Raw genomic sequence first — 144179 nt, forward strand, 5'->3', positions numbered from 1 at the left:
GCTGCAAAAGGTTTAAAATTTCATTAGTTGTGACATGCGAGATGACCCTCTATATTTGTATGGGCTTGATGTTATTTTCAGTGTTTGCAGTCCGAACATTAGCGTTGATGATCTAATGGTGTAACAGGAAAGTCACTAGTGGAGTGCAGTCTGGGCTCAGTGTTTCAGACTGCACTGGTTAGAATCTGCGCCTTTCTCCTTAACAGTCTGCGATAGGAATACATAGCTGTCACACTGTACATGACTGGTCATACATCACCACGGTTGTGTGATTTTAGTGTGGACAGAGTATTCTTAGCTTCTCAGGTAGCACTGTGCTGTGCCTGACATGTGTGAGTTTACAGTGCCATTGATCAGAGTTGCACAGGCACAAGGAACACATGCAACTCTGGTCAATGGTTCTTGTTCTTTTAGTGAGTTTGCAGTGGGAATAGGATTAACAAATACACATTGGTCTGCACGGTCTTCTGTTTCATCTGCTAGTATGATGGCTGCAGCACTGAACTGATTTAATAAAAAGTTGGTGTTTCCAGCTTGGGCATGCTGGAACGGGAAAGTAACCCAATTTGCACTATTGAAATATACCATGCCGAGCGTATGTATTTAGCCTCTTGTGATGATACTAAATTTTGTTGAATTAATGATAATGGCTATGCTTTTTTAAAAAAAAAAGTTAATGCTTTTAATCAAAACCTGAATCCGCTGTAAGATGACCAGGGGAAGGGTCATCCAGGACAGGTATTTCAGGAGCGACCTGCTCAATATTCTCGACTTAGACCTGAGCAAGATGGCCACCAAGAGAAACCAGCTGACCCTCAGATGGAAAGGGCTTAGTCCGAAAAACAATGAGACACAGGTGTGTCTCGTCAGGAAACAAAATACTGTATATATGTAACGGAAAAAGTGAACCAGTGTGGAAGCCAGTAGGTGAATGCATTTTGGAGGAGATAGTGGAATCAGGTTAGTGTTTGTGCGGATTGAAGAATAACGGATTAACGGAAGAAATAAAGGATTATGATTTACGGTTGGTGAGTTGGATGCGACGCGGATTTGTGGTACTTAACGGATTTTGGAACTCGGATTGAGAGAACGGATTGCGGACTGGCTGGGAAGACGAACGGACTGGAGAAACGGAGAAAAACTCCACGGAAATTAAAGAAGAGAAGTGTGGTGTGAGTACTTTTGTCTCGGTTACATAAACTTTTCCCCCAGGGACACCACAAATCAAACTGAACACTTGTGTGGGTTAAAGAAATTAAGGTTTAGCAAAACCAGAAAAGGAAAAAAAACCCAACTAAAACATGTTGTATGTGTAATGAAAGTGATTGAGCTTTTCAAAGAGGTACAGTAGCTGAGGAGTGGTTACCAGCATGGCTAAAATATGCCTTACCTCACATTTATCGGTTGGGGATGAACATAAGAGTGCCAGCAGCTAAAGAAACAATAGTTATTGGCACAAAATCCCATGAATGCAGATTAATGTTTGTGACTTGTTGTCTTGTCAATTGGTGAAGATCTCCCTCTTAAAACCAGTACCTTTCTCCTGCTGAATTTTATTGCACATTTTTAAATTAGTTTGAGTTAGATCGAGCATTGGCAGCTTGTTGAAATTGTGTGTGCATGCAACAACTGCTGAGTTCTTGCTTTTGGTTTGACCTGCAGCTTGATGCATGTCCACTGGAGCATGCTGGGAAGAAGAAACAAGACTGCTACAGGGAAAGAATGAAACAGAGGGCCCAGAGGGCACTTGAGGGCATCATTTTGTATGTTGGCAGGCATTTTGCAAGGGAAGGGAATGGGCAGTTTAAGAATCAATGGAGAAATATATGCTGTATATAGGGATGTTTACAGTATATGTGTCATGCCCTCTACAGCTACTCTGTCCTGTTCCTAGTTTCCCTGTGCTTTGCTTGTCCTTCTAGTGTGTCTTTGTTTTGGGGCTATATATTTCCGGGTCACCCTTTGCTCCTTGCTCATCATTGAGGGTTCAGATGTCTTGAGACCCACCTAGCACCATGTCGTCTCCTCCGCAGCCTGAGGGCACAGGTTTCTACCTGACATCGTCTGAACTCCTGAGCCTGGGCTAACCCCCATTTTTCTGCTACGCATGGGGTCTTTTTTTACTCTCCCGGCCATTCCTCGGCATGCCCTTTCCGACATCCGTGACAGAATGCTGAGCCATACTTTGACCCCTCGAGCGGCGTTTTTGTTTTCCCGTTTTTGTTTTTCAGTTCTTCTATTCTAATCACGGGATGCCACTTACTGTACGACTTCTGTGCCTGTGAGCGGGTCATTCAGCGATGTGCCTTCCCGACATCCGCTTACGAATACCTGGCTTTTCACAGGAAGTCACTCCTGGCATCCATGACAGAATGTTAAACTTATTTTTTGCCCTGTGTGTGGTGTTTTTGTATTTTTTGTTCCCTGATTTTTTGTTGTTACTTTTTTTTTTACTCTTGGTGTTTGGTTTTCTCACTTCCTGGTTTTCGTGTTCCCTGGTCTACAATGACCCCTGTTTCCCTGGACTCTTGGTTCCTATGTGTTGTGAGTCTTTCTCATGTGGTTTGTTGTCCTCGTCTCCCAGGTTTATTTTTGTTGTGTGTGCCTTTGTACGTGGTTTTTGTCTCCCTCCCTGGAGCCCCGCCCGGCCCCCCCTTCCTCTACTCAATAAAGGTTTTTACCCCAGAGGAGGGGGTAGCTCTCAGCCGTGGACTCCCGGAGGTTTCCTTTCAGTTAAATGAGGTTTTTCCTCCTCCCCCCAGTGCTGTGCAACTCATTTGTTTTTGGGGTGTCAGGAGCTGCCCATGAAGGGGGTGGTACTATCACGCCCTCTACAGCTGGAGGGCACTCCTACTCTGTTCTGTTCCTAGTCTCCCTATGCTTTGCTTGTCCTTCTGGTTTGTCCTTGTTTGGGGCTATATATTTCCGGGTCACCCTTTGCTTCTGGCTCAGCATTGAGGGTTTGGATGTCTTTAGACCCACCTAGCACCAGGTCGTCTCCTCTGCGGCCAGAGGGCATAGGTTTCTACAGGTTAATTCCACGTTTTACCGGCACGCATAGGCTCTTTTTGCTCTCCTGGCCATTCCTCGGCATGCCTTTCTGACATCCGTGACTATGTGTAGAGCTTAAGACACAATGGCTACAGATCTAACTGATGCACGTGGTCTCCACTTAAAACAAAATATTGGTGTGATTGCATTCCTTCAAATCAGGAAAAGGAATCTCAATTCCAATTCATTTTTTCTGTCATCATGTTCTTGGCAGTATCCACTGGCAGAATAAATGTTTTCAAGAAGATAACAAGAGTGTGGCATCACAGGAAACAAGTTTATTAGGTCTCTTCAAATATGTTTTTCTTGCCATTTTTATTACAAATATAATATCAGGCTATCGAACTACGGAAGTAAGCTTTTTATCTCACCTCTGACCTAAAATAACTAATTAACTGAACTTATTTAAATACAAAGTCAAATCTCCAGTTTTTAGGTCAGAATCAGTTGTTAGTTTAGAAAAGACTGGAAAAGTAAGCTTTAAGCTTGCAGAGCTCTAGCCCTAATTAACTTGAACAGCCTATCTCTGGGCTCTCTCTTAGATTGAAATAAAGCTTTTACATTTTTCTTGCAAGTTGTTACATGATTTTAAGATTCAGGCCTATAAAACTGTGTGGGGAACGTTGTAATAATTTCTGGTGTACACATCTGAATTTGTATTAACAGGAACTGCAAAATCGATAAACATATAGTCGATCCGTAACAAGTCAAACTTGATTGGCGTTTCTATTGCTATTGTTCCCATTTTGCACCTGTCATCTGATTCCTGGCAGGAAATTCCTGTTTTTTTTTTAATATGGTGCAACACAGACAGCCTAAAAATATCCAAAAGAATTTGTGTTGTGAATGATATTATGTTGAACAGTTTCAGGTCAGAAGGCCATTTCTGATTTTGAGATTTAAAGTATTACTGTATTATTACATTTATATGTCAATTTACTAATACACTTCACTTGGGTTATTAACAGTTCAAAGCAGCGGTAAATATTTTTCAATCTATCCTTGATTTGAAATCGATTACCTTGAATGTCTTATGCAACAGCACTTCATTGTGTGCTTGTCTATTAAAAATATAAAACAAAAAAAGTTAGATTCAACATTAGAGACATTTGGAAATGGAGGAAAAAGGGATTGGTAACATCTATTATAATTATCCACAAGGTTTGATTGCATTATACCACAACATGGTTATCTAAGGTTTCCTTTCAATGACTTTGGCATCAGACATTAACATTTGGTCAGGGCTGCTTTCCTAAGATTAGACTTCTCATATATCTGATACGAAAATCATTCCATTTTACCACCAGTCTTCTTTCAGACTAGATAAACTAACAAATTGAACACACACACTGTTACACCAGTGGCGGTTTATTCATTTTGATTTTAAGTTAGGTTTTAAGTTTGAGTTAGGTTCTTCATAATCATTATTCATCATACAAATGATTGCATCTCTGCAGTGTTTCTTTCTGTTTACAGAAGATTCTTAAAATGTCCAACGTACCATAACTAACATTTGATAGACAATGAGGAAAAAAACATTTTATTGCCAAAAGTAAAGAAACAGTTAACAACTGAATGAATAGTTTTAGGCAGTTTTACTTGTTTTAACAGTTCCTGGTATTGTTATTATCTTTAAAAAAGACAAAATATAACATGTAAAGCCCTGAAAAAGCTTGGTTGAGGTAATTGTAATGATGGAGGATTCCAGTTATTTACAATGCATTTCTATTTACACTGATTAAATAATCTTAAGCTTATATACACATTAAAAAAAGAGAAAAAAAACGTATGCTAACAAGCACAACAAAAAACAATAAATAGTGCTATATGTTTAAATAGTACTATACATTATACAACTCTTCTATTCCAGTTTTTATGAAATGTTACCATGAATTGCATTTTCTGGAACTCAGCTTTACAATCACTGTCAGTGTACCTGAACTGAAATATAATATTAAGAACAATAAATAAACCACTTTAAGAATAAAGTGATAATGAGTGTGCCTTAACTAGCTTGCTCCTGTCCACGCAAGGACAAGTAATGCTGACATTCAGCATCGCCTGGGAGTTCTGTCGATCCTGGGATTTTTTTCCCATTCCAAGGGGTGACACACCAACACTTTCCCGTCTGACTTTCCAGGGATGTCTCGCACTGTAATGAAAAAAAACAGAACATTAACGGAAAGCTTAGGAGCCATCTAGCTGTGTAAGATAACACTGCAATCCCATCCGAAATGTAAACATTGCATTCAGACCACTCAACTCATAGTGCAATCTCTAGGCCTGCCCCGATCAGAGCAAGTGAAGTCTTGTTCATGTGTTTCACTACTAATAATTACATGTTCAAAAGCACACATTCCGGGAGACTGGCAAAATCAGAATTTATTTGCCGAATTGAAAATGGCCCTTCATATCTCTAGGTTTTTCTGCAAAATGAAAAAAAAAAAAGATTCTCTTTCAAGTTCTGTTTTTTGTAAGCCATTTGGATGAGGCTTATTATCCTTCATCCGTTTCTTGGTCATGTTGAAAAAACACAAGAAGAGCTGTCTATAAGGGCATTATCTCTTTTGGCCAAAACTAGCCAGCTGGTATCCTGAGAATCTTTCGTAGTTCTCATACAGAAGATAAACAGATGGCAAAGAATAGACACTGTATTTTTTTAAAATAAAATGACTAATCTTAGTAATCTATTCCAAGCCTTAAACCATTTAAGTTAAATCAAGAACTGCACTCTCTTGGATGAAGTGATGCTAAAAAAACACTACTGTTGCCAATTTTAACTTCAACACTCTCAATATTGTGATCAGTTCTCCCCTCAGTGCCTTTCTTCAGTGTCATGAGGGAAATTCATGGCCTCTTCACTGTTGCGCATTGAGTATTACAGATGCTGCTCACCTGTTTAACGTTATAGAATCCATGTCGGTCACAGTTCGGGAGGTAGAACTTGGTAAACTTTTCCCCCATCTTTTGCTGGGATTTTGCAATTTTTTCAAGGGCTCTCTGTAGTTCAGTTTGGCATGGGCCCTAAAAAAATACAGAGGATGAGAGATAATGATTTTCAATTCTATTCAAACAATAAACAGATGTTGTTTTGAGTGTAGACACCATTATCAACCGTAAAAGTAATACAAACGTTACGTTAGTAATAAGTAAGTTACATTAGTTAAACCTCATCTTATTTTATTGAAAACTTAAATAAATTTAATTTAGATGGAAATTTTATTGATCCTGGGAGGGAAATTGCCAAATTTAATTTAAAATAAAAGATTTCACTACTGGTATGCAATCAACCGGATGTTAATCTCAACAGAGTGGGCAAAATTCTTACAAATTCTTAACCAAGAAACTTCAGCCCCTTATATCAAGGTTATTGAAATCTAACTCTTTGCCTGCCCTGGGCCTCTTCCACGTTATGCTCTCACCAAGGTTATATAAAATTCCTGGTTTAAATGAAATACCTGTTAATATTTAATATTGTTATCCAAGTTCGAGGTACAGTAATTTAGCAGAGTCCATTTTAGACCTGGTGAGATGTGTCAGATAATTAAATAATTGAATGGTTGAATAATTGAGACAAAGACCCCGAACAAAAGTTGTGGACCGTGGGCTCCACCTGGTGGATAATCGTCAGTGATACAGGCGGTTCTATTTTATTGCTTTCTGTGCTAATCAATCACCTGATCTGCCACTTTCTTTCGGATGACATTGGCCTTGGCTTTCATGCTCTCCTGGGCTTCTGCGGCGCTCCTGGGGTCGAAAGGCTTGCCGTTTGTGACCAGGCCCAGGCGATAGGGAAGGGAGACCTGATCCGGTGACGCTGCGGTGTTCTTAGTCTTTCCGTTTTCTGACTCCTTGTGCTCTGTGAATAATAATAATAATAATAATAATATTAATAATAACAATATTAATAATAATAATAATAATAATGATAATAATAATAATAATACATCTTTACTTCTGTACTTCAAAATAGGCAGGTAACGCTTTTTTTTTGTGGCAGACGCATTACAATCTAAAAAAATATCAGACGCCAAACCACCAAACCAACTTTACTCCGCACTGGAGGGAAATTTGGCACAGGATTCAATGCGAAACAACAACAACAACAACAACAACAACAACAAAAACCCCAATAACAACATTATGTTGCACCCAGCGTTATTGTTTTCCTAAAACAATTGCATTGCCCAATTGAGGGTCAAATACGGGACAAAGCCTGTTGGCAGATCTGCTCTGCTGAAGTGTCGCACCTGTAGCCTCGGGCGCCTGGATCAGTGCCGCTTCGGAGAGCTCCATGCACACAGCCCTCCCCGTGATCAGAGAGTGCAGAGGCCGCGCGTCGCCTTCTCGGGGGTGACACCGCAAGCCCGAGCCGCAGCGGGCCGTGTACACCCCGCAGGGGTCGTCCTTCTTCAAGGCGCAGGCGGGGCAGCACCCGCAGCCGGGCTCCCTGAGCACCTCCTCGCAGTCCGGCGCGACCGCGGGGCAGGCGAGCTGCCGCTCGGGGGTGCAGGGGGCGCAGCGAATGGGCTCAGGCGCCTGGCTCAGGGGCGAACCCCCAGCCAGGGTCACGAAGGCAAGTCCGACTGCTGCCACCCAGAAGCACTTCGGAGATAATCCACTCATCACAATAAATGATGCACGAATAAAACGAGCAACTTGTGTCTTCTGAAGTCTTTGGAAACTAAGTAGTGTCATCCGCGCACAGTGCTATTTATGCAGAAGTTTGTCCTCGGGGGAATGTTAATGTTTGACGCATTGCTTGTATTAATTATTTCTTAAGGTAAGGCGTACTATTCCATCGTCTTCTGATGTGTTTACGCAGATCCGGTCGACAGGGTGTTTGATTGCAACGTATGAGGGGCGTTAGTATTTACTTTGGAACGGACAGTACTTTTCTTCCCGGAGAAACAACAAAACAACTGAAGGAAATGACTTCGCTGTTAGATGTTTCATTGTGGAAAAATAAGCGGTGTCGACGTCAAATTCCATCGAGTGCGTTTCTAGGTCGAAGTCAATTTTGAGATAGAAATAAGTAGAGACAGTACTATATTCAAGACCAAACGAACACATGCATGCTTAGTCAGTGCTTACTCGCACCTGTTTGAACTGATTTATTTGGTCTTGGAGCTCTTAAACATCTTTGACAGACTGCTCGGGACACCAGAAGAAAGCTCCACAGCAGAAACGTTGTGTTTCTTTCTTCTCTTTTCAGCAGGGAATAAACCTTTACTTGTTCCTTTGCAGCCTACGCATGCTGAGGCAGCTACCTACTTGATCTACTTTAGACTGCTCGTTATAACTTCACACTGAATCTTCACTGTACCTGACACAAACTGTACTTTTCACTCAATATTGCAATGGAGTAGAACTAGGAGAACTACAAAAGTTCTATCATTTTCATATTCTTACACAACCTCTTATCATATTGTAAGACCTGTGAGCAGGAACCATGTGCAATGAGATGGAAAAATATCAAAATCTCTGTGCCAAAGGAGTGTGTCTCTGATATCCAGACACCTTCAAAGCTGCTTTTCGGTGCTCAGAAACTTACATGCCTCATTCCTCATTTAGTAAGGTGCTACAAAAAATCAGGAAAGAGGGATTTTATTATGAATTGTTCTACAGGGGATTTTCCTTTATGAATTTTAACGTTGAAGAGCTGCCTGTTTTATTATATTCTTGATGTTCTTCCTCTTCCTGTAGGTCATACGGGGTGTGAGTTTTCATTCATTGTGCATTGTTTTAGAGTTCTGCTAGTTTTCCTCTTGTAAGTGAACCCGGAGAATGTGGTAGCTGGGCTGTAGGAGTTTTTAAGCTGTGCTTGGTGTATGTATATGTAATTATTTTTATTCCCATTAATTATGGTGTCTGCTTCCGCAGAGGAACAGTTTTATCCTGTTGGCTCTCTGTAGTCCAGATGATGTAAGAAGAAAGGCAAGAAAATGAGGACGGGGCAAGGACCCCTTAAAAAGTGCTGCACAGAAACCTGTTTATGGAATCAACAAAATAATGGAGGCCTCATGTATGTCACTGCCTGGTAGGAGTAATGCTGCACTCCGCCCTTGCTGGTATGTGGTCACTGTTGCTAGTGGACACTGCTCCCTAGCCAGTTTCATGCTCTGCTGTGCCAAAAATCCACGTCCCGTGTATCAGAAAAACCCAAGGGTGTGATGTAATTTCTGTAACTGTGTAAATTCAGTGCTCTCAGCCCTATTACAGAGTCACTGACTCACACTCCGCCCCTCCGGGTGGAAGTGGCTTTGTTCACCCCCATGCTGTCCCTAGAACTCAGGCCTAGAAAACTACAGTGCTGGGTTCCCCCCGATCATTTAACCCCCTTTATTCCCCCTTTTTACCTGGTGTCCAACAGGCTGGTGTCAGCCCTTGACGCCTCCACCTCCCACAAGCTTCCTGCCGCGTAGATAACTGATATTCCTGCTCTTTCGGGGTTCAGCTCAGAAAAGTTCTGATACCTGAACATCTGCGAGAGGCACCTCTCTTTTGTTTTCCGCATCAAGCTAATCTTCCGGACCACTGCGGTATCATACCCTCCCCACTACAGAGAATCTCAGACTAGCCAGTGCTGCTGCTGCATGCTGACTGGTAGTCCTCCTCCTGCTTACTCATCGATCTGCTCTTCCTGTCACTGCAGTTTCTTCTGCTCCCTGCCACAGATTTCCAATCCCATGCTAGCTGGTCCTGCTACTGCTGCTACAGTAGCTGCTAACTAGCTCCCACCTGTTCGCTGACTTGAGTTTTGTCACCTGCAGCATCGCTCCTTCTCGCGCACTACATATTTGAAACTACTAGTTCAAACCAGCTCAAGCCTGCATCATACAGTACACGCTTTTCATTTGTTACATGCATGTTCCGCTTGGTTCCAGTGAAACCAAAACCGAACCAACTCGGTTCGGGGATTCTTTTGGTGGGATGTGACAGCACTGATCTCCAGCCAGCACTCGTTTCCTCAGCTAGGTCAGTTAAAGCCAAAGTACTAAGCAGGCTACATTTATCACTTTGTTTCATCATTATTAGAACTTGACTGAAGAACTGAATACATTATCCAATGACATTTGAAACTTCACTGGATGTTTATATTGGAAATCCGATTCCACAAAACTATATAAATCATCATATTGTCAAAATACTAATAATAATTGCAAGCTCAATTGCACAAATTTGGTAATTTTGTAATTTACAAAGTTTGATAATTTATCAGATTCTAAAATCGCAAATTACCCGCCTCATCCAGACAGCTTTGAAGGTCATGGGAGTGAAACAGAACCCCTCCCTGCAGACAATCTTTGAATAATCCATAATCAAACAGGCAGTAAAAATTATATCAGAGTCTTCCCACATCCTCAACTCTGAATATCAACTTCTTCCTTCTGGTGAACGTTTTAGGGTTCCCAAATGTAAGTCAAACGGATACAAACATTCCTGTGTTCCACTGTCCATTAAAGCTGTCAACGCAAATGTCAAGGATAAACTCAGTTTTGACTCTTACAACCCACTTGAGTGCAATATGTTTTGTGATGTGTTATAAATGTTACATGTTGTTATGTGCAATAGAATAATGTGCAATTTTTTTCTTTCATTCTATTTAAACGTACATGAGTGATGGGTGTTCATAAAAAATTTCCCTAGGGGACAATAAAATCTTATCAAATTATTATTTATATTCTACAGAATCACAAATAGGTTGCATTACAGTTTCCTACAGAGTTGTTTTTTTTAATAATAGTCATATAGAAAGAATTAACACCTTGAGCAAGTGCAAATTGTACATTTTGTCTTTATGTTCAGTGACAAAATTGTTGTACGTTTTAAACAAAACTTTTCATTTCTTTTTCAAGTAACTTTACTTGATAAAGAGCATCAAGTGAAGTTAATTTCCTCCCTGATTCTGAATTTAAATGACTTTTAAGGTCCATTACACACATAATTAGTGACAGCAATATGTTTTACAGCTGAATCTCAAGGAAGTGAGGTAGAGACAGCATGTTCTTTACGCTCTGACCTTGACCAGCAGAGAGAGGACAAGCCGGGGGGAGGAGGGCAATGAGGGAAATGTGCATGACTCCTAATTACTGATTTCCTGGTGTAGTATTAGTTAGTCATACTTTTATCTTAAGCAAACACCAGTGTAGAAGGTTATCCAGAATGATTTCACTGCTTAACCTTCCGAATGCAGCAGCTTTTCTTTAATTGTTAAACTACTAGTTGTAGTTATAATAGTGGTACCCACCTGAAAAAAAAAACATCCTGCTGTGTACGTAATGTATTTCAACATTGATTTGGCCACTGTGTTATCGCCTCTTAGTCTGGACTGGCCACAGCTCAGCAGCTAAGGAAGATGGGGCACAATCTGTACCTGGCATGGGAGACATCTATGAAAAACCAGGCTGCTGATGTGTGTGGTGTTGATGGACCAGTAAGTGGTGCTGTTCTCTCTGGATCAGACTGGGATCTGGGGTTCACAGTGCATCCATTGCGCCTTAAAGTTATGAGATCACTCCCATGTGCTCTCAAACACGTTCAAGCCCCCGTGTCAGCCGGACAGACTTTATATGTGGCAGGTTGCTTGATGGGCTTTCAGATCCTAAGAAGTTTTCAAAGGAGAGGAGGGCATTCAGTTCATCTAGCTTTTTAGCTTTGTAAGTAGTTCGCTCATCTGAGAATTCCATCCAGCTGTTTCTTGAAAGGAGCCAGGGTACCAACTTTGAAACATTGGCTGGGTAGCTCGTTACATACTCTCACAACCCTTTGTGTAAACATTTTTAGCAAGTCCTCCTGTTCTCTGTTCTACATGTATTGCCTCTTACTTTCCAGAAGCTCTTGTGGTCCACTTGGCATCTGCGATGGTAATCTGACCCTGAACCGCAATCACACAAGACAGTTAAGTATCGTAAACCAATCGCATGCTAGAATCAGAGTTGGAGAGCAGAGTCAGTAGTTTACAATAATGCTGACAGAATCATACCCACATCATTCTGTCAGAATACTTATAATAATTTAAAAGTTTCTTATTGAGGTGACCTAGTACTTTTACTGCCTTTCGCAGATCTAACTCCCTAATTCGATTCTCCAAAATCCACACATTAACAGCAGGCATATCTGAAAGTATTTAAAAACACGATACACATATTTTAAAAATATTTTTGACATCTAACATGGGCTTTCGATTTTGTTAATGCCTTAATAGTAAGTTAAAGCGTTCTGTAAAAATGTAGCATGTACTGTATTACTCGAGATTTTGTACACCTTTATTTTCAAGATCATCTTTGCACAACAGGTTAATATACACGGACGTAATAAAACAAACACCCACTAGAGCTCTACTATAGCGCTATTGAGTTACATTGGTCTCCCACATCCTCATCTGCCTCGGGCCCCGAGAGGTGCAGAGATTTGCTTCATTCAAGTTCTGTTCGGTTCTATTTTGTGGGCCTCAAGTCTGTTTCTTTAAAAATATGGTCACTCCCTGCGTAGGGAGAGACAAAACAAGAGAGAGAGAGAGAGAGAGAGAGGGGCGTAAAGCCCGCTCACTCTTTGCATTCCATTTTCTAATTACTGCCAACTCATCATGAAGCATTAAGTTGTGTAAGATCAAAGCAAAACAGTAGCTCAAGGTCAGGGTCCAACCTGGAAAAACAAGGGGCCCCTGTTGAGGTAGAGAGAGGTATACCAGGCAGCAAGGAAGTGTTGTTTGTCATTAGATTGACCACATGTCTGGATCCAAAGGAGAGTGCATGTCCTTTGGCACTCATCACACCACATGGAAAATACCCAATGACCCATAAAACAGGCCATATACTACAAGCTCTTTTAAAGATTTAAATGCCACATGGATTCCAATGAATGCAAAAATGACAGTTTACTCAATAGTAAGTTCGTGTCTAGTTGCTTCCTCGATGTCTATCATCTGGAGAATCACCCATTCTTGAGCGCGCAGTTGCTGTGGAAATAAGAATAGAATAACGACAGTACTGAGAAATCTCATCAGTGTGGATTTCTTTACACATATGGTTGTGCTGGTCTTGAGCACATTCGTTGTAGTTCAGTCTCATTGGTCATGGCTCGTTGGTCATTGGTCTGGGTGGTGGCTGCACAGGAGGCAGAAGAGGGGGATTGTTCTCAAACAGGAATTTGACTTCATACCTTCTCACTGCTAAGACAATTCATCAATTACAAAATGACAGAAATTATACATTAGGGTAATATACATATATATTCTTATACTAAGAAACAATTAAATACTATTACACCACACCTTTAATCATATTTATTGATCCTGGCAAAATGTTTTATATTAGTTTAGTCTTTTCTAGGTAATAAACACTTTTAAACTAAAAATAATTTTCGTATTCATTCCTATTATAGGCTCTACACCACTGTGACTCTGAGTTGGATGAAAGTGGTTTTTGAAAGTGATGTAGTGATGATTATCCATAACGGAGAGCGAGACACTTGAGTGTGTTGTATAAGCACTAAATGACCTCGTTAGAGATAGAGTTGATTGGGCAAAGGCAACGAGGTGATTTAACCCGTCGAATGTCTAGCCCGGAGACAAATCACAGAAGAAGAAAAACACGGAAAGAAACAAATTCACCCTGCTGAAGATGTGGCGAACTTTTCTGTACTGTCAACATGTTGGAGACTGGATTTAGTCTTCTCAGGTGGACTCAACAGCGGCAAAGCCAGGTTCTCTTTAGCAATGAATAAAGGTTTTGCACAGACTATCCCAATGGACATTGGCAAGTATGACACAAACATATGGAAGAGACTGAGCACTGCAGTCTATTCAGTACAGAACTCTACTCGTTAGGGAGAACTGACAGAATGACATTATGTTGATGTACAGTATTGCACATGATACAAAATGGAGTTAGTCATTTTACCGTTTAAAAAAAACCTGAATTTCGGTTTTTATTGTTGCACAGTATACAGTATGTTGGTTACTTGACATCAACATTCCTTATGTGTTAATAATTCTGATCAAAGGCATCCCCCTAAAATTTTCGGCTTATTGCACATACCTCTCTCAGTTTCAGCTTTTTTGTTTTGCTGTCTCTCCTTTTTCGGCTGGTTTGATCACTCTTTCCTTTTGATGGGATTGTATCCAGTCTTGACACCTCGCTGCGCCAAGAGGTGGTTTGTTCCCCGAGGGTTAGCGATGCCTCATTTTGGGATTTTCTGGCTCTGGATTTTCTCCTCTGAAGGTTTAACCACCTTTGGCTGTCAAAGGACGTATCTTGAAAGAACTGTAAAGTGGAGCTTTCAATGAGTGAATCAGCACACAAACCACACATAATAAAAAGCAGCACATAGGGACGAAGAGAATATAAATTGCAAGTAGTCTTTAAAATGTGTTTAAAAATTAAGACATTATCAAGAATGCTTTATTATTACTAGGCTTTGATGTGTGGAACCATTTAAAAAGTATAAAAAAAAAGTATAAAAAGTGTGTTGGATAGAATTATTCTAGAATGAACAGCCATTACTCGTACCGTGGTTGAATGTAAACCTGTGCTTGAACTTCTGTTGTAGACTTCATCCGTTTTTCCAGGAGGTTCTGCTGCTGTTGACGATGTTTGGTCGCTGTCACGCGGCCTTCCTAAGCCGCCCTCCGCCCATGTTGGTGCAGCTGTGTGTTGGGCCTCCTCCTGGCTCTCCCCGGGCTCTCTGCTGTCGATGGAAACATCCTCCTCCTTAATGGTCTGGATAGTGGAAAGAGTGTCCCCCCTTGAATTCACAGCGGGCTCCAAGGCGAGAGCTTGACAGCAGGGCTCCAAGCTCGAGAAATCCGGTCTGGATTTCGACGCTGCTAAGAATTCACTGTTTTCTCCTTTTTCACAGAGTGCGCTTATCGTAAACTCTGTCAGCTGAGACCTTCCAGGAGTGCTGTGCTTTACCACAGAACAGGATTTCCGCCCAGGTCTTTTCACCACCAGGAAGAAGGACTCGTCCAGCGGTTCCTCACATTCCACTATGGTCTCCAGGTATTCCATTGTCAATGCAAGGAGTGAGAAACTTAAAATCAAGGTAAAAACAAGCTCAGCCATTTCAAGAGATAATTCATGCAATCTTCAGGAAAAAAAAAAACATAGAAAGGCTGAGTTGATTTATAGCATTTACCCTGATGCTCCCATTTCACATTTTGAACTAGCCAAATGTGAAAAGCTAAAACAAATGTTGGTTTCCCACCTGAATCCTCCTTTCTTAGATGGGAAACCCCAATAAAATAATACTGTTCTGCTGGAAGCAGTGTTGTTGGAACAGTAGGTTGAGTCTTCTATCTGACTCTGAAAATATAGATCAAAGGCAGCTCGTAGTGTCAGGATCCACCTTACTAAGAGACAGTAATCAAGATACCCAAATTAAAGTCTTTTTCAGATTTTCTCAGTCTGAGTTCACTAAATAGTCCCCTCTATTTTAATTGGCGAATCCATTAAGTCCCTTTCTGTGATATTTGCCATTTTCTGGCCTGCTTTATTTAAATGAATGCCGAGAATTACCCCAGAGGATGTTGCACTTCAATACTGGATAAAGAGAGTCTTCAATCTCTAAATCTCTAAAGGTATTCATATCACTGATAGCATTAACCTGTGGTAATCTGGTTATTATTAGTCACAATAAACAAAACACCTTTACGAGGTCCAGAAATTATTAAAAGGACTTTCAGTTCAGAGCTATAATTTTTATGAACAGTGGGTATGACCTCCCACTGAACATCAAAGTACAAATGTTTAATGAGGAAATAGTTTCATAAGATTCATCTGCCTCTGTAGTGCAGCTCATTAGAAACTTTTACCCCCATGAGCTAAACAAACACAACTTTTGTTCCAGTATTCATCGTGCCTAGAGTAATTTTGTTTAATTTTTCAGCCTTTCCCCCCCCCAACACTTCTGTTAAGGAAGGAGCTCTTGGTAGTTTCAGTCAACACAGCACAAATAAAAAGGAAGTGTGAAATTTTAAGTTTTAATGAAAGACAAACAGCAACTCAATATGACTTGCAGCGTCAGAAGCAAGCAAGAGCAGTTTGTTTGAAAAATATGAATAATTCAGCACAATGAATTCTTACCTTCAATACAATTTTTTGGGGGGGCAGAAGGAACATTCATAAAACGTGCATAAACCCCAGCATCACTTAGTCAAAGATCAGCACACTAGAACACAGGCTTTGGAAAGATTGTCTTGGAGAATTGTGAAGAATTATATTCTGTAAATAATAATAGTAACTTCTAGTTTTCATACTAGAAGGTTTAATACTAAGAAAGTATCATTTCTTCAAGAGAAAATCTAAGAAAATAATAATTTAATATTACTGCTCAACTGACAGTTTTTTACCTAAATGATCTTTACAAAGCAGGTCACAAAGTGTCCCAATGCACTTCATTCACCAACTTGGCTTGGATATTATTGATTATTGATTAACTACTTTAGACATCCATAAAAATCTGTTTGGTTAAAAACAGGGCAGACAGCTATTGCCCATTTTGACCCTGTAATAAGGCAGGGTTTGAAAATCTTTGGATTTTAAATGTGTTTTTTCTTTTTAGTTTTTAACTAACGTTTTACCCATTAACTGAGCATTAAACTACTTTGTTACCTTTCTAAGAGCATTCACAAAGTATCACTTTTTTGTCCAGAAGCTGTGTTTTACATACTGCATTCAAAAATATCCCAAGGCCATTTTGAAAAACAAAACATTATCATCTCACTCCTTTAAAGGAATGCTCATCTTCTGGTTGTGTTCTATTTATTCTCCAAAAAAAACAACATGTTTAGGAATGTAACCAACTTGAGTATTTACCTCTGAAATAAATCAGAAGGGATTTTTTCTTCGTGGTTTTGCTGACTTTTGTCTTGCAATATGGCTTATACTTTTTCAGAGGAAAACACAGTGCAAATGCCTGGAGCATCATTAAGGCTGAAAACATTTCCACCTGCAGTTATTGAAGTAATTAGCCCTTTCACCCCATTACAATTTGATAGGTCAAATCTTTATTAGCTTGAGTGATAAATTGCAGGACACAAAGAAAATGGGAAGCAATTTTTAAATGTCCCACAGTTTTTAACTTTATTTATATTGGCTTTATTTTCATTCCATACAGAAACCTAGTTTTCTAAACTGAGGAAAACAATATTTTATTGGGAGAGCTGCATAATTATATGAGGATATATCTAGCATTAAAAACTTGTGTTTAAATTGCAAAAGTGTGCAGATTGCAGTTATTTCTGAAATTGCAGAGGTCCTCTCTATTTTTACTTACATCCTGACCATCTACTCATCTACTTACCATCTTACTTACAATTATTCCTACTAAAGTTATTCCTTTTCCAGCTCTGGGTGGCTACTTGTCTATTTAGTTGTTTCTCTTTTTTCCCTTAAGCTAAGTTAATATTTGCAGGCTGACTTTGATTTTCTTTGTGGAGCATATATTTTTTAAAATAAATTGCCTTCAGCTGTTAAAATGTTAAATAGGATTATTAATTGTTATCAATGCTGCAAACGTCTGCGGTTTAAAACTGCCCTCAATCAGGTGTGTAACCTGAAATGTAACCATCTTTTCCCCAGCAGAAAGAAGTAAAACCATGATACATTGTCCTTTGCACCTGTGTTTGTTCATCGAAAAACGATCATTTATCTCACACCTATTACGAGCTGTTTAGACACAAAATAGGGCTGAGGAGTTGAGGAGAAACCGCTTAGTTCTATGTATGGAACTTGTTGGAAACAGTGTGGAAGTTAGGGACTGAGAGTTGAAACAATTAAACCAGATTCAAAATGCGCAAGCAGACCAATTAACAACATCAATTAGCACTGATGATTTAATGCTTAGTAAATAGTGGTTCCAGAGGGTCAGAGTTAGGATCAGTGGTATATTTGATACAGGAAGCTGTTAAACAGGTTAGGTTGTGCTTCTGAAGCAAAAAACATTTCATATGGGAATTTGGGGGAAAAAAACAATGATATCTCATCTCCTGTGTGAATATTTAAATAGGTACATAATCAGATGGTAAAATGAAAGTCCCATGGAATGGAGAGGGATTAGCAGGAAAGGAAGTTGACTGTAATGAGTAAATAGGTAAATCTGCCAAGCAGTTCTTTTAAAATGTTTTTGTAAAACTACAGCCGCTTCCTGACAGGATCATCTGACTTCACACGGATGTTTTACACGTTCCTTTAGACAGCTTGACAGGAATGTCTTCGCTTTAGTCTTAAACAGAGGATTCTATGATTTGATAATTGTTTAAAATCCTGAAGCACATTGACAGTCAAACCAGTGGTCTGTTTTAGGACAATAATGAGGAATGCAAGGGACACATGTGGAAAACAAAGGGTGCACATTTAGAACTGAAATCAGGACGTCCCTCTCTAAACAAAGTCTTGTGGAGGTCTGGAGCAAATTCTCTAGTGATGCTATTGAACCCGATACCTCATTGTCCTTCAAGAAGAATGCTGGAGACGATCTTCTGATCAATAGGCTGCTAGTCACCAAATGAGCAAGACAGGATGAATGGTTCCTCTCTTTTGTAATCTTCTGTTCTTACACGTGCTTAATTGGATTTCAAGGAGTTCTTCAATTTTCAGTAGGGTTGGCATTTATTGGCAGACTCCATCTGTGCACAATCAATGCCTGATTAAGTGGTCTTAACCATAATGTGCACCTACTGAAGCAGACGTACTGCACCTACTGTACTGTAGTTCATTTGTACTGACACACTGTGACTCAATGGCTCTAGTACAGTTTGTACATAAGCCTTGAGAGAGAGCACCTACTGTAGCTATTTCAAAAAAATAAAATGTTTGTTTCTAGATCTTCTAAGGTTGAGTTATACGACCTTTAAGCTTAAGATACTGTAAATAACCTTGAAGAGTATGGTTTTGGAAGTTTGATTAATTCTGGTGTCCAAACCAGGTAAAATACAAAACTCCATGCTGTGTGTCTCACAGTGGGAGCACTAATAAGTATATTTCAATATGCTATCATTTACTGCACAAACACTGTGAAAATGAAATACTCAATTCAATATAAAAATAAATCCTCATATAGTTTTACAGTACTCCTAAATGGTATAGTGAAATAGTTTTTGTTACTATTGCAATGCTGAAAATTACAGGGTAAACAGAAACATGAATCCAAGCAGGGAACTCTTGTGAGAGACTATTGCATGTTTTCACTGCAACTGATGAAATTGATGCTGATGCTGAAACTGTTCCTCTAGGGCAAGATGGTGTACTCTTGGCATGTACAGCATGTTGTAAGGAAAATAAGGAAAATAAAAAACACCAATGGATGAACCATTACTAAAACGTAAAAACGTTTGCATACCTCAATCAGGCACCTGTGTCTAACTTTAGGACACCTAGAAATGAGGAATTTAGAAAGTGTTTTGGAACAAACTCTAGTATTTCAGTGCAAACAAATAACCAATATTCCAGATACTATGCTTTACTTCTGCTATCTTTATAGCAACTGCACCTAAGGCAGTCTGTACTGGTTGTGTTGTTCTTGCTGTTAAACATTAACATGACAGATTACCTAAATCTGCAGAGCTTTATTTTTCAGTTGTGTCAACAAATACAGTACAGATATGTTGAGCAAGTCTTCTGTTTGAATGTCTTACTGGAACTCAGTTTGACCCACATACCATGAATGGACACTTGAAAACACTGGCTTCCTGCGGAACAACTTGAAACATTTTGAATGTTTAGATATTGTATACAGACTTGCTGATAAGAGCTTTTTGTGTTGCACCGTCTGATAAGGTGGTTCCTGTATTATAGTATGCAACAACATGAGAAAACAAGTATGTGAAAAACAGGCAAAGTTTGTAGGTGTAGTATTTACAAGATCTGCCATTTGTGTTTTGAAACTAATGCATCCTGGTTGTTACATTTTTTGGCAAGGTTTGCAAATTCCGCAAACCTTCAGTTTTGCAGGACGCCTTATATGGTAAATGTTTTTTGGTCTCATTTCCTTGTACTAAATGTAACCTTTTGAACGTTGTTGTTTTCATTTCAAAGGGCTATCTTCAAATTCACATGCGCAGGAACCGTAGAAGAATGCAGACATTTACCACTGATGCACTCTGGAAGTGTTAGGAAAATACAAAAAAAAAAAGTCAATCCCACTCTGGATTATATACTTTTCCACCTTGAAAAGTTAATGTTTTTCTGTACGTCTGCATGGATGAATCAGAACACAGTACTTAACCAACCAGCAATGTGGAAGCCTGCAGCCCTTCATTTTTAAATAAAATGGGCACACATTTACTGTATACAGAAAGTATTTTACCAACGCCGAGTTCAAGGACAAATATTTGTAAACTCACAAGCACTTTGCTCCATGCATGCCCCCTGTTTCTGCTGTTTTAAGGATTAATTATTACTCTTGTAATAATGAATAAAGAGCATTACAAGACCAGATGCAGGTAAAGACACTTGAGCGCCTTTTAATGTAGATGATTACTTGAATGGAACATGATTACTTTAGTTGGGTACTGAGTCTCCTGACTCTCTGGTACAGGAATCCCAGAGGAAAAGAGCAGCAGTCGGGCACAATCATGAAAATTCACTTGAGGGTATAAATACGAGCCTTTAGGAGAGTAATTCCCCAACACCCATCCTGCTAAGGTTCAATCATCCCAGTAGACAAGCATATCAGTGAATGTTTCTTTATGCTTTTTTTTTACTTTTATGACTAGGGTTTGTTAATTTTGCAATACAGGAAGGGGCTTGTTCTGCCATGTGTTTAAAAGATGGTTTTACCTCTTTTAGAAGGTGGATGACTAGTGTGTGTGTTTTGTCCCCATGGTTACCAAAGGTCACTGTAGTCACTAGACTCTTCTTATTGCTTCCCCACCTTGTCTATTAGAGGTAAATTATGTTAAAATAAACACATAAGTCTTTTCATAAGAAGCATCTTCAAGCTCAGTGTTTCCTATTTTGTATTACAGTTTGTTTTTTGCTAACTGCATGCAACACCCTGCACTTTCCCTTAAAGAACATCTGCCAGGTGTACAGTTTTTGCCCAGTCTAAGGTTTTATCTGAATCTTGTTCTAAATTCAATCTATTCATTCATTAGTGGTTCTAAATTTCTTAGTTGGGCATCATCTGCATTATATTTTAGGAGTTTCACTATTTTACAGACTAGAGTATTGATATAAATTAGAAAATGCAGTGGGACCTAGTACAGATCCCTGTGGTGCCGCACTCATTACACCACCCCATTCTGAGCATTATGCTCATATCCCTGTTGTTTTCTATCCAGAAACACATTCCCAGTCCAAGCACGAGAATATCTCTGAATGCCTACCTACTGTCATTTGAGAATTAATCTTTCATGAATAAATTCAACAGAAGCTTTTTGAAAATCTAAATACACCATATTGTCTGCTAGTTATTTAAACAATGCCTTTAAGTTAAGAATCCATGTTGACTGCCCATATGGATGATCCTGTATATTTTTATTTGTAGATGGAAAATATTGTTTCCATAACATTACATGCAACTGAAGTCAGACTTATTGGTCTAAAATACAGTTACATGATTCATCTTTTCTATAGATGGATCATGCAATAGCAGTTCTCCAGTGCATGGTACAGTACTTACCATAAGGAACAAAAGCAGGTTGGAACTGTTGCAGCTGGGAACACTGTCCTCAATTACAGTTATCTGTATCGTTAACTCAGTGATCACATCAGCAGTTAAATTCAAGCCAGAATTTTTATTTTCCCATAATACTCCATTAATTATAATAGTGCAAACACTCAGTATAAAAGTTGCAATAAGAAATGTACATTCACATTTCACATTTTAATCAATCCACTTTTAACATAAAAATAGGACAAATATTTAGTTGTTAATATTAGTTTACCAATTTTTGTAAAAGACTGGAAGATACTCTACAATATCATATATACAAAATCGACCCGTATTATTTATGAAAATATCTAATTCACATTAAAAGCCTACATGTTTACCAGTGGTTGTATACTGAGATAAATGTACAGTTATGATTACAAAAATTAAGTAGTAGGCCACAATATTTATAAAATATAACACTTTCAGCCTACGTTTTTTGCTGCTAAAGCTAGAATACTGTATGTGTCTCATTTGGCCCCTGAAAACAAACAGCCCACAGAAACTACAGAGCAGCCAATACTTTGTTCGTGCACAGAGAGCTGTCTAGTAAAAGCAGAAACAGTTGGAACCTCAGCAACCACTGTGCAGCATGACTCTGAATTGATAGCCCGCCTTGAATGACAGAAATATGATCGAGGATGTAACTCAAAGCTCCCCTTTTGCAGCCTTTCAAGATTAACTATTAATGTGCCACTCCTCACGGGAAAACCAAGCTGACCGCATCTCTGCGTCGTCTTCGACTGCGAGCTTGAACAAGCAGGGGCAACGGGCCTCCTTGAAGCTTCCAGCCGGTGCTAATTTAAGGGTGCTCTCTGAGCAAAACGAATGCAGCCTTTTCCATTTGAATACCATGCCTGTGATGATAGAGCGCACCTGCTTCAGGCAAGGCAAAAAATGAAAACTGGAATGTGATACAAAACTTCACTCAAATTTCGATTTTAAAAATTAAATTGAAAAAAAAAAGTGGTGTGGTAATAGTAACTAGATACCACTTGGAAAAAAACACCACTATTCAGCCAGACAAGCAGGTTACTATCTTCGAACATCTTGGCAATTTTGGTAAAAAACAGTCTTGGCACATTAAAAGTTAAAATAACAAAACTTGCATTTAGTAATGCCCTGAATTAAAAATACAGAGAAAAGTAAGCACTGAGATCCTTCTAATCACATTGCGTCATTGAAGTTCATGGTTTGCTCAAAGTGAACATTTGCTCACTCCCTGTGAGCCTCATACTACACGGCTCCATGCTGAGGCTCTGGCAATGCGCCAGCCAAAAGGGAGCTGGAAAACATAAAAGAGCCCTACAAAACCAGTGAAGTTCAAGTTTACATTCAAGTAGGCATTTGACGCCACCATGCATTACAACTAAAGCAAAGTTTATTTACCAGTTCATGCACATAGACACAAAAGAGTTAGGTTTCCAGAATTGTGGCTACAGTAGAGCTACACACTGCAGCTGCAGAACCCATTAAAAGAGTAAGGCTGGAACTCAGTGACATGCAGAACCCCAAAACAGAAACACCTTTGGAGACAAAGCAGGAACAGCTTATGCTCTAAAGCTATAGACAGTTTGAGGGGAAATGACAGGACGGGCACTTTGTTTTCCATCGCTAGATTAAGGTTTTAGGGAAGAGCTGATAGAAATTGTATAAAAAACACTTGCTTACCATCAATAAATAGGAGTTTGAAATAGAAAACAGCAACCACAATGAAATTATACTGAATTAAGTAAGGACATAGGAATTAGAATACAAAAATGACAGCAATGGACTAACACAGCTATCAATGACAAGCTTTCCCAGTACAAAAACACACGTGTGAGAGAAGATTGTTGCATGCCCAGACAGATTTTCTTGAGTGAAAATATGTATTTAGTGTTTGTTCAGGGAGCCCAACATAATGCTATTACCACATATGCAGTTTACATTTTATTGCTACTGTATAATAACAGAAACTATTCTGAAAAAAAATTAATTTTAACCTCGATTCTCTAGTACAACAATGTCATGTTGGCAGCAAGTGCATTGTTCACTTTCACTAGAATTAGTGTTCCAGTTAAAAACAGAGCTAAATCCTTTACTGAGCCGAACAAAGGCAAACAAGCAAAATTATAAATTATAATATTTAAAGATGTAACTAAGCTTCCTTTAAATTGATTAAATTTGACTTATTATATTTTAGAATATTTTATACATTTATTGATTATGAGGATGATAGTCATTATTATTGTTGTTTTAATAACAGTTATTATTATTTTGCACATCCTCATAATCTTTATTTAACTAACAATAAGTGAAGGCCTTGGGACTTCTAAGAGAAATGAAACATGTGCTTTATAAAGCACATACACGTATATAAGTTTGTGTTAATTAGAAAAACTGATATAATTGAGTAAAGGTCTTTACAATTTTTATAATTTAAAATGCGTGGTTCAACTTATTTACAAACTCAATATATTACATTTAAGAATATTTAAAAGGCAAACATTTTAAACACTGTACAAAGTTAAAAATAAATAAGGCAATAAACCATTATATATATTGAATGGAATGTCAAACATCTGACTTCAAAGACAAATGTGCATTTTTTTCCTGTGTCCACTAGATGGCAGTCACGGGGTGCAGCAAACATGCAAAGGCTCATGCAGAGGAACGGTGAAGTTTGTCTCTTAGGCCCGTCAACTTTGAAACGGAGTCAAAAGGATGAAACTTCACACGTTTAGATCAGTAATTCAGCTGTCTATTTTTTAGAAAGCCCACTGCTGTATTATTTAATTGATTGTGAAACAATCTCAATCACACGTTATGAGTGTGTTGTTTCAAGGAGTCATGGCCTTATATTTCTATGAGGTGCTTCTGTCTCTTCTTTTTTGTATGAAAGTGGTCACAGGTTCGTTTTGACACCAAACATGCTGTGCACAATACGGATCGAAAACAGGGTACTATGGATTAGTATAAGAATACCATGCTCCAATACAACACAATTCTATTCAAAAGCAAATAAAATACCATTTTTGGAGCACAAGCTAATTATTTCTTAAATCATTTCTTAGGTATGATTTGAATGGGTAACCTGTTTTACATTTCAAAGCTATTTTGAACCCCGTGGAAACCACTTCTGTAAATCACTTCCCCGTCTGGTTTAAAGAGGTGTATCTGGAGGTATTGCAATGTTATTTTTTTAATTTTGAAACAGTTGTAGGTTAACCGTAGACTAGGGCTGCCAGAGAGAAATCTAACACCTTTGGAGCGCTGTAATTCAGGTCAGCAAACATTCACGATGACAGTTCCTTATTACGCCTTCTCAGATCAATCACACAAACTGCATTTGACATTCCTTTCAAAAGCGTTGGCCAGAAACTGCATTTTTTAATAGCAATCCAGTGTATTTATCGCGAATAGAAAACCAAGAATTTATCACTGCGATACAAAATCCTTACTTTAAAAAAGAAAATGTATACTATGCAAAAAAACAATAATTTGATTAACAATAATGTCAAGGCTTTGAAAAAGCCAGTACTGTTCTTTGCTAAGCAACTTCCCATTAAGAAAACATAATGAGAGACACTTAACATCAGACTCTGTCAGAGATTATATTAATACAAAACAACCCAGGGGCAAACGGTTTCAAATCCAGCCCCAAATGACATCAACCTGCTCTATTAAGACATTTATTCTGGAAGGTTACAATTTATTTGTTCCTGAGTGCACACTGTAAGAGTGAAGCATACACCTGTTCTCAAGATTTTCAGACTGTATCTATATAATAAAATACCTTTTGGACAATGTGTTGTCCATAAGAAAACAGGAAAGCTGACGTTATCTGTTTGCTTTCTGAATTTTTTAAAGTATTGTATAACATTTGTTATCTAAGAAAAATAAGTTATGGATTTAGCTAATTCATTCTTTTGCTAATTTGTGCATTCTTTTGTTTATTGATTATTAATTTAAAATGAATTAATAGCTTACATGTAATGGCAGGCATTACACAAAAAGCAACTTATGGGCTGAAATGCAGAATGTAGAAAAGTAACCAGATATTTGGACTAAAACATTAAAAAAAAAAAACAAATAAAAGTATCAGTACTTCCTGCAGGTAAATTGCAAAAAATGCCAGCATATTATGTTTCATAACGCAATTCTGAATTATATAATTTTATAAATTGGTTATAAGCATGTATATAATATATAGTATTTATTATAATTTTATAAAGTGACATTTGGGACATTTTACTTGTTGAAGGTGATAGGTTATGAAATACAGTAGATTATGATGATATTACAATAAGCAGAAAAATAGGCAACAAACTACAAAATGAGAAACAGCTGTAAGATGTAAGGGAGAACTGAGTAAAAGCAATCATGCTCTCATTGTTTTAACTTGCCTATTGATATTTCAGCATTCTTCAACACATAACCATCTCTTATTAACAGGACATGACTTCATCAATACACTCTCAAAAGCATACTGACAACCCAATGTGCAGTCATTTTCCTAGGCAAGCTGTGCATCCATTTTTCATCAACATGAAAATGATGAAAAAGTTTGGTTTCCATCTCATCTTGCTCCCTGCAGAATATATGCTCCCACAGATTCTGCAGTATTGTATTTTTCATGGCACTCTGTGTTACAGGAAATAATAATCCAAAAGCCTTGCTAAAATTCTGCACGATGATCTTTCACATCTATTGGTTTTGTGTTTAGATTCAGCACATGCTAGATGAATTGGCTTCATTGCTCTGTTCTTCTCCCCACTGACAGCTGATGTGTGGTGAGCGTTCTGGCGCACTATGGCTGCCGTTGCATCATCCAGGTGGGGCTGCACATTGGTGGTGGTGGAGGGAAGTCTCCATTACCTGTAAAGCGCTTTGAGTGGAGTGTCCAGAAAAGCGCTATATAAGTGTAAGCAATTATTATTATTATTATTATTACTTATGTGTAACATTTTGAAAGAGAAAAGAACTGTCTATTCAAAGTTACCAACAGATTTGATTTATAAGTCAGTACAGGTTGGCGGGATTATCAGGTGGAACATACTGTACCTTCCTTAGATGCACAGTTCTCCTAGCAAAGATTTAATTTCAAGCAACCATCACACTGAGTTTCACATCAATGACTTAAGCACATTTTCAAAGAAGAGAGTACTGTCTGTTCAGAGATGCTGTGATTTAAGGGACTTTACGATTAGAGAGAAGAAGAATGAACAATATCACCATCTCTTAAGTTCTGTAGTTTCTAAGCTTTTTATCAACATCTTAAGCGTGACCTCTTCTTTGCTCATAGAATAATCTTTTAACTGAGCTTTGAAAATTAACTGATTGTAGGAAAATGCCTGTAATGACATTTTAAGGTTTTAGAAATACTGTAATTTGAACATCTGAACATTTGAGCATCATAATATTTTCAAAGAAATATTTTAATTTCCCTGCAAATAGGACTTCATAATCTCTACCTGGTCTCAGAAGAACTGACTCTGAGGGTGAAGGATCAAGACTCTTGATTCTTCAATTTCAGATGAGTAAATTGTTTCAACAGAAGGAGATCAGAACTCCCTAAACCCGTACTGATCACCATTAGACACTGTTATGGTCTTAATTTGCATTGATCTGCATTTTGACCATAAGCATATACAATTTCTCTATTCTTGAAAATCCAATGAAAATAACAAGTATGTTTGTTCTGTTAAGTGACAACTGATATTGGATACTAATGTTCGATAAACCAGACTGCACTGCGAAACATCAGGTTTCCAAGCACAGCACAACCCAATAAAAAAAAACTGGAAAGCAAACTTAAACATTGTCATTATTTGAAATAGAAAACAATAATACCTAGCATGATCATGGAACAATAATATTGTATATTTTGAGCCAGGACTCCTATGTAAATATCAATAAGAATGGTTTAAAAATATGCCTGGTAAATCCTTGTAATAAATACAGTTATTACTGTAATATCAAAAGCATACACCATGTATCTCTAGGAAGCAGTCACAAGGCTTTTAATTCCAACATATATCACCACTGACAACTGCTTCCCTTTTGCAGAAAATTCAGGTTTTGGTATACCCACCAAAAAGCATGAGGGCTTTTGCCAAACAAAACAGAGCTAGAGGAAGACTTGATTCCCTCTGCAGGAACGTAACTCTTAATTTCACAAAACGGTATTTTTTTCCTTCATACCTTTTCCTGTAAGTGTGAAACTTTTATCCGTCGAGGAGACCCTCTTATGCTTTGCTGGGCTGGAAGAAATTATTTGAGAGTCGGAAACTTGGGTTCCTATCATTTGAATAACAAAGGATGAAGTGTCTTTATTTTTCGTTAAGAGAAGTTTATATAAAAACACTTTCCGACCTTAAATTAGGACCAGTCCTAACAAAGTTGTTAGCCCTTGTTACCTTCCCAGCTTGTTTCTGTAGAAGAACCCAACATTCTCTTTGGTTGGATTGCAGGGATCCTTGGTTGTGCATTTGCCTAAGACCTTCTGGTGAGTATTCAGGCATGTCTGGAATTTACAATTTGTATCAAGAACGCCTTTCTGCTGACATCCAGTTCAGTCACCTAAGTAATCCCTCTCCGGTTCATAATTCCTTCACAGCTGGCACTGAAGGAAGGTAATGCACAGTCTGGTTTGTGTGCGTTGTAGAGGCCTGCAGTGCCCCGAGTCCTGCCTTCACTGTGAAACTGGCAACAGACGATACCGAAGGGCAGCTCGTTCCCAGCTTAGTTTGGATGTTTGCTCGTCCAAAAGGGTAGTTCTTGTGCTCCAGGCTGGTAGACCTCGTCTGTGAGCTATTCCCATTGCACTTCCCCTCCAGGAAATATGTGAGCATTTCGCCTTTTCCTTTGACACTGACCTTCCCGCGACACACCAGCTCATAGTTACACTTCTTCAGCATGCGATACACCTCTTCTGTAACCTGGAATCAAAGCAAAGAGACATGTCCTGGATTTCTGGGAGGAATGCTACTGCTCTGTTGTTTTAAGGGGGATTTTCGTTTAGCCTTTACAAAATGCTTGGTGTGATACATCAAAATGTATCAGGACAAAAGGACAAAAGAGCCTAGCAGACATGGCAGTACTTTCATTAAAAATGTTTAAACTACAGTATGTCTTCATTGTCCAGAAGGTGCCATTTAATATTAAAGGAAATCAAGTTACAGAAGCATTCATCAAAAGTCAAGTGCTGTGCTGTATATCATTCCTACAAACCACAGCTCTGTACTCTTGCATAAAACACACACCGCGAACCTGAAAGGTGTTTCTTGTTAAAATATGCTGTCAGTTCTTCTCACTGTTCTTAAACACAGAGAAAGGCAGAGTGAGGATTTTAATCTGGTGCACTGACTCTGTGAAGATATCTTGACAGGGATTCATCAGCAGGTGAATAATGAAAAAGAAAAATCACAGCCGTGTTCTGTAAATTGCTGAAGCAATCCTGAATGCTCTTTAATATTTTGTTCTACATTTGTCACTTACGTATTGTACTGTATATCCTGCTCCATCTTCTGCATCCTTGATTTATTTATTAATGTGATGGAAAGGAGTTTATTTGGGGGATTTAAGCCACTTCACATAACCAAACACCACACAACTTACTTACTGAAGTGGACTTACATTTACGAATTGGCCCAGCTTCCACACAGTTACACACAGCACTAGCTTTTACTGCCACACACTGCTGCGGGTCTGATCTCTCACGTTCTTGTACAGTATACTGTGCTTATACAGTACACAACCAGGACCCGGCACCTTAAACAGGGACACTGGCTGTGCACTGCAGACTTACTGCAGGCCCCAATTTACCAGACTGGTTATTAAACCTTGGTAACAAAATAAATTCATTGACATTATAGAAAAAAACGTCCAAATTTCGAATTAAGCACAAAATCATTAACTTTGTGAAAGTACTGTAAGTCATCATATTGTCGCAAACTTGCATTAAATTCCCATAAATCGCAATGTGATGTGACCCTTCCCGCTCACTAGTCCCTGTAATGACTAATGTACTGTGATGTACGAGTGAATACGGTATGTGCAGGTTGTGCAGCAGACATTCTACGCAGAAATATTCCAACATGATCTGCTTGCAGCGTTAACAAGTTAGTAGTAATAATTGCTTACACTTATATAGCACTTTTCTGGACACTCCACTCAAAGCGCTTTACAGGTAATGGGGACTCCCCTCCACCACCACCAGTGTGCAGCCCCACCTGGATGAAACGACGGCAGCCATAGTGCACCAGAACACTCACCACACACCAGCTCTCAGTATGGGGGAGGAGAACAGAGTAATGAAGCCAATTCATAGATGGGGATTATTAGGAGGCCATGATTGGTGAGGCCAATGGGAAATTACACCCCTACTTTTTTCGAGAAATGCCCTGGGATTTGTAATGACCACAGAGAGTCAGGACCTCAGTTTTACGTCTCATCCGAAGGACAACGCCTTTTTACAGTATAGTGTCCCCGTCACCATACTGGGGCATTAGGACCCACAGACCGAAGGGTGAGCGCCCCCTGCTGGCCCCACTAACACCTCTTCCAGCAGCAACCTTAGTTTTTCCCAGAAGGTCTCCCATCCAAGTACTGACCAGGCTCACACCTGCTGAGCTTCAGTGGGCTGCCAGTTGTGAGTTGCAGGGTGGTATGGCTGCTGGAAAAACCATCCTGAAATCAATGCAATAGTTCTACTGTATTAAAAGAGATGTATTTCCAAGCCTGCTTCTTTACAATTTTATAAGGCCAAAACACGTCACAGGATGCTTTGTTGCCTCATTCTGAATTGTAGAACATGGTGCTGCTCACACCTAGAAATTCTATTTTGTGATGTAAATTGGAGGTTTTCAAGTTACTATGTACACTTTACTTATATTGTGGTTTGAATTGCACTCATCAGTGCTGATTTTTTCTAACCCTAGCCCCGAAATATGAAAATAGCGCTGCAGTTCCACTTTAATATCCACGTGTGTATTCTGTCTTTATACACTCTTGCATATTAAACCCTGTCACAACTTACTGTACATCTCTTTCCCCCCGAGTGTGTGAGCCCTGCTTGGCGGTATGATCTGAAGCTTCCCTGTCTCCTGTACACATCCTGTCCAAGGCAGTGACGACTTTTGACCCATGATTGGGGAGTGCCCAGAAGTGGTTAATTTTTCAAAGCACGCCTCTGCCTGTTTGTTCATTATTCTAGATAGGGACGTTCCCCGTCCACACTGTGTGTTTACTGTAGTCCGGGCCTTTGGCAGAGGCAGAAATGGACCTGGCTGGTCTGATTGCTGGCACTGTGCTGGGAGCCTCTGTGTTCCCTGTTCTGGCATCCCTGGGCTTGTGCCTGTCTGGATGGTATTTATATATACTGTATCGATTCTCTCCCATGATGCAAGTGGGGGGACAGCAGAGTCTTGGGGTGCTAATGATGCATTCAAAGCCTTGTTACCCTGGAGATTTGACTGTATTTTATGGGTGGAAACGAACGTTTCCTGTTGGATTTTGTTGGGGGAAAGCAAACAATAAAATACAAAAAAATGCTCCCACAGTTTTACTTCGGCTCACAACATATATTTGACTTACTTGTATTTTCCCTTGGACTCCAGTGCTGTCCATTCTGCTAGCTACATTAACTGTGTTGCCCCAGATATCATACTGGGGCCTTCTTGCTCCGATGACACCTGCCACCACAGGCCCAACATTAATACCTTTAAATAAAACATTCGACAGGAAGTTAAATTCTTTGGTTTCTTTACCTTACGCGGGTCATGTCGGTTTTCACATGGTAAAGCATCAAAAAGGAAATTTTGTTGGCTTTGATTTGCTTTGTTCACGTCGAGTTGTTCATATAGATAATAAGCAGCCCTGAGACTGAAAATGATCTATAAAATGGTTAACCACTCCCTCCAAGCAAAGACAATTTTAATTTTAATAGACCTATATTTGTACATGATAATATGATTTTTCCATGTTCATATATATTTTATAATATATCAGATTAAATTTGCTATGGGCAACAATGAAACAAAATGCAGAATCTGCCCATAAGTATATTCTGAACTTCTTGTCTTATAGAAGAGACGTAGTGTGTAGACACATGCCCTTCTCTTATTATGAGGCATGAACAGTAAGTTACAGTTAATCTCACCATCATGTTTATTAGATACAGGTAATAAAAATCTAATACGTGAAAAATAAAAAAAAAACTTACCAACTCTTAGGACAAAGTCGTTGTATGACTGATAGTTGATTTCATCAAGTACATCAAACATTTCTATTGCAAAATCTGCCACTGTGCTTAAGTGAGAGTAAATAGACTTTTTGGCCTGGATTATAAAATAGAATGGAAAAGGCACATTAGCATCTTGCTTTGTAAGAAGGTATTAATGAAACTGTCTGATTGTGGAGTTTGTGAAGCTGCAGAGAGTTAAATAGGTACTGAGAAAAGACATTTTTATATCTTTATACTAGGTAACTACCATTTCTCTCAAAAATATACACATATGCTATACTGTACTGTATACGGTAAAACTAATTTGTAAAGAAACAAAAACCTTAAAGGGAAAAGCTGTAACTGCTTCTTTAATCAGCAAAGATAATTTAGAGCGATTTGTCAACAAAAAGATTGAACATAGCTCGAAGCTGTAAAGGTTTTTTTGGAACCCATCACCTGCACGATCGTCTTACCTTGGTTCCAGTAGTGGGCACTAGACCCACAGCTGCCATGTAAGTGCTGCCAATTGTCTTGATCTTTTCGATGTCCTTGTAACATTCTTTATCCATCAGCTAAAGAAGAGCAAGTTCAACAGTAAATCTGATGAAAGAAACTTGCAGGAATGTCACACAGCCTTTATCAGGGATTAAACAATACTACAGTGTATGTTCATGGGTTTATACTGTATTGTCCTGTTTATTAAAATGATTCATAGGCTGCCATGCTTATTTAAAATAACTAAATCCCTGTGGCATGACAATATACTATATTCATTTAGATTATTAGTATTTAGCATTCGTATTTAGCTTTGATAGAAAAACACAGGCAGCTGTACAACACACCAAGTAAAAAAAAAAAATACCTCATCAAAATCAGCAATTATTTCGTTTAATAACCGTAAGCATTCCACGCCCATATTATTGCCATCCAGTTCAATGTAGAAATCATTGAAATTGGGGATGGAAGCAAACATTACACCCACTTGGGAGTATGATTGATAGTAAAGGTCCTACAAGCAAAGGGAAGAAAAGAAAAAAAATAATAAGTACGTACTGTAGCCCTGTCCCAAGCATTTCCCATTGTAGTACTATTGAAGAATCCATACACGTGCTGTATTTATAATATCAAGAGTTGGAAAATTGTAGTTGTGCCGCTTGCTTCTGAAACATGAGCTGGAAGTCCCCACTGTGCTGCTTGCCAATTGGTGACAATTATGTCTATGCATAATAACCATGTATTGGTTTAATGTTATTTTATTTGCTATATTTGCTATATATATTAAAGATCTGTTGTTCTAGTGACTTCCAGTTTTACCCTGTTGGGCCTCAATCCAGCAGGATTTGTAGGTCATATCTGAATCACCAATTTCCAAAGACTTGGAACCATATCATTATGAAAAATTAAGCAGGGGATTTATTAAATGAAATAACTGGGAAATCATTTGAAAATCTTTCAATTTACAGCTTCAAAGGACTAGAGCTGTCTTAATTCAACAGATTACTTGCTCGATTCATCAATATTTTATAGGTGTTGCCAATGTGTAGCAGCAATTCACCTATTAAACATTTAGTTTTTCTGAGAAATAGTGGAGCTTTCATCACAGACCAGTGCTTTAATGAGGTTAGGGGCTTTTTTAATGGGTAGAATACATTAGTAAGGAGAACGAAATCTCAAACAAAGCCATAGTCCTTTTCAGTTTATTTTTCCCCATAGTCACATGTTAAATCTTTTTATGGGACTTCAAAACTACATCATTTGCAAAGAAAATTCAGAATGGAAAAGCTGATGCAGAACTTCGAACTTCGACATGTTGCACTTTAAGTGTTCTTTGCTTGCTGAAATGTTAAGAGAAAATAAAGAATAGTATATATTTGCATATCCTGCAGCACTGCAGTGCCTTTCTAGTAAGAAGCTCACCATGTTTCTTGGATTGGACATCAGAAAGTGCTGTGCAACATGTGCAGGTAGGAGGTTAAATAAAATTCTCTTGTTGTCAAGCTTTACTCTTTCCATGTCATCTCTCTCTTCTTCTGCCTGAAAAAAGGAAATGAACTGGCATTCAATTTAAAAGTGCTTTTTAACACAATTCCAATTGGATCGAATGGAAAGTCTAAGATTGCAATGCTACTCTTGTTGAAAAGTAAAGTGAAACCCTAACCCACGTGTTCAGAGAAATGGTATTTAATTACTGTTTAGCTTCCATTGGTTAACGATGTAAAGGATATTTAAATGTTTCATTTCAAATCACATTTTAAACCTTTCTTTTCAGTTTTGACATGGCTGTGGTCCTCAAGAAGAATATGTAATTATGATTCATAACACCGTCTTATGACCACGCTTTCTAGTAGCAGTAATACGGTCTTCTAATTTGCTTTACATTGATGATTAGTTTTGTTGGGTACAAACTGTACATACTGTAGCGAGCTCACTGGCACAGTTTTGGTTGTTCCATAGACTTGGATAAAACCCTTCTCGTTTAGAAAATAAGGTGGCATTTTGTGAGATTTCTTTAGAGTTCTTTGATTAGAGATCCAGTACTCAGCTTCCCAAAGGAGCATGTGCTCCACATGAAAGAGCTAACATTCTAAGTGAGTTGACTGGTCCGGCAAGTTCGATTCTCATTTCATCATGCAAATAATGTCTCAAAGAAAAGGCTTTGAAACGAAATGTGAAAACCTTCCACCAAGAATTGTCTTTCCTGCTCTCCTGACAGCAGTTTTCATCTTGACACAACTTTCATGTTATGTAGCTTCATTTAACAAAAAACATGTTTTGTCACCTTACAATGTAGGGAGGGGGCTGTTATATCTTTATATTACAATTTTTTCAATATGCAGTAATAACTTGAGCATAGTTTATACTGTACATACCGTATATGAAAGTATATACAGTCTATTGTAATATGCCTCCACCAAAAGAAACTAGCAAGGTAAAGTGCTGTGATTCGGAATTATAGTTATCCAGGTCTTCTGATCAAATGTCAGACATTATCTTGTATGCCATTATTATCATCAACATATTGAATTGCATAATATGTTTTATTGCATAAACACCAATGTCTTTTTCAGTGGTTGCTTTTTCAAGCTCTGTGATTCCAATTTAATATCTGTAGTCTATGGTTTTGCCACCTGTATGTAAGACTACATTTGCCTATTTGAAATGTCATCTGCCAAGTTTTATTTCCCCAGTCTTAAATTCTATTTAAATCTCTTTTTCTCTGTGGCTTCTACTCTGTTTGCTAATCTTCCTGCTTCGGTATTATCAGCAAACTCTGTGATGACACCCTGTCTGATACCAGGAAGTAATTTCCTAGCTTACAAAATCTCAGATCTAACTGAAGTGCAGGTTTGAGTGGCACAAAGCACCCTATTTTTAACTTGAACATATAAACCCACACTGTGCTGCAGTTGTCAATGAGATTTACTGACATGGATCTCTGAAGACACTGACAGCACAAGAAAAGTGCTGATAGAAAACATGAGCAAATTAAGAATATTGAATATTCTTTTAATACACTTATATGAACTTCCGTCTAGTTTTGACTTCTTCCTTTTACTTCCATCTTTTGGATCCTTAAGTGATCTTGAAGTGTGAAAAAGCTCAATGAATGACAAGTTGGGTAGGAATTTAGACACAGGAAGAAGAAGTAGTGGAACTCGCCTTATAAAATGGGAAACACGTGCCTTCCTATGACGTGATTAATCTGTTTCTTGATCTTCATATAACTGTTGTCATATGACAAGCGGTTGTTGTAAACTTTGGAGGTTTTGGCATGACTAAAATGTTCTTACCTGTATAGCCCAGAGGTAGTCTAGACGCAGTTTAAGGTCCAGTTGTCTGGAATGAAGAACCAGAGCACAGACAAACAGAAGAATGGCCAGGATAGGTTCGTATCCACGGATGTAAAATGATCCTCCACTTAAAACAAAACCCAGACAAAACTCATGTTACTGCACTGGGGATGAGGAAGTAATTGCCCACACAAAACAACTCGTGACTAACATGAGTAATCCGGCCCTACTAGCTAAGAGGCTATACAATTACACTGTGTAAATGAATATTAATCCAGTTGCCCTTCAGACCTATGAAGTATTACAGATGGAACAAATGTACCTTGTGCGCTACCCTTAGGGACAGGATTAGATTTAGGTTTAGGAGTATAGTTTAGCCTATGCTCAGGACAAGGGTTTTGATTCTATGCAACTGATCTACAGAAGAGGTTGGTTATGAAACCTCTATATCCTACCTTTCTAAACCTTGTATAAACCTCATCAAAACAGTTATCAGTACTCCAGATATTGGACGTCATTTGGATTTTAATGTAGCTCTCATCTTTTTAATGTACAAACTCATAAGAAAATAAGAACAGCTACGAAAGGAGGAACATATTTGACGGTGTTAAGATGGGGGTTTGAACCCATGCCACCACTAGACGACCATAAAGTAATAGCGATGACTGTGCTTCAAGTTTTTTAACTATTTTGTTCATGAACTTCAGTCCTTCAGTATGACATTAACCAAAACTGTATCAAGCAAATGTGACAATCGAGCAAACTTATTAATATACACACAAGAAAGATTGATTTTTGATTTTTGTTTCACACAGTAGCTAAACTCCTCCATATTGAAGGACTTTGAAGAACACAATAGAAAAACTCTCCACTGGAAGGCGTCTCGATTTAACAGCTCTCGAGAAAATCTGCAACCCGATCCAATCTACAGCCAAAAAGCAAAGCTTATTTTTCTTAAAGAAAAGTTGTCTCATACCTCACTGACTTCCTAAACCCGCTGATTTCCAGGATCACTACGTACAAGACACTGACAAGGAAGAGCAGGATCATTTTTGGCAACGAGGAAACGCGCAGGAATATTGCAAGAGTCAGAGTCCCGGCCACACAGGAGAGGAAGGCATAGCGAGCCGAGTCGCACGGCAGCTCAGTCATGGTTTTGTTCACTCCATTGGAGTCAATGATTACTATGGAACTGCTGGAATTGTTATTCCAAATCCATGGCATGCAACCAACCTGGGAAGGCAGGAAAAATAAAGGACATGTAAAGGGAATGATGGCATTGTTGGCATTATTACGTGAAGCATGCACATGGAGGTGATTGTAGGGGCCCTTGTAGAGGCCACACAAGCCTCATATTATAAAACTTTAAATATTAAGTCTAACCACTCCATATCCTTATGTAGAAATCTGGCTGTGGCCTGGGGTCATTGCTTCTGACCTGGCTTGGGAGGGCTCTCTGTGTAAATATCATTTTTAACATGTAAATCGCAGATGGAACAGGCACTTATTGGAACTCCTTTCTTGTTTTCTACTGTATGTTAAACATACTGTATATTTATGAAAAGTGAGCAAGGTTTTTCAAAATTTAGATTTTCCCAATTTCAAAATTAAAAAGAATGTTTGTAATGAGCAAAGATAAAATTAAACAACAGTAGGTTACAAGTACATAATGTTTGTGTGTTTGTTTCCTAGGGAATGACATAAAAACTCTTCACGTTAATGTGATGTTCATCACTGGCAGTACTGTATGCACAGAAGGTTAATCTCAGGATTCAAGCGTGCTTACCACATATCCTTGGGCCACAGCGTATATTAAAATCACTATGAACACACACAAAACGGTGCGAATTTGTATTGTGAGGCACCCTGGAAAACACTGAATTGAGAAAAAAAAGACTTTACAATAGAGTAAATACAGAAAAACTTAATAAAGATATTTAAAGAAAAAAATATGAATAATGACTATTACTTGCACTAGTATGCTATTCTCTCTCAAGTATACAAATCACATACCACATCTATGGTCAGATGAAAGATGTTTAATTTCTTACATATGCACAATTTCTAAATGCACATATGTATGTGACCCAAAAGCAATCTTAACTCATGTAGAAATAAAATTGAAAATTGTATGTATTCCAAATAAAGAGCAGGTACTATAAAATGACTTTCAAATAATGAGGAACATATGGTACAGATTCTAAATGAGGAAAATTCTCATTTCATACAACAAAAACACTCTAGACCTTTAAATTTCAAAGTGGAATGAGCATTAATCAATGATGAAACACTTAAGAGCAGGGGTTTCCAATCCAGTTATTCTTAGAGGTCACCCTGAATCACCTGGATTTTAAAGATTAGGAACCCTTGTTTGAGCAATTAATCAATTAAGCAAGTAATGCTTCAAGGAAGAGATCACTGATTTTGCAGAGCTGAAAAATCTTGTGGTTTTTGTTCCTAACAATCTCTAAATTACTTAATTGAACACACCACCTCTTTAAAAAGTCACAGTTAAGTTGTTGGCTTTTAAACATTCTTTATTTAAAAGCTAGCTACAGTATACAGGCTCTCCAGGAACAGGGTAAGAGACCCATGGATTGGTGTATCAACAATAAAAAAACACAAGGCAACCAGACTGTACAATACCTACACCAAGAGACTGCATCTGCAGTACAAAATATTAATTAATTGTAAAAACTAAAAAGGCATGTAAAAATGTCACGATTGAACCTTTTTAATGGATAATGCATGCTTATCCACTGTACACTACAGAGGCTAAACTAAATACCTCAGTACAACAACATGTAATTGTGGTAAATGATAACATCTCAGGACTGCTACACTATGTATTCATCAGAAGCTTTGTAGAATGTTTTCATTTGCAGTATGTGGTAATAGCTTAACCAGTGCATATTAAAATGTTTTCATAGTACTGTGCCTTCCAAAAGTATTGGGACAGCAATGTCAAACCTTATTTTTGCCTTACAGTCAAACAATTTGTATTTTAACAAAAGATTAATATGAATGATAATTACATTATATTATACATTTTTGCATAGGTGTATGCACAGTATACTGTATATTTGAGCATATTAGGAAAAAAACATAATTTATGTTCAATCCATGATTTCAAGTGACCATAAGTATTGGGACACGTTCACTCTCACGTACATTTTAGAGAGTAAAAGTATAAATGCGTAAGTCTTTGAGGCAAAAACAACATGAAGACTGCAACCCCTTGAGTTCACTAAACATTTTCCTCCATATCAGCAGGCAAAATGTTTCCGTAAACTTAAGAAATCATCAGTTACATCACGAGTACAGATGAGTGAGCCAGTTCCAGAGGGGGCCACTAGGCTTTCCAAATGAGGAGGAGCTCAGTGCATCTACTGTACATGTCCTTAATTTCTCCATACTGTAGCCTGTCCCTCACTTTGGTAAAGGTTTATCTTGGCCTTGTCTGACAATTAAACATTGTTTAAAAAGGGATTTACAGTATATCTTGCATAGAAACTTTTTTTTGTTTTTTTTTTTGCAAACTGGATTTTGATTTCTTTCCACGATAAACTGCTGATGATGGTACCTGTGGTTCCTTCTTTCTGTATATTCAATGGTTGATTTTGGAAAGACCGATTTCTCTGCAATGGCCCTAATTGAGTTTTTCTTTTCTTTCAGATTCAGATATGCACATGTCCTGTGTACTGCATATATATGCAAGCAATAGAAAAGGGGCACAAATAACATGTTTTGTTTGTTTTGCTGTAATTAGACAAAGTTTTCCTAACACACAGTAGGGGTGTAATACAGTCCACACGACTTAGCTTCAGTAGTTTAAGAAAACAAAATGCATCATATTCTGAGAGCCGTAAAAATACTTTCCTGATTTTGATATTTTAATATCAATCTAATATACAGTGCTACAGCTAAGATACAATAGGGCGCTACAGCTCCACCTTCTAAAATAACAAAAATGGACCAAGAAAAAGTCTTTTATCATGCATATCAAAAGGTTTTAGCCACAATCCTGTTTTTTTCAGACTCATTGTCAATTAGTTTTACCTGTCTTCTTAAAGAAATACATACCACATACTGTTTCTGTAAATTAAATTGTGTTTGAAAAGCTGCAGCACGACTTTTTTGAAATAGTTAAATAATATAATAAAAAGGAAAAATGGAAATCTTCAGCCCATTTTCAAGGCTTTCTAAATTAATTATTTTTAATGTTTTATGCATAATGTCTTGTCTATGTTTTTCTATGTAGGCTGTTGAAGTGAAGGCTCTTACAGTACAGAAGTACAGAGGCTAATCTCTCTATATGGGTGCTAATGAATGTAAAGTATGGCTATTAATCAACAGCATTCTTAACCCAGAGAACAAAACACAATGCTCTAGAAGTGATTTCAAAATGGATCTTTAGAATCCAAATTTCCAAATTTTCATTCCTCAAAAAAACTGCCTTCTTGTATGACACATTCAATATAAACTGCAATGTCAAATCCTGGAACAATTTTTACTGTTTTACATGTTAACGAACTGTCTGTATATTAATGATATGTTAAATCAACATGTTATTAAGTATGTTGTAAATATTATATAAATATTAAATATCACCAGGATTAGGGTTAGAGGTAGGTGTATGACTCAGAAGTACTGTCGGTTGTTTTACTAAACTAAAATGAATCAGGAGCACACATTTTAATTGGTTATCACATGTATGTCTTAGAATGCTCACAAATAACCTGTGGTACACAATAATTTGTGAGTCTTTTGTCCATTGATTGAAATAGAAATGTTCTTTTAATAAGTTGAAAGTGTTGCTTTTAAATGTCAGACCACCTTCTTTCAGCACTAACTCATGTCTTCTCATCTACAGTAGCTTGAAGACTGTGTATTTTTTTTACAAAATGTAAATCTGTTATCTGATGCGATTTCAGACCCTATAACTGTATAAAAAGTACATCTTTTCTCTTTTGTAATGCGTGCATAACTACTGTATAACCCAGGGGTCTCCAACCTTGGTCCTGGAGAGCTCCAGTCCAGTTGAATTCATTGGAATTCACCTGTAATGATTATCCACATGTGGAAGTGATCTGTTAAGCTCATAATTTGTTCCCCCAAATGGAACTCCTGTACTTTAGGAACTGAACAGCATTCAGCTTTTTCTTTCAAAAGATTTCTAGATAACTGAATTGAACAAGTCAGTTGTTTAACTGATAACAATTCGGTTATTTCAGATTGAGGATTTAATGACACCCTATAAACCCTGCTGGAAAGGGAGTGTCCAGTGGCAGGGGTAGGTATGAACCTACTGCTATGAGGATGATAATGATAAAACTGTGGAGCTAGAATTTTATAAGATGTACTGTAACTCTTTGCACAGTGTGAAGCATTTCAAGCACGGGGCAGACCATATTGTACTGTGTATCTACTGTAAATATACTGATCTTTGATTGCTGTGTAACCAATCAAAGGCTTTTATTTAACCCATTAGTTTTATAATTACTCAAACTCCCCGCTCAGATCCGTAAATCATTTTCAATCTATGCATTTCCATAAGAAAACCTAAAGGCTAAAATGCCAAACTGTGTAGGATTTCTAACCCAAACTGTGAAGATGCAAAACTTGAATTAATTAGAAAAAACAAAATTGGGGCAGGCATCAAGATCGACCAAGATAGATGATCTTTTTGCTCATGAAAGTTGGCTGTCCTTCTTTTGGCATGATAGGAGAGAGGGACATTAAAAATTATATAGGCATCTACTTTTTAAAACAAACACACACAATGTTTTTCTAAACACAAAAACAGCCATTCAAAGTAACTTTCAAAAATGTTTCTCAGGCAGCATCTTTTTATTGTATTCATCATAGCAAGTTTTGTTGTTGTTTTGGCAGCCTGGCTTTGCAAGTTACTGACGGAACAGCCCGAGACAGAGAACTTCAGAACAGGGGCTGCAGACTAACGTACGGTACAAAGCACTCACAAGCCAGAGTACATGAAGGGAACTGTGTCCTGGTATGTGACCTTCATTAATGACTTATTGCACAGTTATTAGTTGAAGATAGATGCTTGGTAATAATATATACCTCATCAATGGCTACTTCTTTCAATGCACGTTTCCTTTTTCCTTATGGGGATCCACTGTGCTTTTATTATACCATTTTTGGAATGGTGTCCTCTGTCTTAAGTTCCTCTGCTGAGATCCTTATAAACCACTAGTGATCACTAGTATAAACTGCTGGTGATCGATAGTATTTGACATTTTTTTTCCCCTGTAATTCTGTTTGGAGTCATCCAGTAGTTGATCCAGTGCCTATCCATAGAATATACTCTACCCCTTTCCCTGCCACCTAAGATGGGTGTATTTTCTAATCTGCTGCAGGAAAGTGTGGTGGTCTCTAGGAACTAAAGTTGAATGTTCCCTGCTTGCCTCTGGTCCTGCTACTACACAACGATTCTTGTGGTTTAATCAGTGTGGCTGACTGGCATTACTGCTGCCAAACGTATGACTGGTATCTCCATTGGCACTTGTATTTGACATATTTGCCACTGATTTGCACCTACTATGGAAATGTGATTAATTTTTAAATTAAAGATAAGTATACAGTACTCATACCAAGTACTTTACTCTTGGTTAACAGCATAATACATCTAGAATGGTCTTGAAATGGTTTAACTAAATTTAAACTCAGTAAAGACAAGAATCCTAAACTTGTGTAACACTGTGATACATACAGTACTACACATTATCTGCCACCCTTATTTCTTATTTTTCTTCTGCATGTGGGAGGAGTGTTAATGCACGAGCTCCAGAGAAATTAAAGCGTAGAGAGTAAATTTGTTTTACGTTCTAACTGATTATTGGAATGCAAAAATGTGAAAAAAGGAAGAAATAAACACTATTACCACTCTATGCAGCATGCAATGTATTTGACAGTAGTCTGTGCTTTCTTGCTGCTGGTGGTATGTCCCTGGTTTGGATGATTTCTATCTCAAACTAGTGTTACATATGGTGCCACATATTTAAAAGTGTTTCTGAGTCTTGAATCATTGTTGCATTTCACACATCCAATCAGCAAATGTCTTGATATACAGAGTTGAACTAAATGTTGTTGACATTTAATACAATGGATGTTGTCCAAAATGGAAAACATATTTGATTCAAACACAGTTTTTCTTTTAAAGAGGATGTCCTGTTGCTCTTAACCTAATTAAGAAAATAGATCTATACTAGCTATATATTTTTGGAGAATATCCAAGCTTCAGGGACCGCTACAAAAAGGCAGACCTAATGTTTTGAATGTGCATTAAGTTTATCTTGTACTGTATTATGAAAACAATTGTTTATACATTGCTTCATAATGCCCATTGTTTGCTTGCTACTGTATCTATTCTTAACATTCTTAGGCCAAGTCCAATACTTGAGAGGCTCTGCAGCATTGAAAATCATCACTACACAGAAGTGTACTGATTAAAACACCGTTTCTTTATTTGGCACCAAGAAGGATTAAATGTTAAATGTTAAAGAGATTTGCCTTAGTCCTGATCAGTACTTATTTTAGCTACAGACAACTGTGCCCAGTTTGTAGCATAGTTTAACAGAGTTTTTACTTTTTATATAATGGAGAAAAAGCAAATTGGTAGCTGAAAATTGAAATGTAGGGTTGCTTTACAGCATGCACCAAATTATGTTATTCAAGCAATATTTTATGAAAAGAAAATCCTTTTAATCCTTAATTTGATAAAACACATAATGTAGAATGGTATGAAACTACAACAAAAATGAACAAACACTGGAGAATAGCATGAACACACACAGGTTTCTTTACTGTATGCTTTTCATTAACACTCCTTTAGATGTAGAGCAGTTCTGATATGAAAGAAGATGTAATGACTGGAAAAAACAGGAAAGCAAAATCCTTTTCAATGCCCTGATATCTATAATCAGTACCTCACAACACAAAAATAAAACCCCACTCTGCAAAATTAAGTAGACACTCTAAAATGGACCTACTGCACACAGTAGTTCAAGAATGAATAGAAAAATTTCAGCAATTACAGTTACAATCACAACCCTTGTTGGTTAAGATTTAGCTGTTGATAATGTAGTATACTGTACATATAGCTTGTTGTTTGTCATGAAATAACACATTGCAGCTGTTCAGGACATATGCTTAAACATTGCAGATAGATGCAATTGTCACGTATTTACAGCATTTTGCCAGGTTCCAGGAAATGTGAGAGATGTGAAAGTGAAACTAAGCTGTTCTCTTCTTTCGTTTCCAAGAGCATGTGCAGCACAGGTACACGCAGAAGCAGTCCTCTGCCCTTGCGGTGAACACATCCTGATTCTCTGTTTTGATTGCCGCTGATTAAAGCCACCTAACATTGATGATGCCATTAACTGTAGCCAAACTGTCATTTAGAGACATGTCTCTAAATGATATCTTGAAATGCTTCGGGGTATCTTTACCCCTTAGCACAAACTATACCAAAATGCAGAATGTATTCTGTCATTTTATAAAAATTGTATGCTCCAAAACAATTGCAGAATGTCACTCCGACAATTTTAAACATTTGAGCCCTCTCAGCCTGTAACCTCCTGAGCCTCAAATATACCCACAACAAGGACAGATACTTGCAGTGCCCATGGACACTTAAAGCCATAGACCCCTATAGCCAGTTTCCGCCTGGAACTTCTTTTATCTCTTATTGTGCACAAATCTTATCTTTATGTGTCAAAATGCTTGTAGGCCTTTTCCTAGGTGTCTACTACCTTCAATCAGTCAATTTGAAAACATTCTACATATTTTTTTTGTGAAGACTGGATCTGGAATGAAATTTCTTGCATCCCAAAAACATGTATAAAAGTTATTGAAAGCCAATAAAAATATGTAAAAGCCATTGCAGTTGCCATAAAAAGCCTTTAGGCACTGCTAGAGAGCCGTTTCTGATGTTAGGCATTGAAAAAAAACTTTAGAGTGGCCTGTAAAACAATGACCACTGATAAGAATCTGATTGACTACCCCTTCTGTGTCAATGATCGACAGCTGGAATGCAGGTAGATGACAGCCAGAGGCTCCCAGAGGAAGTCCCGTCCCCTAAGGGCTCTGAGTGGCTGAAAATACAATGAATGACAGCGTTTTCCACCAATCAGACCAGGTTTTTTGAGGTGGTGAGTTTCAAAATTCAATTCCAATAGCCAATACTTTTCAGTTTCCTCCAACGCATTGAAGTGCGTCATCAGATAGAAACTGTTCTTGTGATCGATTGTCTTTGTGTGTTTCGGTGCTGAAAAGAATTTTATGAAGCTCCAGTTGTCTAATTTGATTGATAAAAGGTTTTCTGTAAAGGTTTTTTGGTCTTGATGGTGAAACGTGATGAAATGAGACGTGTGTCTTAAGTCAACGTTGACTTAGCTCGGACCCGCCGGCGGTCCCGCGGCGCACTACGGAGCACGTTACCGCCTCACTCACTGCTACAGCAGTACTGATGCTACAGTGGTTTTACAGGGGAACTGCAGTGCTATTTTTAAAAAGCACTTTTTCACTATTTTCAAAGAATCAGCATTGACTAGTGCATTTCAATCCAAAACAAAAGTAAAATGTAAAACCTCCAGTTTACATCACAAAATAGATTAAATTTCCAGGTAGGTTCAGCACCATCTTCTTCAATTTAGAACAACGCAACAAAACCTCCGGTGATATAGCTTTATTAAATTGCAAACAAGCAGACTTGTGAATACCTCTCTTTTAATCCAATGGAAATATTGATTTAGATTTTGAGGCAGTTTTACCAACAGATACGACTTGTTAACTCTGCATGCAGATCATGTGAGGAGAGTTCTGTGGTGCTTACTTATACGCCGGTACATTGCATTGCATTACTCGTTACAGTGACTAGTGAGCAGGAAGGGCATTTCACGTTGCAATTCTTGCAAACTCTCGCTCTTCGCCGTAGTAAGACCAGTGTGTGCGACAACATGGCGACTTACAGTACTTTCACAACATTTGTGACTTTCTGTCTAATTCGAAATTAGTATGAGTTTTCTATAAAGTCAATGTTTATTTTGTTACCGGGATTTAATAACCGATCAGAGAATTTGGGAGTGCAGTTGTGCTTTAAACATGTAAACATCCTACATGATCCTAACACACTTGTGTAAGTGCCACGGCAGAAATGTAGGCAAACTTCTACTTGTGTGACATTCACAACGTCTCCTATTTCCAGTTCTAAGTCTTAAAGTTCCCTTCTTAGTCCTGTGACTAAGTCCTTTTTCAATTCCTCTATAGTCCCAGTGAGTTTGCAAGACATTTATGTATGAATACCCATGATATTAACATGATACCTTCTTCAATGAATTCCAGATAGCATAGCTTTTTGTCTGAGGTTCCAAACCTAAATTTGGGATACACATCTCAATTACTCTTTAGTTTGGAAACACTTGCTCTCAGTAAGTAGTGAGCAGTTAATTCATGTAATGGCTTTAAAATCAATTTACACATCTACTTTATCGGAAAATCTCATTTCTGTCACCTCCAAGAAAATATGCAGCATGAGTAAGCTCTTATTGTTTATCTCCGTGTTGAATACAACAACAATCTAAACTGTGTTACAGTGCTCAAATTATCGGTGTCCTGTTACACTGCATCGACCTACTGTGTCATACAAGGCTAAACTAACAGCTGTGGATATTCTGTCCATTATGCACTTGGTGTCATATCACAGCTACATTGTGTGTCACACTACCTAGAAGTACTAAACAACTACATGGATAGTAGATAAAGGACTATCAAGGTATAATTTAGTGGTATGGTGCTGTCCTTGTAATAATGGTGATAAAACATATTAGGGTCTCTTACTTCAGGATCTAGAAGATAAATGATAAAAACTGAAGTTGCCTGAAAAACACTGAATTACTTTGTAGGCCCTAAAATTACACACAAGCCTAATTACATACCCCTGATTTTCTTGGTATTTGCGATATATTAGGCAAGGTGACAGGCAGTATTTTATGAAATTTCTAAAGGAAAAGAAAAACTCAAAATAATGAACTTTATACAAAGCATAAGCCTTATGACTTATGAGCCAGATTTATGTAAGTAATCAGAGCTTCTATGTTAGAATAAATTATGAATGGATCACAGAAAAAAATAATGGCAATCTAGTCAATGGAACGTAGTCTATATACCGTAAATTTCTAACACAAAATCAAGTCTGCAGACTATTGTGATAGGCTGACAATGAAAAGACAACCAAAGTGAGAGCAAAAAACGAATATTTAAATGATGATATGACATATGATTCCGTGCAAATAAAGATAAAACAGTTCATTTTCAAAACAGCTGATGAAATTACATTAAAAAAGCCTGTTGCAATTGAAACACAAAGTGATTGATTAGTCAGGAAATTAGTACTCATGGGGGAAGAAACTATTGAAGAAAACATAAAGCAAGTATTACCTGTACTCTAGTGACATGCAGATACATAATACAAGAAACAAGGAAGCATATGCAGAATACCAAGAGGACAAGAACAATTGTGCTCCTAGAGAAAAGCACAGAGGGTGACACGTTAGTACATGGTAATTTTTAAGAAGGCAAAATTGTTATGAATGAACTGAGAAATAAGATTTTAACATCTGTGAATACATACTGTGGGATTATTAGAAGGTAAATGAGGCCAAATAAGGCAGCAAGGATCAGAGAGAGAACTACTGCACTGGTAAAATATTCATCATGAAGCTGATGGTACTGTATGGGGAAAGAAAAACAAAATAAAAATGCATCACATATTGTGCCTTTAACATGGAAATTTTAAAAACATTTTAAACAATAAATACTGCACTTGCTGGTACTAGATGATTCACTCACTCAACTCTCATTGCAAAGTCTGGTTATAATTAGGAGGCATATTAATATATCTCCTAAAAATATTAAATAAACCGTCTTAATAAATAAACTCTGAATAAACCCCCTCCCCTAGGCAACCCGGAAACAGGACTGACTCCTTCTCTTGTCAACATACACATGAAATGACCCAAATATTCTCATCCGTTCCTATTTTGATGAAATGTGGAGGCAGAAGACAAGTCTTTAGATTATTAGGCTGGCGTGGGTGGATGTCTCTGATCTGACACACGCTTTTTTTCTGTGTCACAACTGCTTTTCTGCTTTCTAATGTATTAAAGAGAGATCACATCAGACACATTAAAATAAAATTAAATTCTAGAACAGTATCCTAAAATGGAAACTGGGAAGCTGTGTATCAAATATTCGAGAAAAGGCCTGAAAATAAAATACAATTTTTATGCAAAGTCGCAAAACATCTTCCCATACATTGATATGTTATTAACAAGCTTACTCCTGCAGTATTTAACTTGAATTGCTTTAGAAGTGCAGAAATCATACATTTTTTGTTACTTGCATAACTGGCCTGTTGGTAGCTCAGGAACTTTTCTATTTTATGCTCAAAAAGCTAATGTTCAGTTACTGTATTTAGCTATTTAATTTTGCATTGCAAATTGCAGAATACTGGAACTCACATTTATTTTGGTAAATTAAGAAGAAAAAGCATCTACAGTATGTATAATTTCTGTTTCTTTTGAAAGAAAAAAAAATCATTATCAATTAATATTATAATTGTAACACTTTAGTTAAAAAGAGTATTGTTGTGAAGGGCTTGCAAGTGACACTATCTATAAAAAAAAGCTATTATCACTCAAGTGTCCATTAATTAAGCGTTTGTACATGAGAAAAATCTGATTTGTTATTTAACAAATCCCATAAATCATAGCTAGTGATATTTGCTTGTTACATTCAGGATTAATGCATTTCAGGTTTGCTCAAATAGTGTTTGAATTGATGAAAATTGTCGTCACTGCCTTCCCATTGCCACTCAATGATATCTGTTTAATCTGTTCCATTGCATGGTATGGTACAGTAAATGTGAAAATAAACAAAGTAAATCGCAGTTAATTAGAAACCCATCTTTATATACTTTAAAATAAAAATAGAAAATTATTGACACTGTGTGAGCACACGGGAAAGCACTGTGTTGGGATGGACCAGATTGGTCATGAAGATGGCAAATGATTCTTTGTAATATATCGGTGAAAAGTAAAGACACTCTATTATAATTAAATTGTTTGCAGTACAAAACAATCATTATAGTATATATTCATTAACAAGGTGTCATCCATAAATTAATGCATCCCTGAATTTCATGCAACTCATATTGTAATTCCTGCATCTTTTGTAAGAGGGTGGCATGTTCAGACAAGATGGATATTCTTGTTTTAACTACAGTACATTCCCCAGAGAGCAATGGAGAAATGTTGATCAAGTGACATTTAAAAAACAGGAAGCTGAGCCGTCAGCCTCTGCTTGCCAGGAAGTGAGCAGAGTCCCTTTGGGGGAAAGGAACAAGGAAGTGACTGAAGTAAGTCTGCAACATTCAATGGCCTGCACACAGGAAATGAGTCTGTCTCCATTGGCCAACCCCCTTACCTTGCTCCTGATTTAGCTTGTCAGGTAAACTGCTAACATACTGAGCGATTTGATTTTAGGTTAGCTGAATGGGGTGTGATGTAATTTTGTTTTTTAGAAACAGAACCGTTGGTAGCCATGAATGGTTTTGCACACAAGCTCCATCTATTGTTGATTGTGCAAAGATTCATTGCATGATTGTCAGCATGGTTCTGATGCATGTAAATTGGTAAGTTAGCAGGTCATTGATCATTATTTTAAGGACAAATTAAATGAAAGGAAAAAAAGGTTTTCATCTGAAATACAGGACGTCCAGGCTAACAGGATGCTGTTGGCAACCTTAGCGTGACCGAAGTAGGCATGATCCTGTCGATGTGTTGTAAGTATTTTATTTGAGAGAGATTTTCTTCTGTGAAAGAGTCTCAGGAAAAGATTTTATTGTGAAGCCAGTAAAACAGTTTAGCTGCCCGTATGTTTAAGGAGGGGCAAGTGTACAAGACGAACAGCTGGATTGTTTTGTTTTTCCTATTTTGCTATGCTATAAACATAAAACCTATTACGAATTTTACCTTATGGCTGTGAGCGTGTTTTACCAAGATCTGCCTAGTATAAAAACATCCTGTTAAGGCACCCTGAATGTGTCACACTTTAAAACACCAGGAAAGATACAGATCTATTCATCATGATCTTTTTCTTTGGTAGCATTCGCTCAGCAAAACACAGCGGTGCCTTCTTGTCATTAAGCTGACAATGGCGATCATCTGAGAGAAGGGGTGGCACCTGATTTCAAGGTTCACTTTAGCAAACAAATAGTTCTGCTTTTAAGTCTTTATCAGAACCATTGTTACTGAACTGGTCTGATTATACATTGACTGTTTATTGAAACGATGTGATTTTGTCTTCTGTTTTGCGCCTGTCAACCCAATTTTTGAGTAATTTCATCTTTGTAATCTTTGAAAAGTAATGTTACACATCTTGTCACCATTCGAATGAACAACCATAGCTGATTTACGACTGCTTGACATTGTTTTTTATCCAAGGGAAAACTGAATCAGAAACAAATGCAGATTTCCTAATTTCCACTGGCTTGGGAAGGCAGTGAGTCACGAAATGAGCAAGCCTGAGAAGTATCTGTTGTATCAGGTCATTAAGCCCCTTTTAAAGCTCTGTAAATGTATTGCAGATTATGAAGAACACCAAACACACTGTTAAAGGGAATTCCATCCGATTTAAAAGCTTGTGTGTCATCGTGGTAATTATTTCTGCACGTCTAAAACATAAACAATGAAAAAGGAAAGCCTGGCATTAAAACAATTTTAATATTAGATTTACAAACAGTGCTCATAATTTATTTGATCTAAACTACAGATTATTTCCTGCATAACATTTTAGTGCGTCTAAGAAAATCTGATGTTCTCAATGAAGATTAACACAAAACAATACTCGTACACATCCAGACAGAGAAAGAATGAACAATTTAACACAAAATTCACTTACTTTCTGTTCCCGCTCAGCACGTTTGTACATTAATGTGATGAAATGTAAATCTGCCATTTCTGACTCAGTCTGTCGAGCTTCTATTAGGCGACTGATATACCTGTTTACTCTGGTGCCAGGGGTGTTGTGTATTACATTAGTTGAAAAGGATGTACGATTCCTTAGCTTTTCAGAAGCAGTTCTGAGTGCCCTTCTCTGTAGAAAAAAAGGTGGGAGAATACTATATATTTTGCATATAAAATCTCAATTTGTTATTCCATGCTACGCACGTTGAATGTTCCTCCCTATATAGCATCAAGAAAACTCATTACCACATTTCAGAAAAGTATGTCCCACAAGGGATCTTAAGAGGGCACTTAAATTATGTACAGTTTTAAACGGTATGTGAATTACACAATTAATGGTATCAAAGAACTAGACTTGTCAGTAGCTTGAGTGTAAATCAAGCCTAAAATCAATTAAGTGGTAACCTAATAAAATCATAACTGCTGTTATTGTTAAACGCTCTGAATGGAACCCATGCATACAGTACCTGCTATTTATCTTCAACCCCAAATCTAACAGCTGGGTGTTTTTTGCATCTTTAACTGCAGCTTGTCTATATTGCATTTGAACAGCTACTGTACATGACAGAAGCAGTAAATGAGAAAAAGGAGGGACTGGCTTATTGGTACATTTTTTCAGCACCGCCATGAGAGTAAACTGGAGTGACAGCCTCCAGCATCATGGCCACGTTGTGTCATTTTTAAAGTTTTATGCTTCTTTCTTTCAATCTCAATAATTTTTTGGGCAAGACCTATGAATTGCATTACATTGTTGCCAAAACAAGATCAATTTTAAAGGCATTTACAGACATTTGCAACAGAACATTTGAGATGCTCAGTTCCAGTTTCTTCGGCCGATACTGTACTGGGTTGCGGCCTCTGTTGGTTGGAAGCTGTTCTGATTCTGGCAGGTGTGGGAATTCTGGGATGAGATTCAAAATTCTTCCAATAACTGTTTTAGTGCCTTGCTACTGCGCATAACTTTCACTTTAATCATTACTTCCTTTTGGTTTTTGGTAAGAAGGGATTCCATGCTTCCAAGTGTTCCTAGCTGGCCCCAACCTCAGAATAAGGAAACATTTAAAAAATGAAACCCAAAGCTTTATTTAAATTAAAGCGAGCAAGTTAAATAAGCCTATTATATGTTGATCACCATTGCCTTGACACTCAATAACAAGCTTATTGCAAATTGAACCATTGAATTTGGTTTTAAAATGCACTACTAAACCTCTGATTTTTGTAGCCTTTTCAGTTGGAAACATACTGTATATTCACAGTTTGCAGTTTACTAGTCTTATCACCTAATTCTAGACTGCCTGGAACATTTTGTAAATTTAGGAATGATTTTTTTTTGCATTCATTTTATCCAAGAAGCACAGAAATCCTGTCAGTCCTTAAAAGGTGGGTAGTTGGACTTAAAGCCGTGAGCCAGATTAGAAGGTAAGCCACAGCAGGGATTTAACTCCATCAGCTTTGGAACATAAAATAAATACTTAACCGTTTAACAACATTATCACATAGACCACTTTCTGGACAAAAGGAGGAATGATGCACACAAATACACATGTGGAATATAATGTAAGGTAGCTATTGATTGTTCCTATTGATTTTACCTTGTCATCATCCTCGCAGGTCATGACGTTAGAAAAGGGAATCTCAGCTTTGAACATCTTTCTGCAGTGCATGAGCTGAACCAGCAAGTAGCAGACTGTTTTGAACTTCATCCTTTTAGCAGGCTTTATATCGGAGAGGATTAATCCAGGGAATATCTGTCAAAACAGAATAAAAACTGTAATTAGTGTGTCGTGTAATGTGATTTCCAGGAATCGCCAGACTAAAGTTCTGTTTGCTCATTTAACTTTTAAAATTTTTTTTACCCAAGTTTATTCTTGGGCACAGTGGTACGGTATCTATTGAAAAACAGTTTGTTATACAGCAGTTTTATTCTTGGAATGTGCATAAAAAACAAACACAGTAACCCTCCTTTAATGCCAAATTAAGGTAATCTCAGACAATGTTTTTTAACTATTATCACAAGAAGCACAACTGTGATTTTATTGGACTTCTATGCTTACAATACATCAACACAATATCAGCACCAAAGAGTACATGATAAGACTCCTATGACTTCTCATGGGAGTGTGTTTAGAACCATTGGTTGAGAAAAAAACAGATTTTTTTCAAATTAGGACATTATAATAACACATAGGATTTTAGTCCACTGAATCCTGTCACACCCTCTGCAGCCAGAGGGCGCTCCTTCTCTGTCTTGTCCCTAGTTTCCTGCCTGCTGTCCTTCTGGTCGCTCTCTTTCCCTTGGGCTATATATTTCCGGGTCTTGCACTCTGCACTCGCTCAGCATTGACGTTCGGTTGTCCTGAGACCCGCCTAGCACCAGGTCGCCCCACGTCCGCTACCTGCGGGCATAGGTTTCTATACGGCAGTCCTGAACTCTTTGCACTAACAAGCCCGGGCCTTTTTCCCATTCCGCCGCTACGCATATGGGTTTTTTCCCGCTCTCCTGCTCTCCACGGTTAGTCCCTTTGGACGTCCGTGACAAATCCTGGAAAATGTTCACATAGTTTCTGCACTTCTAAAACCTCTCAACACCACCTTTGATCAAGACCAATTAGCACCTGAACTCCAGCTGCTTCTATTAATGTAATACCCTGTATCTCATCACTCAGATGTCTTTCTGCCACTCCATTGCCAAGAGGTAAAGAAAAACAAAGCATCTGAAAGTACTAATGCAAAATAATCTAAGATATTGTGATGCAAGAGGAGTAAATATATTGATGCACAAAGGAACGCAACAGGTTGAACATATTTCATCAAACACATTAATAACTGAAATCAGAAAAATCCCAGAAAATATTAATTCGAATGCAGTATGAGACCAAAACCTCTGGGACGTTTTTTAATACGAAACATGGCACGCTATCGAAATGGAAGTATTGCAAAGTAAGTATTGAGTATGACATCTTTAAATATGAACATGCTCCTGTCTGCACTGACGCACAGATCGGTGCGAACGCTGGACTGACTGCAGTGGGATGTTCTGTCACTCTTCCTGTGGCTGCAGCAGAGGCCAGCCAGTTGAAGGTTTACCCAGGCATTTACTGTTGATAGCATTGGTGGGTTGGCCCCATGGTCAGCTGGAAAAAGTTGACTCTGGCAAGATCTCGGGATTGTTTTCCTGAAGCCATGCCACTGCAATCTTAGCACTTTATGGCGTCCTACCAGAAATCCGACACTTCTGGATCATCTTTCAGTAGCAGGAAAAATTCAAAGAGATGGCTTTCAACTCAAGCACTTGATTATTGACCCTCTGATCGTGCAGTAAGGTTGTCTTAAATCTGCCCCTAAGGCATCCTTGTGTTAAACAGATACCACCCCATATCAATATACTGTACAGTACAGTATGTCTGCTGCCCCTCTGATTGAACTGAAAAATGCTTCAATTCGCACAGAGCTCACCACGGCCTTTCTACAGGTTGTCTCCAGTCTGCAAAATTGCATCATTGGTGCATAAAACACCCCAGAATTCCCTGAGCTGCTAGCTCAGGTGTTTTCTATCTTAACATGGTACTAATGCAAAATAATCACTTTTTTGATAATCTGATCTGACTTAGAAAAAGGAACCGGGCTTCTTGAAATGCTAGCTACACAGTCAACTGTGTGATTAATTGCTTCTCCACCTAACGTGCGTTCAGAGACAAAAGAGAAGCAAGGGTACTGGTTGTAGTAGCAGAAAGTCTCATAGAGTGATTATAGATTTGAATACAAATAAATGTGTTTAACTCAAAGGAAAGCAATGTTCTAGGCTGCTGCGGGCCACTAACCACATAAATAGATTCCATGTCCTTGTCACTGAAGTAGAGAAACATAGGAGACGCTGGGAGAGCTGTTCATCATTAACTGACTTTCCTGAGAATACAGTACATCAAGAAGAATTCTTTGCAGTTATATAATCCATAGATTTCAACCCAAAGGATCTTAACCCAAATTACATATTGTGTGCGACCCATTTCTTCTAGCACTGAGGTGTTGCACCCTCCTGGATGTTGCTCGGCAGCCATTATGTGCCAATAACTCCAATACACCGCAGTCCAGTTGGAGATGAGTGGAATTACTTCACATATTGAATTGAGGGAGAACGTTAGGTAAGAAAGATACTATGAGATGCTGTTTGTTGATCACCTTTGAAAGACCCCTAAACATGATGTTGCTTTCTTAAGTTCTGATAAAAGCAGAACGCATTTGTTACTCATTTTAAAATTAGTAGATTTTTTTAAAATTTGATTTTAATTTTTAATTTTTGACATTCCTGTGTTTTTTATTTTTTTTTCTGGCAGTATTATAGCAAACAGTTTAGACTATGTATGGATAAGTTGTGGCTTTCATTTCTTGGTTTGGGAGGTGACACTTTGCCATTTACAAAGCGATTAAGTGTGACAGTAATTATTTTTTCCCTGTTCATTCTGGTAACTACTATAGTAGTGAAATTGGCCAGCTAATCATGACTAAAGTGTGTTATCACATTCATATGAGAACCATAATGATCACTTATGTAAAACACTTAACACGTTGCAGTGCTTTTTTTTCCCTTTTGGATGTCACTGGAATTGCTCTCATGAGAATAGGAAATTGAGAAGTAGGACCCAGTCCACTTACACCGAGATGATGTTAACAAAACTATTAAACCATCACCTAACACATTCATGCTCCATGTTTCATCATCATTATTAGCTGTGGAGGAAATGTTTTATTTTTGTTTTCAGTAGCTAATAATTTACTGAATGATTCACATCTGTTGAAAGTTCATTGATAATGGTTGGAGTAAGCCTTCAGCGATCGCAGAAGACTACAGTAAAGGGTGAATCTGGAAAATTGTCTCTTGAGAGTCTTGAAGGACTCTGCATGTGCAATGCGCTGCATAATCATCAACCCCTTTCCAGTTTTATCTTTCAAGAGCTGAGAGCGAGTGTGCAGATATTCCTCAAACTGAAAACTGACATCAGTGTGAGCAGTGTGAAGACACAGCTGGCGCAAAACCCAGCAGACAGTGTCCCTCCAGAACCAGGGCTTGGAACCACTGCCTCAGCCCCTTCCCCAGGCCATCGTCCGGTCCTAGGCTGTTCTTTTTCTAGATAGGCCCTATTGGAACCATTATTTGTTGATAAGCTTACAGTAGATTTTTGTGCTGGTACGAAGCTAAATGACAGCTGGCTTTCCATGTGCCCAGGGAAAGCATTTGTCACTGGCTGAACTTTGAAAAAGCGTGTGGTTTGTACCACAGAGGAGAGGGTTCCATTTGTTTATGTGAGTAAAAGCAAATGGAGAAAAATTGGGGAAAATTGGCTATCGCTATTATATGTTTATTAATATTTTAATTGGTGGTGGCTATGTTCTCTAGAGGTAATTAGGGTTTAAGTTCCAAAACTAACTTGCACGGTTATGTTCCCTGCCTTTTTCAATCATTACTTCAGTTGTTGTGCTGGATACGGGGAAGAGTGAAAGGCAACAAATCAAACAGTTGGAAATAAACAGTTTTCTAGTTTAATTTATTTGTTAACTGTTTAGAATTGATATTTTAATTGATATAAAACCACCACGGAGAAGAGTTTCTGTGCCACAACATGCAGAGTATTAATTGGCCTCTCATTTAATTTGAACGGGAATGAAACAGAATTCAATCCACTGCTTTTCCAAACAGGAGCAGAAGAAGATTTTGGCTTTGTATTGAGCCGAACCGAAATGGGAAAATTCTGGTTTGAATGACTTGAAGCACATTTTCAATGTGAATTAATATTTAATTTCTTTCCTCTGCGATAAAATTTAAAAAAATTCTATAATTCAAAATGTTTGTCTTCTTTGATTTGTAATTTTCTGACTTTATGCAAGGACCATTTGCTTTTTTCTTTCAAAAAAAGACAAATCACTGTACTGTATGTTGCTTCCATTTGAGTTGGTCTCATTGGATTATCCAGCTGAATGGAGAGTTGAGAAGGGAATTTATGGTGCTCCTTAGTTATTAAAATCCTTAAATATTAAAAATCCTGGTTTCCTTACCTTTCGTCGATGAGATGGCACAATAAAAAATGTTTCAATGTCGTGTTTCTGAAGAAAGCTGTTTCTCTCATGGCCATATCCTGGCTCTACTTCATAGTCGCCATTGAGGCACTCCAGAGTGGTTTTTGTGATATGAACCTTCCTATGAGGAGGTGGGAGAAGAGAAAATCTCTCAGTATGGTATTATTTTAAGACAACATAACATACAGTATGGGCACAACTTTCTATGTAGCACTATCTAACTGATAAGATAAAATAATCTTTGACTGGAGGTCATCAATACCCTAATAATCATGAATTCTATTCATTTTCACCAGTTACCAGTTACCAGTCACCAGTTTCACCTATTATTTTCACCAGTCCACTGTACAGCACAGTATCAAGAACATTAGCAATTACACAAACATGCTTATTGTAACGGAACAGTTCTTTCCAGACCCTATGCGGACGACACAATCCGGGTTAAAGTGAGAAAACACGGGGGGGGGAAGTCATGCAGGAGACGGGAATGAAGACGGGGGCGTGTCCTTGGTGCGCTGGTGTACGGGGAAAATGTGGCCGACGCGAACAATCCAAAGAATAAGTCCAAAGACGAATCCAAAATACGGGCAACAGTCTATGGCCAGGTGATCCATCCAAAATGAAGGATTAAAAACAGGAACCGGTTTGGAACCGGCGAGGGGAACAGGAACAGGCATAGAAACTTAAAAACATAACGGAGCCAGGCGCAACCAGGTCCCGGGCTCACACGATATGGGAATCAGATGCAGAGCCCGGATTAACGTCAGCGCCCGGCTTTTAAGGGGGACTAAAAGGAGGCTAGAACAAGGAACAGGTGCGGGGAATGAGGCAAACAAGGAAGAGCCGGAGCGCCCTTAAGGGGGAGGGACTACAATCGTGACACTAATAATACTGGTTTCATTTCTATCGGAGTCATGTTGCTAAATGTGAGTGTGTTTTAGCCTGTTAACATCACGCTATTTCTGATTAATGTTTCTTTTTCCATTGATTCTGCTGATGGACTTTTGGTATGTTTCTTTTACTGGATATCGTGTATCCGAGACAGCACCTCTCTGTTGGAACAGCTAACCTTCTAGAAAAAGTCATGTGTACAGTATACAGTATATATACAAATCATCTTGTACAGTGAAACCTAGAAGGTTATGTTAGGAGTACATACCTTATTAATGGACAGTATTGTAATTAAAGTTTTACATATTTTTCAATAAAATACAACAAACATTTGAATCATTGATGAGCTTTCAGCCCTCAGGAACAGTTTTACGGTGGGGGGGGGGAATACAGGTTGTTCTTTTAATATTTAATACTGGGTACAGATCCTTTCAAATTGCAGATTTGCTCAAGAAGAGTGTGGACTTTCGCTTTTCTGTTAAACGTGTGGAGTACTCTGAATGCAGAGACTTACCCAGGCAGTCCACCAGCTTCCATTACATTGGCCAGTGTGACGTCATTGGACCAGACATCGTACTGCCACTTGCGGAGTCCCAGGACACCACAGAGAACTCTGCCTGTGTGAAGCCCAACCCTCATGTTCAGGTCCACCTCTGTGGCCTCGGCGACGGACCTGGATGACACCGGCAACGACATGTGGCAGAGAATTCAGGATCATGGCTCAGGGTTTACTTTGAAATGTTGTGCGAGCTACTGCAATTCCTCCTTTCACATCATATGTAAAAAAAAAAAAACACACACAGTATTATAGCAATTCATACTGCTAAACATGATAAGGAAAATTTAAGTAATCCAATGGAAATAATGCATTAATTGTTTCATTCTGTTTGCAAGAATACCTTAAGATTTGCAAAAATATGTTGAAATAAAAGTACTAAATTTACCTTTACATTCCACTCTTTTTGTTTTTTTTATTTCTGACTGACACTGATTGCTGACAGCACAGATAACACATGTAAGATGTAGCTCATTAGTTTGTGACAAGCAGGCTTTTAAACCTTTAATCTCTTTTGTTTAGCTTTCAGGACAGTGACCTGCATAGCCTTGGTTACGCATGGCAGCCAAGTCCTGGACAGAAACCAGGACTTGTGTTGATATGAACACGAAAGGAAGGCAACATCCATTCGTTCATTTGCATTAACAGCTTCATCTTTAGAGGGTCGTGGTGAGGTGGAGCCTGACTTGGCAGGACATAGGCACAAGAGTGCTCAATCCACGTTTCAGTGTGTATCCTGCTCTGCAGCAAGTTAGAAGCCCAAAATCCACAGACTTCGGATAAAGAGTTAACAGCTATAGGGAGTTGAACAGTGGTCATGGAAAAGGTTTTCAAAATAACCCGCAGCTTGATTATTCAGTGAATTACCTGTGAGCATGAGAAACTTGAAATAAAGTTTTTAAAATAATAAAATAAGTTCTAACATTTACAGCCAAGGCTTCACTCTAATTATTCACTACTGTTTTAGAAATACCAATCCAGTCAACTGGCAACAAGATATCTCAGGTTGAGCTCATGACCTCTGGGTCACAAGGCTAAATCTGTACTCAGAACAAGTTCCTTTGCTGGTTCAGACCCTCAGAGGCGCAAACTTCCATTTTTTTAATCCTCTGTCCACAAAGAAGCATATATACAATAAATACATCTTGTGAGTTATTTTTATAGGTTTTATGTCTAATGCTATTCTGTGAAATTTTGGTGTGCCTTTTCACGTATTGCTTAAAATTCCTCTAATTGCTTCGATTTTTAAAGAATTTTACCCCATAGTGCATGGCTATATGCTATGACTCATTATATCATTGCAACCTGTCCCTGTACACATCATTTTTTATAAGGAAGTCGTGAGCACCAAATACTCAATACTCTTTTACTCTCTAGTTACATCACATTATTAAACTCATTTTTAGTTTTACTGTTTTAGAATTAGTATTGATTGCATTGAAGTTTAACATAAGCTGAGCCTGCTTACACGTTCATCATTAATTTATACCAGGAATGTACTGGTTCTCCCATAGCAAAGCAGTTGAGACCCAGGAGTGATTGCGCTGGAATGTTTATTAAAAAATAAATAGAAAAATACTGTGTCTTCATCCAGAGAGATATTTATAAACACGCAGAACCTCAAATGCTATATACTGTACAGCTGTGTGTCAGTGTGCATGAAATGAAGAGACAGGGAAAGAAACACAGAGAGAGAATTTATAAATGAGATGATTTTAAAATGAAATATTTTCATAGCTGTCAAATTTAAAGAGGATCTAAGTCAGCCTGTCCAATTTAATTTTAGCTCACAGTAGAATGTCAGCCTAGAAGCCTGGAAACAGACACACCATGCGTCATTTTGAGGAAAAAGAAAGGTGGAACAGTTCTGAAGACATGATTACCACACAGATATGCATTAGGTAAATATGGTTGTCAAAGATCATGTCTAGCAAGCAGGACTTCCAATTAAACAAGACTGCAGACATTATTTCATTGTCAAGCCTCCTCTGTACACAAGAAAGATGCTTCATACAGAGGGCCAAGAGAAGGCTTGTGAACCCCCAGTGATTTGTCTGTACTCATATATTGTAGACCTAAAACATAATTAGATATTCATAAAAACTATAAATAAATGATGAAGATAATCTGATTACACATACAGTACAACCTGAAGACAAAAGATATAAGACTGTATATGTGGGTTATTTAATTCATAAAATGATCCATCTGTAAATAAGCATGTGAAGCCTTAGATTCATGAACTGGTGGCACCTTGTTGAGCAGCATTGACGTCAAATAGACATTTCCTAGTAGTCTAGAAGTAGTCTCCTAGTAGTAGTAGTAGTAGTAGTAGTTCCTAGTAGTAGTCTCATGCACTCACTTTTAGGAATTCCAACCCATTATAACAATTCTAATACCCCGTATCTCTTGTCTTTGTGTTATGCATTTAATCGGGTTATCTTTATCTTTTGTTAAGACTTTCATGAACATCTAATTATGTTTTAGGTCTAAAATATACAAAAATGTATACAGTAGATTACCAGTGGAGACATTTTTACATAGACATGGTCATCTACCTCTACTTGGAATAGTTTAAGCACTATCGTGGTGACAAGATTAATTATTTATTTTTCCTTCTTATTTTCCATGCATTGCATTGCAGAATAGAAAATTATGAAATGAGACTGGGCTGCGTATCACAAAACAGTTGTATTCTACATTTCAGTTAGCATTTATATTTAGAATCAGAGTTTTTCTTTTTTTAAGGAGCTGATATGCTGTTTTTGCAAGTTGCTTTTTTGAGAGACAGCTAACAAAAGCAATGTGTGGGTGTACTTTATTCTTTTGGCCATTATCTTTTTGATAGCTGAGCTGAAAGCAATCGAATGCAATTTTAAGCAACACTAGACACAGTTATTTCCCCCAGAAGCCATATTTTCTTCTTAAAGCCTTATGCTGTGCAGTGTACCTTGAATTGTATTCTATAAACTGTGCATTATATTCATAAATATTTTCTGTACAGAGGTGCAAAGGCATTCAATACATTTCTAAGCAAGAGCAACTTATGTTTAGAAACTCAAAACTCTCTCACCATGACCTTCATGCTGTGAAGTGTACATGGGCAAGTCTGGTTTGATAAGTAAAGAGTATGATATATTTATAGGTGAAAATTGACTGAGGCTGAAAGGTCTTGCTCAAAGCCCCACGTCTGAAATCCATGTCAAAGATGCGCAAGATTGCAATAAAAGAACTATTGACTTGGAGTAAAAGTCACACTACTTACCAGCAAGAAACCAATGACCAAGGACAAGGTTTCAGCACAAGCACTGATACTAGTGACACAGAGTTTGATCTTACAGTATGTAAACGAATGATTTCCATGAAGACTCTTTTCAACTGATTTATCTTTTCGACTCAACACAACAGTCCCATTTTACTTCCGAGAGGGGAATGGGACTGAGGCACTATGCCGCAGTGCATGACTACACTTACAATTGTTACTATTATTATTATGTAAACGCAATTATTATTCTTACCGTATTATGTCTAAAAAACGAGCATCCAAATAGCCATTTGGAAATTGTTGCAACCAACAAAAATTTCATACAGGAGTCTGAATTTTCATTCATTGTAATGTTTCAGAAATGGTTCAGAAGGACCCATGTTAATACTAATTGATGTGTATAGTATGGTAGGTCTTGTAATGCACTTTTACTATCTGCAGTATCCACCCGTAAATGAGTTGATGCAGGAGGTGGAATAGTCTAGATGTAAAATTTGAACTATAATAATGTGTGGAATACATTACTAACTTGTGAGAGACAGAGTGAAGTATTGAATGAACTAGCAAAGAGTACAGTATGTATTATTTAGAATAAAAATCTGGAAATATATACTGCATAATGAAGCATATACTGTACATTTCGGATTTCAGTGGTGAATTTGGAAAAAAAAATTAAGTCAATGAAGTGGTAGAAAATGGAATTTCTCATTTGTTGTTGTTTTTTTTGTTATTTTGCAGTGTAGTTACCCTCCCACAAAATAAACATATGCTAAAAAATTATCTGTTCGTTGCTTTAAAAACATAATCTGCTAATCCAATAAGTTTAAAGAAAACGTTTTTTTTTTCAGCTAGGTAGAAAAATGATCTCCTCCTGTAAAACAGTTTTAGGGACCTGTTTTTGAAGTTATAAATAGCCTCCTCCAGCCATTCCTCTTATATAACACATTATGTGAAAAAAGCAGAGTTCTCCCCTTGCCACCCTTCTTCTTGGCTTGTATGTGTGCTTTAAGGAGATAAGGTACAGTAGGATGACTACTTTGTATTTTAAAGACTTTTCTTCATCCATCCTCTACAGCTTGTGTGCAATGCTGTGTGCATGAGAAGCAAGATTAAAAAAACTGGGAAATCTGAACATTATCCTTCAAGGAAGGATTTCGGGAACCAGAAATGAACACAGAAAGATTTAAATACTTCCCAAATACCATGTTTGATTAGAAAGACATAAAAAGTTACATCTACCTAAGTATGGAAACCTATTGTTACTACGGAACATTTAATATTACACTGGAAACAATAACCTAATCTGCATTACTAGTGATATAAAAGAGTAAATGAATAGATAACGCAGGTATCTTTGACACAGAAGTCAGCAAGAAGGAAATCTCAAACTGCTGATTATATTATTGTGGTTCACACAGTGCCGTTTTCACAACCTACAACAAATCCAGGGCTTTGTACAATTTGAAATAAAAAAATTAAATTAATTGGATTCACTTTTATCTGTACATCAAGCAAACATATATATAATAATGATCTCTTTTAAAGAATTTTGATTCTTGATTCTAGTGTGTTTGTTTTAGTTGCACATAAAATCCACAGCACAAAACATTTCCCCTTCCCTAGACTGCTTTGAGATACAACGTATGATTCATATGCAACTATTAAAATGTAAATTTTAGAAGTGCCCATGTTTAGTCAACTACTGAAATTATGATCTGTACCTACATCTAAGTAATGCTAAATACTGTATACAGTATAATGCAAATACAAATAATTTAAGTGTGAAAATGTATCACCATCCTGACCAATACCAGCACTACGAGCAGCAGCACAGACTCATGGGAGCAGGTTTAGTCTTTACTAAAACCTGCCAGTACAGCTCAAGAAGATACTCTTCCTCCGGTAAGCTGGTGGGAGATTGGAGATAGAAAGAACATCTCCAAGATTCATGGACAATAGGAAGAACGTGGACTTGTCGTCATTCTCAGTAACACACAGATGTGCACCAAATCGCAGACGAATCCTGCACAAAATCCTGCACACAAAATATTTCTCATGTCTCATTTGCTCTTTTTAACTATTCATTAATTATTCAGAAAAACGAATCCAAGGGAAAAATGTGTGCGCAACCACGCATCTGGGACGGTGTTAAAGAAATTGAACTCGGAAGTCAATGTCGGTAATTGATGTGTCTGTGCCACCGTAACAAGAATGCCAGATAGATACAGTACAATGTAAATGGTACAAGTAATAGGTTTATTCCATGCTGAAAAAAAGAAGAAAGAGAACACAACGTTTCGGCCGTGGAGCCTTCTTCAGGTGTGGCACCTGATCTGATCACACCTGAAGAAGGCTCCACGGCCGAAACGTTGTGTTCTCTTTCTTCTTTTTTTCAGCATGGAATAAACCTATTACTTGTTCCTTTGCAGCCTACGCATGCTGACGCAGCTACCCACCTAATGTAAATGGTATACAGCACTCTTTCACCAAACACACTCCACCTCAGCTGTACTTCAACAGATGAGTTGCAAAAACCAGGAAAGATATCACATTAAGAGGACAGAATGTGACCATATAAAACTTCTCAATTACGTTGTTTGTTTGAGCCTTTGCTGCCTTGCGTTACCAGGAGCCGTGCTTCAGAATCAGCCAGTATTCAGGTCTGATTCTAGAGCATCAACACTTTTCCCTTTTGTTTTTCATCCCATTCTCACTTCAGTATTTCAATCACTACTACCAGGCTTGCAGGGCTGGGGGGAAGGCACGACGAATTGGACTGTTTATGAATGTTTATTACTCAGTAGCCACCAGTGTTTAAAATTAACCTCAAAGTATTTTGAAATAAGCCAGCTGAGAAATTTCTCTGTTCTAATTATATGGCTTATTGATACTGCAGGAAAAAAAAAGCATCTATTGCAAATACATCTCAGTTCCTCAAATGAGGCAGGCCTCCTTGTACTGGCCTTTGTTCTTTTAATGTTTCAAGACCTGGAGATCAAAAGAGCCAAATTGTTTCACCTCGTGTACTTTCTAATCCTTCATTTAATATGCTGAAGAGTATTCAGCTCAACACCTCCAGCCAATTTGGAAGACAAAGGGGCAGTTGTTGTTTTTTTGGTTACGTGAAAAAAAGACCCGGGATGGAGTCAGTGATTCCTGCAATTTTTTCTGCTTCTCTTGTAAATGCGCTTGTGTGTAAAGTGATAACGCACATGTACTGTACTTTCTTAGTGATACACAGCACACCAGTATGTACACAGTATGTATAAATCAGATCTGAGTAAATAAAATGTGGTTTTTAGCGCAGTTACCATGCTGTCAAACCAACTGCAGAGAGATAATGATCTCTACCTGCATCTAAATGCTATATTACATCATTCAAATAAAAATAATTTAAGTGTGAAAATGCAACACCATCCTGACCAACACTTCTATTTACAGAAACATGCCAGTATAGCTAAAGAAGATACACTTCCTCTGGTAAGCTGGTGGGAGACTGGGGCAATATGATTCATGGACAGTAGAAAGAAAGACAACAAATTGAGGAGAAGCATATCATATTCTAAACCACTTTTGTTTTCCCAAATGAATAATTTCAGAAAATATCAAACATAATGTTATAGCATTCGTTCTATGAATTATATTAAACAAAAAGCCCCTCTTTTGTACAGGAAATGTTACTTTCAAAAGGACTAATTAAAGTAACAATTCCAGCCATTAATTAAAACTCATAAAATACATTTTTATTAATAATTAATGTAGTTTACATGGAACATTTTAAAACAATAATCAGATATAATATTAATCAATTTTCCTTCAGGATGAATAAAGTCTTATCTGTCTATTGCATTTCAATATATGAAGCACATTACATAAATTAATTAAATGATAGTTGATTTTCAGTATTTCAGTACTTTTGAACAGTATAAATTTAAATTCGGTAACAATGGCCAGTTTCATCCTGACATTCTGCAGTAATAATGCATTCTAGCATCTCCAGGGTCAAAAGACAGTAGAAGCTCAAAACTCACGTGATGGTATCGATCATGTCCAGTCCCATTTCTACACAACAGTGAGCATGGTCTGTCTTGGGCTGGGTCAGTCCTGAAACGCAGTAATAACAGTCCCCAAGGATTTTGATTCTCCTGCAGTGATTTTCCTATAAAAAGAAAGATGTGCAAATAAAAAAAGTTCTCTAATATTGTGCTCCCTTCGTAAACAAATGCGATATTTCATGTATGCAATTTACAAAGAGTCATGCTTAAGCAAACAGAATAAGGAATTAGATCTTTCCAGTTAAAAGATAAAGAAACTGCTCTGTCATTCATTAGAAACAGACTAGGTCTACATAAACTCTTCCTGAAACCACATAGATCAAAAATAAAAAGGAAAGTTCAGAATTACAATAAAACAGAACTAACATTAATAAATTAAGATACACATGATATAAATCTGTAAGAATATTTTTTATAGATACATAATGTACTGACATGGAGTTTTAAATTACAGTAATACAGAACAGCAAAAACTGATCAGGATGCCTATGGAAAACATTAAGTTAACCCTAAAGCAGATGCGTGTACAGTATTCACTCGACTGTGTGTTAATATTGGTAACGTACTGGATGGCAGAAACCTCAGCATGCTAAGCAGCCATGAAACAGGAAGTTCAGATCAAAAGAGACATAGACAACCAAGCTGTTCTGCTTGGGAGAGCAGGGGTCATTCATGTGGGAGGGTCACAGAACACATTTGTTGTCCTCAGGCTGTCAAGAGAATAAATTAAGAACGGAACTGCAATATTTTATGTGGCAGTAGGCCTTGAACCTCAACAGTGTTTCAGATAGAGTAGAGTACAGTACTGTCTGTGTGCGAAATGGAATTCTAACCTAAGTTATAATAGTACCTGTCTGTATATCTCCTAACATCCTACTTTCCTCCTCACAACCTTCGCTCTTCTCATTCTGGTCTCCTATCTGTCCCCCCAGCCTGCCTACACTCTGCTGCGGCCCAAGGCTCTGGAACTCTCTCCCCAAGGATATCGGAGAGTCACCTTCCCTGAGCTCTTTCAAAACTCGAATGAGAACCTTCTTCTTCAGAGGGGCCTTACCTTAATGGCTTCTGTTTTACACCATGCCCCTGTGCTCCTACCATGTTCCATACCCCCATCCCCTGTCTCCTCCCATTGAGTTTTTTCATTGTGTTCACATTGTGTGTTTTTTTGTAGTTGTTGTCGTCGTTCTGTAAAGTGCTTTGAGAAGCCACCTTTAAAGGTGCTATATAAAATAATGTTATTATTACTACTACTACTATTATTATTGTATTCAGGAGGAAGGTTAGATCTGGATTTTGCACACTGCTTCTTGCCAACGTGTATATCTCGCACTTCCTTTGGCCTTCCTCTCTCGGCCTCCTCATCTACACCCTCGCAGCGAAAGCAAACTCTGTAGCTTACTCCCCTCGACCGTGAGGGGGGCTTGGACCGCCAGTCCGCAGCTAGGACAGTCTCACCAGATACCCTCCACATATTCAACTTCTTTTGCTTTCGTTAAGATCTAACCGAACTACTGAAACATACAGTAGGTTTGAAACGGTGAGGAACATAAGAACATCACAAAAGTTTACAATCAGGAGGAAGCTGTTTGACCCGTCTCTCGGTTTCAATAACACTGCTGGACAGCGTGTTCCACACAACCCTTTGTGTAAAGTGCCTCCTGTTCTCAGATTTAACTTCCATGTTAATTATCAAAGATATTGTTACCGCTTATAACATTCATGATTTGAAAGCTGGTACGTTTGTGTTGTATTACTACAATTGTTTAACGGTGTTTGGCTGTCTGTGACAAACTCATGCAGACACGGCAGCACAGCAGTAGTTCCACATCTTGCTATGACCAGAAAATACTTCAGACCGAGGCATTTTGTTGATCCATGCATCTAGGAAGGACACTAGGCTCAAGGAAAGCACACACGATGTGTTTGGAAAACAAACTCTCCAGAGTGACAAACTGCAGTATCTGCAGCTGCTCTGGGCCATACTGGCATTGTCAGCAACTGTTCTGCCAGATGCCTCAAAGATTTTAACCCCCGGAATCAAGTCGAGAGCTTGCGTTAATGCAGACATCAGACAGGATGGAAGCTTTTCCCTTTGTTCTCATCACCCCCGAGTCCTTCAGGGGGAAGAACTACTGTAGAAGCTGATTGCTGAATACAAACTGTATATTGCTAATATCATTTTACTTACAGCGCTATTGTCTCAGTGGGGCTGATTGTCTGTTTTTCCATGAAACCACTTATTTTAATATAACAGCCAACAATATTCACACAGTTTGGGTTAAAGAAGTCAAGTTGATTCACTGCAACCTCTGAAGTACCGCTTGCTCGGGTGAAGAAGTGTCGTTCAATAAACTCAGAGAGCAATGTTGACAGATGTGCGTCTAGGACAATTGAGTTCTTGCAGTTTGTGCTTAGGAATGAAATCAGATCAACAGGTCTGTTCATATTGTAATACATACAATATCGTTATCCAATGTATGATGAAACTGTTGCTTACTGAGCTTTGTTATTGTGGTCACTGTTTGACAGTAATCATATAGTATTTCCAGTGGGAAGAAAATCCTTTGCTTTGCTGTGAAAAGCCCATCGTCTGGGGCCTGACTGTTACATGATTTTCTGAAGAAAAATAGGATTTGCACCTCATCAGCATGCCCCACAACTCTCTGCTTGGGAATGTGCTGATACTCTTTCAAATATAGCCTCTGTGGCTGTCTTGCCTGCAGAAGGCAAAGGACAGCACTGCTGAATGAGAAAAAGCAGCCGACGGCTGGTGACTTTTAATTATTACAGCTTACGTGGAAGTGAGGCCCTTCATAATCAGGCTAAGCTGGATTGAATTGTAACTGGAAAGAAGGTGAAAAGGACGAATTAAGAAACTTCAGCTGATGAGTATGGGTACAAAGTTTAAGAAGGTTCACCAGCTGCCAGAACGAGCCATAGAAGTTAGTGAGAGGGACCAGGAAATTATACAAAAATATAGGGAAGATTTTTCTTTTCATCTGACATGCGCATTGAGAACTTTGATTCCTATGGTATGAAGTTAGGCTGTCACATTATTTCACAAAGCACATGAGAGGGATGAAACTGTATTTTCAGATGTTCTTATCCATGACCCCCAACTCAACATTTATTGAATGGAATCAAACGCTCTGATTGGCTGTAAGGGAATTTGTCAGGTACTGTACACCAGGAGCTCATAAACATGACAAAAGTGCAATACAACAACAGGACAATACCATAAAACCAGTGTCAGACAAAGCCTTTGACACAAGGGTTCTTCATTGAAAAACAAATGTGTTCCCAGAAACAGATGTGGGAATTGACCACATCCGTCTATTCGTCATTGCTGTCAGTTCCCTCTTGGGTCTCTGTTTCTTGGGTTGGAATGGCTCAGTGGCTTCAGTGTCAGACAAAACCTTTGACACTCGAGTTCTTTGAGAGGTTGGCGGATATTGAGGTGGATGCTAGACCTGGAAACACACCCTGGCCCACACACCCTGTACTGGATGTGATGCAATAATAAAGCCGTCTGAAAATGGGTGGATGGTAGTAACATTTAAGTCCATGTAAATTTAATCATTTATGCTCAAATGGCATCTACAAGGTGCGCACATTCCTCATAGATTTGTTTTTTTTTCAGGGGTGTGGGGGGTAGGATTATTTACTGATTTTTCATTTACATTAAGATATCTGGAACGTACAGAAGCAAATCAATCAGCCAAGTTGTCCAGGGTTAAGAGCAAAAAGTAAAAAAGGTATTAATTTTAAATTGTTGCATTTGCAAAGCATCATGTGACTCGGAAAGCCAAATCCCTTCATGGGGAATTGTTTCAATTTAAAATATAAAGCTTGTCAAACATATTCACATTAAACAGTCCCATCTCAAACATACTGTATGTTAAAAACACATGCACATACAATAAAAACCCATAAAAGGCTCATCCTCAGGCAGCAGGATCGGATAAATATACTGTAATGACACAGTGTACAAATGCAAAGCTACTGAAAACATTTTTCTCTGCAGACATATGATGATAAGGTTTTTATCATTCAAAAAGCAAGCACTGGGTAATCCAGCTATACAAGATATATTGTGCTTTTCAAAGGAAATCATTTTTTAATGTTCATAATGATAAATTACATCATTCTCAGAGAAATGGTAAAAATGTGTGAATGCAGACTTTTGAGACATGCAGCTATTAGTTATTTTGAAAAGAACCGATATGTAAGAGTGCCAGAGTTAGCTGATGCCATTAATAGTCTGTTGTATACTGTGGCTCGTAACAAATGTATTATATCCATTGTGACAGAGCGGTGTCCCCAGCTCCTCCAGCTGGGAGCGTATAGCTTTCTCTACTACTGCAGGAACTGTGGCACTAAACCCAGGAATATACATCAATCTGGTCATTAAGGTGCTTTTGTTTACAAAGAGCAAAAAAGCATATAATTGAAAAATAAAATCAAAATATTTCTTCTGTCTTTGGAGGCGTAGCTGCTCTATAACAAAGACATGTCTGTCTAAAGGGTTTGGATAGCTAATCCATATCCTACATTTTCTTGGACAAACATTCAGCTCCCTTTCAAAGACATTCATTTTTCTTCACAAAAGAACTCTTCTTCCCCAAGAGGAGACTTAAATGGATTCGGCACACTGAGCAGTGTCAAGAAGAAGAAGAAGACTTAATGCACGTGTTTGCCACACTAAAGTACATAATCTGCAGTGGAACACTTCTCAAAGACAGCTGTGGCTAATGACCTCAGGGAACTATGCAGTTGGCCATTGTCAGGGCCAGCTGGGAAATGTAGTCCATGCCATTTCCAATGTACTACAAGAACTACATCATCTTAGTCACAAGGTTAAAGAGCAGGGGTCTCGAACTCTGTTCCTGGAGGGCCTTCATTTCTTCTGGCTTTTGTTCCAACCTGTGTAGTCAATTAACAATTAATCTTATTTTCTAAATTAGACATCTACAGCAGTTGTCCTAAGGTCCTTACAGTTAATTACTCAAGACATTCACTTCATTAAGGGTACAAGTGCTTATACTGTAAATCACCTTGGAGGCTGGTTAGATTTATTACAGGTTTGCAGTTAATTAAATGATTTAGACCATCTATGTAACACGGGTGGAGCAAGAGTCACAAGATATTAGGACCTCCAGGAACTGAGTCTGACAGTTGTTATAGAAGGTAGAGACTTCACCACATGCTTGGCCCTTTAACACACACTAGACATAGATATGATGAGGTGAGAATGACTTGAACAAACATAAAATTAATGAGTACATAGAGTTTGAAAGGATATACAGTACTGTAGACAGAGTGTCAGAGTAGGAGTATATTTTAAAATTGACCTACTGTAACATACAACTAAGAAATTGAAGCAAGAAAGCTACAATTTATAATTTATATGAGCTGAAATTTAAAGCAAGAATTAAGTAAAGGGCGTTCTGTTCTAGAAGAAGAATGTTTATGTTTCAAAAACATTGTTAAAAGGTCAAAATGAATTAATCACTGAAACAAAATACTGTATTGCCTAACTGATGCAATAATGAAATAAAACAAAATATCTGAGTAACAGAGCAGCCTGACATTTGTACAAAGGTTCCGCAAGATTCATAATTGGGCATATTCTGTAAACTACTTCAGGTGTTAGGAGAAATTATTAGACACAGAAAAGAATATTGCAGTGAAGGTTAATCATTTTACATTTTTTTCAATACTATAACCATAAAAAAAGAAGAAGAAAGGAGAAGATGGAATTAGTACTTGAAGTAAAATATAAAAGGTGCTGAATGAATATTTCACACCATATTTTCACATAAAATAAGTCAATAACATGCCCCAGGTCATAGAAGGAGGGCCATCAGTACTGAGTAATATCGACATACTGTACAGTAGCTGACTCAGGGGATATTATATAGACCTAGAATGTGTTCATCTCAGTAAATCACCAGGGCCTAATGGTATTTCTCAAGTGTGCTTAAGGAAATGAGACACTGTTCATAAGCTCAATCTTGAGATATGCTTAGGATAGCTTTATGAATTGAAGTCGTACCTGCAGATTGGAGAACTGGAACCTGAAAATGAATTCACATTTTTTAATGTATTTGCTGTCACTGTTCTTTTAATTTAATGTCATTCTGTCATTTTTGATGAAGACAAGTAGTTTCATGACAGAATAAGAACATTGTATTGTTTGTTTTTTTAACTGGGGCACCAGTGTTAAACTTGGAGCACAGGTTCAGTGGGTCAAGGGTCAAAGGTTCAGATCCCAAGGGGGTTGCTACAATAGTGATGCTGAGTGATGCTCTTCTCTGATACTTACAGTACTAAGACCCTGTCACACACAAGGGTGTTGCAAAAACAGTACTTGTTCCGTATTACGGATGCTTTTTTAGCACCACGGAGAAAAAAAATTATCTCGTTTATACGAGATGGTATCGTGTTTATATGAGAAAAGTATCTTGTTTGTACAAGAAAATTAGTTCATTTGTGAACAACATTGCCTACTACTGTACAGTATATTAATAATGTATACTGCATTGTACTGTATATGCAGTAATATTGTCTCATGTAAAGTAGCGTTGACTTTAACGACACTAGAATATCATCATACTCCTCTTTTTGGGGGAAAAGAATAATGTAAAGGAGCACATGTTCTGTGACAAGTAGAAATGACACGGCTTTCCAGACGACTTCTAGAAGTCAAATGTTTTTAATTAATTTTTAATAGACCAAGTACAAAACTGTTCTACTTGATGTTTGTAACCTGCATTAGTAATAATAATTGCTAACACTTATATAGCACCTTTCTGGACACTCCACTGAAGGCGCTTTGCAGGTAATGGGAAATCCCACCGCCGCCACCAGTGTGCTGCCCCACCTGGATGATGTGACGGTGGCCAGAGTGCACCAGAACGCTCCCCACACATCAAATCTCAGTGGGGAGGAGAACAGAGTGATGAAGCCAGTTCAGAGATGGGGATTATTAGGAGGCCAAGATTGGTTAAGGCCAATGGGAAATTTGACCAGGATGCTGGGGTTATATCCCTACAGTTTTGGAGAAACACCCTGGGATTTTTGATGACCACAGAGTGTCAGGACCTTGGTTTTACGTCTAATCTGAAGGACGACACATTTTTTTTACAGTATAGTGTTCCCATCACTATACTGGGGCATTGGGACCCACACAGACTGCAGGGTGATCGCCCCCTGCTGGCCCCACTAACACCTCTTCCAGAAGTAGCCTTAGCTTTCCCAGGAGGTCTCCTATCCAGGTACTGACCAGGCTCACACTTGCTGAGCTCTAGTGGACTGCCAGTTGTGAGTTGCAGGTTGACATGGATGCTGGCATAAAAAAATAAATAAAGCACAATATTTTAAATGAGCAAAACAGCAAGTTGGCTGAAGTATTTTATAGCCTGATTAAGACAACTAAATCACTTTTATTTTGCTAATGCTTTGTAAATGGAATCAAGACATATTTTATAAAAACCTTTAAAAGCCATATCTACACTGACCTAAATCAGGTTTTAAAAATAACTCTGTGACCTATTTTTTACGTTTTTCTTCTTGAAAATAATACTGCTAATGTGTAATTTATTCCTTGCAGAGTAAAAACACTGTTTCCACATTTTCCAGTGATATAATGACTAGTTTAAGAAAGAAATCTAATTGCTTTTACCACTGCATTATTTCACCCTGAAATTCCCTTTGGTGTTTCAAATTGGTGTGCACATCCAACATTAGCTTTGATCATGTGTTTAATCGTTACTTCAAATCCGTTTTCTAAAGTGAATTAATTGATTACATTTATCAGAAACCTAGGGACTGCTTTGATCAGAATCCACTTAAATCAAAGTCTTACACCAGTACTTGGAAGTGAATACTACTGTATATTCAATTTTGTTTAATGCTACTTTGTAAAAGCTACTTTTTGTACAATAATATAGCATATTGTATTTGTTGATATGAGAAAAATATAAAAAGACAAGACACAAGATAACCTGACACAATTCATCATAATCTACAGTATTATTAAATTTTCCCTAGCAATTATTTTTAAATATTGGTAACTCTCTGCCTACAGGTCCATTCCATGTTGATTTTAATTATTGCTGTTACACTGCTTCTATGTTTATCAGCATTTTACATCTTCAGATTTTTTGGCACTAGGCATTCATTAGGTATTGTAAGCCCATTTAGGCTTGTGATATGCAAATATCTAAGCTAAAAATGTTCAGGAATGAAGAGAACAACAATACATGTTTGAGAAACATGGCGATGGAAGCACAATGGAGTACAATTTACAGTAGGTGCTGCGGAATTTGCAGAAAAGCTCCAGAGAGAATAGCAAGGCTTCAAGAGTTTGGTTTATAAAAAGAATTTCAGGATGACAGACTCTTCACAATGAATTCCACAGAGAAAGGGAAGCATCTGAAAGACTGAGCACCTTGCACAGCTGTGAGGAGGAGCGAGCTGGCATGTCATGTTTGCAGCTGATGGCATGGAACGTAAGTTTTCAGCATTTTTTAAAAGGCAACTTGAGCTAAGTCTTTGAAATGGCATGAAAACGCAAGAATCCCTTTGAAAAGGCCATGGAAAATCCCAAAGAGATGAAGCAGGAGAAACATGCACTTGAAATAGTAAGTGAAGCTCTTCAAACTGAAGGATAATCAAGAGCTTGCAATTGTTACATATTGAAGTTAAAGCCTTAAGAGGACTAAATCCTTAAGAAATTATATGATTTAGACAGAGAAGAAAAACCATCTTTAAATGAACTGAAGACAAAAAGAGCTACGAGCTTTGTATCCACCACACAAAATAAAAAAAGATATTGATATTTTATTCTTACTCTAAAAAAAAGGCCTCAGTAATGCAAAATTAAAAAAAAACAACAACATGTAAGATAATGTCAATTCAGCACCATCTTGGAGAAAAGCAATCACCTTATCTCCACCATTTTCCAAAGAAAAGAAGAAAAAAACCCATAATGTAGTCTTATAGACGTTTCTGTTCAGCATTTGTTTATAATGTTGGGATTTCTACAGTTAAATTGACTGAATTCCATGCTTCACCAGCAGGACACAGATAATTTTTTCTGATCAGCTGGCAATGTGAAATATGTGAATTTGTCTTATACAGTACCATTTAGAAAGCACGTGTACAGTGTGTTATTAAAAAGTGAATTTAAAAGTGTATTTATTGTTGGAGGACAGCAGCTACTTGAACACTTGCATGCACACATGCACGCCTCCACACTCCTCTGTCTTTCTTAGCTAAACTGGGTTAATCTCCAAAGCTAAGCCCTATCCAACGTAAGGCTGTGCTCCTACACTACATAGCTGCCAAGACAGCAATGGTGTCTCCCTCATGGCCTCAATATTTGAAAGTCATACTGTTGAACTTGTAGGGAGCTGCCAATAGTTTGCACACCAGGCTGAGGTTCAGCTGGACTGTTAAAATTAGCTAATCATGATCTGTTAAAGGTAATAATTTGGGCAAAGCCTACATGTTAATAAATAATGTAAATAAAACTATCTTTATAGACTGACAACACAAATAAGATAATGTTAATGGTGCAGGAAAGTGACTGCACGTTCACGATACTATAATACACGATACACGATATGATAATAATTTCTTTCCTTGTTTTTGTCTTGGATTCTTGCTCTACATGTGAAAACTTGCAAATGAATTAGACTCTTGCACAGTTTTCACGTTTTGCTGCTTTGAAACAGTCGTGTCAGTCACAGCACTTTGAGGTAGCATAGTGCGTATACTGTATGTCTGGACTCATTGACTAGGTTGCGGGCTCAAGACCCTGCTGCAGACATGGCTATTGTACCTTGAGAGAGGTACTTCATCCCATTGATCCAGTCCTCCCAGTTGTATGAATTGGGTTCCAGCATCGCTAGTGGAAGGCTAATGTTGGTCTGGCATCCCATCCAGAGGGATAATTATGTGCTTACTGCCAAGGAAACTAGAATAAACTCTGGGCTAATGAGCCATTGCATCTGAAATGTGAGCTACTGAATTTGCAATGTGCTAACTATTGCACAACCCAGTAATCAAGACCTGTATGAAAGTACATACAGTATTTTCAGTGAACTGTTATTCCTTTCAGAAAAGCAGACATACAGTACAGTAATTTTATGTGCTATATTTTCTTAACTTATGATTATCAATAAATCTGAGGGTTACAGGAAATAATTCTTCCATTTTTTCCCAGTACACAAAGAGACTTCCAGGGGTGCAAATATCCCTGTCTATGCCCTTGCTCCAATATCTATAACACCTTATATACCCTGTCTTGGCAAACTTCTGTGGATGGACCATACTCTCCACTTGACACTCCAACCTGTGGTGCTGCTGACAGCAGTCTTCCTCTAGCTGATGCATGTCTGTGCTGCTTTGTCAGCTGTGCTTTGATTTGCCAACAGCAGCGATTCTGCCAGATTTCCACTACCTGTGTCATCGGCAGCATCGACCCTCTCCACTACAGGGGAACATATGGCTTCTTTGGTAGCTAAACAGATGTTGGCGGGGCATCTCCGAAGAGCTCTCTTTCACGCTGAGTTTCCTCTGCTGACTCCCAGTAAACAAGCTTTACATTTTTGTGTCTGTGCCTCAATGCCTCCTTTTTTTGTGTGCTCTTCAGACTCACCCTTTTTCTGTAAAAGCAGCTGCTAAACAGCAATATGCTCATGGTGAAATCATTATCACACTGTATTTTTAGCTACTAAGCTGTGTTTGGTCAATAATCTGCATGATAATTTTGATTTTGCAAGCTTTTTTTTTTGCACTGTGCCAATCCTGGTATTAATTCATAAGAGTAGCTAGCAATTAACACAGAATGTCGTTACGTTTTGTTCCTGTATTTGACATTTTGATATGTGAATCATGTTAGCCCAATAGCACTCTAGTGCGAAACCCAGTGGAATGTCTACGTCATGCTTTCAAAACGTTTAATGAAAACGAGGACAGGAAGAGTGTTTGTCTAGAACCACATTCTGTGTCCTTTCCTTTTTCATCTCCATCCTGTAATGGTGTCACTGAGGGTGAAACTCACCACTTGCCACTTTAATTTTGATCATGTAATAAAACCAATTCGTTATAAAATAAGTTTAAAAATGAACCACAATAAACAAGCCTGCAAAAACAGTATTTCAACTCCCATTCCTGCCCTAACAGGCTATGATTCTGCAGATATCTTAGAAATGGTTTTCACAATCTACCAGGATTATCCCAGTCACATGCAGGTGCCGTGACACACAATCTGTTAGCGTATTTAATTATCTTGACAATACAGCAGTAAAACGAAAAGCATTTAGACTCTCAAGCTTCATTTAGTTAGGGTAATGAAGCACTGGGGAATCCTGCTGGATGAAGTCTCAGGAGTGGTGTTTCAAAACACAGATCAATATTCATCATGAGAATACCTCAGAATTACACAAAATAGAATGTTACACTTATGCATATTGCTCTGTAGTACTCTATATTACAGAATCTGTATTAAAATGACTGAATCACCATTTCCAGATGCTATTTTATTTATTTTATTTTATTTGCATTACTTTACACTACTATCATGCTTATGATAAAAAAAGCAAAAAGGAAAAGAGAGGAGGGGGTAGATGTAACACTATATCAAAGTAGTAATGCTAAAGGAAACAAGACTCTCTGTACTGGGTCACACTCATTAAAAATGATTCCAAAGGTATAGTGTTAGGAGTATGTGTACAGCCACTAAATGCAAATGTTGTTCATGATGCAATGAAGCATTATAAGATAGAGGAATCTGGCCAAAAAAACGTCAGGAGCAACATCAGGAGTCATACAAGGCATTCGTTGAACTGACAATGGCTTTTGACAATTTTGAAGCCTCGTAGCACATGGCATCGTAGTCAAGGTCAGGGGGACTTGAACTGAGCCGCTCTCACTGTTCGAAGACGGACGCATATTCTCCGCAAAGCTTCAGAGATGGATCCATTCTTTATCCAAAACCGAAACCAGCATACTTATTTATATACTGTACAGTTCTATCAATATAACTGATTACTGTTTTTATTGTTTAAGATTATTTAGGTTTTAAAAAGCATTGAGTGTTAAAAGTGAATAAAAGCTTTAAATATTTTGAGCCCTTTGTTCCCTGTTTGTGCATGTAGAAGCCTAAATTCCTTCATAAGTTTACAATTGGATTTAGACACAGAGAGGGGTAGTCCTCCCCTCACCTACAGTAGCCTCTACACATACTGTATACATTAGGTATTGTAAAGAATACAGATCTATGGATATTATGCATACAGTCATATTAAGCTCTTCATTAAAAATTATTATTTTATTTTAAAATAATTTAGGAAATTCTAAGTGAGTTAATGAAACCAGAACAGTTATTGCAGTGAAATTAATAAAATAATCACTCATTACATTTTTTTTAGTATGTTCTAAGGCTTTGATGCACTGTTGCATAACAATATCCTACAGAATTTGCAGAGGTTTGAAGTTGTTATAGACACACCCCAGTCTACACATTCAAAGAAAACAAAAGGCAAAAAAGTAAAGAGAATAAAAAAATTGTATTTTTTGCATAAGCTTTTATTAAAACTATTTACTGTGGGAAACCTAAATCAATGTAGGTGCACAAAATTACCTTAATGAGTCACACAGTTAGCTCAGTGGCTTCTGTCTTTGTGCAATAAAAGTGATTAACATGATTTCAGAATAAATGCCCCTTTCTCTGCAAGTCCCTCAGTCACATAGAGAATTTCAAGCAAACATTCAACCAAAGAACTTTACAAGTTGTATACTGTAAAGGCACATATTAGCAGAAGGTCAGTAGTCTTTCAAAGACCCTTAAAAAATATCTTACTAAGCTTGGTGATGACGATCATTAAATTGATGGCACCCATACATTGCTTGGATCAGGCTGTCTCCTCAAATTGAGCATCAGGGCAAGGAGGAAACTGGTTAGGGATAGGCCAACGGTGCCTTTAAAAGACATTTAATTCAGTGAAAGAAACAGAGTTCAACAGAGTCAACAGTATTATGCTCACTTTACAGAGCCTGCTGGATTGGCAGAGAGGAAAATCCATCTCAAATCCCACATGTAGTTTGCAACAGAGTATTTTAGTGAAACTGCAAACATGAAGCAAAAGGTTTTGTGGTCGGACAAGACAAAATTGGAACATGTTGCATCACTCAATCAACACCATGCCTACTCAGTCAACACCATCCCTACTGTCAAGCATGGTGGTGGCAGCATTATGTTATACTTCTGACTCTCATCAGCAGGGACTGGGAAGCTTGTCAAGACTGATGGAAACACAGATGGAGCAAAGTACTGGCAAATCTTCGAGGAAAACTTGCTGCTGACTTTAAACTGGGACAAAAAATCACCTTTCAGCAGGAAAATGAATCAAAGCATGAGGCCAAAGCTACAGTGGAATGACTTAAGAATAAAAATGCAAAAGTCCTTGAGTGGCCCAGTCAAAGTCCTGACTTGAATCCTATTGATGACCGTGGAAAGACCCGAGAGCTGCTGTCCAGAAAGTTACCCAAAGCAACTTGAGACAGCTTCAGCAAATCTGCCAAGAAGAATGGGAAACAATTGCAGCAAGCCAGTATGTGAAGTTGGTAGAGACTGCCCCAAAAGGACCTGCGTCTGTAATTGCTGCCAAATCTAATTCCATCAAATACGAACTTCACACGTCCGAATACTTATATAATCAACTTATTCCTTTTCTTCTCTTTCACAGTTTTCTTATTCAGGTTTAGAATACGCTATTCAGTAATTTCACAAATGGTACTATTTTACATCTGTAACCATACACAGACCATGAGTAAAATCTAAAAGGGAAAAACCTGGAAAAATACAGTATCACAAGCAATTTCATAAAATAAATCCTCAACAGAAAATAACCATTCCTTCATGTATGTTCTGATAAGTTGATGTTTAACAAGACCAGGCTGCCTACACATATTTTTCTTTTTGTAGAACAAACGGGAAACCCAAGTTAATATGTGTTTGAACATAAAATATACTGAAATAAACACTGGCACAAAGTGACCATCAAACTTTGCTCTGCAGGTTTTACTGGATGGGGCTACCATGCAATAATGAAACGTTTCATTTTAAGCCAATTTCACAAAGAAGAAACATGTTGTTAAAACACAAGGTGCTATTGCATTTTGCTTCCACTTAAACTTTAAAAGTTTGAGAAGTGTCAGAAAGAAAGCAACACTAAATGCATCCACCTCCTCTTCATCTGGTGTAAGTTTTAATTACCAAGTGAATTTGGCAACTGCAAACCAATCAAAATAGACCAAAATAGGAGAATGAGTTACATAAATTTAGCGATTGTAGTTGATTTCCTTCATTCCAGGTATTTTTTCAGGTTTATTTGGGACACAGCAGCATGATAAACAGGTGCCCGTGCTGAAGTCAAGACAAGTATTGCTTTGTTTTTTCTTTGTGACTCAAGGAAATGAAGAAATGACAGAACTCTCTTACACCTGGGGCACATTTTCTGTGGGAGTGGAACAAGCTCCCTAGCCACCTTGAAGCCAACCCCCTGACTCATTTCAATACACGACCCCCTCCTTGTCTCCACCTGCTCTTACATCATTGTCCAGCACATTTGTGATATGTTTGACCTCCACATGTGCTATCAGATATCCTTTATCACCTGACATCAAGAGTGATTTACTGTACCTCCATACTGTCGTAATAAATTAACGTAGCCAAAGGGCAGCAAGTTAGGAGTTTTTTTTTTGTAGAGCTGGTGAAATAGTCAACCCTGCTGTGCATTCAAATTCAGCTTCAATGCCCCAGTGTCCGCCTGCTTCTTGGCTCCATCCAGTAGAGGATCATGCCAGAATACTGCCCCCCTTCCCAGGGTTTGCCCTGGAGCATTGAAGGAAGGAGCATCTTGTTCGGTGGAGTTTGAAGAGCAACGTTTACCTAAGTCCGACGAGCACTCTTGGGTGACAACGAGCTCAGAGAGAGAGGATTTAGTGGGACGTCTTCTTGACTTTTAACCTCACTGTCATGGTGGTCTCCACTGACACAACAGCAGTGCACTGCACAGTCACAAGCCTATAGCCTGTCATGAATCTTTCACCTTGACTTCCTCGAGATATTAAATGGGCCGTGTCAGGGAAACCAGCTGCACGGTGGGAGAACAAAAAAAGCTGCCCTGTGAGTTCTCACTTCTTGTTACAGAACCTGTGCGGCTTTCACAGTCGGTCGTGTTCAGCTTGTAGCAACGTGTCCTGAACCTGAATTAACAGCCATTGTAAGAAACTGGAGAACAGGCAGCACAAACAAAATACCCCGACTCTCACAATCGAAGTGGACATACAGTATCGTATAAATAACACAAGCTGCTATTTGGGGCAAAACAATCAGGAGAGTAATAACAGCAGCCACTTTTGACAAGACATTCCAGATAAAAGCAGGCCACACCAGGGAATGCTGAACTGCTGATCCCTTTGGGAATGCAATCACAAAAATACATCGATACATTAGCAAAGGAATAACCAAGCTGCAGATACAAAGGGGTAATAGATGTGGCTGTGTTTTTCTTTGGTATGGGGGTATTTGATCATTTTGCTGGTGCCTTCTTGTTAAGAACTGATCAACGGTGATTTTCTGAGGTTTTCAAAAGCAAAGATGTACAGTAGCAAACTAGAGAGGCATATTTAGTGAAAATCCTTGTCAGCTCACCTAACCATCACCAAACATCATCAGTTTATCAGTTTTAGCATTGAGACAAAAAAAGAGAAAGCCAAAATCTGAAATTCTTTTTACCTCATGCTGGACATTTCTGTATATTTTGTGATACCTGTGTAAGCGTTGTATGCGCTGTACAGTACAGGTATGTTTAGTGATCCACAAACACTACTCACAAAACAGGAGCAGACACCAATTGTCTTTATGTATTTACTGGAACAAGTCAGGTGAATTAGCTTGCTAAAGGCTACAAAAGCAATGCTTCATCTGGGATTTTAACTCACAGCCTTCCAGTTATAGATCCAGGATCCTGCAAGATGATGATGATGATAATAAAAATAATTATTATTATTATATTGTTGTTTCTGCTGTTACTACTATGAACAACAAAAGTACTATACTGTGGTTAGATCTCTTTCTAAACTTTTGAATAAGGCCTTTCAGCTAAAAAAAAACAAATACAATTTTTACAATATATAAACTTAATTTGCTTTTTCATCATTTTTCTCACATTAGTTGAACTCATTCTAAAAGCCCCATATAAAAACAATTAGTATTCTCAATTGTAAATAATATATTGCACATTTTAATATTTTATATTTATTCATCTATAATACAAGTAAATACATACAAAGAAAAAAGTATGAACCAGGAAACAGGAGTTATATACAGTATCTTGTAAATGATGAAGAGTGTTCTTTCCAAATGACACTGAACAACGGACAGGGAAGATTCAAACAAAAGAAACAGGAATAAGAAAGAAAAAGAGAAACAGTACCATGTGCAACAGAAACATAATTAAATGTGAAAAAAGAAGTTGGTAGAATATTGATAAAAAGGAGGAAAGACAATTGGGGAAAATGAAACTTCCACTGTCTGAACAACAAACCCAATCATTTGTGTGCAACATCGGAGCTGTGTGAAAGGGAAGTGAGCTAGGAAGTCCAAATGCAGCCTAGAAATGAGTTTCTGTAACTGTGACAAAGTCCTTACGCAGCTCGGTTACGTAGAAAATGGAGTGTGTTTCTGGGACCTACTGTAAACAGTACCAGAGACATGTGAGCTGTGTAACCGGAAACAACTCATTCACGACATTCTACAACGTCATTTTTCAATTCTTCCTCTTCATACATTATCCCGCGAGTAATACCTTACAAAACTATTCTTCTAATTATGATGATGATTATTACAAACCATAACACAAAGCTGCCAACACAATGACACTTAACAGCAGGAATGGAGTGGACTGAGTGATGCGCTGTACTGGGTTTGCGACTGATGTAAAACTTTGCCTTGAGACCAGAAAGTTCCGATCTGGTCTCACCACAAATCCTTTTGGCCCATGTTTGTATGCAGGGTCAGTTAGGTTCTTTGTGGGAAACCCCATGAGGGATCTGACTGTCTGGGTGTCGCTTGTGAGTGATCGACATACACCAAGCTCAGTGATGTTAAGATACTTGAAATGTTTTTATATCATTTTCCTGATCTGTGCCTTTATACAACTTTATCCCTAAGATGTTTTGAGAGCTCCTTGGTGTTCATGATTGAATCTTTGCTTGAATTCGACTCCCTGACTGTGGGACCTTACAGAGATACAGTACATTTAATCTGAAATCACATGAACTACTATTATTCCACACAGGCAGAACCCACTTATCTAATTGTTTGGCACCTTTAGTTTGTAAGTTTGTATAACAGCATTTAATTGAGCTTTTTCACAGCAAAGTGTTTGAATACTCCGTGACATTTCCATTTTTCTTTCATTTTGGTTATCTAATTTCTTCTTTGTTTTTGTTTTTTCTTTGAATTTGTGTTTATAAATACTAATTTATACTAATTAATAAAGAATCATTGCAAGCTGTCATGACTGCAAGCTTTAAAAAAACAAAATGTGAGAACTGCAAGGGGCTGAATGTTTTTGCAGGGTGACTGTACTGTATATTTCCCTTTTTTTCCCTATGTAAAGCTAGAAAATTAATGTATCATTTAAACTGTAAAATTATTGGTTTTGTTTTCATATATGCCCCTTGTTCTGTATGGTTTTGTATATTTTGTATCTAAACCTTGTCTAACTTTTTTCATATTCCACAACATGACTTTATTTCATACTTAATTAATGAAAGTAACATACACTGCCTATACTGTACTGTATACAATATACTGCATGGAAGATCAGTGCTCGATTCCTGGGGAAAGAGCATCCCTCTAAATTCTTATCCCTGCTAAGAGAAGTCACTGAGAAAAATGTCAAAAAACAATTACAGAATCAATTTGGCCCCCCACACACTCATATAGCGAAAGCACAAAACCCTGGAAAGAAACCCTCTCTCAGCGCCCAGCACTGTTTCTCTTCTGCTAGCTTATCACTCAGGTACTGCACCATAAGCACCCCAGCTGCTGCTCAGGGAGAGGGACCGGCCTTTTCCTATGCTCTGACCGAGCTGATTACACGAGCAGCAGATGCATTCTCTGCCTACAAACCAAAGGGATAAGTGAGTTTTACTGTTCCAGGTCAAGAAGGTTCATTCCAACAAAGAGATGCATTAGCTCAGAAACCACAGATGTTAAACCTACAATTAGATGTCCTTGTGCTAGGCTTGATTCTGGTGGGGCAGATTACAAAATAAAATCTCGAATCTGTGAGCATAAGACTCTGGCTAATTCCATTTCCTTTCTGGTAGTTTTCCTCCTGAAAACTGGGGCACAATGTAATGTGCTTATTCTATTTGGAAAGAGAACATGTTATTTCAATTGAAAGAGTTAGTGACCCAAATACTTTGAATAAGAACTCGGAGAACACAGTGAACGATGGCTTCTTTTATACAGAAATGGATGTTGTTCCAGTTTTATCCACTGTAACACTTCACTTTGGTATCTTGACACTGACAGAACTTTTCTAACAGTTATTTCACATTTCTTTTTAATTTACAGAAGAAGAAGATGTGCTCCTTTAACCCTATTTGTAATGTGTGTTTTTTTTGCTTTATATCACTTTATATCACAATCAGTATATCATCAGTATAATTCTGCAGATTTTATAGGTATTTTAAATTAATCTAGAACCTACAGACCTACTTATTAGACCTGGATAAAGTCAAATTGAGGCCAGAAAAGTAAGTGATTAGACAAATCCAGAAATAAGAACTTTGTGTGGGGGGAAAAAAGTATGGCAGTCCTTAAGGATTATATTTTGGACACTCAAATGGTAGGCAGTCATCAAAGATTAATAAAATGGAGAATTTTCAATCCTGCTTTAATCTTGGGCCTAGGGAAAAGTATTCTGCTTGTTAACCCAAATAAGTCCCCACTCACCTCTCTTCACAGATAACATATTGTTAATCATCTGGATCCCTCCTCACTACACCATAGCCCGAAGGGTTTTTGTTAAGTATACAAGACTATAAATACATATGTCTTCTAACAATTTTATCATACAAAAATAAGTGCAGACTTACCATTTAATGAAACATACAAAATTCTGCTAGCAGTAGTGTAGTACCTGGATTTAAAAGCTTCACAGTAAAGATACTTCAACTGTCTCTCTATACAGTATATCACACAGAAACTGTGACTACAGTAAATTATACTGTAAAAAAATTGGAATAGGACAGGCCTTCTTCAGATTTTATATTCATTAGATTTATACAAGCTGACCTTATCTGGATGTGAAGAGCTTAACCAAACTATTAATAATGTCCTTCATCTTATTCAAACCTGTGTTGGAAAAATCGGTTCTCAGAGTGCTGGATATAAGTAATATTAATACAGCAATATCTACTGCAGATAATTCATCTCAGGGTTTGCTGTTGTTTCTTTCTTTCTGAGGCAGAATGAAACCTTATTCAATTTCGTACAAGCCTGCTGTTCATACAAAACCTCTGTGCTGAAAAACTGTGCTGATTATTCCAGCTGTCTACATTAGACAATGAAGTTCTGTGTGTCAAAGCCAAAATAACACAACGCACAGAATGAGGTAAATTAAAGCAATTATTTTTACAAAAAAAATGCTATTGGGGCACATGGTCAATAACCAGATATTGTGGTCTATACCTCATGCAGGTAAACTCAAGCTGACGTTAATGACTTTGCGTGACCTAAGTGCACACCGCAAAAATGCCAACATGTTGCATTGATAAGTTGCACAACAGTTTAGAAAAAAACTTTTCATTACTTTTTGTTTTCACAAATCCGGAAGCAAACAATGGAAAAAATGAAGCACAAGCTTTTGCTAGTCCTGTTTTTTTTTAATAAAAAAATGTACACGTTACAATTTGCTGCAAAAGATGTACAGTATGCATTTGCACAAATTTCTTATGCCAAAAGGCATCCATTGCAAAATTTAGTTGTATCAAACAACAGAATTAGAGAATATGCACAAGGTAAATATTAATAAAATGATAAAGTTTTGGATTTCTATAGTATTGTTCATTAAAAACTGGTAAAGTTATTTACTTACTGTAGCCAGCTCATCAAACTTTCCAAACAATTCATTCAACAGCTTGACAAGTTCCTGGGCTGTGCATTGAGATGCCAGACTTGTGAATCCCACTATGTCAGCAAACAGGATGCTGGAGACATAAAAGACAAGGAACTCAATTTACCAGCATTAACAGTATTTCATTTTGGTTAAACATGGTCACCATCTTCTTCAAAATAAAAAAAGATCCTGAAAATGGTGTAATTTACCTATATAATGTAAATCACTGTATTTTGAACTGCATATAAATTTCTAATTTTTAGCTTAGATACACTGTTTTAAATCGGTAGAAATAATGTTAGAAAAACATGTATTTAAATCATAATATTATAATTTAAAAATATCAGTGTTAAATGGTATACCACTGTTGAAAACATAAATTAATGGACATTCACTAATGTTTTGAAATGTTTTATAAAGAATTCCACTTGAATAATCATTTTATAGTATATCATGGAGCGCAGAAGCCAATAAATTAAGACATTTAAGTTGAAATTGGAATTTCAGGAAAATAAAAACACTACAGAGAGCTCAAGCAAATACAGTAGCTCATGTGATTTTCAGAGTACTAAACCATGCAAAAAACTTTTCAGAGTACTCAACCAGCAACAAAAATACTAAAATAAAGCATATTCTATAAAGAGCACCAACATTATATATTTTTAAATAGCATCAAGATCCTGATTTATTATATTATTATATTTAATATGTAAAGTAATTGATTCTTAAAACATTTTTGCTTTGTTCACTTCAGAACAAAGGGTTAAGGAGCTCTCCACTATATAATTTGGTGTATAATGAAATTGGTGCATCGATGTTGAAATCTATACTACAATTGGTGCATAGCAAGCCTACTGACACAAAGCAGGGTGAAACATGCTATTGTAAAAGTACATTGAGGAATAGCAATAAAAAACAAAATGATTGAAACCCACAGGCAAGGCTAGGAAGGAAGATATTTCCTAAGTATGATTACAGTATGGAAGTGGTAATTAACTTACAGAAAAATAAAATGAAAACAAGAACAAGCATATTTTGGAGTGGGGCTTGAAGGCAAAGATAAAGGCAGTGTACAATGGAACGTCAGTGTACAGTGTACAGTAATGTCAGTGTACAGTAGGGGTAATAAAGTAATAACAGCAGGCAACAGAGTTCTGCCCTCTCAGTAACATTATATTATAAAATTTCTTATTAAACATATATGTATATAATAATTATTACCCAGATAAGCTCCTAAAAGCTCCTGACTGTTATTGAACCACAGTTTCTGTATGTCTGCGGTTCATACTGGAAGGAAAAGTGTTTTGTTTCTGAACTTGATTGGGTCTCTTCTGGAAGGTACAGGTGACTTAACCAGCTTCACCTACTGTACAGTAGAAAAGGGCAACAAAGCAGACCTGTTTTCTAAGCATTACAGCGCGGCCATACAATGGAATATTTCACTCATGCGGCTTGAAAATGGGTACAATCAATAGATGTCATTTGTATAAAAACTGCGGCATTGTAGCTGATGAAGAGTGTATTGCAATATCACTGCTTTAGCATGTAGGTGTTATTGACATTTGGCACAAGGCAATTACATTGATAAAAAGCTATTCAGCTCAGCTTCACTCTGTGCAGCTTATTCAGTACAACAGATGAATTATTTCCTTGACTATTTCTAACAGTATAGAAAATGTTTCTAAATGGACAGTTCTATCAGACTAGATATGAGAGGAAATACAGCTATACTTAAATACATCAAAGGCTGTTTCCTTAATGATTTACTCTGGTCAATTAACGTCAATGCCAATCAATAACACCACCATATTAAAGGTTAGAATGTCAAAAATTCCATTCCCATGGAGGTCATTATCCAGGCTCTGTAGGAATGGACCACAGCATTAATACTGAGAAAAGAAGCAAAGAAAAGTAGCTGAACAGTGGGACAGATTCTTTTTCTAACCAGACTGAAGAAAATTCTAGCTAGGAAATCAGGGTATTATTATGAGAGTGCTTGCTGTCTAATTTATTTAAGAAAATAAGTATTTTCTATACTTTGGAATCCTCAGGCTAAAAATGTTCTCTGCTTTGTTAGTGATGCACTGTTAGAGTAGAAAAATTGGTTCCCCAGACACATGTGGACATCTGTGTTTTAGGAAGGGACATTTTCTCCTGAGTAATATACATTTTTATGAAGATTCAGGTTTTCTCTTTGCCCTTTTTAAGGTGGTGTTGTGTACTTGGATAATAAGGGAGTAATTATTGATTTTCATAGGTCTATAGGAATTGGGATTCTGGAAACCACTGATTATAAATAGCTGTCTTTAGTGTCACCAATTTGTCCAGTGTATAATCATGTCATTTACTGTTAATAAATATTTATTCTGTTTAAAATTGGGCCTGAAATACTACTGTCATCAGAGCTGTGCCTGAGATTAAAAATGAGCATATATTTTACAAATGGTTTGGATGCCTGTAACAATATTGTATTATAAACACCAGATTTTGCATGGTCCATACCAAAACTCAAATTTAACAATGGAATTTCTAATAATAATAATAATAAACAACAATGCATGGAGATATACTGGAGATATTGTGTGTAACAAATTACTAATTTATGCATGTACTATGTCTTTAGAAAAAAGGCATATCTGGATTTTGGAAAATAATTAAATATTTTTTGGCATTCATTTTTAATGAATTATTAGGTCTCAATCAAGACCTAAGACCTCAGTATTCCCACCTTCAACATACTCACCTTCAACAGATTAAGTCAGATTTGATCCTTTGCCAGAGCTAAATCATTTCCATCGTTCTGAGAGCAAGAAGCTACAGCCTTAAACATTCTTAAGGTTTTAAGCATTATGTTTTCCAGGACAAGATAAAAATTGTTTTCCATTTCATGGTAAAAATTATTTTAAGCAAAAACATTTTGCTGTATTTTTTTAATTCCCATTGTTTTCAAACCCGAACACACATAAACTAAGATTAGTTCATGCATGCTTAGGATGACAAGTTGCTCAAGCATTTCCAGTATAATTAACAGCTTTTCTGTCTCCTTTATAACATGCAGGAATACCCTCATTTAGAAAGTATTGTAAATTATTCACTAAAAAGAAAATAAAAAATTAGCATCATAACTGATTTTTTTTTCTGACATGGTCTTAATTTCAATGGCCTTCATTTTAAAGGCAACAATGATGCAAAAGGTGAAGGCAATGATTAATTATAAATAAAATATGTACTTTAACTAATTTCCACAAGTTATTTTACACGTGACCCTATCCAGGACTAAGGACAATTCTAAGGACAATTCAGGGCCTTTGTCTTGTAGTGCTAAATAGGAGGAACTTTCTTTCACATCTATGTAGCTTTCACACGGTTATGATGGGCACAATACTTACAGGTAAGTAATCCTGCAGTTTTTCCAGTTCAGAGGAATAGCTCTTGTAAGACTGTATCTCAAGCAATAGGGAAATGTATTTACACTAAATGGTCATAACAATGAAGGAGAGCACAAAGGAATGCTTAGGAAGTACTTTTAAGTATGTTGGAAGTGCTCTTTTTTCAGCAATATTAAGGAGTTTATCTCAAGAGGCCTGATCAAAGGTTTAACGCGAATTTATGCAGCTCTGATGGTGTTACATGGTAGTCTCCAGAGCTGTGGGCTCTGAGGATGGGCACTTGAACTGAGAGCTATTAGTCCATGAATATGATTGTGCTGGAAATACTCCATCTCCAAGGAAAGGAAATAGAGATAAAACAACCCCAATCCCTTTACCAATTGGACATCTTGGAGCAATCATAACATGCGTGGATAATACCCACATGTTTTTTTGAAAAGATTAGTTCATGCATGTTTGGGATTATGAGTTCCTAATGCACTTCCAGTGTAACTGACAGCTTTGCTTTCTCCCTTTTCCAATGCAGGAATACCCTCATTACTTAAAATTGAATTATTCTTCACACTGCACAACAGTGGGTGGAAACCACTTTAATAATCACTTTGTGTGTTTGTGTAGAGCCTTTGATCCTAAAGGATACCAAAGTGCTTTACATGCAGTATATGATGGGACCTACATCAGTAACTGCTGCCCAAAACAGGGTAACACATGGCAGCTGTGACACACGCTAGCCGTGTGATGAAGTCAGAAATTGCTTCATCAGTTGAATTAAGAGGGAACCTTTGGGAGGCCTGACTGTACAAGCTCAGAGTGCGATTTGGTTAGGGCACTGGTGTTCACACCCCGACTCTTTTGAAAAGTGTTGTAGGATCTTTATGGCCTAGTAACCACACCATACTTTAACATCTGATCAGAATGACAGCGCCTCCTACACAACATGCAGTCCCCAGTTACCACAGTGGGGCATCGGCATAGAGATTGTTGTAGTGGGATGAGCACCACTTACTGGTCCACGAACACTGCTTGAAGCAGTCAAAAATCCATCATGTGCAAAACCTTTAAATAAACATGCTAAATGGCTAAATTGAAACAATGCTTTAAAAAACGAATTTAGCCACAAATTGTGGATCATTTACAGCGACAATGACACCAGATTGATTGCTGTAATGCAGGTCATTTGTAAAAAAAAGATAAACATCGGGCCAATAAAGTAAACATGCTCAAATAACAGAACCCATACAAAATTGTGGGCCGTAATTTAGAAGGCACTTCAGAATACAAAAATTACATGAATAGCTGTGAAATTACATTGTGATAACTATGGTCTCTTTCAAAAAACAAAAAATCAGTCTTGCATCCCATTATAGGACAAATATAGCTCTGCTTAGCTTCTGAGATCCAACGACATCAGGCTACAAGGTGGTAACACTGGTGCTGGGTTACTATGAAAGAATAAATGTTATAGATTTACTTTCATTATTAGCCTCTTGTCTAGAGCTGATATGAAGACCAGTACTGTATATACACTACATTGGGATAGTTGCAATTGCTTGATTGAAAGCTACACAGGAATTAAAATCCTAGCAGGCTTTATTCTCAGGAAGAGAATGGATGATGTCTAAAAAATAAAAGAAAAATATTGTACTTTAAAAGTAGTTAATCTATTCACTTTGTCAAAGGGTGACTTTTTTAAAAGAACTTAATAAATCTGAAGTACTGTGCAGTACTGTTGTTATAGATCTCCAAATAGAAATAAAAACTTAACGACAAGAAAAAATCATACTTGTACTTCACACCTTATACTGTATGTTATGAAGTCAGCTTCAATACTTGCTTAATTTTGGAGTGTGATTTCTTTTTTGGTTGCACAGAATTGCATTAATATATTAATTGCTTTTTAGAGTGACTGAGTGACCTCAGGTTAAATTGTTGTCACAGCACATTCCAGCCTTTTAAGAGCTAAAAGTTTGGTGTGCCTTTTTATCTTTTCAGCTTGATCTCTAAGGCTTTAATTATAATTCTCAAGTCAGTACAATTTCATGAGCCGGCACAACTCTTCTGTTTGAGCAACAGTTTATGTAAAAATGGGTAACTGTATGATCTTTTATTATCTTTGGTTATCTTTATATTGGTACAAGTCCCAATACACTGTAAATGCATTTTTGGCCAAGAGTTTTGTTAATACATTTTGAAAAAGAATAATAGAAAGTAAGGCAAAGTATTTTAAATTGTTTTTATTTTTAATTATATTTATATGTATTTATTATTTGTCATTTATAATTGGATAATAACAATTAGAACAACAAGTATTTTGGGATTGTGCTTTCAAGTTGTCTTCAGAAAGTATTAAAAGATAAGATACTGTATATAATCACCATTTTTCTGCAATTGCTTAAACTCTGATATAATCAATAAATAGGAAACTGTTGTAAAAGGTTTGAAGAAGATATTTATTTTGAGGCCAAAATAAATTAAAACTTATTTCAAACAAAAAACATATTTCTAATACAGTAAAGTATTATGAAGATAAATATAACTGAAAATTTGCCATCTTAAAATTAATTTTCAAACAGCTTGGTCAATACACAAATGGTTTACTAATTAATTTACAAAATTCAAACATATCTTTATAATATACAGGATATTTCTGAATCTCTGAATGATGTCTTTTTATTTTACTTTATACTTTTAAATTACCTTCAATAGGGCTGTGGTAATGTTTCCTTTGTTATATTTAAACAAACAGTTCTTGTGTCATTCTCAAAGTTAACATATTGTTTCACCTCATTACAGCCCATTGCTGTCTGTTGTATGTACACAGGTTAAAATCAATATTCAAGATATGAAATTCAAAATATGGAAAATACACATTTGAATATCATAGAACAGTCTCAGTTCTTCCTTTAAAACCACATCATGATTATTAATTTGACCATACAGTATTTATACTCCTGCGTTTGCCTGTTTATGCCTCTGCCCGTTTGTTCAAAGGAGATAGCATTTCTACAGAAGATCTGTGTAATGTACAAAAGCTCACCGCTCCAGTGTAACAAAAGAGTCTGGGCATCAAAGCCCTGACATTGTCTCAATGGTTTCCAGATGTGAACCCCATTGACTGGAGCTGATCATCTGTCTTTCATTCCAAACCTTCTTTACTCTACGTGGATAAAGGCAATGAGAACACGAAAGACGCTGTTGAACAGATACGAATAGCAATGCATTCTAGCTAACAGCTGTTGAATTATCAGTGATTAGGACTTCCACAATTTATAAATTAAGGCTTGTTGACTTTGAGCAAACAGACTTGATTCTCTCTTACCATTTATATAGCTGTTACTGTACTATCATTGCTTTCTTGGGAGTACAGCATTGTGCTTTCTTTTTCATGGTTGTCGGTTGCATTGTCGGATGTGTTTTTCTGTGAGTGGCTATCTGGTTCAGATACCAAAGTGATATAGTGTACTGACTCTACAGGTGACACAGACCCCAAGAAGGGTTTCAAAGGAGAGAAGACCATTCGTCCCACTTATCCCACTTAACCACTTAATCTCCAAGATCTCATCCGCACTGTTTCTTGAGGGAAGCCGGGGGAGTTCAGCTCATAATGAAAACGCAAGTACTTCACACCTCTAATGCAGGTTAGAGTTCGTAAAACAAGCTTGGGAGAAACACATCCCTGGATTCCAACCAAACACGAGCTCTCTAGGTTATACTGTAAATACTGACCTCGAGACCATTATTTCCCAGCATCCATTCCAACACTATCTCCTGTACTGCTGCCAAAGCAGCTACAGTATCCTTTAGATGTACTGTATCAGAGTGTTGCTTTATCTTCCTTCTACATCAGGCCAGGCAGTTGCCACTCAGTAATTCTACAAATACTCTTTTGTTATCCTGCTTTTTGGCCTGGTCTACAGTAAGTGTGGAATGTGTGCCATCCCATGTTCCTTTTATTATTCTTTCGGTTGTTTTTGCCTTTAATAAAAACCTTGTTTCAGGTTGCAGATTTAGCTTGTACTTTTGTGCATGTGCTCCAATACCGTATGTCGAAAACACACACAGAAAAACAGGAAGACGTGTCAGGGTGTCTCAGAGAAAGTTCTGTAGCACTTCATGTTGAAAATATCAAACTAGAGAGCACTGACTTGACTGTTCCCAGTAATAAACTATAGTCCAATAAATATAGGACCACAACAGCAGAGTGATCTGAATGCATTAAACAGTCTTACCTCACATTGTCATGTCTCTGAATGTAGATCTTGTGAAAGATCCTTTCAGGGGGTTTTAAAAAGTCTTCCTTCATCTCCATTGCCACATTTCTGGGCAGAAGGCTCATTAAAAGGCGCTCCTAGAGAACAACATCACAAAATCATTTGCAATTCTAACAACTTTTTTTCTACTCAGACCTCCTGTGTTCCTGTGAGCACAGCTTTCGCAGTTGTATGGTTTTCCAAGGATATCAGTAGCAGCCGCACTTACTGTAGATCTTATGTAAGAAAAACAGCCTGCAGAGTTTTTTTCATTGCATGCTAAGATACCTGCTGTTTTTATATATTTTTCCAGTTAAATTTTATAAATAATAAATGTAAAGTTTTTTTTAGGAAAGGTATCTTTGTATCATCAATTTAAATTGATGTGGGGTCAGATTTGGCTGAAGAAGCAAAATTGAACGTTGTAGGCATATTTTGAAATTCATATTGATATTAATGACACCCATAAATACAGATTGATACACTACACTTGTGATACTGAGATTCTTCATGTGCCATTAACCATCTGTCAATTGATTTGTTTTCATATCTCATGCCAATATTGTCAAATACAGCTGTGATTCACCAAATCACATTTTTGCGAGAAAATCCATTATCCACGTGGGATACAAAATAATGATTTATCTTAGCAGTCAGAAGAAGTCGGAATGTAACATTTATTCAAAAGCAATCATATATTCAAAGAGAAGTTGCCTATTGGATAGTGATTATTCTAATACATTAAATACTCTGTAATTCTAAAATAATTCTGAAAAGATTCAAAACTAAAATGAAATACAGAAAATGTATTTGTATTCCTAAATGATGTTTATCAGGCCTTTCTCATCATATTGCCAATCCACAATAATGCCAAACTTGAATTAGGTTAAGAAGAAGAACAATTTTTTAGAATACATTAGGCAATTTTCAACAATAGCTGTGAATGATGTTGCCTAATTGAGCTAAAATCTGAATATACAGAACTCATTTAAACCAAAGTGCAATGCTTTCCTCATCAAAGGAGTTAACGAGCTAACATTAAGGTTACTACAATCCCCTTAGCATATACGGATTGAATTAAACTTCTTTCTACAGGTATTTAATATTTTGTGTTATTCTAAAAGTATGTATCACACATAATTTATATTACAGTATATGTTAATTCTAAATGGACTATTTGATCAAAATATTAACTTTGGTCAAATAGGTGACTCTTCATTTGTTAATAATTAAATAAAACCACTTACAGCACAACTGAATTAATTCATATAAGATGAACTGTGCTAAACACATCTAATAGCAGTATTAAATATTAAATCAAAAGATAGATTTAAAATGTGCAAGTATACTGTATTTATATTTAAGGAACACAAGTAAATGCTTTTTCATCGATATCGGTTTCCATTTTCCAGTGCACATGCACTTTAATTTCTCAAATGCACACAATTATGATGAATCTTTCCCAGAAATAATACAGTATGGATTTTAAATTAAAATCACACGTTCCTCAATAAATTTAGAATATTGTGTACAACATTAAGTGGTTGATTTGTGCACTGAAGTTAAATTTCTACTGACATATATAGTATACTGTATATACGGTAGCATATGATTAAGTGTGATGATGTATATGATTTCATTTTAAGGCTCTGTGCCATAGTGGGATTTGGGCCACTAGCTATAATAATGACATTTAAAATGGCTTTTTTGTGGCTGTGAAAGCAAAACAGAAAGAATGTTGTCAAATGCCATTTGTGATAAAGGTTCTCCTAACATCAACAGTTAATGGTCATTTTAAAACAAAGTTTGTTTCTATTTACTGTATTCGTATTGAAATCATAAACTCAACTAACAGCTATCAAAATCTTAACTGAGCGACAGCCAAAAGATGTGTCATATTAACTACTGTGAGAAATGTTTGGGTCTTTAAAAAACTGTGACTTTTTTCTTTTAGACTTAAAATATGAAACAACCCCCACAACCGTAATGACAGGAGAGGGTGAGACAAAGAACACCTACAAAACTCCCTCTGAAATGTGCATTGTCTAGTTATGTGTTTCTTTTTACTCATAAAGCATGGACTGTGGTGTTAAGGTGCCTGTGGACTCGGGTCTTGCAGCTACCCTTCCTGACTTGTAGACACGGCCAGTCATGGTTTGTGTCCAGATACAGTGGGAGTCCAGTTGACTTCAGCCCATCGAACCCCAGCAACAGCTGTCCAGAGTCATACACAGCAACCATCTTTGGCTTCCAGCCATGTCAAGTGGGTAGTTGCCAAGCCTGTATTTGAGACTGCGCCTCCAAATGAAGGCTTCATCTCACGCTGCATACAGATGTTTTTACCAAGTGAGTCACTGACTTTCATACCCGAATGGCAAAACAGTCACTTGTCTCAGGTGTTTGTCTTTTGGTATGAACTCTTTTTATCACTATGGCTGTAAAAAATATAATATAAGAGGAGCTTTGAACGACTTTAACGTCCTAAAATCCTTCACTTTTACATTTTTTTGTATATACTGTAAAACATATGCAGAGCGTGAGGCAATTATGAAACCCATATAACATACATTATAATATATTATACTAATAAAATATCAGTGTCTATGTTTAATATACAGTGCATATGATAGGATAGAAAGAAATTAGAGCAAGAAAGAACACTAGAAACTGTGTAAGGATGGAATAGTGTGATTTTAATACACAAAACGGTGTTAGTTAGGACCATGAAAATTAAGGTATTTAATGCACTAATTCTCAATTGGCACTTAAATCTGTTGACAGGCATTTCTCCTGTTAAGTTACCAACAGTAAATAGCCTGAAATCTGTTTGAAAGGAGGCACTTGTGGAAATCTCTTTATGACAGAGGTAGTCTCCCTTCACAAAACGATTTGCAGGACATCACACCTTGCGGTGGGCTCACACTAAGGTTGAGGTGCCGCAGTTTTCTCTTCTGATTCTTCTGGTCTTTTCCCTAGTCGTTCTCTCTTTATTTTCACATCCGCTATGACACCGCAGTGCCGCCATTCGGATCTTTTGTAGGAGTGAAACGATACAGCTCTCTTGTAAAATGTCAGACGTGTGTTGTGCCTCAGTTCTAAACAGTCAACTACAACAGCAGTACAGTAGGCAGTCAGTGTAATTTGTTTATTGGACTCACCTGTTTCTCATTCTCATCCTCCAGCCTGAGTCTTTCCTCTATGCAGTTCCTTGCCTGAAGAAAGGCCTTTCTCTGGGCTCTTTCCGTGAGGATCCTCACAAATACTCCAGACAGGTTCACGCTTGTGAATAGGATTGCATTGGCCACCAGCTGTGAAAGAAAAAAGGAAGAAGGAAAATGTTCATTGCCTGGGGTAGATATCTATAAGGAACAAAAATGAGTCAAAACTATGAAAGTTGCACAGGCTAACTGCTGATTTAATAAAATTCTGCAAATGACTTTTTTGTGTTTACCCACTTTAACACAGTCACCCATGTTTCCAACTTTAGGATAATTATTGCTCTACAAGGTGCTGAGCTGTGCTTGTTCTGTTCAATTGACCGTAATGCCGACATGATATTAAGCAACAAAACCACAAAATTACAGTATCAACAAGGGTGAGGATGTGAATGTACTGTATCTTTAAATTTCTTTCCCTTCATCTCGTATCTTTGACAGGCTCTTAGCATTTGAATGACATGTATTCAACAGTAAAGAACAGAACCCGAACAATAAATAAAGGAGCTATTGTATTTCACCACTTAGTACGTTACAACTGGGAAGTATTAAAATACGTGAATCGTGAATCAGCACACATTATATGATTTCCCTTCTTCACATCTACGTCAATGGACACAAAATCTAAGAACAGGTCAGCTACAGAGAGTTGTTTTGCCTGATTCATTTCCACAACACTATCACTCACTTCTTAAATGGAAAGGAACAAAAACTACTGAAATATGTAAGATGACTGTGATCAGCTGTTCACAAAGCAGTAAAAATATGCTTTTTACTGTAAAAGTAAAAAAACAATTCTGCTGGTTCCACTCCAGAGCCTACAGAAGCCAAGTCGGAGTGCAAGCATGCTGAAGGGATTAGAGGATTAGTTCTTTGAGGCAGCTGTTTTAACTCCTTCATCGGAGGTTGGAAAATGATACTACAGCAGCTCCAAGAAAATAATTGGAAAATAAGACATAAAAAGTCATCAGCCATAAAACAAAGATGACCTCATTTTTCTTAAATACATAAAAGGACATGGACTTAAATATACAACATATACTCTTTGGTAAAAAGGGCTTTAGGTTTTTAGAGTCATGCACTAAATCCTTCTCTGCCCTCCCAGAAACAACAACCATCAGACTGTGATTTAGAATAGAGGGAGCATGCGTGCTTCACTGCTCCTGGGAAACCGGTAGACGTCCACTTTAACAGAAGCAGTCTGCAACTTTTCAAAAGTATACTACCTAATTAAGAGACCTAACAACACTGTAGGTGATCCACAAAAGGCAGAAGCAATTAGTTCCAGCACTTTGTACTTAAGAGTTGACTTCACCCAACCAAGCTGATTGGTTGCGAAGGTACTCAAGTTTTCAGAATCTCATGGTATATTCTGGGCTTTCATCTGCTTGCTGGGTGCTGGTGGTTATGCAAGTTGCTCCTTTCATGTTCCCTGCAAGGATCCAAGTTTGTCAGTCCCTGAAGAGCAAAAGACAATGCACCCCATGCTGGAATCATCAATATGACTGTCAGTAGGTAGAATTGTTTTATGTGCAACATTTATCCACAGTTGGACTAATTTATGTTGTTATTAAGTTTTTTTTAATAATTTAAACAGCAGCATCTACCATGTGGCATTTGACCAGGAATGGAATTCTTTCCCTCAAGCAAGGGGGCTCGGAGATGTACAAAACAGGTTGTGCACCAGCATTTTTACCCTTCGGTATACTTAACTACAGCCTTACTAAGCTAAATGGACCAAATTGCATCCTTTGGTTGGCCACCTTTTTATGTATTTTGGTTTTCATGCGCCTCAAAATTTGCACTTGTCTGTGTTGCGTGCCCTGCCTTGTGCCTCATGACTCCAGGATCCATGACCCCAACAGGGACTAAGCAACTTTCTAACACTGACGTTGGAAACGCCACATAAAAAAGTCAAACCTTTGAAGAAGATTTCCTAACACCTTTACTCCAGATAATGAAGAAGTATTCATCTGAATTTTACTACAGGCCAATTAAGAGTGGCAGCTTGGTTACCCTAAAAACCCTCTATTGCTATCACACAATGGAAGGCACAGAATAATTCCTTCATAGGACAGGAAGTCAGAAGGTGTGAAATTATGAAAAATTAAATGGTAGGCTTTAAAGCATTTCCCAACATATTATATAGGCTTTACAACTCATTTGGACCTCTCATGACGCATGACACAGACCCCTGATCATTAAGCTTTCCCCCTACCAAATCTGACATTTAGGTGAAATGTCTCAGCAGCTCAGTTGTTCATGAACAAAGGCTCAAGAGTTCTTAAATTCTGTAGCAAAAAGTAGCTTGCATTTACTCTTTTTTACCCATGGTACAGGATGGTACTGGTACAGTACTTTTGTTACTGGTATAGCTGGGGCCTATTGGGTCTATGGGATATTTTCCAACCTCTGCGTAAGGGAATGAAAGATCTTTATTCATAAACTCCTAACTGTAGAATTTTAATTCTCATTTAAAATCAGAGCGGTACCCACATATTAGAGTGATGCAAATGTACCAAAATTCATAAAAATGGAGGCAGAACAGAACCAGGAAACTACAGACCAACTGATCTTTCTTCTATAACTGGTAAAGGTATGGAAATATGGACTAAATATCAACACAACAGTGGCATTTTAAGAGATTATAAACATGAATTCAGAAATGAAAGGTTGTTTAACGTCCTATGATTCTTTAAACAAGCAAAATGGACAGTAGACAAGATGATAACCTATGATATGACACATTTACATTTTCAAAAAGCTTCTAATAAGATCCCTCATAGTGTACATAGTGGTTCTCCATTTAAAAAAAAAATAAAATGAATCAAAGGCAATACAAATTGATCATGAACTGGTTAACAAGCAGAAAACAATGTCTTATCTAAAGGGGCATAATCTCAAATTGAACAGATGCATGTGATTGTATAATGCAGGGATATACTTTTGGCCTGATGCCCTTCCTGATATAAATCAATCATTTAGAGTCTTATACAATTAGTAAACTAGTGAAACGTGCAGAAGAGATAAAAGAAGGAGAGAGACGAGCAGAAACAGTGGCAAAGAGTATAGAATTTGAATCCAGGGAAGTTACTGTATACTTAAACTTTCCAACATACAACATACTACTAAAACTCCATTCAGAATATTGTGTTCATTGTTGATTGCTATTGTCAAATAGGCTATTATAATGTTAACAAATGTCAAAAGAAAGAAGATAAGGATGATTTCTGGTTATTTCACACCCAATATTGAAACAAAGACACAGGATTACAATTGGAAACTACAAGAAAATTAATTTAGGACAGAGAACAGAAAACAATTCTTTACACAAAAAAAGTATGGAAGGGGCTTCCCAGCCCAATGGAAAAACTGTCTTTTAAGAAACAGCTAAATGAAGTGGCACTATGGTGACTTAGCTAATGAACTACTGTACCATACAGGGAAGTACCACATGGCCTCCTCTCTTTTTGCAGCCCTGTGTTCTTATGTCCACACTACCAAAGCTTTTTTTCAAAGCTTCAAATATGTCTTTAGACAGTGTGATCTGACAGGGTGTTTCCATTTTTTTCTATTCCCCTCAGTGCTCTGAAGATACTCTCAGGCATTTTTGTATCGAAAAACATTTTAAATATCCAACCTTGCAGATTCTCCTGAGCAGCTTTTCCACACAGGTGAGGTTCGCTTAGTTGAAAATCTACTGTAGCTCACATATTTTGTCTTTTGTAATTCTAACCCAGGAACTTAACCATTTAAGTGTGAACACTTTCCCACTGCTTCAGTTTGTAGTTCAATATTGGTAAGCAGCTGGCAGATGCAGGAAAAAAAGGAATTTATCCCAGTAAAAGCAGCCAGAGGAAAATAAGAAACCAGGCAATTGCAACTGGAATGGGTCTACATATTGTATTTTGCAGAACAGTTGTATGTGTTCTGCAACAGGAATACGTTTCCATGAGTTCCATTGAATCAGCAGCGAATTCACAGTGCAGTAATTCATGGGAACCTAAACCATAGAAAAGTTTCTTATTTCTTTACCAGCAGAAATGAGGAAATGTTTCCCTTAAAGCTCCCGTATTGTGTGAGCGTTTAGGTGTGGGTTCGTGAAACAAACCGCGCATGAAACTGTGTTTAAAACCAGTGACGGGTTTTGGGAGATAAGTTGGGAACATGGTTGGAACGGATACGCCATCTTCATTAAAAAAATGACATTGATGAGATCCATGGATCAATTACATGCTTACTGAGGGGCTAGAATTTTCTCAGATTCTTAATTTGTTATATATTTAGAAAAACGATGTATAGTGTAGTATTGAAAATCACTATGGAAGAAGAGTGAGTATATACAGCCATGCAAAATACTTGGGAGTGGATGATAACCAAGGGGATCTGGGAAAGCGCTGCTGCTAAGCACAGAAGGAAGAGGCTGTGGCTGAGATCTTCCTCCCGAGATTTTCCTTTCAAAATGCCATTTTATGTTGGTAGGCTTTTTTTTTATTAAATGTGTTAAATCAAAATCTTTTATTATGATTGTTATCAGTATACTGTACCTAAAGGCCTGTGTTGCAGCTTTAAGTAGGGCTATTTCTGCAGGGTGGATCTGCAGAAAGATGAAAAAAATCTTATTCTTATTCAAACTGTAAATTTAGGGCTAACATTTTAGACCGTACTTTAGGTACTGTTAATTTCAGTGTCAAATCAAATTTCACCACATACAAGAACTATCCATGGAAAAAGGCATAAGATGAGGGGAAGTCAAGTCCGCAAACCTGTGCTGACTCTTCGATAATCTTTTTGATAATTAGGACAGAAAGGACAAAAGTCAATTGAAATCTGGTTGATACTACTGTATGTCTATGGTACAGTATATTCAGCTGCTGGTGCTGTCGACACAGTATACAGGATGGCACATACAGTATTGGAATTAAAAAGTCAGCAGAACATTATCCACTTTCTGGTCTCTTTGAGAAAGTTAATACATTTACATGTACTGTAAATACATTTACACTTTCCCTAGAGAACAGATAGTACAATAGAACTCACAATGCCACATGAGGCATTAGATCTGTAGCTCACAACCTGGGTCAACTGAGGAGTCCCAGTCACAGTTTTAAGCAACATATGGGATGTGGGACTCATTCTGTGCTCTGAGTGAGTGTCTTGACTAGTTGAGCTACTTCTGATCCTGATTGTACCTTTCTCAAATTGTTTTTGTTTTTTGTTTTTCAGAAAACTTGCTGATCTGAGAAAATTGAAAGCTCAAAGATCAATTTTCATGTGAGTTTGCCAGAAACATAAATTACATGCATCACTTGCTTTCTTCTCAACCACATGACACTTTGTCCATTACAAACACTATAAAATGCCACCAAAACGTATTTCACATATTGTACTTGTAGTATCATGTTAGGACAAAATACATTGGTGCACAATACAGCAAACACTGGTTGTTTGTGCAACCTTCAGATTTACAGATTGCAAAGGCTGCAGCTAGCAGGCATTGCAATCCACTAAAGTCTTGCATTTACAGTATGACTGGCTCAGAAAGAATGATGCCCATGGTTTGGAATATTGCTTACGCAAAAGTGCTGTTTTATAATTCCTGTAGAACTGCTGGATTATGACTCCCATAAAACCTCTGGATTATAATTCCTGTAGAGCACTGTCTGTTCTTAAATTGATAAAAGCAATGATCTCTTCTACGACGTCAAATAGTCACAGGGAGAGTAAAAAGAATGGTCATGACAATTAATTTTTTCAAGTAGGAATTTAAATTGGGAAGCTGATTTTTAAGATCACAGTTTGGTATACTGCTTTCATTCTGAAACATATCTGCTACAGTGTTAGAATGTGGTTATTCAGTGAGACATTCTGAGTGGTGTATTTAAAAGGTATTTCCTTTAAAAATTATATTTTTCAATGATTATTGAAAAAAATATCATTATCAATTCTGAAATTCAAAATTCCAAACTTATTTGTGAAAATCTGTAACAGTTTTGAAAATTTAAAGTACATGTTGCAACTGGTAAAATGTTTTTTTTTACAAGAATGATGATTATCATCAATCATTTAATGTTTTTACAGGCATTTTTCTAATTCTGTGTCTGTTTCTTTTTCACACCATTTTTTTTCCACGAGTTCACCCTATAATGAAATGATCCACATCTCAGTTTCAGGGATCTGGGGTTGCATCTGGCTCTGTGAGGAGTCTGCATGTTCTCTCCTCCTCTGCGTGGGTTTTCTCTCTGGTGCTCTGACTTCCTCCCCCATTCCAAAGACATGCTGTCCAGGTTTTAACCAGTGTCCCTGAATTGCTCTCCTCCTACAGGTGTGAGTGAATGAGATGAACAGGTGCTTCTTCAAGGGTGTAGTCCTGCCTGCCACCCTGTGCCAGACAAGTTTGGCTTTGACTCAAAAGGGATAAATACTGTAACTCCTTATGTGCCAAACAAATAGTAGTTCAGCACAACTTGACTTAAACATACTGTACCTGTCCTTCACAGTAAGGTAGACATGACACTTTAATGTTTGGCACCAGAGTTGATTTCTTAAAACTGTTTCATAACGATAAATAAATGCCTTTTTTAATTGAGAGACACAAATTATGCTAAGAAGATGTATAACCTGTTTCCAATGCGTGCAATACAGTTCGATCAGTAGTGGTATCATTAGTCATGACACTCCTAGCAAATCAAGGTCACAGACAAAGATCTTATAATTAGTCACAATAATGAATAGTCTCTAGATGATACTGTATAGTATATGTTTTGATTTGACTTCCTTACATTATCTGTCTGTAATTCATTTTAAGATATGCAATCATTATTTTTCCCTTTAAAAGACATAAAATAGTGTGTTGGTGTAAATCCTTTACATTGTCTCCAAAAATAAAATCATGAGTCTATCATTAATGTATAATCATAATTTTATTTTGTCATAATTCTCTTCTGCACCCATATGCCTGGTAAGAATAAGACAAGTCTCTAATGAAATTCAATTTTTTTCTTTATTGCCCTTTTATGTGCAGGAGAATAGAATGTAAGGTGATATTTAGAGCAACTTTTTAAATATATACAGTACATCAACATCTTTAATCTTTTAAATTCGGTTTTAATTAACTAGAAGAAAGCAATTTGTCAACACTTTACAATAAGTGGCTGTTCATGTCTAATTATCAAGCAACAGGAAGAGTAATATGATTAGGTGCATGCATACAATATATCGTGTCTCAAAATGCATTTTATCTTATCTCCACTGGAAATGCTATATTATTTCACTTTAACATTGCAGATACAGTACTGTACGTGTTGTAAAGCTTAACCAGCAATGTTTGAAATCTCTTCATACTTGATGTCGTCATTTTGACGGGTTTTTTTTGAAGATACAGTAGGTATTAAAATAGTGTGCATTTTCCACTTTTGGGTTTGCCGTGTACAATTCCATGTGGTGTCGTGTCTTTAGAAAGACGTAGGTTTTTGTCTACGGCAGAAAATGAGTATATCGGGCACACCACTCCGAGCAAGGCGGTGTGCAAGGCGAGGGGTTCCCCTCGGAGCTGTCCAAGGATACCTCGGCCCCGACCTTAACACCCCTTGCATATGCACGCTGGACGCCTGCCAGGCAAGACCGCGTTGATCCTGGACCCTTCGTCGACAGCAGCTAAACTGAGACCGCTTTGACGTGAGACTGGTCTGAAACCCAAACCTCTTGAGGTGAAGGTCATGAAGGAGCGCCGAATCACCATGACCGACCACTTCAACTTAAAAAGCGTTGTTGTTACTTTAGCAGTGGACATCGAAAAATACCTTTACAGCAGTGCAGTGCACGAACCCCGTCTTGAAACAGCATGTATCTTTAATTATTAACCATGTACTTCGGATTATTGAGTGTGATATCGGCAGAAAGAATCTTGCACTTCAACGTAATAAAATCGTTTACAGTACGTCCACTTAAATCTTTAAAAGATAATTTGCACATCAACGTTAATTATATGGCACTTAGAAAAGGATCCGGCTCTGTAAATTTATGAAGACAGGATGGTGATAAAGGGTCTGGGGAAACCTTTCTCGATAATCGTGTTTTCTTTACAGAATGCTACAGTATGTAAAACATGATGTTGTAGTATTAATAGTACCCGCATTCGTATTAAAACCGTTACCCCCAAAATTGCATTGTTTGAATTTTATTAACCCGGGCTGCAAAAAACTCTTATTTAATGACAACTGGTCAATCTTCTCTTGAATTTTACATACTGTAGTATGTTAAAACGCATAATGATGACCATTTTTAATAGTCTTCAACAAACAAAAAAATATAGCACATATGGTCAGTACCACTGAGTTCATCGTGGAATTTGCCATTAACACCATAAAACAACGCAAAGAAGACCGCGTTGTTGTTGTTGTTGTTGTTGTTGTTGTTAACTTTCACATGACCGATGTGTATTTTCCTCTGCGCAAACACAAGCCCTAAACCGCGCTCCGGGTCACCTAATCTTTGCGCGCTGAGCTGTCCATCTCCCCTAGGTGCTGAAGTGACCTGTGCCTGAGTCAGGTTATTTAAATCCTTTTGAGAAGCGGGCTATATTTACAGACGCCCGAGGAAGGAAATCTCGGTGTTTTCTTTATATAATATCCGATTTTGACTAGGAGGACTGGTTAATCTAAAGGAGGCAATGGCATGAAGTACTGAAAAGTCGAGACGGAAACTTACCGTTTTCCACAGCCGCTGTCTTTTGGCTGTCACTGATGTCGCCGAGACGATGATATGCGATACGGCCACCATAAGTCCAAATACTATGGCTAGCAGCGTCCGCACGGGTAGAAGGGAATAAGCGACAAATGTCACCAGCATGAGCTGCCACATTCCCTGCTCTGGAGATGTCGGTGGCTCCACGCCGTAAGCTCCCAGAGAAAAAGGACAACAGAGGAAAGAAAAAGTAAAGCCGAAGAGCAAAGTCAGCTTCACGATCTGCTGGAGCTGAGTCACCTGCAGGTACTTGACATTAGTTACAATGAACAGGGAGACGAAAATAATGCAGTGCACTGGATGGGATCCCTTGGAGATGGTCAGACTGGGTCCAGACAGCAGTTCCACCAGAGCCAAAGTGGAAGTCATAATGATCAAAATCGCAAGGGCTTTCAGGGTAGAGGTCTGCTCCAGTTTCAGGTTGTAATTTTGGAACAGAGACTCCAGCTCCTTGCAGTCGAACTCGTCCTCGCAGGCGATCGCGTTCAGAGGGGATCCAGGGGGACAGTGGGTTTTCTTCCTCCGGGTCTTGACTTTCTGAAACGGAATTTCCTCCATGTCAGTGCCATTCATAAACCGAAATCAATTCGCTACCTCCCCCGCTGTCTTACCCCTTTCATGCAAACCGCTGAAAGCGCACCCGGCGAGACCAAAAGCGTCCTGGATATTAATGGCTGGAGCAATGACAGCGTTATTCCAGACCCTCAAATCTAATCTCTTGATGCGCTCCACATCCACAGGTTGATATCTGTTCTGGTAAGGAGGGAAAGAGTAACACACGAGATGTGGAAGCTACTGTTCCCTTTAGAGAATGCTCCAAAAAGTCAGGCGCATACAGTTCCTCGGTTTACTCAGCTCTAGAAATAGGTTAAAAGATAGCAGAGCAGAGGGTGATCCCGTTCTGTATCCACGAGCATTTCACTGGGCTCAGATTGGATCACGCCTGCGCAATATAAGATTGAGAAACAAGGCACGTCTCAGCAACTGTGGCAGATTGACAAGACAACACAAAGATTTGACAAAGAGCCACACATAAGGATTCAGTATATTTACATTCGTTCCAGTGTTTATTTTTAAGCAAATCCGTATGAGCGTCTCAGACAACAGTATTAACCATATATAACGCGTAGCACACATCTTACAGTGCGGTTATTATTTCTAATAATAAAATAACTGGAATTATCATCATCACCATCACATTCCTCTTCATATTTTATTTTCTGGTGGTTTACGTTGTTATTAATAAGAAACGTTTGCTTTCTTGTTTAAACTGAGGACTACAAGAACCATTAGCACTTGCAAGAACCTAAAAATAAAATAAAATAATAGTCATCTGGATTAATTCTGAATTTACATTTCCTTCGCACATTAACTATTAGCATAAAGATTTCTATGACCTTTACAATAGAGACAGAATGGCACTCGATATATTTTCTCGTATGAACGATGTGTCAGGTTCGGTTTTATGTAGATTTGCAGTATTATATTCAGAACATTTTATGCCCTACAATCAGTGTGAGATACATGCGTTGAAACAAGGTATTGCGTGGGTATGTATTAACCACGCAAGAGTGACTGTAAAAGTCCTGCTTAGCGCCGGAAACTACTGCTACAGCAGCTGTTCCTTGTAGATGAAGACTGACGGTAATTAATAACTTTCTCCGAACTTGTTTATTGCAAACAATCACAGAACGTGGAAAAGTAAACTCCTACAGAAGCGTTCCATCTGATTAGGAAAACCGTCTGAATATCACGTGATGCTGGATAGATGTAATTTAACTGACAATACCGGACTTATATACTGTATACCAGACAAACGCTGGATAATTCGGAAATTATAATATTAGTTTGTTGGGTAACAATACTATTTTCAGAGAAACGATTGCCACAGAAATATTACGTCTTATAATACGCGACAGAAGCCAATTAAGCTTCCATTCGGCCGAAATGATAAGAGTTACGTGTTTGTTTTCTGCAAAAACAATCAGTAGTGGGTGGACCTGTAGTGTATTCTAGGCTTCCAGCCTTTGGTTTTACACCCCAGGCTGGAATATCCCTGCAAAGCATTTGCATAAGTCTGCTTAATGCTACTTAGTATATGGCTCAATTGTAACTATAAATAAACAGGCAATTGCTTTGGCTTAGTAGAGCTACCTAATTCCCCCTTTCAGACTCCCAGCATTATTCACTTGGTCAAACTTTTTTGATCCAGGTTACATAAACCTCTTGTTAACATTTGGCTTAAATACAGTAATAGTTTTAGAAAACTGTACTGCTATCTAGAGTTATACTACATTTTTCTATAATTATTTCTAATTATATAACATATATGTAATTATGATTCATTGTATTAATCCGTCCATCCAGCCGTTTTCTAGCTGCTCTGTCCAATACAGGGTCTCAGGGGAGCCGGAGCCTACCCCAGCAAGCAATGGGCTCAGGGCAGGATACGCCGTGGACGGGACGCCAGTCCATCACAGGGGACACACAGACACAAGAACACACACACTCACACCAGGGCCACATTCTCCAGAAGCCAATGAACCGACCAGTATATCTTTGGAGGAAGACAGGGCTCCCAGAGGACACCCACATGGAGATAACATGCAAACTCCACACAAAGGTAGCAATGTAAACCACTACACAGCATACATGATTATTAATTATATGTAATTATGTAGTTATAATATACAGTATATAACTTATTATATACTGTATATTAATCTATACATCATAATATATGCAGCATTGAAAAATGAGTGAGTAGTTGTGTTTAAATCAGCACTTCAAAAACATTAGTAATTTTTGTATGGAAAATAATAAAAATATTACAGCTGATGTGCGCCTATATATAAGAATATATGTATGAGAATCTTAATTTTAATTAATTAATGTTCGGTTTTTTAATTACATTTAAAATGTAGTTTAATTTTTCTTTGACCGTTGTGAATTCAAACTACGTTTTACGTCAGAAGTGTTTCCATATATACCTTTTAGTGGTCTCAAACAATGAATGAGCTGTTCAGAAAGAACTTCCTCAAAACAGACCACAAAATTAATCTCTGCCTTCATAATGGATCCGTCATTATTTTACAAGGATATTAATGTTTTTGTTTTGAAGGAATTTAAGGAAGCAAAAGGATTTCACTAAGTGTCCTCTTTCAAGTGCCTTTTGAAAATGATTAAGCTTGGCTTCAACAGACACCACACAATCTAACAGGTCACAAATCTTTTGACCCCTCCCCTGCAGGCAAACATCAGAGACTTTCAAGTCTCCTATAAAAATTCAATGGAAGAAAATTGGTGTTATCTCTGAAGAATGCCAAAACACCTTTCTGTATTGGTATGGATTTTCACTTTGGTAGAATTCTGTACTCACGCGGACCAAAAGATGCTTAGAAAAAGAATTGATCATTTCTGTTGTTTGCTCACAACTACATCTCATTGTGAAGTGATCCCCAGAAGAGTGATACTACTGTACCAGTCCTGTGGAAAAGTGAACAAGCACATGGCCATTGCTTGTTTCTCCACGTTTGTCACTGACGTTTGCTCAAAGAATCGTCTGTTGAATTCAACACTGATATGAAATGACACACTACGAGGCAAAAACAATCTCACTTTATCGAGGGGCAATCTCGTCTGATTATTGTTTGAAACCTTTTGGGAACTTGACATCAAAGTCGCTGTGTTTCATCTGAAAGTGCTATCTAATGTTTCTCCTCTTTATTATACCAACTATACAAAATGTGTACATTAGATGTCTTGAAATTGCTACAAAATGTGGAGTAGAAATGATATATTTCACATATATTAACTTATGGTATAGCTGATGTAACGATTATGTAAAAATGTGTGTTTTGAAAACAAGCTTATCATTGAGATATGTGATTACACCCTTATAGCAGATATTACTATACATACTGTAGATAAGGTAGACAAAGTGTCAACATTTATCTTGAATCTTTAAAATTCTTGAATGAAGATAGAGCCTCGGCTTTAACAACATGGCTGGACAGCACCTTTTGGGGGGTTGTGGAAAGTCTGACATATACTTTGATGCAATCAGTGCTGTACTTTGTTTTGTGGATTTTTTTTAGATGGTTAATGCTTGCATTTCTGGTCCAGAGATTTCTGACTGGTCAGTGTGTCGCGTCTCTTGTCATAATCGGTGACAAGAAACATTGTAGGTTTACTCTTTCTCTTTGGGGGGGAAAAAAAACGATCTGGGATTTGTTTTTGGACTGCCATCAGTGCTCTGTTAAACTCGACAAGAGCTACCCTATCTGGACTGGCCTATCACTGTACAGGGTTTATCATATCTAGCTCAATGGCCTTCTGTGGAACCAATTTATTAATTTATTTGTCAGCCAAAACCATATATCCACTTTTATTTTGCAGTTGTTGCTTCCATTTTGCATCCCGTTCAAGGCTTCAGTTGAATCCATGCAACATTTTAAACATGCCGACTGGATCTTTCTGTGGATCACTGAACATACTGTACTGTATGTTGTCTCCATACACAACCATAATCTTCTCATAGTTCTCAATGCAAGCAGTGGCCCCCTGACCATAACGACCAGGAGCAGGAGGCGATGGGGTGGAGGAGGAATGCAAGGGATGATATCTGAAAAAGAAATGTTTGTGTGAGCCATCTATTGCTAACATTGGTAATGATTATGATTTAAAACAACCCAGTAAATCTGACTCATTTGTCATTATCACTCTTAAACATCAGTTAAGTACAGTACCTCCATTGAATGGCAATTGACATGTCTGTTAAGAGACATTTTAGATTTAATATGAACACCGTACACTCACTTCTGTACACTCACTTGATTTTGATTTTGGATTTAACAGGTTTTCAAAGATCTTCAGGTGTTGTTGTTTAAAAGAGATCTAAAAAAAACATGAAGGCAGTTCTCATCCTCCTCCATGACCTGCTTGGACACAATTATTTCTGTTCTGTCAATTATCATAATGATGTATTGATCAGTCTTTGATGGCAAAGCTTAACAATATTAAGCATCCACAGTTCCTGGGCCATGCAAAGATTAATCTCTGAATTTTAAAGAATATGGCCATGTTAAATGGTGTGATTGATTTTGATTTTTAATCCAAAGCTTGAAGCCTCTTCAACATGCATGTTCCTGAATTTAGGGACCCAAAGATCAAATCTTTGCAGAAGGTTTAAATATGACGACTGGCATTTGAGACATAACGATATCAAGGTTTTATTTTTTACGTGGATAGGAAATATGCTCTCATATTGATTATATTTCTGTGTTGCAGTATGATCAGGTTTTGTAGTTTTTTGACACTCCAGGAATCCCACAAGCGAAACCTTTGGGTTTGATCTTTCTTACATCGAAAAGAGGACCTTGTAAAGTTGGAAATGTGAAAGACTTTACAGATTCATTCATATTTTTTCATGTTTTCTGCTGCATTTTGCAGAAGCATATTGCTGCAACATGGGGCGGGAAGACACATTATTCAATGCACTTTTTATTTTGTATAGTGTCCTTTGCTCAAGCCGCAGCAGTGCTTTCACAAATCGTTAATCAGTACAAGCTCATCAGAGCAGTCAGAACAACTGTTAGACAGAGGAGAGAAAGAGAAAAACTCCCAAAGGTGAAAAATAAAACTCTGGGGGTCCAAGGCCTAATGTTGTTTAGAATTAAGCCAGACACCTCATTTTAATGATATACTTAAGTCATAAAAATGGAAGTGTGTGCCTTGTTTTCTCCAGATAATTGTTGTTATAGTGAAATATTCTCTCATTTGGTTTAATCTGCATGGTGCCATTGCACTTCAGCTGTATGTATTTATTTTGTTCTGTTTTTTAAAAAAATAATTAGATTGTAAAAAATGCATTCATTTTTATCCTGCCTTTTAGATCACCAAATAACATTTTTTTTAACTTAACCAATACTTAGTTAATGAGAATATTTGGTTTGCTAGAATCTTAGATTTAGAATTCCAAGTGAAATAATCATTGAGGGTTACTTTATGATTTTGACATACAGTACTTATTAAATCTCCATCGCTTGTTCATTTTTATTTAATAGTTTTATAGTTAGTTATACACCGAATTAGTGATGGACTGCTCTGTTGGTTCATTATGGCATTTGGAATCGTTACAAACTCATTTCAATACATTTGAAAGCATTGAAACCAGATGACAGATTTCTCTGAGAAAAACAAGTAAATCAATCGAAATGCTGGTAATATAGTACTCAAATGATGACTGCTTGTATTGATCCCAATATTTAGTTCCAATAAAATTCATAAAACTCAGCCAAGGTTTTTGTTGTATTTGAACATTGATGCATCATTTTTGGAGTTTTCTCACTGTGAAAAATATCACATTTTCTAGAACGTAAAATGCCGCGTTCATTCCCAATCAGAGTAAAACAGAGTGTCCTTCAGAGCTCAATTAAATTTTCTTTACCGCAGGGAACCTGAAAAAAATAACTCTTAATTCTGAGAACACACTTCCTAATAACCAATAAAAAGGTTGAAAAAAACCTCACTGGTCACCCTTAGGGAAGCAAGATGACTCTGCCAGGTGTGACCTGTAATTTGGTGGCAGAAAGAGGGATTTTTATCCATATCTTCCCACCTCTTTCCCATCCCCCAAAGGGAGCTACCAGGAATAGCACTCAGACAGGCAAGCACGCTTGACAGCCTTGTTACTGCTGAGCAAACAGAGGTGGTTTAAAAGCAATCCAGCAGTTGTGAGTGACATAACAAAAACCTAAGCAGACACCCCCTGTACTGAGTAATGGTGCTGTATGCAAAAAAAAAAAAGTCATACAAATCTTCACAATCCCAAATAATGGAATAAAAACACAAATTAAAATATTTACAAAAAAAACCATACACCTGACGTTTTCCTAAGGCAACATTTAATTTTGACGTTTCTGCTTAAATCAGCCATAACGTAAATTTCAGATTACAGTTTTTGGGTCTGAATTCTGAAAGACTGAAAAGAGTCGGTAAGCATGCAATCTTTTACCATCTAAACTACTTGTTTGGTTGATTTTTCCCCATTATTTCTATTTCTATTTTGCTTGGTTCTTGCTCCCTGAAATTGTTTATTCCATATGTCTATTGCAATGCAGGAGTTCAAGGACCTGTGTACCAAAAATAGGCTCCAAATACAGATCAATTTCATGTCATTAGGATCATGTGCTAAACACAAGAATTTACATTGTCAGTCTCACAAGACTTCTAACATTCTGACAGGTCATGTTCACGAGATTGGAAGGGTGGCATGACGGAGATGCTTTGGAGCATACAATGCCAAAACATTTTCTGATCCTTGTTTTTGTTTCACATTTAAGTTCCTCCTTAATCTGTTTTTCATGACTATTCCGATACGGTATATACACAGTATACAGTAAATATATATATTAAAATTGTTGTTTTTTGTTCTATAAGTTACACATGAAATTCATGCTGTATTGTGATCACAGTTAGATTTTTCTAAAAATACAGTATCACACCAGAATAATCTGGTATTTAAAATGTCAAACCCAAATATGTCATCAGTATTTTGGCTCTTGGAAAAATACTCTGCCTTTTCTGTGGTCATTTTTTAGTTCAGAAGTCATAAACAAGATAATTCTTTGAATTCTTTATATATAGAGAATACGATAAACAGACAATCCATGAGCTAGTACTGTAGCTTGAGTCTCTAATGAAATAAATATTATTACGACATAAATTATGGAATTTGACTGATGCGTCCTTTTTTAATTTTGGAGGGAACTGTGGATTTTCAACAACTTAATATTACATTATGATGACATAATATAATAATGCTTTTAGAAGCATCAATTTATATTTTTAGCAGGAAATATAAATGATCAATTTTCAAACGAAACAATAGGATTAGCTTTAACCTAAAGGAGGAAAATCTACCGGTATGGTTTGTACAGCAAAAGTCTAGGGAACCAGGATTTGAATTTCACTGATTTAACCTCATGTCTCTAAACTAGAATTGTGGTCTGGCATACAGTTTATTTTATAGATGGAGTATTGCCATTAAAAGTCAGTAAAAAACAACAGGATATCTCCAGAAGATTTGGCAGCTTTGAATATACATTGTGATTTGATAGACTGTTTAGTTGCCTCTTGATTATTTTTTGCAATAAAAGGTTACAGAGCTAGACCACAAATAAAGTGCTACTTACGTGTCTTCACTGTAAAAATGGAAAACATATCAATAGAGTGTTCCCATTAGAGCTTCTTAACCTGCTGTTTCAGTTCTTACTGTCTCTGTTTGTGTGGTAATTGTATTGCACTTCCAGTTTGTGCTTGGCTCTGTGTTATTTAATTTAAATGCAACTGGTTTCTGCCTTACTGTATCTACACCATTGTTTTGTTTTCAACCAACCATCAATCAATCAAATATTAAAAAAACAATACATTTTATTCTTATGTACTGTAGTATAATGACCTTTAATCAGCGCATTCTCGATGCTTTTGACATAAACAATGAACAGTACAGGAGCAGAAGGTATGACAGAATAATAAAAATACATACAATTCTAACATTAAAAGAAAGAATTATGTTAGGAATTGAGGCCAAGTAAGTCTTGAGGTGAGATCTGCAAACAGCAGCAGAGGGTGTGTTTTTGATAAGATCTGGAAGTGCACCCCACAGAATGGGGGGTGCTTCTGAAAATGCTCAATCCCCTAACATGTGCTGGAAGTCCCTGGAGCACCGAGGAGCCTACAGGCAGCTGAGTGAAGTGAGCGGCCTGGGGCAAGCTGTATGGGGACAGTGACACACGAAGGTACTCGTGTCAGGAGTGTTTACCTACACTTGCACTCTACTTTCACTTGCTGTGTATTCCACAGTAATACAGTAGGTGTCTTATGCACTGTATATCTGCTAATCAAATAAATAATAGTTATTTGCACTCCTACGGAGAGTTCGACTCCACCCTGAACTGTTCCAGTCTCTGAGGAAAAATACACATTGGGAGTAGTGCGTAATTTTGGAAGCATTAATAATTCAGTGAAGGTTCCTGGAATCAGAAGATCACTGTGGATAAGGAATGCAGTTCAATCTGATTTCTTCACTGGCTGCCTATTCTATGTGGTGCGGAAAGCTTAGAAGATCTGATATGGCATGGGTAGTGTCAGTTTAATACGGTGCTGTATAATGTGCTGCACTGTCTTGTACTGTATATGAAGCCTATAATGAAGAATGTTCACTGGAAAGGTGGGACATCCTCTTCAGATGCTTCGTATGCATCATGGAGTGAAGTGACAATCTAGTTTAGAGATTCTTGTAATGAATAATTAAGTATTGTGAATATCAGATGGATGTATACAAGCTGACTAGTTAAGTGAAGCACTGTCAGCAGCAAAATATCATACTGGGCCCAGCAAGTCATCACAGTGAACATCTAATCTTTTCTTAATCAGTGACTGCAATCAATCAGTTTTATGCAAATACTTGTTTTTTGTTACTGAAATAACTGAAAACTAATTAAAATATTAAAGTAAAATTAAAAATATAAAATCTAAATTTTAGCATGTCAGTATGCACAAAATAATAACATTGACTGGAATTAAATATATTTCCAAGGCGGCTGATAATTTTTCAACTCATCAGTTTGTCATTTTAGCAGACCTGGGTGAAAAGATGAGATCAGGCTGAGGTGGCCATTACAAAAGATTTTTTTGTCTCATCTCCAGGAGCTGTTCACTTTGCTGTGAGTGAAAATAACTTCAAACAGCGAAAGCAGTTAAGCACTACGTCAATCACAATGTATGCCTGGCAGCCAGGGAAACAAGTCATTAAATTAATAAAAGTGAAAAAGGAAGAAAGATCAAACAGTGAATTTTTGGCACAAAGTGATATTCCAGCAAACCAAAATCAGTTATCCATTACTGATATAATTGTTGTGACTACTACTGGCATTCAGAGGCACAGTTGTGTGTAACACTCTTACATGAAAAGAATGAAATGTGAAAATATCCTTCCTAAAATACCCAGTCCATTCTCTGGCCTCAACATTTATTGTGAAAATTGTTTTTAAAATGCCGTTTTAACATCAATCAGGATTTTATCTACCTAAAGTAATAATATAATTTGAAAATGTACAATTTCAATTCCCCACTTACTGTAAAGGGAGTTCTTGTTTTCAGATGCAAAAGAATAACCTAGTCATAGATATGCCTATTTTCAGCTTCTGCATGAAAATCAGCTTCTGCAGGCCACCGTTGACATCTAGTCACCTGTCAAAGACTTGAGTGTGAAGACTGAGCCCTGGTCCAGCAAGGAATTGTGATCATGAAGTGTATTCTATTTACAGATGAGGATTTCTTTTTACCACGAAGGCATGGAGCATATTTCTCAAGAAACTTTTTCAGGTGTCATGCATGATGCTCACAAAAACAGCAGACAATACTTACATAATTATTAATATTTAAACAGAAAGAAGAAAGTACTGCACCTGTTCATTTTGGGAGCAATTGTAGAGATGAAGTAATAAAAATGTTATGTACTGTATATTGGAGAAGACGTGAAAATAGCTAAGAAGAATAATAGCTATTGGAAGTATTGCATATTTAAGACAAAATCCTAAGAACAGAGTAATAGGTGAGAAAAAGCATTTGCTATTTTGTGCTTACATAATATTTCTTGCTGACCTTTTCCAGATTTTTAAAATGAATACATATGCAATGTCTTGCATAGGTAACCCGACTCTCGACTACAAAACATGACTACATTTTGTTGATTTAAAGTTTGCAGTCATGACACTTTCAAAGTAGCAATATACTGTATGTTTGCTGTATACAAAATCTACTCCATTCATTCAAAGCAAGAAACAAAGAAGTAAATACAGTACATAACAGAGATTGAAGAAATACACAAATGTTAATGATTCAATAAATATTCAATCCCTTTGCTGTGGTGAGCCTAAATTAATTTACTGTACTGTAGGTGCTCATAATTACCTTAATGAGCCACACAATTAACTGAGTGGCGTCTGTTTGCAATTGCATTGATTCACATGATTTCAGAATAAATACATCTATCTCTGTAAGGTCCCTCAGTGAGGTTGTAAACTTCAAGCAGAGACCAGGGAGCTTTCAAAATAGCTCAGGGATAAAGTTGCATTAAGGCTCAGATCAGTAAAAAAAACATTTCAAAGACCCTTAATATCTCTCAGAGTATGGTGAAGTCCATCATTAATAAATGGAAGGCACCCAGATGCTGTTTAGATCAAGATGTCCCTCCTAACTCAGCAGCTGGGAAAGGAGGAAACTGTTTAGGGATGCAAGTGTGAGGCCAACAGTGACTTTGAAAGAGATACAGAGGTCAATGTCTTAGATGGGAGAAATGTGTATGAGTCAACAATATCCCTTTTACTCCTCAGAGCCAGCTGGTATGGCAGAGTAGGACTCATTTCAAATACCACATGGAGTTTGCAAAAAAAGCATTTAAGTGATTGCAATTGTGTGGCAAAAGGTTTTGTGGTCAGACAGTACAAAACTGGAACATTTTAGTCTAATTGCAAAGTGTTACTTCTGACGTAAACCCAACAAAGTGCATCACTCAGTCAAGCATGTTGGTGGCTGCATAATGGGACATTTCTGCTTCTCATCAGCAGGCAATGTGATAACTGATGGGAACATGGATGGAGCAAACTACTGGCAAATCTTAGAGGAAAACCTGCATCTGACTTATAACTGGGACAACAAATCACCATTACAATGATCCAAAGCTACCCCAGGGTGGCTTAAGTATAAGAAAGTGAAAGGGCTTGATTGGCTCAAAGTTCTGACTTTAATCCTTTTGAGAATCTCTGGAAAGCCATGAAAATTGCTGTCCATAAACAATCCTCAAGCAACTTTATGGAGCTTGGAAAATCTGATGAGAAAAATGGGCAAAAATGGTAGAGGTCAGTGTGCAAAGACAGTCAAGACTTACTCAAAAAGTATGCATGTAATTGCTGCCAATTGGCTCCCACCCAATGCTACGATCATATACCTGAGTTCTTATTTCAGTTTCGTTCTCCTTAGTCTTTGCTGACCTTTATTGTAACTGTATCCTCAAAAGTCTTCTTAGAATAAAATATTAAGTTTAAAAAAAGTGTATGCAACATTTTTTATTTCGCAAAAATGGGATACAATAAGAAGGGTCTGAGTACTTTTGCAAGTTTCTGTGCCTAACTGTATACCAGTACATGATAAATATTATATTTCAAGTAATTGATTCCTGTAGATGGATGATATTACAGATTTTGAATATTATGGATTTATAATGCAGATAGATGCCGGTGAATGTTTGTAGACTTCAACAAATAAGTCCAGACCTCTTGACAATAACAAACTTTTGGTAAATAAATAAATGTCAATGAGGATTGTTGATATGAAAATCAACCAATTGTGTTATGACTTTTGGAACAAGCAATACTCACTTTCATTGTCTTTGAGAACAGGAATATAAATTTGTGTGTTTTTATAATGTGATGTCTAAGTACTGTAAGACGTTATGTTTGACTCAAGTAATTTAGGCAAAATAGTACATAAGAAATTGAAACAAACAAATAATAAGACAAAATCCGCAGAACCATGTTTTACCACACATTGTATTGCTAACTATTTCACTTTAAAAGCGGTATCCTTTCTTTTATAATGCCTGCCATTAATTTTCAGTCCCATTTTTTGTCTCTATTTTTAAAAATGCTTGCATGTCAGCGTTCACAGAACTGCTCTTTCTTACTTCGCCCGTCTTAATTCCCTTTTTCATGTTTAAAAATGTTTTATTAGCATATGAACTTTGCTGTGAATAACCTATATGACAGTTCCTGTACTAGAGCAGCTTGCTGCCTTGGAGATGCCAGACAGGCTAGGTTTCTATGGCAACAGAGACTGGAAGCCTGGAGCCACAGCTGATGTGCCACTATGATCTGTCATTTTCTTACAATACTTAAAAGAGATTGGTGGTTTCCCATAATGCGACTCACCCCCCCCCCACTCCACCCCCTCACCCACTCTTCATGCCAGCAGAGCAAGTGGCACGCTGACATGATAGATCTTTAACGAGTTTCAATTTGTTCCAACCAGCATGATTTCAATATAGAGCGCTGGAATAAAAAAATCCGAAATAGACCTTTGTAACGACACAATATCCTTTCTTTCTCAAGGTATGATAGACAAGAGCCCCATGAATTATCCATGTGACTAGACACTAATATGCAATATTGAATAGAGTAAGGGCTGATATCCCATTATTTGATATCAGGAATACTTTTGAAGCAATTCTTTTCAATTACACGCAGATTCATAGGAAATCACAGTACATTAGGATCAGCAGTTTTGTTCTGAAGACACTGTGTGGGAACTGAATGGGAAGCTTCCAGCAGGACATCAAGATTTCTGTCTAACAAGCCGTTGTTATTCCTGCTTACTGTAGTAAGCGTTTCCATCACAAGGGTTGGAAGCAGACAGGCATACTTCGGCTGCCTTTTAACTTCGGAGAGTAGCCACCCGTCAGTGGGAATTTGGAGGACAGAGCATTTATACCAGTGGAGCTGAGTCAGTAGCATGATACCCTACCTCTGCCTTTTCACCTGAGGGTATATTCAGCGGGCAGACCACCTATGTTCTGTAGTGTATGTCAGTGGGTATAAATGCTTCTGTGGAGCCCACTAGGAAGGCCAATATTCCTTTGGTTGGTGACTGCGCTCTGTAGTAGGGAGCAGGAGCTACAGGACCTACCCACACTGCCCTGGAAGAAGGTCCCAAAAGTGCCCAAGAGGATTAAGTCCCAGGCTATGGCTTCCATGTTGTTTGCTGCCTCCAGGTTTTGCTGTTTAGCTGGAAAGTTATGTCTTCTTCCCCCCCCAAACACAAACATGTCTTTACGATTACAGTGATGAATGACCAAATACCAGCCTGACCTTGCAGGAGCAACCAGCTGCTTCTGAGGAGGCTGCAGATGCTGAACATGAATCATAAAGAGCACATATGGGAACACCTTGATCGGGAGCTGATATGAATGTTCCACTGATCTGATTACCATAGAGAAAAAAACTAAGAGCAAAAATAAGGTGACTAACGAGAGGAGTTAATTGAGCCCATCTCGCATGCTTGATTGTTCTTGCTTTTTTGCTTATTCAGTCAGAAGAAAGTCTGAGCTAGTATGAATTTTGTAGAACAAAAATCTTTGTTTTGTAGACTTGTAGAATTTAATCCCCTTGTTATCCATTTTACAGTACATAACTGGATATAGCCTATTTCTTACCAGATCAATGAAAGATTTCTGTCATATTTTAAATCAATTGACAATAATGCAAAATTAAATTATTCTTATTATTATTATGGTAGCAATACCATATCAGTGCTCTCTGAATTTTAATATCTATTTGAAGTTACAAATGTTCCTAGGCATGGTAACAATTAGAGATTATTTCAAGTTACAGTATTTTCGCCTCCTAAAAAGTTCCTAACTTAAAAATTAACGCCTTTTGAGTTTGCACTAGTAATTGTTTTTACTATTACTCTTTTTTTTTTAAGAAATCAATCAGGCATAGATAACAGAAATATCACTAAAACAAAAGTTTTAAAAATTAAACCAACATAAAAGTGAATATTAAATATTAAGCTATATATATACTCTTTGTCACTGCTTTTGTTGATCAGAATGCACTTGTACATTGTACATATACATGTATACTGCTTGTTTATTTTGAACTTGCACTGCAAATGTACAAGGTGCAGGATAAGTCAACACCCTTTTTTGGCATACTGTAGATACACGTGATTTGCGGTACAGCATGAGTATGAAGCACTGAAATCACTTTAGAAAACTATTCTAACTTGGACATTGTTGTTTCAGATGGTTCAATTTCCTCCTGTAAGTAGGGGCTGCACACTGCTAGTGTTAGAGGGGGGACTCCATTACCTGCAAAGCACTTTGAGTGGAGCGCTATATAGGTGTAAGGAATTATTATTATTATTATTATTATTCATACTTCTTGTATAAATCATATAATGTACAGGTATGACAAAATATTTTGATGTGTGGTCTAACCTTCTATTACACAGACTGAAATTACGTTTCTTTGTTAATATGTTACTTTTGTGGTACGCTAGTCTCTTTAACGTCTTTAATCAGAATTGCCTTTGCTGCTGTGTTCCTATTATTTTCAAATGTTTTCTGAAGATTTGACTAATGCAGGTAAAAGAAGTACATTTTTTGCACATGAGGAAATTAGCTGCTGTTGAATACATATTATCTTGGTTACTCTTTTTAAACCCAATATAAACATAAACCTAATCTGTGCTTTAATCCCTCTGGATATAAGGTTATTCGGAAGTGACTTTGTGTTGAAAATTTACACGACGAAGTCCCACAAAGTGCCCTTACTGAAAAGTCAACACAATCACTGCCACTGTTCATACTGTAAAAATGAGGACTATCCCACCTCTGTTATTCTTTCCAAATGAATAGAAGACAAGGATGATTGTGATATTGGTTAACTCAATAGTGACTGATATTAATAAGGAACTGCCCAAGCTCAGGACACAGTACATTAAACTGGTAAGTGGATAACACACACATTGTGGAGAATTGCTGGGCTCTCCCTCTCTTGTCTTCTGGTGTACTGAAGATTACACTCTCTGCTCATTCAAAATGAAGTTCCTAATGCTTCTTTGTTATTAGGAAAAAAAACGCCCCCTTTGTTTGAAGACTTACCTTTACTTTTCCACATATCTAAAAACCATAAAAGGGAAAAAAATACTTAACTTTGCTCTTCAGAATAATATTCTCATCCAAAAAAGTTCTTTTCCCATATTCTTTAATTTCGTTTGTCAAAACTGAAAGACTGGTCTCAAAAGACATCTCACTCCAGTCTGCCACAAATTTAAATACACTAAGTAAGAGCAGATCTTAAATGAACAACATCTGTGCTCAGTTAACTCAGGACAATTTTATAATTGCCTTTAATTAAAAATTTATGTTCTTTTCTATTACCAATAAAAAATTTGGAAATACTACAGGGGGTTAACACTATGCCAGATCATAGGTTCATTAAAGACTCACCCTATAACTTTATCCCATTTTTTTTCAGAATACATAACTTTTTTGTAAGGTTTTTATTTCTGTCACTCAATCAGCACCTTTTTGGACCACTGTTTTGTTTTCATCTTCGAATCAGAAAGTATGTTATTTTCTGAGTGAAAAGTTTTCACTTGAGTCATCTTTCTCCACTCAGCGTCAGCTCCCTCTTTAGTTGTAACAGAAACTGTACAGTAATGTGTCAGTTTAGTCCAGTCAATACAATCAGTGAAACCTTAAATAGCTGGTATAACAATAACCGGACATTTGGAATTGATTTCTTTAAACAAAATGCCACTCATAATTCAGTACAAAAAGAAAGGAAAGTCAGAACTATAGCTGTGCTCCAACGCTTTATTACATTATGAAGATTCATAATATTCATTTAAAAACCTGGAGGAAAGAGACTTTAAAAACTTGACTTCCCATAGATGACCTGCTGTAAAATGTTAAGGTCTCTGCTCTTAAGAGACTGGACTGTAATGTTGCAGTCGAATGGGTACTTACTGAGACACAATAGCCCTATACAGACAGGAAGATGATTATTTTCTGTAGTGTTTATGATATTCCCTTAAAGGCATGTTTCACTCGAATGGCCCTTGTCTGCTACATTTATACTTCTGTACATGAAGAACAGTTCACTACAAATGTACATCAGAAAAAAACTCTGTTGTTAAAAAAGGGTCTGCTCTGAAAATAAAAAATTTAAAATACCATTTTTCTCTCTAGGTAGCCTAAAAAAATAGCAAGATAAGACAACTGAAGAGTCAAGCCTGCAGCTCTGGAGAATAATGACAATATACATACACTTTTTAACAAATTGTTCACAGGCACTTGAAGTATAAAACATCAAAAATGTATATATTGCAAATTCTGTATGAATAGTTATTCTATGCCAATATTTAATACTTTATCATTACATAATGTGTAGCATATTCTCATAATGAATTAATGAAAGACACTTGGGTTATTTATACTATACAGTATATAAATACAAGACTAATCATTATTTCTGTAAAACATATGGTTAAAACATATATTATGTAATTTATAGCTCTGTGCACACAATCCCAGAGAAAATATTTTCAGTCAGGAGAACAGGGCTATCACATTGTTTATATTAGAAGAAAGGGAGCAAGTGTGATTCTGTCCCTCCTTAGAAGCTGTCCTTAGTATTATGGCAGGTCACCACTTTACTAGAGATCAACAGTGATAATTCTTCACATGTTCTGTATATAGTGCTTTCTATCCCGGAGGATCCCGAAGCTTTTACGTATGGGTAGGAACCCACTTTGCCCACCCCTGAAGTGCATTACATGCCTGGGTGATACAAAGTAGCCATTTTGCACCAGCAGACCTACTGTAACTACAGAGCAGATCAGAAATAGCAGCTAATATCTGCCTCACCAATTGAGTCAAGGCAGAACTTCAGCCAGGACACTTTGGTTAACACCCCTGCTCTGACGAACGATGCCCTTAAATCTTTCATAAGCACATAGGCAGGACTGTGGATTACTGTATTTATTCTCAAAATACCTTACAACATTGGTGGACCAGATACGTGGTATAACTGCAGACCTACAGTACATGTATTCCACTGTACTGTATGATGTTCTCCTCAGAAAATTCTACCCTTTTCAACTTCCTTTTGAATGATTTTAGAGGTTTGCTTTAAAGTTTGTTTGCTTTAATGTGTAAAAGGGTTGGTTCCTGTAGTAAACAGTAGTAAAAAGGGTGATAGCAGTAGTGTCACTTTAAATATCTGCTAATGCGCAATACCACAGATGGTGTGTGGCTTATCATGGCCTACAAATCTCTCGAAACCTGACTTAAGAGATAAATTTCGAAAGGATGCTACAAGCTGCTTTTAATGGGATGTGATGAATTCTTAGTTTTTTTTTCTCTTTTTTGCTATTGTCGTGAAGGAAACATTCTTCCTTCAGTTTGACACACTTTGTGATCAGTTCTATTAGGAGGTTTGAAAGAAGCTTTCTTCTGAAAATAAGTCATACTTAAGCTGGTTGTGATGATCAGAGGAAGTAATATGTATAGCCAAGGAGTAGATTATGATTTAAAGTGTGTTATGTATGAATTCAACAGAAAACGACGTACTGTATTACTTCATATACCTTAATATAACAGCATTAAAAATACAGACATTAATATAAACATTTCAAGGCAAACCTGGTAGTGCACACGTTTACAAAAAAGCTTTTCTTAATGATGTGTAGACATCTATATCAATTCTGTTTTTTGAATAAATTCTAATTTGCTGATGTTTTGAACTTCGCTTTTCAGTGAAGGGGTTGACTTTATGATGGTACTCAGTGATAATAAAAATGTCATATTAAAAGGTAATGATTTTGAGCTGCCATGACAAGTGCTTTCAAGAATCCCTGTTGAATCATAAAACAGATTCAAGTGCTATTGAACCTCACAGCCTAGTTTTTTGTGATTTTCACCGATACAGAGCTGACACATAAACGTAATACCAAGAATCTTATTCATACTGTACATAACAGTAAAAAGGAAATAACTAAAGTAATATCAATTAGACATTCAAATGTATTCTTATATATAACCTTTCAATAACTAAAATACAAGAAACATCCTTCATCTTCATATACCAAAAGCAGAGTTTGAAATCTGTTTGAAGGGTTCTGGTTTCTAGTTTTGTAAAAATGTGAGAACTAATATTCACATTCCCAAAATTCATTAACAGTACATACGTATTTCATACGCACTGCAGATTTCAAACTCTGTTTTTGGTATATAAGGATGAAGGATGTTTCTTGTATTTTGGTTATTGAAAGGTGTTATGTAAGAATAAATTTGAATGACTGATTCCTTTTTACTCTTGTTGTGTTGCATATGTACTGTAAATGTGTGCCTGACTGGTTAATATTTTCTATGTATTAAAGATAGAAAAAAAACTTTCACTACTTGACAGAGAAGATCTGATATCATTCAGATATCGTGCTGCTGCCATCATGAAGAACTGTACAGTATATTTAATATGTATATTTATACATGCCGATTTGTTATACTTGGATTCCACATTAATTATTCGTTGTTATTGATATTATTGTTACCAGAATGTTTCAGTTGAAACTGTCAAATAAAGTTCTTTTAATTTAGGAAATGTTATTCTGGGTTTCATTTCAACACCCTTACATTATTACAGTACTGTTAACATAAGTCCTGTTACATCCCTGAGTCTCCAAGTGTGATTTCTGCAGTGCTGTTGTCCTGCAGGGTACAAAATGACTTACCGATATTAGACAGCACACTAAGTTACTAAGGAAAAGTGGAGAGACTGGATAATTGTTTATTCTGCAAATTGAATTCAAGGCATTTAGCACAGAGGTGTTACTGTTATGGACAGGAGGACTTATTGAGTAATAAGAATAGCTGTCTGGCCATTTCATTGTTGTTGTTATATCACAAAGATATAAAAAACAAATAACGGCACTGAACTACAGTTTATGAGCGGACAATGAGATTATATTTTCCACCAGTCTCCACATTGTTCCCAATATCTATACCTCAAGCAAGATGATAACACCCAGAAATGTTCCTGAAAACTGCTAACCTTGATCAAAACCCAGGACATAAAAGTAGGACACTGCCAAATATATCCCCAGTACACCCTTTCATGTAAAAAAAAAAAACCTAAGGCAATTCCCAAAATATAACCATTAATAGTTTGACCAGACATCTGTCAGAGGTTGCTGTGTGTTGACTTCACACTGTATTGTATTATTGTTTCAACTGTCCAGGCAAGAACTGGATATCAGCTGAGTATCAAATGAGAACGGGTGGTCACTAGGTCATGTCAGTCCTTTTAGAACTACAATTCCACGTTAAATGCATGTACTGTAAACGACTCACAGTCATATCCACATGGAAAGTATACATTGGGAAAAACAGAAAATTCAATTAACTGAACACTGAAGTAGACCCGAAGCCATTAGTTATAAACTGATCTTCTGTTGATAATAATTTATTGATATATTGTATTTAGAGATACGTGCTCTACTTTAATCTGTGTAACCCATAATAAAGAAATATTTTTATGCTGTGTTAGAAAAAAATAAAAGGTGATTTAATAAGCAGTTATAGTAGTTTCACATGTTGTGCATATATTATTCTATTAGTTGTACGGATTTTTATATTGATAATACATCTGTATTTTTTGTGTGTGGGCATATAATGTAATTGACTAGTTAACTGTTTAGTTAAAAAGAATCTCAATGGAAAGTCAGGTTCTCAGGTCTTCGTATTTAACTAGATCTTCGTTGAGTCAAAAGTACAGTATATGGGCTGACTAAGGGATTTTGTAGCTTTAATATTGAATTAAAAAAATATATAATATGAGTGTGTGCTCTGTTCCTTTAAAAGTTCAAAGTGTAAAAACATTAATCAACAATGATATTAATGACAGTTTTCTCAAAAAATTGAATTGTTACAAAAATTGAAATTATAAAAAAAAATAGGCCTTCTCATCTGGAGGTGGCCTGATCATTTTATACCTGGCGGTACTGTATATCAAAGACACTTATTACAGACACTGTAGAAGCCAGTCAGAGTAACAACGTGAAGATCTGTGTCAAATTATTTGCATATGCACGGGATCAAAAGATGTCATGCAGAATTGTGCTATTTTGTGCACCACCGTGACACCTCAACATCAGAATCATACTGCAGGCTTCATAAATTTGTGTCTAATGTTACATTTATGCTCTCATTTGTGACATACAGTATTTGGGCTGATCTCTAACTTCTGCAGATACTGCCGCCAAAACTCGAATACTACGTTCATTAAATCTTCTGCCTTGCAAATGTCTGGGGTTATTTTTTTAAATTTCCACACGGTTTCTTCATCTGTCCCCAGAAATAGACATGGGTTAAAAGGTTCTCACATTGCGTTAAGCATCATCCTGAGCCTTTGATTGCTTCAGGTGTCAGGGGGGCTGAGCACTCAACCTACACTCTTATATGGAGAACAAAGAAAAGCAGGTTGGGAACTAATCTCCAGTGAACCTGTTTTCAAGGGCACCTGACAAGCAAAGAGCATCTAATCTCCCTTCATACCTCCCAGGCAGCCCGGAATCTTGGCCAATGACTCACAAAAGGTTTTGTTTCACCTGGGACCAGAAAATCCAGTAAGAAATATAGCTGTTGGATGAGTTCAATAATTAAGTTAGCAGTTCCTCTGTTTCTTATACAGTGTTCTTTTAATGTAAATTGTACCCTCAGATGACTTTCCTATTAAAAAAATTCCCATGTCCTTTTTTAAATTGGTTTTGATACTAATACTTTCGGGCCTAGTTTGTGATATGTGTCATACTCAATATATTCTAGAAGTGTTTTTCATTTTAAACATTTATTGCACAAGTGAACACATTTCCCTATCAAAATGCTTCCGTTTTACAAATGTCTTTCTGTTGTGCAAAGCTGATTTTCATTTAAGCTGACCACGGTGTGGAGAGTAAGTTTGATCTATTAACTTTCATAATAGTCATAGACATTAATCATAAATTAATCATAAGTGTATATTCTCTACCCACCCAAGTTGGAAATTGCACATTGTTTTAAGACTTGGATCTCTGTCAGCAGTTCCCATTTTGCTTGGGAGAGAATGAGATACTCAGGCTCTTCTTTCAACCTCCAGCCTTCAACCTCTGACCTTCTGACCTCTGACCTCCAACATTCAACCACCCACACTTGACATTTCAAGATCTATGGTAAGTAAGAGGAGGGTAAGAATTTATACTTGAAGCTAGACAGCAGTAATTAGCTTAAAACGGGCTGCAACTGGAGCTACTAGTTTTAACTTCCCTGCCATTAAAGGTTATTTAGGCCCTGTATTACATCTAAATATGTTCAGATGTGGTGAATTATTTAAATGATTAGATAATTGGTGGAGAGCAATTTCTCACATTGGTTTAATTTAGATAAAGTGTGTCTAAATTGCACCTGAGTGTGTGAGCCCTGATATAGGCTGGTGTCCCATCCAGGGGGTTGTTCCACTTTGCTCCTGGGATTCCAGACTCCAGGTTGTCCATTAATTCAGGTTGAATTAATGAGAATCCATGTCATGGATTGCTGGTGTTTTTTCTTTGGAAAATTGAACTTGGAATTACCAAGGTAAATTAACCAGTTCTGTTATTTATCTGGTTGATCACTTTTCCTCAAGTAATTACACCTGAAACTTGCTAGGCTGCTTGCAAAACAATATAAAAGACAGCTTACTGGAACTACGTCTTCTGAAATACTGTCTGTGGCATACAGTATATACAGTTATATTTCCCCCACATTTTGATATCTGCACCATAGGTGACAGTACATACAATAGAAGCTACACACAAAGCAGCTCTAGGTCACAATACTACCATCATATAAAAACAAAGTCCCTGATGGGATGTTTATGAAGCCGAGATTGAATGGTGAAGAAAACATAAGCCATCTTTTTGATTAATCTAATATAATAATAACAATACATCTATTAAGAGGATTTAGCCCTCTTAGATGAGGTTATGTATCATGTAACAAATAAAGCAAAGGTCTATCCAAGATTTATCCAAATCTATCCAAAGTCTATTTTAAGGAAGAAAACATTTGTTTAAGTAAGGTGTTCAAAAAGGTTAAATAAAATTAACAGAAAACAGAAAAATATTTTTGACAAAAATAAAATCTGATACATACCCTTGAAATGACATTGCACAACAGGTTTTCAAAAACATTATCAGGCATCTCACTGCTGGGTTAGATGTGAGAATTGCTGACATTCACAAATTGAGTTGTAGTGGAATGAAATGGGAACTGAAGTCGCCTCTTTTTATTTTGAAATCTTAATAGATCTCAACTGGTCTTCTATCGCGTTACAATCCCTTTGATGTGCCAAGTAACACTTTTCATCTAGTGCTTTGAGGGATGTTACGTGAAAGAGTCAGAAACCTTGAGAAATGTTACCAATAAATGTCAATGGAAATTGACTTCTTCTTCTGTCTGTGAAACAACTGACCCAAAAGAATCCTTTTTTATCTCCTTTCAGTCTAACATTCCTTACAGGTGGCAAACAATAGTTTCAGCATCTTAAAATAAATGTATTGAAAACTGAACATGCCTGTAGCCAGGCACAGCGTTCTGGACTGTCAATATAAAAAGAATTATGTGGATTCTGGTATGTACAGTACCCCCCACTTTACTAGGAAGGGTAGTACCCTTTTTATAAGACAAAGAACAAACTTTAAAAATAAAGATTGATTCTATATGGTTCTGTTCACACAAGCCCGGCCTTGTTTCATGCTTAGGAATTTACAAGACAGTGTAGTTGCTTGACAAACGTAGTTTGCAGAAAAAACCTGAAGTGAATGCACATGTAACACAGAGGTTCAATGAATGCTTTTGAAACAGCACAACTGTTTAGGCTGAAAGCATTTCTCAGTGATGTTGCTGTTATTTTCTGTGTGAGGACAACACCATAAGTTTTGAAACAAGTGGATGTTCAGCCTATCTAGCCCATAGATGTTGCTGATGACTGATTCAATGATCTCATCCAACAGTTTTTTTAAAGCCGGGGTATCGACTTTCCCAGCATGGCTGGGTAGCTTGTGATGGAGCTAGCACTCCATAACCCTCTGGGTAAAGATGGATCTCCTGTTTTCTGGTTTTAAATGCACTTTCATGTAGTTTCCACTTGTGCCCTGAGTGCAAACCAGAAAAAGAAAGTTTTTCTATAATGAATCCATACAAAAAAACAACTATATAATCCAAATTATTTAAAATACTTATATGAGGTTACAGAGCCATTTATAGCCCTAGCATTATGTTCTGGGGAACAGAAGCCCAGAACACTTGTCAAATCCCTGCCAGATAACTTTTAATGCAAATAAATTCAAGGTGTTGTGTACAGATAATAATAACTTTTAGACTTTAAAACATAAAAGTTTAAAACTTAAACTTGCATAAACCTTTGATGTTGATCCATAATTTACATATTGTAAATGTTAGGATATATGGTTAAAAGTGTAAAAATAAAATTGGGGGATGGTATGCTAAAATTGTACAATGCTCCAGTAAAACCATATTTACCATTGTTAAATTAAAATGGCATTGTGTACCATTCTCAGTTATCATCTTAAAAAGGCAAATTGCTGGTCTGGAATTAGTCCATAGAAGAGCAAACAGATACACATGAAAGAAACCCTGAAAGAACTGAGCTTTTTTAGATTTTAACACAAAAGACAGCGAGGGTGACGTGTTCAAAATTCTCAAGGTTACGACAAAGTGAACCCAGTGGGACTTGTTCTGAATCAAAGAATCAACAAACCAGAGGACTCAAGTGAAAACTAAATGGAAGTGCCTTAAAAAACCAAGAACAAAGGGATATGGGAGTGTGGAACAAGATACCCAGACATGTTGTTGAAGCTGATATCTTGGCTTCTTTCAAAAAACAGCTGAAGTCCTCAATTTAATTAGTCTCTTCTTGAAGATCCACTACAATACTCCTTCCCCTTCTTGATGATCCACTACAATACTCCTTCCCCTTCTTGGTGATCCACTACAATACTCCTCCCTCGTCTTGGTGATCCACTATAATACTCCTTCCTCGTCTTGATGATCCACTACAATACTCCTTCCTCTTCTTGATGGTCCATTACAATACTCCTTCCTCGTCTTGATGATCCACTAAAATACTTCTTCCTCTTCTTGATGGTCCATTACAATACTCCTTCCTCGTCTTGATGATCCACTACAATACTCCTTCCTTCTCTTGAAGATCCACTACAATACTCCTTCCCCTTCTTGGTGATCGACTACAATACTCCTTCCTCGTCTTGATGATCCACTACAATACTCCTTCCTCATCTTGATGATCCACTACAATACTCCTTCCTCGTCTTGGTAATCCACTACAATACTCCTTCCCCTTCTTGGTGATCCACTACAATACTCCTTCCTCTTCTTGATGGTCCATTACAATACTCCTTTCTCCTCTTGAAGATCCACTACAACACTCCTTCCCCTTCTTGGTGATCCACTACAATACTCCTTCCCCTTCTTGATGATCCAAAGTGATTTTCGGTGTTATTGAAATTCTATACCCTTTCACTGATCTGTGTCTTCATACAACTTTGTCCCAAAGTATTTTTAAGTTGTATGATTGGTTAGATGTGAGCTTGACATTCAGTTCCTGTATGGGGACCTTAAAGTGTTAATTTCATCATTAACACAGACAGATGTCATTGGACCACTGAAGTGAGTTTGCAAAGTAATTTTGTGTATTATTTTAACTAAATCAGATTTGTCGTAGCAATGGAACTGAATACTAATGTAAATTACCTGTACATATTTTAGTTGTCGATTTTCCTTAAATTCATTCGTACTTAGATCTGCTTAGTCTAAGCATTCACGTTTTGATTAAACAACAAATATTCTTATACAGATTTTTAAGGGGTTTTAGTTTCATAAAAGTCTGTTGTAACAGAATTTTGTAATGATTTCCAAATTTTCAGATTTCATTTGTTCTGGCAGCACTTAGACTTTCTTTATGCATCCTCATTTCAGAATCATTATCATTATCGTTTCATGGAGACCAAATATCTTTTTAGTGAAAGGCTTGTGAAAATATTTTCTCTTTGCAAGTCATTTAAGCATTTCATGATTTTTCTAAGACATCTTATTTTTTTAACTAGGGGCATACCAGGGGTATTAGAAAAAATATTTTCTGAACTATCACTGTTCAGAACACTATATGTCACTAGTTTCAGTCTCACAGCTCTGCAGTGGAACAGGATTAGCTGAGAGGTAGTTTGTCGCTGAGGTGTTTTCCCAAAAATAGAACAGGATTCGAAACCTGGAGACAGGTTTCTGGACTGTCTCTGGCCTGTATTTTCACAGGAGTGGTTGGTCACACACAGACACAAACCAGAAATAACCTGTTTTTACCACATAGATTGCACAAGATATTGTATATTGTTTATTACATATGGCTGTATTTTTTCTGATTATTTTTGTATGTACAGTATTGTATCCCTGGATTTAATTGGACAGGTTTTTATATTTTATGAAAAAATTTTAGAACGTTTACAACAGTCTTTTTTGTCAGTTGAAATAACCTTAAAATTTTAACACTGACCGAATGAATGTGTCAGGATATATAATAATCAGCTTACATCCATTCATATTGTTTAAAGAGTCATGCTCATTTAACTATGTAGTTCCTGAATAGTAAATGCATTTTTGTATGATATTCCTAATTTAAGTGCGCTTCCCTTTTAAAATTTAGTTTCAGATTTAGATTTTATTACAATTAAGCTTTGATATATTTTGCAATTAAAACGTCATTTTAATCAGTTGTTAATGGTGTTTGTTTATAAATCTTTCATTTACATTTTCAACTTTTAAAAGCTGTCACAAGATTGATTTAAATCTCATTAACACAAACTCATAAACAATGATATAGGAGTGCTGGAACACTTCATTTAATATTCATGATTTTTGCATTGCTAAAAAAAACCCAAATGTTTTCAATGTCAATTTCCAAGCCACTTCTTGGAAAAGAAACCATTTTTCTCTGAGAACATGCCAGGATTTCAATAGGAGTTTTCAAATAACTTCCTCAGGAACAATATTAACAATAAGAAACAATTGCTGCTATTGTTCAGTAATTTCTCATTTGTACATGAATTCACAGGAGAGCGGGGCAAAAAGGAAGCATTTGAAAAGAACAGTTTAGCCTCTATTTCATGTAAACTGTTTAGTTTGACAGATTGTTTCTCTATTAATAAGCAGCGGATTTAAAAGGAGTAATTTAACTATCCTATTATGTTTGCTAACAAAAGACTGTCGTGGGAACCATTGATTCAGATAAAATAAAGCACAAACCTTAAATCTGAAGCTAATTGAAACTACAAAAAGCACAGGATGCTGTTATATTTTGTTCAGATACTCTTGATTTTTAGATTTTATTTTGCACTTGGAAGATTTTTTAAATTGGCAATTTTGAGATTCTGTCAATATTGCATTTTAATCAGTATTCTTGTCGCTTATTTCTGTTTTCTGGTCAAGGAAATAATGCACTTAATTTGCAATTCGAATGGAAAAACCTGACACACGGAACTGTGCTCATTGACAAGTGATGGAAAAAAAGGTTTATTTATATAACAGATGCCCCCAACCAGGGTGATGTACAATACATATACAACAGAGGAGCCCTGTCTCCTATTTTTGTGTGTTGCATTATGGGTCCTCAGAAAGTACTCAGCGCTATCCCTTTACTTACCTACTTACCTATGTCAAGTATTACAGATCAGGCCATATAAAATTCAGAGGCCATTTTTGAAAACCCAATTACCCAATTACTTCATCTACCTGTTGAGATCCAGAAAACTCCTGTAGGTGTCCATTGCAGAGTCCTGGGGCAGCGCCTCGGACTTGAGCCCATTCTTCCCTTTGCCTGTGTAACAGAGGTCAGAGCAGTGACATCACCCCCCTTGAGCACAAGGTGGTGTGGAATTCTGCTGCTGCAGAAAACCCTGTCTTGGTGTACACTGTGATTCTCCTACATCTACAGACGGGTCCTGTGTGGTTCTGGGTGTGTTAGTGACTGAGCTCAGACCTGGTCTTTGGCGACGCGGGGAACCGGGATCGAACCCCTGCAGTGGCAGAGCACAGCTGCGTGTGTTCCGCTTTGCTCTGCAAGGAGCGTGGTCGGGCCACTACCACTTCAATTGCTCTGCTCCAGGAGCTGCCCAGCTCTAGAAATGAGGCTCCCGTAGTGGTACGGTCACATGCCATTGCAGTCCCAGGACTGTGTGGTGCTGCATTATTCAGTGGGAAAGTCACCACTTCCACATTGGCTTGCAGGAATGCAGAAACCATTCCTGAAGGACTTTATCAATGTATAGATGATTCTGAAGGGCAACAATAGTGAAGCTGCCCTACAGTAAGGGGCAGCTGTAGTTATTAAGTTGCCCTTAATCAAAGGCATTCTTTTTCCCCATATTAAAGAGGATAACTCCCCACATCATCACAGGCCCACAATACTGTTGCTTGTCTTGAACAATGAGGGAGTCAGCATGGTCTACACCATAACATTACTACATTCTTTTAAAAGATCTCTTAAGGGCACAACAGCCCTTATTCATCATTTTTGTCACCAACTAAGATGTTCTCTGACCCACAGAAACCTGCTGTCCTGTTTCTCAGTTGTCCTTGTGATGCTCACAAATTGACCTCCAAGCAACAATCATTATATTAAAGCCTGAGTTATTTCTTTCTGGAAATTCAGGCCAATGCTGCCTGTAAATGATTCCAAAGATGCATTACACATGTGACACTCCTGGCCTGTCCCCACACAGTCTCCCATTGTTGAAGCACATTATTCTAATTCCATGGGACAGCTTCTCTCACAGACGTGCCTTCTTCAAGTAGTCCAGTTGCAACCAGGAATTATCCTCATTCAAGAAACAAAATATGGCTGTATCTTTAACTGCACTGCGTATATACTAATAAACGAATCATGCCTTTGAAGGACTGTTTTTACAGTTTCTTATTAAACTGATTTTGCCAGTTTTAGCTCAACTCAAGAAACATGGACAGTTATTATGAGATCACAGGACTTTTGTCATCCCAAGAAGCAAGGCCACTCAATCAAGCAATAGACCCCTACAATCACTATCTAAAATGTGAATTGTCGGTGTATGGACAGTGTGGGAGCTGGTGAAGTAAAAATTGAAGCTCTGGACTTATATATACAGGTATATTCACCTTAATGGGTTTTTTGGCAGTCAGAGAGGAACTTCTTTGGCAACCCCATAGTGTAACACCATTAATAGACTGTGCTGTCAGTGTTTAACACTTGTTAAAGCATCTTAAGCTTACGATGACAGATTGCTACCCCAAATCCATACAGCTGCGTTTGATGTAGATGTTCTGCTTTAGTCAAATTTCACATTGTTGCTTTGATGTCACTTTAAATTCCAAATTGCCAGAAGCGAGAGGTGTGCAGAAGAAATTGCATTAGAAGGATTTACTTTTGCAGCCTATGCTAGCAAAAGAGCAGAACTGACATGCAGAATTAAAAATATCTCAAAATAATAAGAAGCCCACGCACAAGCAGGGCATGACCTTGGTCATGGCTGAGAACAGCAAGACTCCAATTACAGCTAGCAGCCCATTTTTCCTAAACAAACAACACCATTGCAAAACGTGGAAAACACTGATTCACCACTTGAAACCGATCAGATCAGAAGAAAATAAAGTGTTTTGCGTGCCAATAAGCACGCCTTTGTTTTTTTTTTTGATAGGACCTCTTCAAAAATCAAGAACCCTGTTGGTGAATGAAGCGTGTCAGAAAAATTTAAAATAAAAATTCTGTGTGTTTGTTGTGTGTTTGTGCACCTTACTGAAGACACACAAGATGCTCTGACAGTAAAAACAAAATCCTCATCTTAAATTATGGCACAATTTAATTATTTTAAACATCCAGAACTCAAACCAAAAAGTCTAATGTTTTGAGAAATCAGCTTTACAATGATCTCTGAGTGGCTCACAGCTTCCTGAGCATTTCTACCGCTTGTGTTAAACTTTCTGAAGGTTCAATCCATTCAGACTGTTTTTATCCCACTCCACTGTTTCTACCTGAAGACTGATATATCGTAGAATAAAAGGGTGCAGAAGGAGAAGATTGACAGGGGGCAGAATAAGTAGGGAGACTGTGTGCAGAGCAGGAGATAATACACTTTGAAGGTTTCAGATTTTTTACTTTCATCATTTCAAGCGTCTTCCAGTATTCACTGTACCATTAATATACTTAATTATAGATTGTAACTGTCTCAAAATCTGCAGATGTTGTAAGTTTTGAATTACTCACAAAGTCAGTAGTGGGATGGCTGACGTTTAAGATAATCCAAGTTGTGTTACTGGAGCAGTAACCCCATTATAATTACAGTGGAAACTATACTGTGGGATGTGCCATACATCAGATGGGTCTTTAAACCAAGGTCCTGACTACTTGGTCTTTAAATATCACATGATAGTCTTTCTAAAAGTAGGGCTGTTAACCCCTGTTTCCTGTCTAAATTCCACTCTGCGTTTTTACTATCTGATATCCTTAAATTTCCTCTTTAATACCCCTGGCAAAGTAACTTTTCACTACTCCTCCTTAAGTGCTGGAGCAGAAGAACTGCCAAGTGTCATCCAGGGGGAGATTAAGACAGTATATAAACACACTCCCCAGTCCCCAATCAGGGAGTATACAAAGAAAGACAACTAGCATCTGAGAAAAGAAAAGAGAGGAACATAACAAAGACACCACATTACGTTAGCTCAGAAGAGATGTGTCTAAATACAAAAGGGGTAACATTTTATAAAACTATGAAGTGAAATATTTGTTCTTTTTCACCCACTCATGTCCTTCGTCTGTAAAGGATTGATGTAGGTCAAGCTGTCAGCCATGACTCCTGATTAAAAATAAATCAGACATTCCCAATGGCCAGGGCAGGTGAGATGTAAGTGTGGATTCTTGTTGCTATTGATTTATTTATAAGATGTACTGTATGTGGTTGAGTAACTCATAGAACAAATTTAGCTCATCTTTACAGTCAAGAATGCCGTTTCTCATGAGGCACAACAAGTCCAATGACAAAGACAGAAGGGAAAGCAGAACCACATACTCTTGACAGCCAATCCAAACTACAGCAAGAGAGACCAGGTCTAAATCTGAAATATTGGCTCTGGACTTAAAGGTACGCTGATTGAAATATAGAGATTGATGGCCCATCGAGGAGCTTACTGTGCTGTGTACTGCATCTACTCTTGCCTAAAATCCCTGTCTGTGTAAAGAATTGCAAATTGATGTCAGTTTTATAGTTTTCACGTTTACTATGCATAAAGTGTCTGCAGTAGATATTGAAACCAAGGTGCTTAATACATTTTCCATCTACTGCAAAGAAAACTGAAGAGCAGAAATTAAAAAAATAATAATTGATGAAAAGAAAAAGGTATATAGCACACTAACAATCTTTCTTAAAACTTTGCAGAGTTTCTGTCTGTTACATTTTATGCAGTAAATCGTTATATGAGAAACAGTTTTTTCACTTCCATATTTAGCAGAAATTAAAAAAAAAGTTTATTATTATATAGCAACATATAAATATAAATATAAATATAAAATCTATAATATGACATCTAATTAGAATATAAAATATGCTGACTTTTATTGTAATTATGTACAACATAACCTTTAATTTTTTTTTGCAAAAAATACAAAATTCTTAAATACCAATTTTGCATCTATCAGAAAATGTTTTCAGATCATAAACCAACATTAATCCATTATCATCATAGTTTACTCTATTTTCTCTGCTACATCCCTTGACAGTTTTAAGTTTCATCTGTTTTTTTAAGAAAATGTGAAGATGTAAATTAGTCATAGTCTTATAGGTAATATGAAGTATAATGTATGAACTGGTAAAGATTTAGAAACCTCTGGCCCAATTTACACTTAACTGGGACAGTCTCCTGTCTGTACTGAAATGCATTTTTAGATTTTTATTACAATTTTATGATGAATGGTGAATTAAAGTCCCAATGGAATTGTGGTATAAACACAAATTAGCGGGAAATTGCAGTAGTATGTACTGTACAGTATGTACCTGTGTCTAATGTGTTGTGTCGAAAGTGTCTTATAAAATATCCAGAGTTTTCTTCTCATGCACACCTCCTGTGTGGGTAGTGTTGGCCGTAGGACGTTTCGTTCACAGAAAGAAAATGATACACGATGGCAAGTCAGCACACAAACAAACCAAAAGGCTAGTTTTTTCTAAGTTTACGCAGCTGGCCACATAAACACTCACTGGGTCTCTTCTCAAGTATCATAAAAAAAGGAACAACCATTTTATCATATCCACTCACACCTTGTCCTTATCCCCAAACTCCCAACAAACCCTAGTGATCTCCACACACTTAAAATAGGATTTGAGCTGTACCTAGTGGATACACTAGGTTTAAAACATAAAATTCACAAGACAAACAACACATACTGTAGCACAGTAGTCTGGACTACTTGGACACACAAATACATGAAACTCTTAACAATACACAGGATAGACATTCATTAGGTCTTCTATACCTGGTTGCCATTTCTAGCAACAATATTAATCTCCCCTCTCAGCATTCCAGCAATGGTATGTTCCACTAGCTAAGTTTCAGGCATATAACCAGTCTCCTATCTGTTAGCAGCCTTTTGACCTTTCTGAGGACCCCTCCAAACAAGTAGGCACTGCCTTCTCCTCTCCTGCAGTGCTGTTAAAAGTTAAGCTAGTGGCATTCTTCACTATGCTTTTTTTCTTTAGTGCCATTTCTCTAAACAGTGTTCTCTACCAGTAGTGCGTGCACCCGCAGGCTAAGAAACTAACAGGGTAAACTGGTGAGAACTGATGCACTCTGGTGTTTTAGAAAAACAAAAGCTCCGTTAACTTCTGCCACCCCTGTCCTAGCATGTTCCATTGGCCACAGTGATAGATGGCTCTGTCACGCATAAGAAAGGTTGCCGATAAGAGGAGCCCTATCGGGCTGTCATGCCAATGTGGTATTTAGCATTTGATCTCATGCAGCCGTTCCTCAAAAGAAAACAAAGTATCAGTTTCAAAAACATGGCTGTGCACCTTGTTCGACACTTGCACAACCCGAAGATTGTATTGCTGCACTACAAACCTCAGATTGTCTCCCTGATAATTTTCATAAAATCGCTGCTTTTTGTTTTTGGTCACAGGAAAAGAATATGTTGCTCTTGCTTCTGAAAGAAGAGAACAGCTTTTGTGGTTTATTTACTTTTAACACCCCGGCACACGCAGCATGTTTGGGCATTGGACACACACATCTGTTTTCATTTTTCTTCACAGCTTAATAAGCTCTCCTCTAGCTTCACAAAGGTGTCGTTGCTAGGGCTTAAATGTTCTTTTTCTGACATCTCATTAAGACTTGTTGCTATTTTCAGCACTCTACTTATCTTTGACTATTACCCTACCCATCACACCTCCGTACTCGCTAATGGCTTTAACAAGTAACATTGTCATTTACAGTTCTAGACAAGAGTTACACCTGAAGAATCTGAGTTATTTAACCCTTATCCAGAATCTTGCAGTATTATTTTCTGGGTCCAATTAGCATAACCTTTTTATTGTATGAAATGCACTGCAATTACATCTTTAGAGTGTGTGTGTATTACAATGATCCATATCAGTTTTAATATTGTTGCTTTAATTTAGATTTTCTCTGGCAACGGTTGCCTAGTATTCAGACCAAAAAGCATACAAATATTAATTGCTAGGTAGTCATATTGATTTAATTGATTTCCTGTAAGATGTTTAATTTCTGTATGCGTAATCCCATTTAATTAGACATTTGGAACATTAAAGATCCGTAAATTCAGCTTTATGTCTCACCTGTCTCTGCTGCTCCTTTAATTCCTTAAACCCAACTCACCCAAAAGGAAATGAAACAATCTTCATACACTTTTATTTTATTTTCATGCTTATAAATTACAACCATATCTGCAATTCGAGTCACACCAAAACGATATAATTCCATAGATGACAAAGTCTTTCTGACAAAACCCATAATTTTAATGTATTATTCCAAAGAATTATAGTACCACTGGGCATCCAAAATGCTTGTCCAGACTGGAAAACTCCTGGAATTGGGGTGTGCTGCTAATTCTTCTAATTCAGATGGATGGGTGGTGGAAATAACAGACATGTTATTGCCCAAATTAAAGAACAACTGATGCACTGTTTTGCAAGACAGACACTATATCAAAGCTTTGTTTACCTGGTTAGTTTCTCCAGGTTGTGGATAACTCCTGGCACTGAGATAAATTCACCATGCAGCTCTGATCATATATTATATTATGATAGCAGCACTGCATGGATGCATTTGTACAGTACAAAATTCTGAAATTTTAAGTTTAACATATAAAAGATAAGTGCATTTGTATGTATATATTTTACATAAACCTGTACACTACTCCAGATCTAATAACTGAAAATTTATACAGCACATATTTCACATACGTACAGAATACACATTTTCACATTTTAGAGCTTAGTATTTACGTTTTTTCTATAAAACAGGAATATGGGAACCTTTCACATTTAAGGACATTCTGAGTAAAGATTTTTTAATTAAAGTTTTAGAGTGAGAACATGTACATCTTTTAAATAACGCTTGCAATTATGAGGCTAGGAGAGGAACAGATAAAAAACTTCTTGCCCTAGAAATCCACCATCTACAGCATTTCTCTTTTTCCTAAATTCAATTAGTAATGAACTCCAAAAGGCCTGAGAATCCTGTAGATAATGGTTACTGTCAATGAATACATTTCTTTAGTATTATTAAGTCTGCTGATACTGTTTTTAAAAAATCATTTTTAGAGAAAGGGAAGTCCAGGTGGAAATGGACAATTACGGTATCACATAGCACTAACAAATAAATGATAGATACAAACCATAAAGAGGTAGCTTTGATACTGTTCAATACGTACGGCAAAAAAGACATTTTATAACAGGTCTATGCCAAATGGAAGCATAGTAAAAAATGATGTACTTATTTCCTCTTTGTTTCAAATTCAGAAAAATAAACGAATTGAAGCCTCCTGGAGCAAAATTACATTCCAATAATATTTAGAGCTACATTAATTTTCAATAACTCAGTAAGTTTTTCAGGGCCGTGCTTGGAGATTAGAAAGGAATACTTAGGTCATTGATTGGGGGTTATGCAATATTTGTTATAAACATATTATAGGACTGTTAGTTGCCAGTCCTGACTAGGAGCAGGGAGAGTGATCACATTGCTCTGTATTGCAATTGAGATAGAAAGAACTGTGGATTTTTCTGTAAATAGCTGGATATCACATATTGATTGTTTTTAATTTGCACGTACTGTTTTGTGAATGCACTCCCCTGCTTATTTTGTTTGTGATCCCTGTCTGGTGCCCTGTGTGGGGGGGGGATGTCAATTTTGAAATTTTGGAACCCCATTGAGGAAGACCTGCCTGCATGCTTGAACTCTCTGTGGCTGTCTTAGGGTGAGGTTGATAGGGGACATTGAGTGCAAACTAAAGGCCTGAGCATGCTGTGTTAATAAAAGACTCTTTAAACTTTAATAAAAGTTTCTTTCACCTGCTTCCTGTTAGAACCCACTGGTAGCACTTGAAATTACTAAAGCATCCCCAGTTAATGACCGCGTGAAAACTGGCAATACCTGACTTATGTATAGAATGTCAGAAACATGGTGCATAAAAAAACGGTCTGACAAAAATCACATTACTGACTTCAAAAAGACAAGTAAATTTAACAATAATGGGGTATGTTTTCAGAGGTCAACTAATCGAGTAAATGTGGGAAATGGAATTATTTTTGTTGCCCTTATTTTAGCTTGCTTTCTAAAGGCTGCCTGTTATTCACTGGAATCAGATAGCACACTCCAACCACTTGTCTTTCTTACACATTTAATCAATGATCTTAAGGCGCCTTTCATTATGAAACAGCTGCTGAAACTAGAGGAGAGTTCTAACTGATAGCACTGGTAAGTAGTTGGCAGAGAACTATTTGAAAGAACACAGAATTATGAAGAATAAAACGCATTCGTTATTTTATTCATAAAATAATGAGATGAATGACTCAAAATATAAAAAAGACAGCAAATTAAATTCTGCCATTTGAAAGTATTTGTTTCTGTTGGAATGCATTCCTTCTACACAGGAGGTGTTGAAGGGGTTGTTCTCTAAAAGTAAAACAGCGACGTTTGTTATTGAGACCACACAGAAACAATGTACAGCTTGTGTTCTCCTCTTGTTATCTCCTAGAAAGTGTGTGTAAAGCTAGTTTATTTTTAATGGGCCTTCAATTACTGCATTGCAAATTTTCATAACAATCAAATGTCTTTCGTTTCACATGCATCCTTGGTTGACTCAAGTCTAGAATATTTCCTGCACCTTCTTGTCTGATTCTAATTAAAATGTCTGTTTTTGTATTAATTACTCCTCTCTCCAACAGAATGATATCTAACTCTTAATCCATAACCACAATAAATTTATTATGGATGATTTCCATATCCTACTACTGTAAATATTACAGTTCAAGTACTGTAAAAACAGCAAGATCTTGTTTCTTTCTGGATTTTCATTTATAAAAGGTAAAAGAAGTGCTGGTTATTTCATTGACGTGTTTGTTAAAGCTTGTTCCTGTAGCTTATCTTAATTACAAAGTTGTCACAAGTGGATGATACATTTAGATTTTTCTACAACAAGAAGGTAAACAGACCAAGGCAAGAAGGATCAAAAAGGGTTTTCAACGCATAATTAAGCTGCCCTTCAACATTTCTGATTTCCAAGTTGTGTTATGGATTATATCAAATTTACTTGAATATTAATGAGGTAAGTCTGTTGTTTGAAAGGTTCATAACACCCAGTGAATTAATGCAGGTCACTGATGTAGAAAGCTGGTCAATGATATTGCTTTCTCAATACTCTGTGCATATACTATCTGCACGTATATATGTATATTCTCCCCTCTCAGGTCCACACTCAGTGATTTCTTTTGTACTCTTTACCCACCTCTTTGCTTCATCTTTCTGCCTTTTTCTCCCTCACGCCTGAAGAACAAAAAATGTTTTTCTTCCTTCTTTTGTATGTATCAGTATCCTCTACTTATATTAAATATAAGTTTATATTAAATATAGTAAAAATAATATTGAATATTAAATGTAATTATATGTAGTAAAATAGAAAAAAATCTGGGCACCGCATCTACCTCTACCATTCCATTTCCAATATTTCCACCAGAATCATCAGATACACCCTATCCCCACTTTCTTCTGGGACAAAAACACACTTCCTTTAGGCTTTTTGAAAAAACGAAAACAAACACTTGTTTACTACTGAGTGTGTATCTACACACAACACCTCAGCTTGCTCCTTCCAGGAAAACTCAATGTAGGGCCTGCATTAGCCTAGGTGGAAAGGAATCCATATGCCACATCCTTCCTGCTTGTGTGACTAATCTGTCTCTTCACAGATATTTCCTTTGGCAGGTCTTTGAAGAAAATGTAGATGACTGGCACCACCACGACTACACCTGTTCCATTCCCCGATGGTGGTCCGTCACGGAATTCTCCCTGACTCCACTCCTCACTCCACAACCTCACCTGAACCCGTGTTGTCCTTTTGTTCATTTCATTATGAACATGGGTGATTATTCTTTGTTCCTCAGAACAGGGCTTCTGATAAAACAATCATTAATAACCAACTCTTCCTTAGCGAGCGTCTCCCTGTCATGTGACCGAAGAACTTCTACAAAAGAAAGGTCTTTTGGCTGCTCGCATACCTGCAGCTTCATGAGACACCTTCTTGCCCCCTCCCTTTCTGAACCCGTCACTAGGCTGCTGGGGTTTTCAGTCAGCACTTCCTACAGCACACTGGCCACTGGCACTATTGAGGCTTCACTGGGCTCTGCACTATATAGAGAAATTTACTACACTCTAGTTATAGTAAGTATGTGAAACCAGGATTTCCATAGCCTCAAAATATTTTGATAAACACATGACACCTCTGATTAAATATGTATATGATTAAATATGTTCTCTGAAATTCTCAGTATGATGTTCTTACTGTAAAATATACTCAGTATTCTGAAAAGCAGTGAACACATTTCTCATAAAAGAAAGCAATCTATATGAAAACCATTAGGAGGAAGTTATGCCCTCTGGAGCTCCATGTCAGCTACAACATGCATGATTTATATGCTTGTACAGCTTGCAAGATGGGGCTGCTCTCCTGGGATGGTCATGACTGGTGCATGACCTGCTGCTTAGGATATAATCATGGCCACAGGGCGCGGGAAGACAGCAGCTACTGCTCTACCTGCATTACCTTGCTGGCCTATTTACTGGAGGGCCGGAACACAAAGGGACTGTCTGGGGCGCTTACTCTCCCCAGCTTTGACAAGACCCCTTGGTCTGGTCCATCACATCTACCCTGCTGCTCCAGGGATCATGCAGTGGGCAGAAAAGTGGGATCTAGAATACTTAATCCTATTCAAGTCGGCAGTAGCAGTGTTACAGGGCCCATCCATTTCAGGTCTTATTATGGACCGTGCATGCCCCAACATGTGGCACAGGGACACTGAGGTCCATCCCTACTGGTCCTACAAGACAGTAGCTCAGGCAGTCCTGTCCTCCATTATCCCAAACAGTAGCTGTGCTGATTATGTATCCTGCTGCCCACCACCTTGAGAAGAGTTCCCCCTGCAGGAGGTCTGCCCAGTGGCTGCCACCCGCACGTGACTGGCTGGTTTTTCAGGGCCGGCCCTGGGCAGGGGCTTTAGTGCAGGGCAGCAGTTCCAGCGCTCGCAGCCGGGGTCTCAGGTGAAGACCAGGTGGCCCTGCTGGTCAGGCCCATGACGCAAGGCTACGCCTTCAGGCAGCCGGAGTGATTCTGCAATTGCATCACAGCTCCCGCCAAGCATCATACCTCCTCGAGGGTGAAACCTCATCCTTACTGGCTAAAGGCAGTAAACAGAAATGACATTTATTTCTACTCTGCCTTTGTCCCCAACTCCCAGACACTGCACTTCGCTGTTGAAGTCCCCACTTGGGCAGGTCATTCTGTTTAATCT

The 144179-nt window shown here is 37.4% G+C and overlaps 3 protein-coding genes across 3 annotated transcripts; all 3 read right to left on the minus strand.

Moving 5' to 3' along the window:
- Positions 1 to 4563: 4563 nt before the first annotated feature.
- On the minus strand, positions 4564 to 7741 carry igfbp1a (insulin-like growth factor binding protein 1a). The gene is made up of 4 exons (XM_088919454.1): positions 7302 to 7741; positions 6729 to 6910; positions 5947 to 6075; positions 4564 to 5203 (listed from the first exon to the last, which is right to left on the minus strand). Exons 1-4 carry the CDS (start codon positions 7675 to 7677, stop codon positions 5057 to 5059), a joined length of 834 nt encoding a protein of 277 aa, XP_088775580.1. The 5' UTR covers positions 7678 to 7741; the 3' UTR covers positions 4564 to 5056.
- A 4931-nt stretch (positions 7742 to 12672) lies between these two features.
- LOC148833138 (uncharacterized) lies at positions 12673 to 15119 on the minus strand. Its single transcript, XM_088919719.1, has 3 exons — positions 14565 to 15119; positions 14094 to 14318; positions 12673 to 13012 (listed from the first exon to the last, which is right to left on the minus strand). The coding sequence occupies exons 1-3, from the start codon at positions 15117 to 15119 to the stop codon at positions 12932 to 12934; spliced, it is 861 nt and encodes a 286-aa protein (XP_088775845.1). The 3' UTR covers positions 12673 to 12931.
- A 12971-nt stretch (positions 15120 to 28090) lies between these two features.
- LOC148833139 (adenylate cyclase type 1-like) lies at positions 28091 to 106331 on the minus strand. Its single transcript, XM_088918832.1, has 20 exons — positions 105369 to 106331; positions 96603 to 96752; positions 93424 to 93542; positions 85785 to 85896; positions 65572 to 65699; positions 58234 to 58392; positions 56808 to 56949; positions 52349 to 52504; positions 50692 to 50886; positions 47363 to 47460; positions 47170 to 47254; positions 37496 to 37585; positions 36686 to 36942; positions 35710 to 35836; positions 33836 to 33952; positions 32781 to 32927; positions 32392 to 32490; positions 31916 to 32030; positions 31288 to 31412; positions 28091 to 28631 (listed from the first exon to the last, which is right to left on the minus strand). The coding sequence occupies exons 1-20, from the start codon at positions 105975 to 105977 to the stop codon at positions 28293 to 28295; spliced, it is 3369 nt and encodes a 1122-aa protein (XP_088774958.1). The 5' UTR covers positions 105978 to 106331; the 3' UTR covers positions 28091 to 28292.
- Between the last annotated feature and the right edge of the window lie 37848 nt (positions 106332 to 144179).

This window comes from Atractosteus spatula, chromosome 6 (assembly GCF_055471065.1).
Source record: "Atractosteus spatula isolate fAtrSpa1 chromosome 6, fAtrSpa1.hap1, whole genome shotgun sequence".
Classification (NCBI taxonomy): domain Eukaryota; kingdom Metazoa; phylum Chordata; class Actinopteri; order Semionotiformes; family Lepisosteidae; genus Atractosteus; species Atractosteus spatula.

What these genes read in the sequence shown, in the direction of transcription:
- LOC148833139 (XM_088918832.1), bottom strand. Translation starts at nt 105,977, where the DNA reads ATGAATGGCACTGACATGGAGGAAATTCCGTTTCAGAAAGTCAAGACC. An exon ending in AGTTTGATGAGCTGGCTACA is followed by an intron (nt 65,700 to 85,784) that starts GTAAGTAAATAA and finishes TTCTTTTTATAG; the next exon opens with GAAAATCACTGCAGGAGAAT. An exon ending in TACCTTCTAATAATCCCACA is followed by an intron (nt 47,255 to 47,362) that starts GTATGTATTCAC and finishes GCTTTTCTCTAG; the next exon opens with GAGCACAATTGTTCTTGTCC.
- igfbp1a (XM_088919454.1), bottom strand. Translation starts at nt 7,677, where the DNA reads ATGAGTGGATTATCTCCGAAGTGCTTCTGGGTGGCAGCAGTCGGACTT. An exon ending in GAAAGAAAGTGGCAGATCAG is followed by an intron (nt 6,076 to 6,728) that starts GTGATTGATTAG and finishes GTATTTTTTTAG; the next exon opens with GGCCCATGCCAAACTGAACT. An exon ending in GATTCTATAACGTTAAACAG is followed by an intron (nt 5,204 to 5,946) that starts GTGAGCAGCATC and finishes TTTTCATTACAG; the next exon opens with TGCGAGACATCCCTGGAAAG.
- LOC148833138 (XM_088919719.1), bottom strand. Translation starts at nt 15,119, where the DNA reads ATGGCTGAGCTTGTTTTTACCTTGATTTTAAGTTTCTCACTCCTTGCA. An exon ending in CAGGTTTACATTCAACCACG is followed by an intron (nt 14,319 to 14,564) that starts GTACGAGTAATG and finishes TCCACTTTACAG; the next exon opens with TTCTTTCAAGATACGTCCTT. An exon ending in AAAAGCTGAAACTGAGAGAG is followed by an intron (nt 13,013 to 14,093) that starts GTATGTGCAATA and finishes TTATTTCCACAG; the next exon opens with CAACTGCGCGCTCAAGAATG.